Raw genomic sequence first — 141,025 nt, forward strand, 5'->3', positions numbered from 1 at the left:
AGCAGACTTGAGCAGATTATTAACTAACCCTGCCATCGGGCCAACAGAAAATGGAGGGCACTAAACAGGAAGTGTGAGTTCACCTTCGGCTGCACCGAAAGGGAGAGTCAGTCATGGAGGAACCACAGCTCAGAGGCTGGAATCAACTGAGCGAATTATCAAATTATTGAAGAGATCCATCATTACAATGTATTCATCTATGCTTGATAATCCTTTCTCTTTTGAGTTCCCATGTCAAACACTATCCCATAAGAAGACACCCACACTTGTAAAAGTGGACTTTGAAAGTTCAACGTTCAAGAGAAATTGAACTGTCACCATCATGAGAGACGTACAGCAGGCAAGAGGAGACATCAATGAGAGTCGACTTCATATGATGTAACGAGACAGGAAGCGGGAGAGAGAATGCCTGTGAGGAACAAATGGAGGGGGGGAAAAAAGACATCGTAGTGGAATTAGAGTAGTGGAGAGCGCTTGGGAAGGGAGGGAAGAGAGCATACAGGGAGAATGAGCTATTTGGACAGACGCCACTCAACACACACAGACAATGGGCCACCACACCAAGGCCTCACTCTGACGTTTCCTGTGTGCGTGTGTGTGTGCGTGTGCCTGCGTGTGTGTGTGTGCAATATACCAAACATATTAGAAATCGAAATATAAGATGTGTATGTGTGTGTAAGTTGAGGTAACAATACACTGGTGTAGATAAGTCACAGGTTGACGTGAAGGGTGACGTGTGTTTGTGTTCTCACAATAGACGCTAGGCTGAGGGAACAGTTAGCGCTTCATATTTTCCATGTCTGGCTAATTATTGTAACAGGGCTGACTACATCAACTACATCAGGCGATAACAATTACAGTTTTTCACAAGAGGAAGAGGGTCATTAGGTTGCACAGGACTGGGTGGGTGCTTTCATTAGTCTCAACACACACACACACACACACTCACACACGTACACACTACACACAAAAAACACATACACACTTACAACAAAAGAGTTCATTTGTTTCCAGTTCCATTCATCTTTATGTTTGCTACACTCTTCAAACGGCATAATGTTTTCACAAACTGGCGCAGAAAATGAGGCAATGTAAAAAACCTTCCTCCATCTGCTGTCAAACATCACACACGCACTATATATAGACAAAGCTATATGTAGCTGTATGTAAGGCTGTATGAATAAGGTGGACACAAAGCACAGCTAGCCTGCATCCTTCCTTCCAACTCTGCAGCTATAGGATGACTCCTTCACATCATATGGTACGGCCCCATCTGGACATCTATGGGAGGCTTAGACAGGGATCAGCCAGCGTAACGCAACTCGCAGACCATAATGAGTTCCATCTCAATCCTAAGTAGCACAAACGGTTTGCCTAAACTGACAATTGAATACTCTGGCATTGCGCTTTGAAAGGTGAACCAAATCAACGCTCAGCTTGTTCCACGCTAGCATTACGCTAGCACTGCCACCGTTCCGCTGCAGAACCATTGAGAACAATAGGAAACCTTCTGCTTGCCGCTGGCCAGTGTGATCCCTGCCTTAAGGGACTCTTAATTCTCCTTTGAGGAAATGACCATCAAAGGATGCAAGATCTGGTATAGCCATTGCTTTCATAGAAAGAAAAAAAAGATGAGCTACAAATAGACCTAAATTCTTGATTGTATATAATTGTTGAAGTATATTTTTGGGCTTTTTATGCCTTTAATGCAACAGGACAGTGGAGAATGACAGGAAGTGAATGGGAGAGAGGGTGGGATACGGAAAGGACCAAAGGGGGGGAATCAAACCCAGGTCACCGGCGTACTGTACGGTGCAGGTGCCCCAGCCAGTTACACCACGGCTGGGGCCAGATTTCGATTGTTTTTAAGAGACACTGTAAAATAAAAGCTTTGCTCGCCTCCCTCCCAATATTCTATGACATCCAAATAGCCAAAAGGGGTCAAAACTGGTGACTCCCACCAAGCTGTGCCCTTTCACAGTGACTTCACGATGACACGTAGCGGTCACTCACTACCACACCCATCACTAGCACCAGGCTGTCACTCGCCTTTGATCCTCTCTCAGCCCTCACTCCCTGACTTTCATAGTGGAGGCAGCCTGGACAGAGACCTGGGCGTCACAAGGTCATCCATTCCTCAACAATTGACAAATGCCCACGGGACAAGCAGTTGGAGAAAAACAACCACCCCCCCCCCCCCCCCACCACCACCACCACCATCTCCGCCAAGCTTAGCTCTCCACTGCACAACAGTATTATTGAATGGCAGACATACTGCTGCCAACTGGGTGGGTCGGTCTGGGGGATAAATGTAGTGTGCTCATTGAGCGCAAGTCATTGTCATTTATTGACCTAAAAATCAGTTGCCCAACAGTGGAATCACAAGGAGGAGTTGACTTGATTGGATCCACGTCATGGGAAGGTCCAACTGCAGGAGGAGAGTCAGCACAGTGAAGCAGTTCATGAAGCTCCCGCATCCATGTGAGAAATACAACCGTGCGGTCAGGAATGCGAGTGAACTCCAGACGCCACCTGCTCTGGATCTACAGGTCAGGGTTTACTCATACATTAAGGCCCGTACAGTTAGGGAGTCCCTGGTATGCACGCACATCCCAAGCCCGTCTCCTGGGAAACACCGTTCCACCTCAAAAAAAGACTGTGGCTGTACCACTGTAACCATCAACAACGGTCTTTTCCCAAGATCAGGGCAATGTCGCCATCTCTTGTACACACACACACACACACACACACACACACACACACACACACACACACACACACACACACGCACACACACGTAAAAGGACACGCAAACAAACACACACATACACACACACACACCTCAGGAACAGAAAGACTTCCCCATCAGTGCAGCGAGTGTATCTCTCTGGGCCTGGCCCCACCCTGGGGGCTAGTGTAGCGGTAGCGTCTGTTTCCTGGCCGATGTGGCCCCACTCTTTGTCGGAGCATTTATCTCAGGGTGCCATTCACACACACACACACACACACACACACACACACGGCTCCCATAGCCAGGCACGTGTGCACACACGCACTCTCACACACATACACACAGGATAGGAGTACAGGAAGTCACCTCAGAGTGACACTGAGCACCTCAGAAAAGAAAAAGGGGAAAAAGCGCCTCTGTGATTCACCGGATGAACGGACACGGACACATGCAACATTTAAATCATAAAGGACTGTCAGTGTATGTGATACACATATACACTAAACATCCATGATATTTCCAGAAAATCTCACAATTTAATAGGCACACACACTTATATACATACACACATGCACGCGCACGCACACACAAACACACACACACAGCAGGGACATTGTTATGTACTAATATAAACAGGACAGCTAAATATACTCCCCTTGTAATGTAGGGGCACTATGCAGTAAATTCAATTATCTCTCTCTCTCTCTCTCTCTCTCTCTCTCTCTCTCTCTCTCTCTCTCTCTCTCTCTCTCTCTCTCTCTCTCTCTCTCTCTCTCTCTCTCGGGCGTGTCCACATGTTTGAATGTGGCCGTTCAGAGTGTGAAATGAACGCCTGCTGTTGTGTGCGGTGTTTATTGTGCGTCCGTCTCTGACTGCTGGGAATCGAACACATTTATGGTTTATTTGAATAGAGAATGAACCAATAAAGCAGGCTCAACACCAGGCAAACTCTAAAAGATACACAGACAAGGTGAAAGCAAAAAGTGTGCGGAAGAGTGTGGTGGGGAAAGAGAAAGGGAAAGAGAAAGGGCAGAGGAAAGCTGAGACCAAGATAGAAAGTAGCGGGTACAGTGAGAGAGTGAGAGTTGTGATGGTAAGAGAGAGAGAGAGAGAGAGAAGTGACGGTGAGAGTGAGAGTGAGAGAGATGGAGAGAGTAGTGGTGGTGAGAGAAAGAGTAAGAGTGAAAGCAGTAGAGCACTCACCTCTACTGATCCTCTGCTTCTCTCCAGACAGGATTCCTGGGGTGTCGATGATGCTGATGCTGTCCAGCACAGGGTTGGGCATCTGGGCACACACAAACCTGCAGACACACACACAGACACACACAGACACACACACACACACACACACACACACACACACACACACACACACACACACACACACACACACACACACACACACACACACACACACACACACACACACACACACACACACACACACACACACACACACACACACACACACACACACACACACACACACACACACACACGTTAGGACATCTGGACAAAAAACATCTGGTCCTCAAAACAAACAACTGCTACAGTATGTGAATCAAACCTTGGCAGACGCTTTTCTCCAAAGCAAACCTACTTATCGTCATAACCATGACCACACGAGTGTCACAAACATTCTAGGACTACTACTGGCCTAAACTTGTGGCCTAGTGGGCCCTCCATGTGTCACGGCCCTGGATCCCCGTGCTGCCTGCAGAGCTCGGCAAAACTCAAGACAATAAGCAGAAACGCTCCACTTAGCACTCTACCAAGCCTTAAATAGCAACATTATTGGTTTTGGAGACCTTCCAACATAAGACAGAAAACCATATGCTGCCCTTTGGCCGAGTGCAAACAGCTTTCCAGTGAGCAGAGAGAGCAGTGTGCTCTCTCCGCAAACATGCCTCTCAAATCGGAGTGTGCCAGTATAATAGCTGAAACAGTAAGGGATTGTGCCCGCTATAGCAGTGACGAGCATGAGTGCTGGAGCTACACGCTCAACTCATGGCTGTGGCCATAGAGGTGCAGAGGCATCATGGTCCCCTTCTGTGGTGCATTTCTGCCAGTTTGTGCAAGACTCCACGCGGGAAGACCGGAGCTTCTCTCTGGGCAAAAAAGGCTATCTCTGTAAAAAAAAAAAAAAAAAGCTTCTTCTCACCTTTTCCATGAAGCCATGTGTTGTGCTTATCTGTGCCTGTGTGGACATAACTCAGCCGCTCGGAGCGGTACCCTCTGACTCCAGCCCCTCACACTAATCTGTTCCCCGTTTCCACAGCATGCCTACAGATTGAAGTCATGCACAAACAGACACCCCTCACCCCCCCGCTTAAGCCCTCCGCCCTTCAGTCACTCTCATCCCTCAAGATTTCCTGTCAGTCACTAACCCGCCCTCCCTCTCCCTCCCTCTCTCTCTCTCTCTCATACCATCACTTTCTTCCGCTCCATCCTCAGTCCTGCCCCCAGCCTCCTCAACCCTCCTCTCTGCTAGCTCACTTTTTCCACATTTCCTCAGCTTCGTGCATTCTTGGAGTTCTTGGCTTTGCTTGCCAGCCAACGCGGGTCTCTCGTGTGTTTTTTTTTTTTTTTTTGCTGCTGCGTGTGGCTGTTGCCAGAGCGCCAAACAGGGCTTTCCAAACACAGAGACAGCTCAGGGAGGCACGGGAAAACCCCCAGGGGAGCCCCCTCCCGAAAAAACAGCCGGCCTGTCAAACAGCCGGGGCTTGGAGTACCTTGAGGCAGCAGCACACACACAAGCAGAGGTATTTATGGTGGCCCTGCCTACGTTAGTTAATATGTAGGAGGCAGGAGAGGTCTACATGTCAACCTGAAGGTGTCTGTGACAGAGAGAGAGACAGAGAGAGAGACAGAGAGAGAGAGAGAGAGAGAGACAGAGGAGTGGGGGAGGGGACTGAGGGCTACCCTTCAGACATCACAGCGGTCACCTTCAGTTCACCTCCGCCTGACCATTACCTGACCAGGCTGAAAACAACCAGTCCTGGAGCGGCAGCAGTAAGTCACAAGTAGCCAATAGGGTTTCTTTCTGCCACAGCAAAATCAAAGGAAATACTTGGGTCAAAAAAGCCCCTGAAGAAATGCATGCATTGCAGACAACACTTTTAGAGTGGGAGAGAAGGAGAAGGAGACGAGTGCCAGTAAGAGGTCATTTGACTACAATTATGGGAAAGTGCTGAGTAAGCTCCGTGATTTATTGGAGTTGTGGCACACAGCGAATACAAAACGGACTGTCTTTTTTTGTTTTCCACTGACCACATGACCGTGAAAACTCAAGAGTCTGCACACAGAAAACCTGGGGTCACAAACAAAGCTTCAGAACAGTTTCTCAAAAAGACTCGGTGCCAAACTTTTTCTATTGGAGGAACAGCTTACTGTAGGCTATGTGTTGCGCAAAAAGGACGAGCATGTGAAAGGGGTGGGACCTGGCCGCATTTAACTGATTCACGTGAATCTGCAGGCAGTGCAAACCTTTCCCTGACTTTACACGCAAAATCCCATTTTGCCCCAAACAAAGCTGTCTGGAAGAGCCCTCCCCCACATACTTTACCATGTCATGTCAAACACATCCCGCATCAGACTGGCCTTCTGGCAAGTCCCAACACGGAATACTGAGAGCAACAGTGATCTCTGTATGATCCAGGCCTGGTTTTGTAAATATGATAGCCAGTCACAGATTTCATCTGTGCTCGTTCAGGCCTGTGCAATGCAGGACAGAGGTCGAACAGGCTATAAGCTCCAGCTGGATCCAGAACCCCTACCTGCATACAAAGATAATGAGTGACTCAGACACCCATGACTGTTAAGACAATGGCAAGGAATGCTCTTTGTCATATGGCACAAGCTGGTTGGAAGATATGAGTGTCGTGCACACAGGAGGCTGTGAAATGTATACACAGTCACATGCAGTTGGTGAAACAGCCGATGTGATTTCTGTCTAACTAAAAACAGAATCAGGTCAGCTGTGATTCTGGCCATCTCTGACTCTTAAATTTGCCTTTAAACCTTTTAAGGAGGAGGCAGAGGTCCTCTACATTGGCCCAGAGGGAGCTGGAACTCTGCTGTTAAATCCCACAACGATGCACTGAACAGAGGCTGCTGAGACGGTTCTTCTACGAGGACTGACATTAAGACTCTCTTCCTTTGAGGAGAACAGCGGAACAAGTCTGTGCCATGTCAGCTCAGGTCATATTGCTGAGAGAACATGACAGCTTTTTACACACACACACACACACGAAATCCGGGGAATCCCAAGGTCCAAAAAATCCTGACTGGTGAGAAGCAAATCTACAGTGTTTCATAATGACACTGACTCCTACAGATCAAGGCTAACAAAAAATGCAGAAGTGTAAGTATATACACCATACTAGTCAAAAGTGAAAGTAGAAGCAAGCAAGAGAGATTGATGGACAGATTAAAAAAGAAGAACAGGAAATACAAGGAAGGCACTTAAGAGGGCTCCAGAGGTCATTATATATATCAGGCTATCAGGCTAGCTCTGAGAGTGGTAGGCCTGAGGTAGGCCAGAGGCTTAGCTAGAATAAGGCACTGCATTACACTACCATGAATAATTGACTTGTCATCAGCTACATTACTGCTCTTTCATTCTGCTCCCCTTTTTTCAGTGTAACTGTCATTCATACCTCATACTCCTCACTCTTTCACTTGTGGGGGCAGTTTTATGAGGCCAGGCTCCAAGCAAAGACTAGCCAAGAGAGGTTCAGGCATGTGGGGAATGGGGATGTCCATCATGTGTGCTTCCACACTGGGCATGTGTTGAACATTTGTTGCTGGTGACAGAACCCTGGAGATTCCCTGGGGCATTTGTGCCTGCTTTTGTCACAGCTTCAAGGCTGTCAGTTTTTCATTATGAGACAGATTAACAAACGTATCCATCTGCCATGATCGTATATCACACTAACATCCTCCCATTTTTCATTCATCCAGTAATTTACCTTTTCCATGTTGGAAAAAAGGACAAAGTCCTGAAAAAAGTCAGACTACAACCCTTTGAGCAAGTATGCTTAATAGCTGAAAGGAGTTTTCCATGAATCTATCTATCAATTGTTTAATTCCTATCACCACATCGTGCCTATGAAAAACACCTTTCAAAACACTCTTCATTTGAGCGGCCAACCACTAAACGACTGCATAAAGAAAGGACACTTCTGACAATTCATGCATGGTTTACACATAGACCTTTCAAACTGTCAATGTCATCTTGCCACCCAGACAAGCGGGACGCCTAAATGGGCGTCAACCCCACCCCTCTGTCAGCGTTTTACTATGCCTTTGAAATAGTAGTACACATCTATGTAAATGCTTTACATACGATATATAACTAAGCTTCATTCATTCATTCATTCATTCTTTCATTTAATCCTATACGTTTAGCCTCCTTCGCTAACACTTGGCCTTTCGAACCTATGTCTAGTCTTTGACTGTAGCAAGCGAGCTAACCGGCTAGCCTAGTGGCCACAGTCTGGAGCAATGGACACCTAGGGCAAGAGAACATTGCGATGCACAATGATGCAGCTAGCCTGGTGCATTTTCGTTTGCCACCACACAAAGAGGCAGCAAAAAAATACTGCCTAAAATGAAATAGACTCACCTGTTCAGGAAGGCGTTGCCAAAAGCGTTAAGCTTTCGGAACGGCTTTTTAGGATCAACAACCAATGCATTGCCTGGCACCAGTCCCTCCTGCTCTCCGTACATAACCGCAATGAAAGAATCGGTGGTCGGTTCGGGGCCTATCCTCATACCAGGAAAGTCTTGCTCCATAAGATGCCTAATGAATGTAGTTTTGCCTGTGGAATACTGGCCGACCAAAAGCACCATGGGCTTGTTGTCAAAGTCAGCATCTTCTAAAGCCGGCGAGTGAAAATCGTGGAAGCGATATGCGTCTTCTAGAGGAAAGAGTTTTTGTTTGTACAGACGTTTCAGCCCATCCGAGACAGTCTGAAAGAGTTCGGGATCTTTCTTCTTCCCGTCCTTATTTGACCAGCTGAACATACTTACAATGTATCGTTCTATGCGTTATTTCCTGGTAAATTAATATATGTTGTGGCTGATTCAGCAAACACAACTACTCTGTTGAGAACAAGCTGTTTAGCAACTGTTCGTTTCGGTCAAAATAACGGGGTGCTGGCTAGTCTGTTGCCCTGTGTGTGTTGCTCGCTTAGTTAAATTGCCAGCGTGTTAGGTTGACCTGGCAAAAAGACATCAACTGAATTTCGTTAGCTACTCTAATACAAAAATCCGTTTAAATATAAAGAAAATGACGAAGATTCTGTAACGCCTTTTTACCCCAACAACACTCTCCCCTGTCAGTTGGACTTCACGCATAGAGCACTGCTGCTCCCTCCTAGTCCCGAGCTTTGAGAGAAGAAGTGTCCCGCTTCAGCTCCTCACAGCAAAATTGTACGAGGGTGTATCAGCAAAGACCGATGTCAAAATAAAAGCCCAGATGAGGCGGCCATATGATGAAGGTCCATGCAGGAATCTGTAAAAAATTTTTTTATCTAAAACATCACACGTCTCCATTTTTACGTGCTTATTACTTAAGTCTTCTAAAATAGAGCAATTTTCTAACTTCATATTTCTTCAAGCTTGGACATTTAAAATCCAACGAATGAAGTTATAAGGATAGCCAATGTCATAAAAGTCTTTATAGCCTAGGCCTAGGCCTAGGGTTTGACTAAAAAGGCTGCATTATTAGGCTACACTTATTATAGGCTAATTACTATTGTATATTATAACACAGCTCATATTCCCTTTGTTTGCACAATATTCACTCTCCTTGCCTCTTGGTTTTCATATGTTTGTTCTATCAAAACTCATGTTTGTATAGACTATCATGTATGGCAATAGGCCTAGAGTTAATGTAATAGTTGATCAACTGTTATCTGCTCTCCAGCACCAGTGGGGTGCAGTCTTGAGCTGTTTCTTTGGCTGTATTTCTGTCTGAGAACTGGAGCAGAGAGTAGAAAGCTCTCTTTAAGGCGAGACACGGCAGTTGAAAACATTGTTTTTGTGACCTCCGGTCAATTTCGAGATTTTGTGCTAGTTTGCTACCTTAGCATGTATTCTACCACCCTACTACAACAACAAAGTCCGATTTGCACATTTAGGTGTTTATTTCACGAACTTTTGTGTGCTCGCGCCTATGTATTTCTTCACATTTTCTCAAAAGTTCCCATTCTAAAATGTCATGTACTCCCGCGAACGTGATCCAAATCATATCGTGTCTCACACCGTTGGAAAGCCCTGCTCCTCCTGAATAACGCCATGCAATCCAAATATGGACATTTCCTTTGTATTGACAACCAATCGCGAAAGTTCAAAGACGAGTCTAAGCTGAGAACGAATCTCATTGGCTGTGTTTCAAGGCTGTTTTCTCAAATCTAGTTATTTGCGGTTTTGAGTCATTTTCCGGTAGATACTTCTCAGCCTCTGTAGCACCTATCTACACCAAACTTTCCAGTTATACACTTAACAGTATTCTGAAGACATTTACAGAGGGATTTGTTAATACATCATTCCTGGCCTGATTTATGTGACATGTTAATCAAAAAAGCATGGCAAAAATCGTTTTTTTAAGGCTATGGACAGTATATTTGGATTTCCTAGGCAATGAAAGCAGATATCCTGAAATCCTTCTGTAATTTTATTGTAATCTTGTTTGTAAACAACATGAAAGAATAATTTTGCACCTGGCTTTATCATATGCTCAGATCTATCTACCGGAAATATATGCAAAATCATGCATATTTAATGAGATAATGCCTCATTTGCATAATTAAACATACACATTTCAAAAACTTGTAATACATTTTTTTCTCATACTTGTATAAGTAATCAACTGAGGAAGTTTCATGGTGATACCTATTATTTAAAAATTTTACCCTATTCAACTGTAGTGTCTCGCCTTAAGTCTTGTTAAAAAAGAAAACTAAAATAAAATAAAAAATAAATTAAATTAAATAAAACTTTTTAAAAAATCAGTACATCTAATCGTGTTTTCTATGCTCTCCCTTAAGCAGTGCATTATGTGACATTCACTCAAACTGAAGTAGAGGAGAGGTCAGGGAGAACCCTTGTAACCCTTGACCTACTGGCTGCTGTTGCTGTCAGCCTTTGTGTTAGTACTGTATATGTAGGTAGGCCTACATACAGTCAACTGAGACTTACAAAAAAAAAAAAGTTTTTTTGGTCAACTTGCTTTGGTCTCTAATCCTACAAGGACTTCAATTTTGATATTGAAGTTGAAAAGTTTAAAGTTGCAGGAACACCTGATCTCTTCTTGGAAATGCTTTTGCACCTCTCTTTCTCTCTCTCTCTCTCTCTCTCTCTCTACACTCACACACACACACACACACACACACATACACACACACACACACACACACACACACACACACACACACACACACACACACACACTCACACACTCACACACACACACACACACACACACACACACACACACACACACACACACACACACACACACACACACACACACATACACACACACACACTCATTTAGTCCTTACATCGTATTGGCTTTCATCTGGAAAACTTGCCTTTACCATCTGTAGCTCATAGCTTTGACAGTAAACCCAGGGAAAGTGAAAGTTCAGAGGGATCTACCCACATATCTTAACCTGGATTTCCTGGAGATCACATGGTGGAGGAGAGAGAGAAGCTCCATAATGTATTCTCTGTATTCATGCGTTCATCTGTGGTCATTACTAGTAAGAATGCCTTAATAAATAACTGGCAAACTAATTCAACAGATGAGGGGTGTTACAGAGTGCCAACACTAACTTCCAATGAAAATGCTGAGTCTACCTCTAACATACTGCTTCTCTATTTTACCTGACAACAACCCCACTCTGTGGCAGAATGTGGTAATTATGATTAACCATAACATTACAGTTTTTCTCAATTGTTTACACACAATTTCTGGTACTTGAGACACAATTCCAGTAATATGTAGCTCATGCACCAACCTCCTGAACCGATTCTGCTGAACTATAAGCACAATTTCTGCTTTACACTCAAATTGCCGTTCTAAAACACACTGTTTTCAAAACACTACACACAATTCTGTGCATTAGACACAATTTTCATGAAGTAAATCTCTTGTTTTCACAAAGAACACACTGCTATTCAAATTGTAAAGCTGACTGCCCTACCATGCACACTGACTCATCACATGGGCAAACTCCTGTCACACAGTCTTACAATTAGCAATCAGAGCTTTAGTATTACAGTATAGTAGTACAGGCAGAGGCAGAGCCAGAGGAGTGAGAGTAAGAGGAGGAGGATGGCCAAGGACCGTAATCTCTGATGAGATCCGAGCCACTAGAACATTGCAGTGCTGCGTATCAATACAGTACAGTACCGGACAGTACAATACAGCTCAATGAGCACAGTAGTACAGTATTGCCTGTGGGCTGTTCTGTAGGACTGTAAAAATAAAGTATGTTTCAAATATTTGGGGAAAGTAATCCTACTTTGTATTCCTACACAGTTTACAGCATTTTACTATTTGTTTGGCAACCGAAAGATTACCAACACAAGGGCTTCTGTCTCCTGAACAGGAAACTGAAATCATGAGCATTGTCCTAGAAAAAACGGCATAACATTACGGCAAATACAAAGAAAAATAATAGAAAACAATGAGATATTTAAAAATATTGATAGGGTAAGCATATCAACTTACTGTATCAGCTTATCTACTGTTTGTAGTACTGTTTGTAGTGTAACACTGAACAAAAAAAGGCCCAAGTCATTATAATGAATGGAGAAGAAGTGTTTTCAATTCATTGCAGTGTTTTACACTGAGCACATCAGTGTTCAACTGGTGCTTATAAATGTCTTGATATATGATGGTTTGTGTGTGTCTCTTGAGAACAAAAGAGCATTTTGAGGAGAAATTACATTGTTTTGAAGGTAAAGTGTCATTTTGCAGGAGAATTGTGGAGTTTTGCCCATTGTGTGTGTTGTTTTGGATTTGTGTGTAGAGTTCTGAGAATATGAGGCATGTTTTCAGAAAATGTGTGTTAGCAATCGAGAAAAACTGTAAATGTCTATGTTAGGTTTAGATGATTCATTTATTGGACTTCTTCAACTAAAATTTCATGATTTAATGGAAAGTATGGGAATGACCATTTTTTATTTATTTGTTGTTTTTACAAATGCACACAGACACACAAGCTCTTCAGACCAATCTAGTTTATTTCTTGTCTTTGTTATTATTATATTTTACACACAATATACAGTAGAAATATCCATACAATGCACAAGATAAACACAAGATATACATTAAAAGTATAATACAATTATTCATTATATGATTATGTAATTCTCTTAATCTTTGTCAGACTGCAAACTACCAAATATCTTTTGATCTCTTCACTTCCCTTAAATCTGTGTAAGTGTGTGTTTTTGTGACCGACTGTGTGTGTGTTCAGTAAGGCAAACAGAACAGTGGCCTACAGAACTGACAGGCAGTCAAACAGCAAACACTGGCTGTCAATTCATAGGTCATCACCCTGTGCCCCATTCTCTTTGTTATAACTTTACTGTTGCTTTGAAAAAGAAAATGGAATTTATTATGCATATATTATTTAAACTGTTGGAATGTTCAAGGTCTTTCCTTGTTCACTGATCCACCTGAGTAGGCATTAGGTGAACTCGCCGCAGGTAACAGCATCTCCACTGGAAATATGGCAGCTTCCACATGGAGTTGCTGTTACAAGCAGCAAGTACCGGGTTTTCTTCCAGCCAGCACGGCAACAAAGCATGACCGCAGGGAAGGAGGGGATGTCCACCTATACTCTTACCTCTGCCCAGATTCATGGTCAGTAGTAGGCTTGCCGTGTCCATCTGCACTCACATACACAGCAGTTTACAACGGGCTATAAACAGGATACCTCAAGCAAGGTTTCAGGAAACGTCTGACGCAGACTGTCTGCAACAAAAGAATGAAAGAGAAGAAAAAAGGTTAAGTCAGGACTTGGACTTAGAGACTGCCATGGAGTACAGTGTACACGTGAGAGAACCTGTGATAGCAATCGACTTTGCCCCCTTTTTTTCACTCCCCCATCTTTATGACAGGCCATTGAAGACATCATGCGGCCCAAGCCTCCAGTAGAGTGGCCAAAGTGCCAAGGCCTATCTTGATAACAGGACTTTTATGATGGATGTCAACAGAGGGATACAACCCACAATGTGAATGTGCAGATTGACTGAAATGGGTGTGTCAGTCATGATGGCGTTTGGTCTTTGCTTTTTCTGCCGTTTTGAAATATGCCTCTTTTCGTACTTGGTTTGTTTCTCTGACCATTTTTCTTATCTCCTCTGGGAAATGTTTACTAACAGTATTTGTATCTACCTATTTAGCACTAACAATGTTATTTTATATCCTGATTACAGAATCTGCTGTCATTATTTTACTGCTTACATTATCAGTTAGTTCCACTGTTTTCAGTAGCAAATAGTTTCCCTATCCATAATATTTTCTAGACTTTGAGCTCAAGCTAGCCCTCCGGTCCCTCTTACAACCTTGGGAAAAACAAAACTATAAAGCAATTAAGGAAGGAGAGGCGTTTATGCTTTTGGTTCTGGCTCGTACCATGCACACTGTTCTCCAAGTGCCTGGCCTTAGTCATCTGACCAATCTTCTGGCATGTACAAAGGGGTAGAGAATATTTGTTCTGGATGAATATTCTGCAGCAATCCAGACAATAGTGCAGAGTAGTTATAGTTAGTTAATAGTTCATTATCATTAGCACATTTACCAAAAGTAATATCTTAATTTACTCAAACTTTTCCCCCAACCCTGACTTGTTAAGATTGATCCTTTTTTTCAGAACTGACATGTACAACCATGTAACTGGTTATTTGTCAGTTATTATTACGTGGAGCCATAAAGATTAGGCAGAATGGTGGGCATGTTTGAGTAGCTGCTTGCCGGTCAATCGTTACCACACTCTCAAACAATGGCCTACACTTTAATTTCCTGACTTCTCTGCTCGCCCTGCCTTCTTCCCTGACTCATACCAAGGCCTTCCCTTTTCACTACACCTGCACGTAAGTTGAACGAGAACCATTTCCATTATGTTGGTTAGCTCTGTGTTCTGTGTATCTGCATAGAACTGAAGAGTTTTACTCACCTTCAAGCAGAGGCTGGCCAGTCTGACGCTCTTGCATTGTTGGTTGAATTGGGTGGCATTGCAGCACAGAGACGGAGAGAAAAAATGATAGAAAGAGAGAGGGGGAGAGAGAGACAGAGAGAGAGAGAGACAGAGAGAAGACAAGCGGTGCAAAGCAGATTCATAGGAGATGAGAGAAGAGCAGAGAGAAGTGAAGAAGAGAGAAGAGAGTCGAACACTAGAAGTTAAGGTGCAGTGGAGGGTGCGGCAGGCAGCAGTGCAATGTCAGAGCCAGAGAGGGCCGTATAAGTGTGATCGGGAGTTAGAGCTGGTTAATTATTACACATCACGTCAATATTTAACAGACCCAAAGCCCTGCCCCTCAATACAACATCCTGTATTAACACAGACCAACACAGGAATCCAACACTGGACATATCACTATATACTAGCAAACAGAACATGAAAGAAGAAAAATAAACATGTATTCTGTCTCCCCCTCTAAAGATCACATAATTGAGATTAACATATTTGAATATGTATGCAACTCCTATTCAAATGCTTCCACAGCCTGGTCTGTGTCCATGAACACTTGTTTAATGCATGCAGGTGTCTCAGCAGTGGGCCACCTGTTCAGCTGCATCACGATGCACTGTGGTCCAAAGAATCCCAATGCTAAGGGATGAGCTACTGAACACACGGGTATTCTGTGTTGGGCTCAAATCATGGTGCAGTTGAGGGAGCTGTGGCATAAGCAGCTGCAGCATCTGTAGTTCACATGGGAACCAGGTCTGAATCTGAATCTGAATCCCACCACCCCATCCCACCCCATCTCTCCCTCTCTCTGTCTCCCATTCACTTGCTGTTACTGTCCCTGATACCTCCATGGCCTGAATCACATATATGTCCACTGTGTTTGTTTGAAGAAAATGTCTGTGTTTTTTTGATGAAAATGTCTGAATAGATGCAATAAAATAATGTGTATCCAGACTCAGAGTTTCTAGTTTAAGAACAAGTAATGCTGATTGAGTTTGATGTTCAGGAGCTGAATGCGATCAGGCAGATTTTTTTGGCACACATCGTTTATGGTTTGAGGAAATGGCTGACTGGATAAAATTATGTTTTACAACATGCTGATAAAAGAGAGAACAGTCCAGGGGTTCATTTGATACAGACCGACAAATGTCTTTCTTATTAATCAAAGAAATGGCAAAAGGTCACTTTTAAGCTCACTGCATGTAATGGCATGTAAAAATGCTGATATCTTGGACATAAATGCAGTATAAGAAACCAATTGCTAAGGCACCATTGTATCAGTTATAGACTACAGACTATTCAATATACGAAGGGTTCAGATGCAAAAGCCTCTAAATCCGTCTGACCACTTTTCTTTTAAATGAGCGTTTTGTATCAGGCTCCTATAGGGTTTCGCCTACAAATCAATATTTCAGACCAGGATGGTATTTAGTGAGTTTTGAAGCTAAACTATTGAAGTAACTTACACTATATATGAAGAGCATTCACTCACCATCATTATCTCATTTTTGACAAAAGTGGATTTAGAGGCTTTTGCATCTGAACTCTTCCACAGACATGACTTGTTACATACACATCAAGTTAGATCAATCCCCAATAAAAATCAGAATGAGTAAAACATGTTGTATCCTTTCTAAATTGTTCAAGGAAAACAGCATGTAACGTAATGTAAGCAATGTAAAAGGCATAATAGTGCAATAACTGTTCAACACTGTGTCTGGTTGCACTGAGTTGTCAGGTCAGGTAGTTTTACCTTCCTTTTAGTGTCTGTTTTCTCAGAAAGGAAGGAAAGATGGGTGGGCCCCACTTGTAAGGTCACAAGGGCATTATTCATAACAAATGAACAAGTTCCATCTTTAAATTAGAGCATTGCTCCACTGAACATTCATTCATTCATGTATTATGTCTTTTGTGACAGAGAGGTGATCATTTGTGTCAGTATGTTTAAGGCTGAGTGTAGCGGAGACATCTCTTTTGTTTTACAAATGTACAAACAATCTCAGTAATACTTAACTTGCTCTAACTAACGGTGTCTCTATCATAAGATCAGCTACTATCTTTCAATTGCAGGAATGAGCAAAGATGAAACCTTGCAGTGGAACTGTGAGACTCTGAACTCTATACACCCTCTGAAGGAGGAAAAGAAGACGGTTTATAATAGCATAGTAAAAATACCTTTTGAAGAGTGTGTTAATGATTACTATACAAGGTTAAAGGCTGAAGGGTTCATATCAGCATTAGGGAGTCATGATGCAGTAATTATGAATGCTTATAAACTAAACTTTGACCATATTAAATCGTGTCGCCTTGTATATTGTTCTATAGGGCCAAGGGCAAACTGCAGATCTTTGTGCAGATCTAAATTATTCTCTCAGTGGTGGATCATGTCGAAAACATTCTTGGTCATACTGAAATATCTCATCATTTTACCCTACATTTCATGGTAACGGACACATTCAATGCTCCAGTGACTGCTACACTTTTTTATATACTCAGATTGGGGACACAGCTTCACCACATCACAGTAATAATATCAGAAACCACAAAGACATTCACAAAAGGATATTTTCAGGATAGAAGAGGCAAATATGTTCAGTAGATTTTGTGCTGACAGTCAGGATGTTGAGGCAGATGGTGTTCACAAAGTGTTCTCTCCGTAATAATTTATCAGGTCTTCAAGTCCCCAAATTATGAACTTATTGAGGTTTTTTCCTTTTGTTAGAATATAGCTGCTTTACAAACTTTTGTCTGTTTGTCAGAGAAAACTGTAGCCATGTATCAGTTAAAATGTGCCTTTAATAAATGCATTCTGCAATACAATGTAAACTTACATTTACGCTGAGAAATGTAGTTTAATGAGTTTGTGCTTATAACTAACCACCTCCGTTTTTATGATCATGTGAAGGACAGATGAATGCAACTGCCACTATAGGCTGCACTAATATGCAGTTCTGTGGTCGCTTCACAGCAAGAAATGGCCACCTACATATTGCCAGACCTGCCTACTTCCAGACATGATTTAGCATGCCAGCAAGCCTGATATCAAAGGCTTCTGGTCGGGTTTTGTGGGCCTTTATAGTTAGACTGCAGTTTTCCCATCCCCCACCAAACACATTTATGTTCAAGTTGATGTTTGGCATTCTGCAGCCTAAACTATTCACCTACTTTTTGGCTCACTCTTTTTGTATTCAAGAACAATTCTGGTCCTGGTAATAGCTTCTCCCTTTTTGAATCATTGTCCCTTATACACGCTTCATTGAGTGCCTGATTATCTTATCAGATGGAGGAAGGCTCTGTAGGTGTGTTCCAGTGTGCAGAGTCTAATCGGACAGAGTGAAACTGAACCCTGCTATCTGCCCGCCTCACTCCCTATATGAGCTCATGTGCTGTCAACGATACACCCACGCAGGCACTCGTGAACCATAATTGTGACAAGCCCACACAAATACATAGTGACATTTAAGCATGGCAACAAAGCACAATGGGATAGGCTATGTTGGTTCAGTTCCCTACATCACATGAGTGGTCAATAGCCAAGATCTCGAAACCAAAGACGAAAGATGAGCCAAAGGATGAAGAATACACCCAAACTCTTACATGATGTGAAATGTAGCTGATACTGCAGCTATGTCAAAGGAACGTCACTTTAGTGAAGTTATGCGTCGTGGACATGCTGTTGTCCCCTGTGCTCCTCTAGAGGGCACCAAACCCATGTTAGAATTCAGACGTGGGTTGATCATGGGGTTGATGGGCAACAGCACAACAAGCCCCTCATTGCCATGACACATCTATACGGCCTCATAACTATGCTATTTATTTACAAGACCAAGTTAAATAGGATACTTTCCACAATCTTATTCTTTATCTATTGAGTCAGGATTTTGAGGATTTAGTCTTATACTTCACAGTCTGAAAACATTTACATATCAAGTCATATGGACATATTAACCATGATACCATGGTAAGTTTAGAGTGTATCCCAGACTTTTCTCTCCTCATCAAGTGTAGGCATTGGTATAAGGTTCCCCCTTCACGGAAAATCATTAGGTGCCTTGATAAAGCACTTCATGCAAATAGTTGTTGTTGTTATTGTTAGTTGTTGTTGCTGCTGCTTTATTTTCAATCTCCTCTCTGTCTGCTCCACTTCCCTATCATCAGTGTCTCTTCTTCTGCTGCTGCTGCTGGTCCCCTGTCTCGCGTGCCACACTTCATCCTCCTCTGCATCTCCTTCCTGTTTGAGTTCTTTTCCTGTCCCTCTTAATAGCACTGGAGTGACAAATCGCTAGGAATCCTTCATCACAGGAAAAAACACTGAATTAATTAGAACCTCCACATGCAAGCAGCTGGGAGAAATCAGTGGACAGAATTAATTGTTAATATCTGAGAGCAAACTGTTGGGATTTGCCTTATTTGTCTTTCAGAACACATCATCTGCATATAAACCAATGTCAACTGCAGAGTATAAGGGAACATCACAGAGGGCAAACAAACACTTCATCATCATCTGTGCAGTGCCTCAATTGACTCTACAGCACCAGGTGAGCGCTGAGGAACAGCAGACAGCGTGAGTCGTGACTTCAGCTGTAGACCTGCGGGGAGAGGGGTTGATAACACGCGGCTCCAAATAAAATGTAAATCGTCAGAAGTCGCAACCTACAGGGATATGGCGGCGTGGGAGGCCCTGTTCACATCTCACTGCACTTAATGGCGGAGATGTGTCATCGAGTGTTGTGTCTGCTCCTGTACGCCTCAAGCCATGCAACACAACCCTCCAGGCAAACACTCTGTATGTGTGTGTGTGTGTGTGTGTGTGTGTGTGTGTGTGTGTGTGTGTGTGTGTGTGTGTGCATGCATATATCTCTTTGTGTTAGGTCTGTTCAGATGTCGTGTTCCGCCCACAGACTATTTACAGATGCTGAGATGATCAACACTCTGTTACCACTCTGTTAACTACAATCTAGGTTAAAGTTAGGGGTTGCATTTGGCTAAGGTGATGTGCAGCAATTCTCCAACAACAATTTTTTACTGAACTTTAATCCTAAAAGATGATCCCTTAAGTCTCTGTTGGCAGAGTATTCAGGTGAAGTGCGACCAAAACTCTTTTGGCACATTTATAGATTCTTCAATATATACTGTATATTGATCTTTCTTGCCAGATGCATATGGATAAATGTACATAAGATAGATCTTCAATCAAAGGTTGTACCAGTTTCTGTTATTTCAGATGGAAGTTAAACTGATGTAACAGATTTCTGAAGTGTGTGTGTGTGTGTGTGTGTGTGTGTGTGTGTGTGTGTGTGTGTGGTGCTACAGTAAGTACTCCTCTAGGGCCTGTACCTTCAGAAAGAGCTCAAACTCACTAAAGGCCATGAGGGGGAGGGAGGGGTGACGGTCGGGCCCCCACAACTCCCTCCTCTGCCAAACTCCTCACATGCCCACGCAGCAGGACTGGGTTTGGGAGAGGGAGAGGAAGAGAGCAAGAGAGAGAGAGAGGGAAAGAGAGAGAGAGAGAGAGATGGGGATGGGGGTCAGACAACAACCACAAACATCTTGTAAAAGCAGTCTAGAGCGCCACAGGCAAGCCTGCCCCACATTCAAGTAGCGAGCTTTCCAAGTACAGAAAGTAAAGAGAACAGCTTCAAGGAGCTGGCATCAAGCTCAAAGGTGAATGGGAAAGAACGAGATGTGCAGCTCACTCACACACATTTGCACACAAGCATGGAGTTGTGGAAAAGAACAAAATGACGGATGACTCATCTTGATCGATAGATAGATACATAGATGCTAGAATAAGTGTTTCTGAAGAATTATTTTTGGGCTAGTTTTAATGATAGTCCTCTTCGTCTTTGGTTTATAATAGGATTGTGCTCAGATCTGTGTCAATGTGCCTCAGAGGCATTTTCCTCTATGTGCCCAATATGCTGAAATTTGACCATGACAGTTCCACTTCCCATCGCTCCGCAGCGTACGTCTGCTGCTGCACAACTGAGCAGGGCGGCCAGGCAGAGAGAGGGGGCAGGCAGATGGCCGCATGTGGCCACCTCGTCCGTGTCTAGAGACTGACCGCGTCCCTCTGCCACTCACGACGGAATCAGATCCAATCATGCCGTGTTCACCTGCTTGCCTCCTTGTCTTTTTGCAGACACTGTTTTGGTGCTGCACACAAAGGGGATTCATGTCTCAGGTCTGTCCGTGTTAATTGAGACACCTATTCAGAGAAACATATACTCCAGAGTGAAAAATGATTTACTCACTAGAGTAAAAAAAAAAAAAAATGTTGCTCAGCCTCTACAGCGCGGTGCTAACAGCACTCACATCACAGGCTGAAGAACCAGGGAGCAGACTTGCTGCTCTAATGCAGACACTTTGGGTGACAGCAGTTTGAGAAATGTGTAGGCTAAACCTGCATCTCATGTCTTTTGTGCTAAACTAGGTTGGCCTCTTCTCTGGGGGTGTCATTTATTCTGGAGTGGGCTCCTCCTCCTCCAGGGACCTCCTGATTGTGCTCTGATGAGCTGGGACTCGTCTGTGTGCTCCAGCCCCTCCTGTATCGATCCCAATCAGGGAACAGAACAAAGAGTCCAGAGTAGTTACACTCAGCAATGGGTGTCTACAGTGTGTGTGTGTGTGTGTGTGTGTGTGTGTGTGTGTGTGTGTACCTTAAGTAGGGCCTGTAACAGAACACACTCACTAAAGGAGGGAGAGAGACAGGGAATAAAAACACTATCACTCTAAGCAAGTGTTGTCAAATATGTCCAACACAATATATTATGCTGATGGTCATATCAGCAGATAAAGTGTCAAAAAAACATGAAATGCAATTTGATTTTGGGTCATTCTAACATTCAATATGCCTGTCATTAGACTGCCTGCCTGCCTGACTGACTAACTGATTGATTGATTGGTTGGATGATTAGTTGAATAAAGCAAAGACGAGAGAGCATCAGGCTAAATACTTGACTTTCCCCATCCCCGTTGGGAGGACTGGAGGAGATCTGAATGGAGGATCTCTTAAATCGGTCAGAAGCCTGATGTGTAGTCTGTGACAGCAAGCTGCCACTCATACACACTGTCTCTGCCTCATTATGGTGGAGTGGAGTGGATGACTCATTGTCCATGATAGACAGCACAGCCCACAGCAGAGCCAGCTCACCTGACCAGCTTGTCCAGACACATGACATCACTAACACAGACTGATCAAACATCAGCAGGTGTTTCAGATGGGAAAGAATCCCAACCTCCTCAAGAAAAAATAACGGACTCTTCTCCTTCCTGTACAGAAAATCTGTGTTCTCTGACCTGTCCAGTTGGTCATCCACAGCTGAAGCCCAAGGCACTATTTACTGGTCCTTCAGTCCACATTAACCCCTCAATGACAGGGTGTGGGATTGCACAGAGGTACAGTGGTCATCTTCTCTTTACAGATTCTTCACATATTTGTGCCTGAGTTTACCCCTTCTCTCACACACACACACACACACACACACACACACACACACACACACACACACACACACACAGTGGTGAAGGCTGCCATGCAAGGCACAAATTGGGACATTGGGAGCAGTTTGGGAATCAATGTCTTGCTCAAGGACACTTTGACAAGGACAGAATGAGCCAGGCTGCTGAACAGCTCCTCTACTCCTGAGCCACCGTAGCTTCTTTGTGTGATGCGCAGTCTCTCTCAGCCTGGCATAACTGAGACCATGCACTGCCTGTGAGTGAGCCAATCTGTGCTCAAAGCCATAAGGTGTAGGTCCACTCCACTTCCATCTACTGGCCACTGTAGGCCTGGCAAAGGGAGATTTTACTGCGAGCCCTTCAGTGGTGCTGTTGAGCTGGCTGCCCTCCAAGACCCAAGTGTCCTCAGCTCTCCACTGAGCTGTTCTGCAGTGATATGATGTGTGGTGGCTGGGTGGGCGCTTCAGGAGGGCTGCTGATATGCTGATGTGCTGACATGCAAAAGCGGGGACTAAGGAAGTTGTGTTGTCTATGCTGACGGCCTGGGGGATGGGGAGTATGGCTACAGCTATGGGCAAGAGGGTAGGGGGTGACGGATGGCAGCAGACAGGCTGTATTTGGAGCAAATGGTGCCAGGCAGGGGGAGGTGTGTCTGTGTGTGTGTGTGTGTGTGTGGGGTGCGTTTGGACAGACAGTAGCTGCAGCTAAACCTGGAACAGGGACGTCAAGCCAGTTCTAGAGGAGGTTGCACTCATTTGCTCTCTCCACATTAGCATCTGTTGTTCTGCCGGCTGTCTGTGCGCAGCCAGTGATGGTGTGCATACCATCATCATCATCATCATGTACCCCACTCCACTGTGAGAGGGCAACTGGCTCCAGAGGGATTCCGTTTGGAAATGTTCAAACGTGTAGCCTGTAAAGGTATCAGAGGAGATGAGATCAATCATTCTGTATTCTGCAATCATTTCCGTTGCCATTACTAAAGCAGCTATTTCCTGAAATCCATAGAAATGTCTCCCAGGCGAATGCTTTCAGTTTGATTGGTTTTATTCTGAGGGTTTTTTTTTTTTCAACAGGTGCAACTTTGGTGTTTGCAAATGTTTTGTGAGAAATTGACTTTGTCATGCACAGGACATTGCCTCTATCAGATTGGGATGGGAGGTTAAGCAATCAGAGATATTGTTATCAAGACAGGCAATCTTTCACCCCAAACTACTTTCAGGTTTCTGTTGCCAGTCTACAGTGTTCTATTCAACAAATGTCCAAAATCCAGACAAAGCATGGCTCATGCATAGACATGCATACATTATTCAGATTTTCTAACTGGAAATTTGCATATACTGTATCATTATTCAGATTGATGTGACCTAGACTTATTTCAACCTTTTTTCATGGCCATTCATCTCAGGATATTATCAATTTGACAGCCTTTAACTCTAACATAGTAAAATGTACAACATCCATGGTGCTGAAACAGAATGACTTTTGACATTTCAAGTTTGAATACATAAAATGCCTGTAATTTACTGCGATCTGAATCCAAATGAGCATCAATCGGCTGGGTCTCGTTTGGCCTCGTCTCTCTGCACCCCGGGCCGGAGATGAAGTCGTCTCTGCGCCGAGAACGAGAAGAGACAGCTGGCCATGTCTGGCACCCTCTTTCTCACTCCCTGCTTCCAGCTGAGAAGAATAGCCTGCCTCTCCATTTCTGCGACACCTCAAGGATAATTATCCCCGGCTCTGTAAATGAGTTTTCATCGCAGGGAGACTCTCCTCTGGCGCTTCTCAGCACTTCCTCTACTGTCCTTCTGTCGTCTTCTTCACACTCCCCCCTCTCCTCCAAATCTGAAGCAGAGTGAGGAGGAAGCCATGATGCAACCACAGTGGATGTTACTGTATGATATGAGTGTGTGATATGATAGCCCAGGAATGCTCATGAGGGCTGTTAAGTCACCGCTACACCAACTAGCGCAAGATGAATGCTGTCTCCCATTCTTACAGCTAGTGCAGTTTCCTCTGCAGTAAGGGGAGCCTTCCAAGAGCTGTCTGTAATGGCAGATGCTCCACCAAAGCCCCTGATTAGACTGTGATTTCTATGTACACATTTGTCTTAAAGAGCTTTTCAGCTGGGCTTTGTTGGCTCCAACTGAATCATAAAGAGCATCAGGAGGCCCAGTAGTGTAGTAAAACCTCTCATAATAATGATAATGGTAATATGATCAACAGTCACAGGCTTTAATATTGACCCCGAAACACTGAAATTACATCTTACATAAAGTGAAATACAATAAAGCCAGGCTTTAGGGACCAAATCCACCCAGTGACATGTAGGTTAATCATATTGATTTATAGGGTTACAAGGAGGGTCTATTGCAACTGTCCACCAGGAGGTGCTCTTGAGTTTCATATGCTTCCTAATTGAGCTCAATGATATCAGCTCCTGAGTTCCCTGGGCTGCACAGCAGCATATGGTTCATCTCTTGACCTTTACAGGGACATCATTTGGTTAACTGATACCTGAACTGGCTGTTGAGGATCATAAATCAAGCACCTGCAATGCAATGGTGAAGGAGTCTTTCAAGAAAATGATAATGAAACACATCAATTTGATCTGCCCGATATATGATTACCTCAACTGTCAGCAAAATGCTGTAAATAACTATGATATATGATTCATGCCTTGTCCAAGGTTGTAGTAGTCCCAAGTAGCTTCATTAGTATGTGCAATCGTCCCTGACAGAACATGAGCATAAAAGTAATAATATCCTATTTATTCATACCCACACACACACACACACCTCCCTGTCCCTATCTCTTTTCCTGATTTAGCCTCTGTGTGCATACATGCGTGTGCATATGTGTGTGTGTGTGTGTGTGTGTGTGTGTGTGTGTGTGTGTGTGTGTGTGTGTGTGTGTGTGTGTGTGTGTGTGTGTGTGTGTGTGTGTACATGTGTAAAAGACAGAATGAGAACCACAATGATGGTGATTAGGTCAGAGAAGAGAAAAGAAACCTAGTGGATTGATTTCAAAAGAGAGCAGTATTGAGCAGGTGTCCCAGGGGGGCCTGAGGTTACTACAGAGCCTAGGAGAGGTGGTGCGTGTGTATGAGCATGTGTGTGTGTGTGTGTGTGTGTGTGTGTGTGTGGTAGTAGCAGTAGTGTATGGAGCCTTAAGAACAAAGCCTCTGCTTGGGTGATTATGCATGCCTGTAGGGCTGCCTGCCTAGAATTAATACTCTATAGTTGAATGGCTCAACTGTTACTGGGTAGATGGGGAACAGTTGGGGTTCGCGGTCAGAAATAATGTGATAAGAAGGAAAGAAAAAAACAGACAGACGAGAGGGAGAGCGAGAGAACGAGGGAGGGAGGGAGAGAGGGAGGGAGGAAGTGAAAGAGATGAAGGGAAGCCAACTGAGATGAAAAAATGATTCGGAGCTCCCCCTGCCCCCTCACATCTCTCTTGGGAGCGAGGGAATACGGCAAACAGAGGGAAGAAATCAACAGAGAGAGAGAGAGAGAGAGAGAGAGAGAGAGAGAGAGGTTGACTGTGTCTGTGATTACGACCCTGGCTTAGCCGAGACCCACAGCCTCCTCAGCCACCGAGCCAGAGGAAGCACCAGAGGAGGGGTGGGGGGAACAGAGAGAGGCGAGGAGCATGTTTCAGGGGTTGCCAGCGAATCGTCTCCATCCCTTTGTGAAAAGGCAAGAGAGGAGGAGAGGCGCTTAAAAGGGAGAGAGAGCGAGAGAGAGAGAGACAGAAAGAGAGAGAGAGAACGCAAGACAGGGAGGAGGGTCAGGAGAAAAAAAAGGAAAGGGGAATCAATTAACTTCAAGACTTCCGAGGGACGTCAGGCTTGTTTTTTTCCCTCTCTTCTTTTTCAATCTTACGCGAAGCAGACCTGTTCCACTGAATCCAGCCTTATCTCAACCCATTCGGAGTCTCCTGTTCTTCGGCTTCCTCTGATGTTATTCAAGCAGGCGCCGAGACGCTGACAAGTGCACAGAGAGATTTCGCTGATGGACGCAGCGCGGCTCGACAAAGTGTGGCTCCCGCGACCGAAACTGACATGGTGTCGACCCAGATTGACGAGGGGAGGGAATGACGAGACGACGCGGCGCTCCGGAAAACACTGACAGGCGCGCGCGGCTCCTCCAAGCACCGACGACGCAGGTAGACGGGCGCACACGCTGAGCTTCAAATCACCTTTCTGTCGTTGGCTCTCGCTCTCATCAATATCGCTCCATCTTCATTAGCTTTCTCAGCATCTGTAGGGCGCGACACGTCCATCTGTCACAAGTGCAGAAGTAGTTTACCAGGTTTTCCGTGAGCATCCATTTTTTTTGTGTGTGTGTGCTCTACGCAGGAACAAAAAGAAGTTTAGTTTTATTATTCACTGTTGCATTTTTTGACATTTTGCTCTTTTATACAAGGGACTGTTTACACCTAGTCTGTTATTGTTACAGATTGATACTGTGATCCAATTGAAACACAGGGTGTTTTCCTGTGTTCTGAGATAGAACTTGTACTTGATTTGAACCTCTTTTGATGTTTTTTTTATATATCAAATTACAGCATACATAGAGAAGCTTGGCACTGACAGTAGAGCATTCTCCTATTTTGTACACAGTGTTCTATTGATGCCAAAATTAGAAAAAGCCATAGCATTTGCCATGACAGGCGGTTTAACTTTACAGACTGCCGAGGAGAGCCATATTTAATCTGTCACCAAAAGCAACAGCGTAATGAAGATGAATGCCTCCTGCCACCTGCAAGGGTGCATGGTGTGCCAGTAAAGGCACACTCATAGGGGGGGTGGGGGGGTACCGTGTGAGGTACACATCCACTCGGCGGAGAGCTGGGGGTTTGGGGGAGGGGGAGGGGAGGCAGGCTTTCAAAGAGACTCCCAGTTAGGTCCAGAGAGCCAGGCGAGGAGGGAGGGGAGAGGGGAGAGGGGAGGAGGGGGTGATCAGACGAGAGGAGACACACACAGCAGCAGCACATCTGTCAGTGTTCCTGGACACGCTCAGGAGACACAGGGGCTACGCGCCTCCCGCAACATCGCTGAGGCGCAGACGTGACACACGCAAGGAGACACACACATTCTTACACACACACACACACACACACACACATATATACATACTCAGGAGGACGAGTGGACTTCAAACAGAGAAGAAGGTGGAGTCCCCCGCGAGCTGAAGTCCCCCTGCTTGGCGTCCACACGCGCGCGTCACCTGGGGAACCGGGAGAGGGAGCGACCGAGAGCGGTCGTGAGAACAGAAAAAAGGGAGAAGGAACAGTAAACAAAAGAAAGAAAAAAGAGAAAGGAATAAGGGGAGCGACAGCGCGGAGAGAGGAGAGCTCCCGGGCGGAAGCCCCCAGCGTTCTGGGCAAGGGGACACCCCCCCACCCTTTGGCAGAGACGGAGAGAGGGAGAGTCGGGGCGCGTTCCCCCCTCTCCTTCTCGACCCTGCACGCTGACAGGCTGGCCGCCGGCACGGCCATGGCGTTCACCTTCGCGGCCTTCTGCTACATGCTAACGCTCGTGCTCTGCGCCGCGCTCATCTTCTTCGTCATCTGGCAGGTGAGTGTGTGTAGCGCTGCCCACCTGAAGTTTCACACACACACACACACACACACACACACACACACACACACACACAAATGTCATTTTGAAATACACACCCGATGCATATGCAATGTGTGCAACATACTCATTCACATTTAGAAAAATGCAGTGGCACAGATGAATCACTGAAAGAGTATTCTATAGATGGCTATTTGCTGCTTCAGGAAAGTAAAATAGCTAAAAGGAAAAAATGTATATGTATGAAAGTTCACGGGGACATGACCTGTCAGGCAAAACTGATGTTGACAAAAAATACTTTATCCAATGTGTGTATGTGTGTATGTGTGTGTACAGCATACAGAGTGTATTGTGTGTGTGTGTGTGTGTGACTGTCTCGTCCCCTTCACCTGTATATGAATCAGTTTAAGAGTGTGAGTTGGTGTCATCTTGGCCATGACGGTGTCAGCGTGTGTGAGCAGCAGCCGGAGATGAGTCAGTGTCTCGGTGTGATGGGAGCCAGACTCCAGCCTCCTTTAAATAAGCGCATCTGAAATAACCAGGCTCAAAGTCATAAGTACACCTCAAACTATGACTAGCACAACATGGATCGATATCAGCACAGGAATCAGAAACTTAGAGCAGAGGAATGTGACAGCAACGGAGAGAGAGAGAGAGGGAGAGAGAGAGAGGGAGGGAGAGAGGAAGAGAAGAGAGAGAGAGGGAGGGAGAGAGGAAGAGGAAGAGAGAAAACAAGCAAACAAACAAACAAACAAACAACAAATAAGAAACAGTGAGCAAGATATCACAGCAGCCGTCTTCCCTCCTACAGTCTGCAGAGTAATGAATGAAATGTCCAGAGGTGTCTCTGGGGATGGCAGACTGGAGAATAATCTGTATTCTGCTTGTCTACATCTGAAGACGCATCCAGACATCCGCCATGAGACCTCTCACCCTCTCTCTCTCTCTTTCTCTCTATCTATCTATTTGGACCCTCCCACCCTCTGAGTGTCTGTGCTTTTGTTGAAGCAGGGTTTTCATTGGCCCTGGGGGTTTGGCGTAGAGGGAGTTTCTTGACCATTGAGGAATATAGGCATGAAATGACGGCGCTTTGACTAATGGGCGAGGTGGGAGAAAAATCTAAATATGAGTCACTTGGAATGGGAGTAGAAGTGTGAGAAAGCAAGGGATAAAGGACAGGAGAGAGAACGAGAGGAACGAGGGAGATAGAGGAAAGATGGAGAGGGAGGGAGTGAATGTGTCCGTCTGTCGTGTTATTGAGAATGCTTATCAAACTCTAATTTACTTGCAGGCCCCCATCCCCCCTTTCAAGCCATCACCCCCCCCCCCCACCCCCAGTCTCCCAGCGCTACTCCTCACCCTCACTGCTGAACCCCCCACCATTACTGTAGCTCTCCCAGCCAATCAGACACACTAGTCACTTCTATAGTAACCATGGTGCTCGCTTAAGGGCTCCACAGATCACCATGGAAACTGCATCTGTTTACATAGCTGTATAAAAATAAGAGGGTGATATAGAGTATAGAGCTATGTGTGCAAAAAGGGGAAACGGAGAGGGAAAAAAAGGACAGCTTGTTGAGATTGGGGGCCTGTGTTAAAATAAAAGGGTAGGTCTACATTTGTGTCATGAGAGAGAGAGAGAGAGAGAGAGAGAGAGAGAGAGAGAGAGAGAGAGAGAGAGAGAGATGAAGGGGAAGTAGGGAACCCTTTGTTCAGCCTGTGCATACTTCAGAGGGAGGAAAACAGTCCGGCCCCTTTTTGTGCCGGTTTGAGCAATTTGTGTATAATCATCAAAATTTTCACTGCCTTGAAGCCCTAAAAAAACTGCTCATTAAGGGTAGAGTTAGCGATGCTACACTTCCGCTTCAGAACACTTCAAAAAAAAAATCTGGAAGAACTCTACCAAGTCATGCTTGTTTATTTACATCCAGGCTATATGTTCAGAGGATAAAAAGCAGCCACTCATCTCTGTGTTTGCCCCTGGCTGTGTATACTGGATAATAAGCAAATAAAAGAAACGCAAACAAGGTGACCTCCCAAGGCCTAACCAATAAGGACAATGAAGTGCCTGTCAATCAAATGTGTTAGCCGAGGCAGCGAGATGCCATGTGCACAAATGGGGGGACTCTGGGGAAAGACTGAAGCCAAAGTGAGGGTGTGACGTTGTATTTCCTTGACTGTCAGGGTTCAAAACAGATAACTTCTGCCCGTATCGCTGATTCCACCTTACCATGGCTATCATCGAAAGCTAACTCCTGACACGCACCACTCTCTCTCTCTCTCTCTCTCTCTCTCTCATTCTCTCTCATAGATCATTGCCTTCGACGAGCTCCGTACAGATTTCAAGAACCCCATCGACCAGAGCAACCCAACCAGAGCAGTAAGGCCATTCACAGACACACCACACAGACACACGCTTCAGCTGCTGCACTTGAGATATGAGCAATGTGATTCAGGTGTATGCATGCCAACACATAGGCTCAAGCAAACCTGTACAGACATACTGTACACACACACACACACACACACACACACACACACACACACACACACACACACACACACACAAAGCATAGTTTCAAATGCATCTCAATGTTCCCTACAAAGTGAATCAGATTGATGTGTTTGATGATTGATTTGATGAATCTGAAATACATGAATCATTTTGTCTTTCTGTGATCTAGAGGGAGCGAATCCTGAATATAGAGAGAATCTGCAACCTGCTGAGGAGGGTAAGAGAAGGATGGGGAGAGGAGAGGAGAGGAGAGGGGAGAGTCCGGGAACATTTCAATGTGTCTATTTTGAGGACTGTGACTGATTGATTTATGTCCTCCCTCTCGGTCCATGGCATGCACACATAATCATTATCTCTCTCTCTCTCTCCCTCTCTCTCTCTCCCTGTGCCAATCTAACTCTCTCAGTTGGTGGTTCCAGAATATTCCATTCACGGCCTGTTCTGCTTGATGTTCATGTGTGCTGGAGAGTGGGTCACCCTGGGTCTGAACATCCCCCTGCTCTTCTATCATCTCTGGAGGTAGGCAGCCAGCTATCATGGTGTGTGTGTGTGTGCGTGTGCGTGTGCGTGTGCGTGTGCGTGTGCGTGTGTGTGTGTGTGTGTGTGTGTGTGTGTGTGTGTGTGTGTGTGTGTGTGTGTGTGTATTCTATTGCATTCACAGGTGAAGAGGTTTTATGTAGTATTGGGGCAGTTAGCGATCAAAAATGTCACATACATGGCTTTGTAAGAATGGATGCTTTCAGTGGCATACTGTGGCAAATCAATAATTGAGGATGCCATCCTTTGCTGGGTCCATGCCATTTTGGGTTTATGCATGATGGTTACATATGCTATAGGGACTTTCTATCTGTCACCCTATCATATTCTTACATCTCTCTTCCTGTTCTTTTCTTCCCGTGATAAAACCGCTCAAAGGTTTTTCCACCGGCCGGCTGATGGTTCGGAGGTGATGTATGACCCTGTGAGTGTCATGAACGCAGACATCCTAAACTACTGCCAAAAAGAGTCCTGGTGTAAATTGGGCTTCTACCTGCTCTCTTTCTTCTACTATCTGTACAGGTGAGTTCATCTCGAGTGAAGCTTTCAACCATAAGTGGTCATTTTCCATGGATCTCTACAATACACTCACTGTAGCGTTTTTATCCTTTCCCTCTTTTTTTAGTATGGTCGATGCTTTGGTGAGCTTCTAAAACCCAAAGCTGAGTTAAAACAAGAACCACAAAAACAACAACAACAACAACAACCACAACAACACCAACAGCAAAAAGGATGACAGCCGCAACAATAACGCAACACCAGAGGACAACAATACCACGGGTTTTGGAAGAGCAACGCTGCACACACGTCTTCTTCAATCATCACACCATCAGAAAACTCTTGTTCAACTCCTCCTCACGTCTCTCCTGTGGACATGGTCTGGAAGATAGTGAATTAACATAAATCAACGTGGAGAAAAAAAAAACAATCATTGTGAGAGCAAAGAAATGAAGGAGTCTTTGCTGAGCCAGCTCAGACACTGCCATTGGATGACTTGAGAGAGTGAGAGATGGAGATGGAGTTGAAGAGGAAGAGAGAGAGGAAGAGGAGAGAGAGATGGAGGGATGAAAGGAGATGGAGGAGGAGGAGGCAGCGTGTTTTGTAACACAGTTTCACTTTTTAAGGGCTGCTGGACCTGTGCTGCTCAAAACCACTTGGGTTTCACAGACTGAGCTGAGGCACAAGTGTGAACTGCAAAAATATCCTGTTACATAAAACTTAATATTGATGTTACGTTTCAGTATACTTCTGTTCAACTCCATGCTATGTTAAAAGAAGAAAACATTTGTGAGATGCACAATCCTTATTTAGTTGAGATACTGTAATACTCATATACTATTTCAATAGTTGTGGTAGATTCTTTGAACCCTGATGATATTGGTAGGTAGCTGTATTTAAATACTGATGACATTGTTTAACTGTAGAGTTTTGATCAGAAGTGGTACTACCTGTGCTCTTTTAGACAAAGAAAACCGCACAAACAATATCTTACTACTTCAGAATACAGGAGAGATACGTTTACATTTAATTCCATGGCTATTAAGCAATGAGGGTCAAGCAAGGCCGAGAAAACTGTTGGATAAAAAGCAGTGTGCTTCTGATATCACAGACTAAGAGGATTTGACTGAGTGTGTTTATCTGGTGTGTCGAGCTTTCTCGCAGAGTCTATGGAATTCGGCAGGCGGTCACTTTAACACTGTGTGGAAGCCGGGCGATACCTGTAAGAGTGAGGTTGAACTTGAGATTGAGGGCAAGCTCTCGCTACCCCCTCGAGGAGAGCGGGCCAATTTGACCTCGCACCCCGTCCGAGCTCGAGAGTTCAGTAGTGCAGATAAAGAGGTGCACGTTCGCCGGAGACGGAATTAATTTCATCCTGAGCGAGCGAGCCCAGTGGGGAGGGGGGGGGGGGGCAGTGTTGGGGGGTTGCTGAAGACGATGTTCTGAGTGTTACAGAAAAGGTCTTAAATGGTAGTCTGGGGAAACAACACAGGGCCATGGCCACAGTGTGCACCTGATATGAAAACAGAAGCTTCCAGAAGCGTGACAGAGTAGCCTAAGCAGTGAGTGAGCCCCCTATGGCGTCAAATGGACAGAGCTGCCTAGGCTATATATACCCCCGGGAGACTCTGGCAGCCAGAATGTCGGCCGTCACATTATACCACCATATAGGCTTTGCCTTAGGCCTCATGCTAGCTCCCTTGCCGCCATTACAGCCAGTCCATATGTCCATTTGTCTGCTCCTCTAGGTTGATCACCACTGCTGGCACACTGTGGTTTTAAAAAAAGTATATAAAATGTAGAAACGAATTTCATTATTTCAGCTGCTCCAATTTGTTCTTATAAAGTGATTCCAACTTGGCCGACGAATGAGCTCATTTAGAGCTCATTTTAAAAATCATATATTTATTCATTTCTTTACTTATTATTTGTGCTGTGTTGCCTCTGATGAGAATGAAGCATGCCTCCTAATTTGAGAGACTGACACCCTTGAACTATTTCAATGAGCCTTTGTCATGACTCATGGACAATCGCTACAAGCACAAGATAGGGGTTAGAGGGGGAGGACAGTGGAGCTGAGGCGCCATTTTTTGGGCATCATTCCTGAATGTCATATTTATATGAAGAAAATGCAGTATCTATATTTAAAGAGAGCCAACTTGTATCTGTCTTTTATACATACATTCATCACTGTATGCTACAGTATCTTTGTCGATGCGCTAGTTTGTATTCAATAGAATACAGTATACTATATACAGAAAAGCAATTCCACATTACGACAATAAAACATCGATGTGGCAACAGTGCTGAGTACTGTCTCTGTTTGTTGCCAACGCAAAATTTTCATTCAATTAGACATACATATGGATAAACGTGTTTATTTACACTAAGTGGAAATGTGGATGTCCTTGTCGACATGAAAGGAAAGAGAGGGGAATTCTCCAAAGAGGAAAACAGAGAAGGGAATTTGAAACAAGATAGCCTACTCTGCCTCAACGATGAGAACAGGAAGACATCCACAGAATCTGTTGGCAGCCCAGACAATAGCAATATAGACTTTGTGTGTGAATCAAAGTGAAAGAAATAGAAGGGGGCATGATTGGTGGCACACACACACACACACACACACACACACACACACACACACACACACACACAACCTCACACAGACTGCATCTCATTCTCTGCTGTCTCCATGGCAACCAAACTGTGTTAGAGTCTTATTGACTCGCTACTCTGTCCCCTTCACACTGTGTTTCTCTCTCTCTCTCTCTCTTTGTCGATCTCTGCCATGCCATTTCCTTCCCTTTTCATTCCCATGCCTTCTGAAACAGTACCAAGCAAACATGAGTCCAAAAGACACTTCAGTTGAATGACAGTGGAGCAAAGGCATTTGCCAAAGCTTGCGAAAGCAATTTGCTATGAAAATGGAGCACTAAATTGGAACACCACGTAAATAAATAAATAACACGATTATGATGCTGCAAAAAAACAACAATATGAGTAAAATGTTTCTATGCTCCACATCTTGTACCATGTTTTGGATTTGTATCCAAAATAATCCAAATATGACTACACAGTATGAACAGGTCTATGAGCCATCCTCCCTCTCTGTCTCTCTCACCAAATTCAGTTGTCCCTCTCACTGCTCTGTACCTCCAGAGAGATGTTGCCATGGAAACTGGTTACAATTGATAACTTTGCAACATGAGTGAGCTATTGACATATGCTGGCACTTACAAGGATATGGAGACACCAAAGACACAGACAAAACAGACAGACAGACAGACAGAGAGAGAGAGAGAGAGAGAGAGAGAGAGAGAGAGAAGACAAGATGCGACAAAATAGTTTACCAAAGAATAAATAGTCCATTGATTTATGGCATGCTTGGCCAACCAAATTATTGCTTGTGACGCTAAACATTTAATTCCATTTTTTACAACAGCACTGAATGTCTGCATTAAAGAACAAATCACCCTTCTTTCCTCACATAAACATTAGAAATATTCGTGTTATTACAACTACTACTACTGCATACTTTTGGGTTTGCTGTTGACAAATAACTTAGGCCTGTATAATAACCTCTTTTGAATTCAATTGTTGTACATCACCATCAAATGACAAACAACCTGTGAGGGAAGGTGCTGCTTCCACATGCTTGGTCTGAGGTGTGAGAGTAATTCATAAAACATACAGACGGCTCTTATGACCCAGATAAGCAGGAGCTGCACCGAAAGTGGAGAGCAACACAGAGCGAAGCCTCTTTCATGTTTTTTGTAGGATAAAGGCCACTACTGTACTTATGACAGAGGCGGTGGTGTCTCTCGCTCTAACATGCAGAAAGGCTGTGGAGAGCTGAAGACAAAGTGTACAGATGCGTACTCGCACACGTAGGCTACAAACACACACAGACACACACAGACACACAGACACAGACACACACACAGACACACACACACACACACACACACACACACACACACACACACACACACACACACACACACACACACACACACACACACACACACACACACACACACACACACACTTTCAACACAGTGATATGAGGTCTTGAACTCATTAACGTTAGCCCCAATTTTAAATTCAAAATATTGCCTGGGATGTGAACAATTTATAGCATGTGTTGCCAGTTGAATTATAAATGCAGGGCATACATATGTGCGTTCTTGTGTGTCTCGTTCTTCAATGTATGGATGGATGCACAAACTAAACTCAGAGGACCAATAGGGAGAAGAGGTAAATGGCTACAGTTCACAAGTGAGGAAGGCAATGGAGGGAGGAATGAATTATAGATCACAGGGTACATCAGATAATTATACCTGACCAGGGACCAGATAAGACCAGGGCTGATAGAGAAAGGATGGGTGGAGGAGAGAGTTGACAGAGAGACCAGGCTGGCTGCGATAGAGAGGATGAAAAATGAGGGAAATTTAAATACAGCAAAATGTGTTGAGAGATCAGTAAAAAGATCTCTCAGAGAGGGACCTTTACGATCAGAGAGGAAAAACCTCAGAATACAAAAGAATGAGGCATCTTGAAATAACAAACGGCAAAATCTTCAATTATGAATGTGATAATTCTACTATACATGTTCTGATACATCTGGCTTGTGTGAGTTTGTCTGAGTTGCTTGGGGGCATGACTGAAATTAAATTTCACCAAAAATGTGTCCATGTCAGCTTTATAATCCCAGGGGGCAATTGATTTACAACAGATGTGAACATTAACATCAATGAACATTAGACACAAGATGGACCATAAAAATGAAACTGTTGCATATTAGAACACGACAAAAACACATCCAAACACATTAACTAGGTTATTATCAGCTAATCAATTCAATGGCTGACGAAATACTACACGCTTTGTCATGGAATGTGAGTACATTTGTACTCACACGCAGCTGGAACCGTGCCAGAGGGAAAGATTTGCATTTGTGGATGATGTTGGTCTGGAATTATGCCATACAACTATCCGTAACCTGTTTGTCACAACACACAGCATACATCAGACTAGCTTATCTTATATTCATTTTAACATTTTCTTTTTAGAGCATTGACATGTCTGACACTTATAGTATAACAACAACAAATTATGTAATTACATAAGACATAAAACATTTTTTTAACAGTAAGATCTCAACTACTGTGATACCACCATCAGTGACAATGTGATGACTAAAAATCACACTTGTTAAAATAATACAGAGATAGTGTAAAAACGCTTGGCAACTGCAGCTGTCCTCTGTAGCATTTTGGCTCATTGCAGTGCTGTGAAATTGAACACTGAAGCAGGTGTAGGGGATGGGAACTGTGTGCTATACAGAATGTTATGAAGGACATTAGCAAATCCTGACACACAGACACACACACACACACACACACACACACACACACACACACACACACACACACACACACACACACACACACACACACAGAGAGAGAGAGAGAGACATACACAGACCACACCACAAACATACATGTGATGACTTCTTGCCAGACTTTCACAAAAGAGAGGGGGGAAAACACACTGTTGAAATATACATTGAATAGAACGCAAAATGGCTAAACACACACAGATGCACACAAGGATGCACACAGTGCACCTTCAGGGGAAAAAAATGGGTGCCATGGCAACAGGCGCGAGCATCTGCAAGCGTTACTGTAGCAATCACCAAGTGAAAGGGATGAGGAGGGGAGGGGAGAGAGGTGTCATTATTGACTGAGTGATCCATGAGGAAGGGAGGGGGGGCTAGAGAAGCAGGAAATTATTAAATATGGTTCTATAATGCATTCAGAGCAAATTGCTGCACTTGTCTAGTCAGAAAACATATGTCTCTTTCTGTGGTTTGTGGAGTTGAATGAAACATAGATTTGAATTTTGGATTGGTCTCTCCCATCTTATTGTAGACATGAAGTCTGACATGAAATACTGTAGCCTATATCAGATGAACATCAATAACAACAGAATGGTGGGTTACAGCAATGACATCTGCAGCTAAAAAGATCCAAATATGTTCAGCATTGAATGGTGAGAAGGATGTTGGCAAGCTAATGTGTCTCTTTTATGCAAATGAGACATCACATTTCATGTCATCAATGGTCTAATCAGGGAAAAAATACAAGTGAATACTGTTGAAGTGGTTTAGCTATCGTTTTAGACTGGCATAAAAATTCACTTCCCAAGTGCTCAAGCTGAAGCATAATATCAGACAGAACCCTTTGGAGTGCATTTCCCAAAGTCACTGTAGCTGGTACTAATGTGAACGCTGAACACCCTGGCAATGTTCTGCCTCTTTTGCACCCCTGACACTGATGAATGCCCATTACCAGCTCTTATCTGCACTCGAAACACCCACACAAGCTGACTCACTCACAGATACACAGACACAGACAAGCACACACACTCACAGGAGGGAGCAGGAGACACACTAACATATGTACACACACACACACACACACACACACACACACACACACACAGAGAGAGAGAGAGAGAGAGAGAGAGAGAGAGCGAGAGAGAGACCTTTGAGTTGTAAAAGGAGCTTTAGTGCCACCTGGTGAGGTGTCTAGTAACTGTTTGATATTTTTTAACCTGAGTTTATTCGCATACTTAGCTTACTGTAGCCTACCCATATGCGTTATATCAGACATAGGGCTGCTTATTAGACAGGCTTACATAGGCAATCAGAGATATCTGTGCTAAATAGCCTATCAAAGTTGTGGGTCTGGACAGTCTCTCGTGGCAGATAACAGGCTATTTAGCATCTCCATTAAAGTTTCATACTTATTCATATTTATTTATGATACATTGCGAGATGGTATTGTGTGTGCCTCAGATAGCATCTTTAAAAAGCAGAAAAAGTGATATTTTCTTCAAATAAGAGTTGGCCTTGTGTAACGGCAGGTCCCATAATGCATTGCGGATGACATGCTGATGACCTAGCTAGCAATCCAAGAAGCAAGTTAGCAGGCGTCACAACACACCGTTCAATTTAACTTTTTGGAGGAAATAAACTAAAGGCCGGAGCTATGAGTAGTATGCGAACAATTTTAACTTCCACAGCACTTGTTGGTGCTGTCGGTATTGGTTACGCAATGTGGTCTGTTATATCGCCATCTGATGAAAGGAAAAGAGAAATATTGAAGGTAGGCTGTGCACTGCACCTTCAAAGAGATGTCCCATTACGTTCGCGCATCAAGCTGACATTAGCCTAATTGAATATCATTTTGACATTATTAAGCAACTCATTCATTATCTTACTATTTGTGGGATAGCCTATTTTTCATTAGAAAGTGAAGGGTATGCTTAGCTAAGTAACCTTACCAATGGCATTGACTGTAGCCTATGTTGCTGATGGTGCATGCGTTCTGTTTACATTTGGTTGGTATGCATGTTTTGTTCAGGGACACATGATGGGGGTTTGGTGTTCAAACGATAGTTTTCTACTGTGCTGTCCTCCTTATTCTTTGTTTATTCTGATGACCAGAATCTACCCGAATCAAACCCTGTGCGCATGGATGAGACTCGGAGACGGAACGCTCTGATGATGCAGGTGTTAAAAGACGCGTCTGAGAACCCGGACAACATTGCACGTGGATTTTCGCCTCCGAAGAATTGAACTGGTATCATGAGGAAAGGACTTGAACTCACGGTCCATAGTTGACCATTTGTGTGGGAAAAAGAAGCAGGCAAATTCTTCGTCGCCACCTAATTTAACCCAATTAAACTATTCCACAAAGCGTTAATTTCAGCAGCATCTGTCAAGATTTTTTTCTAAATAAGGGTATTGCATACAATGGTTAGTCTAACTTCACATGCTGTGCAGTAGGCTATGCAATATCCTAATTTTTGCTATTACAAACGTGCATTAATGTTGTAATAAATTGTGGTCTACAACAGCTATGGCTGTGGGACAATATTGTTAAAAGATTGTAAATAAAGGTGCATCTAAGATGCATGTAAATTAAGTCTGACAGGTGTGAGGAGCTGACCCTGAGTGTCCAGAGAGTCAAATGATCTATTGATGATTGATGAAGTGAGTGATGATTTAGATACACAATTCATCCAGGAGGAGTAATTCCAAGTACATGGTTCAGTGACAAACCTAACCTGACGAACCAAAAGTAGGTTTACTCAGAGTAAGTGGTAAACCTCCTAACAGAATAACTGTACGGCTTAATTTGCAAACAAATGCCATATGGACTTTGTAGGAGGTTTACACTTACGCTATTCATGGGTTTCATCAGGTCCCTTTCCACAGGTGTATTAATCAAGCACCACACACTTTGCATTCATAATCTGGTGCTTGATTTTATACACCTGTGGAAAGGGACCTGATGAAACCCATGAATACTAGTTACTCAGGGTTTTCACTATAAACCACACTGGAATACTCCGGTAGATTCGTCCAGGGTGTGAGAGTCTATCATTTATAGTTTCATATTTATTTAATTATGGCCAAGAGAGTGGAGTGAACAACTGAAATTTCCAGGGGTGCGTTTCATGTAGCGTTTATACGTCCTCCCTCGCTCCTCGATGCCTCGATCCTCACTGATCTACATAAAGAATGATGGGGGGGAAACAATGGGATAGTCTATCCAGTGTTAGTTATAGATCAGTGGGAACGCCCCTCGAGGATCGAGCATCGAGGATCGAGGAGGCATAATGAGAGGCACCCCAGGACTTCAGCTTAGAAGAATCAGGGCCCGTAACTTTTATTTTGAAATTCAATTCAAACGTCATAGGAAGTCGACTCAAACGTGCTAGCTGTGGTAGGCTACTGCTAGGTCATCTGCTACTTTTCTTTCCAGCCGTCACAAGCGTCAACATTCAACTGTAAACACGTCGCAGTAATTTGTTTGCATTTTGGGAGACCCTTTTGACTTTACACGTTTATATGGACATGGGTGTAAGATCTGAATCCTATTCTGAGTAACGCTCATAGACCTAAAAGAAAGGTAACGCTACCTACGCCTGACAATGTCACGTTCGCCACTCGAACAAATACCAGGAACAGAACCGCCTGCACATCCCACTGGTAGTCTTTTCCGTGGTTGCTGGAGTTGCCGAGTTCTCTCTGGTAGTGCAATTCTGCTCTCTGCGGGATATGTGTATATGGCTGCTCGAAAAACGATGCGACAAGGAGGACCCACATCCATTGGAACCGTTGCCCAAATAGCTTTTTCTGCAGGTGACGTATAACCAATTGTCACGAACATTAGGCTTGCTATGTCTCTATAGATGAAATCAGTCTATTATTTTTTTAGCACATTTACTTAACTCTCTTAAGAACAGGGCCATCTCTAGGCTTTCCCCCCGAAATGTGATGTACTGACACAGGGCCACAGAGGTTAGAATATATTTTTTTCTTCTTGGCGGATTGCAAGCTCTGAACTGACCACATATCAGCCCTCTAGTCTAGGAAACACAGCTGAGCCCTAGCAGCAGGTCTTGTGAAGCTGTGTGGAAAAGTAGATCAATATAAAATGAAATATGAGTGTTGTAGATCATTATTTGCTAAGGTATGCTCATGCCTTTTTAAACCCCCCCTATGGAAACTCCCCATAGGACTTTTAACTATCCAAAATGCATACTGACAATCAAATGCTTACTGCACATGAACCCCTTTGTGTAGAAGCATAATCTTGGTCTCAAATTAAAGGCAACACTGAGGTTTCTTGTAGACTTTTTGGATTGTATGTCAGGTGTTCTGGCATACAGTTTTTTGTTTTTTTACTTTGTTGGATCAATGGTTGTATATAAGCTAGACTATACATCTGGACAACTAATATAACAACATGAAGATTCAATTTCTATTGATTCTTGTGAATATTTCAGTATCCAATATGTTGCATCTACTTGTTGTAGTGCAGCTACACTGCAGCCAGCTGTCAGGGTGCCACCAAAAGCGGAGGGCATTTTTGATTAAATTTAATTAAGACATAGTATGATTCATCTTACAATGTAAAGCTATACAGATTCTAAATAATAAAAAAAAAAACACTTTTGGATTCCCAAGAGTCCAATCTTTCAGATGGTGTATAACATTACTATGCATTGAATGTTGTGGGGTGGTGGGGGGAGGAGGGGGGGTGTTCCTACAAACTACTGTTGTAAAGTAAAGTGCATCATGAGGGGCAGTTGCCTTAAGTTTGGCCATGGTTTAATGTTTTGTGATCTCTGTATTACAGCTTTGGCATCCTGGGCAGTGGTTCTATTTATCGATCCAGTTGGAAAAGCTCAGAAGAAGACTGTCACTTAACATGTGCCAATTGTTTCCTGCCGTTGTAATTGAAACAGACCATGATTGTAAATATGAAGATCACATGCAACTTGTTTTCATCAAAAAAATAGTAAAATATTTATGAAACAAGCAGTTGTTGTTTGATCGTTAGCTTAATAAGAATGTCAATTGAGTCAAACACGTCCTTATAACTCAGTTTCCAACCAGACTCAAGATCAGCAACTATCATTTTGGCGGATGTGCGGGATGCTTGCTTACATCCCTGGTGATTAGCATCCACACCTAGGTTTGTTATGCACACACATGGAACTCTGTACTTTGTAATGATGCCTTGCGCAGCTGTTCTAGAGACGGTGAAACATCTAGAAATTTCAGTATAGCCTTCCCCCTAAATTATTTTCTTCTTTCTGAGGTCCAGACTGATTTCTTTCATCTTCAGAATGCTTGTAAAGGCAGTCCCCTCTCAGACAGGTGTTCAAGTGCTGTAGGCCTGTTCCTTGGAGTCTTTAGGTAATCAATGCTGATTGGATGTTCAGGTGTTGTCTGGGCACTAACTGACTACAAAGGTGCGGCTAGCGGCTTGTCGTGTGTGTTTAAAGCAACGAAATTCACATGGGGCTAATTATTTTGGCCATTCCACACACAATTTGAGATTAAGCATTCCTAATAATAATATTAACACTCTAAAATGCAGATACCACATAATAACACTGGTGAATGTTTGCTTTTTAAAATTTGCCCGGGGATGTAAATTTCAGGGAGAATTTTAGAGTAATATGTTCCATAAGTTCAGGGGGGCTAATCATTTTGGCCCTGTCTGTGCAACACACTGATGAGTTGCTTGCACACCCATTTCAATCCATGTAATTGGACAAAATAAGGAGCGCATAATGACCAAGGATATATCAAGATATAGATAAAATCTATGGATAGGATATGCTGAAAATACGCCAGCCTATGGCCTGATACGTAAGCGTGCATGGTTGATTTCAAATGGATTCCAAAGTAACCCCAAAGATCCTGATCTTTATTTTGTTTGTGCTTATGTTACGCTACTATTTCACTTAACAAATGAATAGGCCGCCACCATGACATATAGATCACATAATGTATGTAATGCAATCATAGAATGCAATGCGGTAAGTGCAAAGCATTACAAATTCAGCTACGGTGGCCCCCAATTTCAAAAAGCGTTTGTATCAGCTCCAAACCACGTGACGTTCAAGGACGACGCTCACAAAGATGGCGGCCTCCCTGAGGAACATGAATCTGACAATATGCAGACTTGTCAGAGTTTTCAGCCAAACCAGACACTTAGCAAACATCACAACATCGGTACAGGTCAGTAGAATGACAAATGTTACATTATAAATAGCGTACGATTCTTGTGACAATGGTGTTTATCACCTAACTCATAACAGCTATAATGTTACCCGTTAACTGTTAGCTTTAAGGCTAGCGTTCTTGTGATTTGATTTCTGGAACATTGTTGGTACATTACTGTAGTAATGTACTAGCACTAAACATCGCAAGTACTACAGCATATGGCACTGGACTGGTGTTATATACCACAGTCATTATAAAGTATCTGGTTATATAATTTGCTGATTTAACTAGCAGGTTATATTCTTCACATTGTGCTCACATTTACCTGTAGCCTACGTTAGTGGTGGAATCTTGAATGGGAAGTGTTCTTTTCATCTGCTCTTTTGTTCGCTTTAGTCCAGAGATGGAGTTCAGTATCAAGTCTCAGAATTTCCAATATAACCTTTGTTTGGCCTTTTCAGTGTTTTCTGGGTGGCATTGCATTTGCATATGTGACCAATTCCCCTTTGTGATGTCAGTTTCTTAAAATTGTACTATATTTCTGTCTTGAAAACAGACCGACTCCAGGTCTGATGCTCAGAAGTCGTCTGGTCTAATTGAGTCAACAGAAGAGTATGCATTTGTTGAGAGGTTAATACCTTCCTCTCGTGTTCCTAAACCTCCTACACATGATGGCCCTACTCCTTCCGGCTGGATTCCACCATCAGGTAAGATCAGCACAATTTCATAAAGTAGATACAGGTATATTTGAGCTTTTGTGCAGGACATATTAGCCTAATTATGCCCTCATACATTCAACCTTTTTTCAATATGGAACTACATTCTTATTGGTAAAGGGGTGTAACTAAATATGATAGTGGACTGGCTGGTACCTCATGTATGCTCACATCATCAGTGCTTGAAGTGGGCCAGAGCGCACCGGAAAACAGTTCCGGTACATTTTTGTCTCTCTTGTGTCTGCTTCTCCGCAAACATTGCTGGTACCCGCATAATTAATTGACACACCACAGGCATACGAGAGCATTTCTCATAGGGTTCAATTAGCTCACTAGCCCGACGAGCCAGATCTAGGGTCTGGGAACTCACCATAGGCAGAGCTCAATCGGAGCGCTGCTGCAACCAATCATCTTCTTGTGTTCAAGTAGCAGGATGGGGAATTCCAGTGGTCCCCAACCACCGGGCCACTGGACATTCCTAACCAGGCCATGCCACTGTCTTCCATAAACCGCAGATGGAACCTTCTTGTTGCAGGGAAAAAAGCACAGGCTCCCACTGATTATGTGGCTTCTTCGTAATGCATAGTTCCCTTGTACCCTACTGAAATATTTTGTTGAGCATGAATTGCAAACTTTACTTCAAGGCAGTCGCATGGAAATTTCTACTCAATGTTTCACAATTTTACATTAAACGTAAACTTCAAACTGACTCAGTGCGTGTTTCCCCTTCCAACCATCACTGTTCCCTCTGAAGAGGTTCCTCCTGATTTGCCATACATGATTCGACGCTCTCGCATGCACAATGTACCAATCTACACGGACATCAAACACGGGAGTCAAAAGTCTACTATAGTGCGCAAGGTGGAAGGTGACATTTGGGTGAGTGTGACACTCGCGTACGAAATGCATACATTTTCTGTCTGGTCAGCTGTTCATTTATTTAGATCATGTTTTGTGAGCACAAGCTGCAAAGTAATCATGTATATTTTGATATTGCATTGATAATGTGCACCTTTTTTTTCAATTTAATTTGCTTTGTGTGTTCTTTTTTTTATATTGAAATAAAGGCACTCGAGAAGGATATGAAAGACTACCTGATGGAGGTTACTGGAAGAGATCTACCTACACAAGTTAATGAAGTGACTGGAAGCATTAGAGTGAAGGGCCATTTTGATAAAGAACTTAAGGAATGGCTGCTAAGCAAAGGTTTTTAATTCCACAATAACGTCCCTGCAACAATAAAATGATAAATTATTCTAAAAGCACTCTGTGGTGGAATTGCTGTAAGGACACAAAACTGTAGTGTATCCACATTAAATACATAATTGCATTGTTTCACCCTCTGCAGTTGCCTTTTTTATGTTTAAGATTGTATATAGCACCCTGTGTGTGTGTGTGTGTGTGTGTGTGTGTGTGTGTGTGTGTCTGTCTGTCTGTCTGTCTGTTGAGAGTGGGGTCGTTTGAAGACTTTGATGCAAAACTCTGTATATGGTCCTGTTGCAAAAATAAATGGATAGTTGCTAATCATTTTACTGTGTTTCAATTCTTGCCATTCTTTCTATATATACACGCGCACACACACACACGCGCACGCACACGCGCACGCGCACGCACACACACACACACACACACACACACACACACACACACACACACACACACACACACACACAAACAGGGGTGCATACCATACAGAATAAAACCATGCATTGACCAAGGCAGGGCTGTAGGAGTTGAAGGGAGAAAAGTAAAAAGTAGGCCAAAGTTAAAATCAGACATTCGTCAATCGTCAGTACAAAGTCCTATATAGAAGAACAGTTCTTGGTGCCTTAGCATTTTTGGAAATTCTTATAGAGTCCATTAAATCGTCCAAGTCGATCAAGAAGGCAGGGAAGGTTACGACCACTGAACTTGCAAAAACTGCACATTATTATGGTACTCCAAATGCCCCTTTAACATGACGTCATTTAACAGCGACAACCACTAACAGGACTTACTGTCGTGGGACGTGGGTCACTAGATTTTTATTTTGGAGATTAAGTTACTGAGTTTTACTCTGGCTAGAGTGAACGTGGATACAACCCAATAACCAGGTTTTAATTGGACTATGCAAGGTGAGATATACGTTGTATACGTTACAATGGTGCCAGTTAACGAAGTACGGTCCACCAAAAACTTGACAGGTCGCAACGTTATGCTAACGTTTGCGCTCACAGTCTTGAACCAAAGCCATCGATATGGCTTTGTCTTGAACCTGCCAATGTCTTGATATAAATGAACAAACTAGCAACTATGCTTTCTGGTGAACCATGAGCTTTGACATTCGTTGATGAGAGAGTCTTGGAAATGGTGATACTTTTAAAGATAAGATAACTTTATAACCGCTGCTGGTTTGTGTTCAGTGGTGCGCACTGTCATGAACCTCTGGCTAAACTTTACTGTGTAATTAAATGTGATTTTATTTGTTTAAGGGATGTTTTCATCATGATGCACTGACTATCAGTTAACCATGGATTGCATTGTAAGACGAAAACTACCATCGCGTGTACGGTCAATGTTAACTGACATCAGACCACGGGAGCAAGAGCGCCTGGAAGAAGAGACAGAGACAGAACTTGTTGACAAGGATGGAATTGTGCTTCCAAGAAGAGGAGCTTCGGACACAAGCGACCTTTTGACCCCAGCTGTGAAGAATGACACTGATGGATCCACTCAGCAAGTGTGTGGCTTGTGCTTATCTAAGCCATATTGTTACACCTGCCCGCGGTGTAACATAATGTACTGCAGCTTGGCCTGTTATCGAAGCCCAGCTCACTCCGGATGTTCAGAGGAATTCTATAAGGAGTCTGTGCTCGAGGAGTTGAAAAATACAGGGCTGACAGAGAAAGAGGGCAGGGAGAAGATGCAGGAGATTCTGCTAAGGGTAAGAAAGAACGAGGGAGAGCTGGAGCACATTGCAGAGGAACTAGGAGAGGAGGCAGAACCCAGTGGGACTGAGGCCCTGGAGCTTCTCTCTCGGCTGGCAGAGATTCAGACAAGCGGAGAAGAGAACACAGAGGAAATTCAGAAGATACTTTTAAGACTCAGAGACATTGATGAAGGTGGGGATGGGCCAAGAGAGGATGACCTCACAGAGGAGGGAGGAGATCAAGACTTGGCAGATAAGTTAGCTGGCCTTGATATTGACTCATTGTCAGAAGAGGAACTGTGGGCTTTGTTGAGTCGCCAGGATAGAGAGAAATTTGAGGCATTAGTGAAAGGATGTGCCATCGGAGGATTGATACCCATTTGGAGGCCTTGGTGGGAGGTACATGACAAACCAAAAGAAGTCCTTCTGGAGGTCATGAGTGAGGATTCGACTCACAAGCTGGATGAGAAGACAGGGAATGTTCCAAAAGGAAATGGTGTGAACAAGGTCAACGTTGGAGAAGGAAAAGGAGCACATGTGGAAAGGACTGAGTGTGTGACTGCTCAGGAAGAGGCTGAACAGACTAAAGACGCAGCTCAAGTAAAACCAGTGAGTAAAAGTAAAAAAACAAACAAGCAAAAAAATAAGGGAGATCACATTGAAGTTTTAGAAGAACACAAAAATAAGCCTAATAGTAATGTACCACCTGTGAATATCAGTAAGATTCCAGCACTTCACTCCCTTACTAAAAACCCCTCTCCTTTACTGGGTTACACTCTCATCAATGTAGTATATGGCTACACATTCTCCTTGTGCCTTTTCAATGGCGATATCTCTGAGGAGGAGATGCTGCAGGAGTTCTGTCAGGCTGTGTTTGCCATCTCTGATGGCTTATCCACAAACAGGGTGTTCAGCTCCCTCCATGAGTCTCTTGAAGCTGCAGTGACGGCAGTGTCCACCGCTGGTTATTTTGACCGCGATGACCCGCGGGCCCCAGCACGAGCAGTGGAAGCTGTGGCCCATGTCCTGACTGGGCAGAGCGGCAGAGACTCCGTCGGCTACTCCCTGGCTGCGTTGTCAGAGCTCCGTGGAGCCATGGCCAAAGTGAGAGGGCTCTTGCCCAAAGAGGGAAACTGCGCTGAATCCAAGAAGAAGTATTTCCAAGCAATGAAAAAGTGTGAGTTCCTGCAGTCGTGGGCAAAGGAGAACTCTCAGGCAGTGGACATGCTTGCTGCTGGTGTGTGGAGGGAGCATTTGAGGAGAGAAGGTGAGAGAAGGGTTTTGGAAGAGGACAAGAAAGGTGTGGAGAAGAGCAGAAAGAAGGGAAGAGGTACTCTGATAGAGGAGGTTGATTAAACACTTAATGAAATAAATGGACTTATATTTGTATACGGTATATTAAAATGCTACTTCCCCACAAATGTCTTATAAGTGGCATTCTTTTGGTTTTAGCTCAAATAAAATGATGATTTCCAGTCAAATTTGGTAACATTTATTATGAAATACAAAAACAAAACATATGATCTATTTTGCATAATATGGCTTGCTTAACATTGTAGCTGTAAACCTGACTGGTACAACTTAAAGGGATAGTTCGGATTTTAAGACACGAAGTTGTATGGGTTCCCTGTCAGCAACGTAGTGCATCAGCACTGACTTACCCCCGACAGCGTCCTGTGAGCCGAGATCCAGCCGGTTTTTGATCGTTTTTGATGCCGGACTATTTTCTTCAGCAAGTTTCTGGGGTCACGAAAGTAAAGTGTTTTTCTTCTCAAAACCATATGCGTTCAACAGAGTGATATATTTGCACCACAAAAACGTTGTCCAGCTGTCAGTAGCGCGCAGTGATAGGAATCGCGAAAAATAAGTAAGTGATAACGAGGTTTGAATTTTTCCTGGACAACGTTTTTGTGGTGCAAATATATCACTCTGTTGAACGCATATGGTTTTGAGAAGAAAAACACTTTACTTTCGTGACCCCAGAAACTTGCCGGACTACTTTCTTCAGCATCAAAAACGATCTAAAACCGGCTGGATCTCGGCTCACTGGACGCTGTCGGGGGTAAGTCAGTGCTGATGCACTACGTTGCTGACAGGGAACCCATACAACTTCGTGTCTTAAAATCCGAACTATCCCTTTAAGACTCAGTGTAGTAAGTTCAGTGTAGTAAGTTTGCTTGTTGGTGAATGACACAAGATGCAACACTAGCTACTAGCTAATGTGGCACAGTGAAAACATTAAAGGAAACTACTGTAGTAGTAAATACACACGCCATAAAAGAACATGTGAAACATTCCTTGATTTCCGATTCTTATGTGATATTCATTTCAGGCACTCCAAGTAAGCCTGACCATATATGTTCTCCACTGAGTATCTGAGTAGCTGACTCAGCAAAGCTGTTGGTGGTTTTCTAAAACATAATTGGCTGACTAATCTTGAGAAGATACAGTGTACTGAGGATGCGCAGCGCTGTGTCAGGCTTCCTGCCTGGAGAATAGAGATAGTGCAGGAGAAGTTTGAGCTAAATTTGTTGCTCTGACATACTGTACATGCTTCAGATGATTCAGGCCAAATTGTAGGACAGGGCAATTCTATTCTCATTCAAACTTACAGTGGAAATGTTTGCTCAAAACATGAACACATTTAAAAAAAAAAAAAATGCTGGTAGGGTATAGTTTTCTGTTACACAATACTTGCATTTCGAGTTGCGGTCAGGTTGAAGTATAGCACCAGGTGAGTTTGGGTCACCTGTGAATGTACCCACGCGTCACTGATGCCTTATCTTTCACATTCAAGGATCCCATCAGTGATTTACCCTCCCGTTACTTCCAAAACAGTCAGCCTTACTGTAGCTCTTATTATCCAGATAAGCGCACTAAAAGCGGCCTCTTCTTGATGTTCCTGGCTGCGTGGGGAATATATCTGCCTACTGTATGTCAGTTCATCTCAGAAGTCTCTGGGTTCTTAGTACACGTAAGGGATGATCCTGTAAGGGACTCTTTTGCAGTATGTATCCCAGGCCAAGCCATACTTGGCCCTGCATTGCCTCTCATCTCTGTCCTCGCGGTGGATCAGCAGGATGGAGAAGTAAATGACGTAGAAATATGGGGCGATGTGTGAGAACCCTATAAGACACAAACAGACAGACATTATGGAGCTGAGCTGAGAAGAGCTGTGTTAGACTTCACTGTTTCAATTCTTTTTTGAAAAGGTTCCTCGGCATTGTTGTTTAAAGGCTGCAACAAACAGAAACATTTCACAGGACTAAATCCAACTATGTGGAATGCAAAACTTACCACATGGAAGTGACCATGCCAAGGCCATGAGGATATCGCCTAGATAGTTTGGATGCCGGACAAACCCCCACCAACCTGAAACCAACAGCCGCTTCCCTGTTGCCGTGGCAATGGTCTCCAGTTCTGTAGGAAGTAGCACGGAGGGTAAAATGAGTCGATCCTGGTTATGCTTTGACTGATCAGGCTTTAAATTATTGACACTGTCACCAGATCAGATTTAACATTCTGGAGGTTACTATCTCAAGAGGAGATGGCCAAATAATTGGAACATGTGCAATTTAAAGCATAGTGGACAAAGGATTGTTTAACATGTCGACTTACTTGCCACACTTTGTTGGGTGGGGTCACGTCGGAATTGATTCTTCTGGGAGTTTGACTTCCTGAAGATGTAATAGCCAAGTCCTTGAAGGTAAAACGTGTAGTTAGACCTCATCTGTTCAGGTTAATGTTTCCTGCAGTGATGTATACTCATTACAAATGATCATTACAAATAATCGACAAAGCTAAGACAACATCTGACAATTTGATAAATCAAAATCAAGCCACACCCAACAGCCTATTTCATGTTACCATTTAGAAGCACTATTCCTGCTGCTCCCAGTGGACTGAGTGACTGTGGATGTGCCACCAGGAAAACAGCCTGCAGTCCATAAGTGAATGGCACCCAGGCCAGGTCCCCGAAGGCCAGCATGAAACCAAACCCATCATGAACTATGTCCATGGTCGTCAGAACTGCTTCCTGCAAGTTAACAAAAAATATAGAGAAACAAAGGACATTCAACACATGAACATAGTAGGATAGACACACAGATACAAGTGCAGGTCTGGTCAGATTAAAATATTTCCAGAAGAATCAATCAGCAAGTTGGCAAGGCATAGTTCCCCAATGCGATTTCTCCCATCCTCTCACCTCATTCCACAGTGCATCAGTGACATAGAGCAGCTGAAAGCTGTTGACCAGTAGCATGGCAAGAGATGGAGATCCCCTCAGTTCCACCTCTTTCAGCAACATTGCCAGATTCAGAACCACCTTTAACGAAAGGGAAACAAAATGAAATATAAAAAAGTAATAATATAAACCTAAATATATGAAAGAAGGATCTCTATTTTGATATATCACTAGGATTTACATGGTTTAACTCTAGAGGGAGACATTCTTAAGAAGGGTTGAAAGAGACCATGATCCTTTGTAAACACATCTTTCTGACCTCTGACAGGACCTCACCTTTATCCCAGTTACACAATGACGGAAATGAACAAACTACCTATTTACCCAGCTTGTTTATTTTCTAAACCAGCAGAATTAACCTAATCGTGAAATCTACATTTAGATTGATCAGACCTGCCTTATTGAACACAAAATACTATGACAGATAATCTTTATTGTCCATTAATCTATGACACATAATTGGATTATCATTTTAAAGATAAAACATTGTACACTACGAAACTGGGGCAGTGAATCAGTAAATGACCTATACTCTCAGGACTGACTTTGATCTTCACTCATGCAGTTATTAAAATGACCATGTCCGATAAGAAAACAGATCTTTTAAAATAAAGTCAACAACTCATACTTGTTCTAGGTGATAATAATAAGTCTTATCTCTCTCAAACCTCCCATTTTGAAAATGAAATACAAAATATTAGTAAGACCCCCATTGAGATCATGTAACGAAGCCTATTTGTGTCTTTATGGCACAGTGTTATGCAGACAGACAAAGGTGTCAACTCACCCAGCCAATCAAACCAGGTCGGAGTTCACAAAAGTACTTCAGGTCAAATCCAGCGATGCGAGGATTCAGTTCACGTCCAATAAAGAAATCATACATTGGATTCCCTGGGAAACAAGCAGAAAACACATCAGCAACTGGAGTACAGTACCATCTATACCATCAGACCCAAATTACCTGTACAATATAATTTGTAGCCCCCTCGACACAGTCAGTGAATTACTTTGCTGGTTATTTTTTCATTAAATCTCACCTGTGTTGCCACCTAAGGCCAAATCATGAGCAGGTGCCCAGAAAGACCTGATGTACAGGTAAAGGGAGAGCAGGTATGACACTGCAATTGCAGCAACGGCCAGAGGGATGATCAGCTCAAAGAGATACGCCAGGGGCATGTCCAGCCACAGGCCCAGACCGATGACCACAGCACTGCAGCACAAGGCGTAGTACCCTACAGGGCACAATAATCACCTTCATGAGGGAGTTGGCGTAACAAAATAAATAAAATAAAACATATATACGCACGCACGCACACACACACACACACACACACACACACACACACACACACACACACACACACACACACACACACACACACACACACACACACAAACACACACACAGAACTACCGAGTTCTATAACATACCATTAATGGGATACTTCAGTCTGGAACCATCTCTAAGCACTAATCCCTCAGATAGCTGCCAAGGCAAGCAACAGTAAATAGGACAAATTAAAACAAGAGCGTAATTACAGATAACCTTAGATAAGATATATAGTTAACACTTGTGTTCTTATGTCTACTGAAGAAATTATTAAGCACACATAAGGAATCTCAAAGCCCTTCTTATCCTCAGCATACAAGTTGTAGTTCACCTCACAATGGACAGAAGTACGATCGCACAATATTTCAGGGGGGGAAAATGACTTGATTTACCTTTCCAATGGGTAGAAGATAAAGAAAGCTCTGAAGGAGCATCCACCCGACTACAATGGCTAGAGCCACGGGATCCCACAGGAAGGTTGCGTGAGGCAGGGGGGGAGGCCATTGCAGCACACTGGCTGCAGGTGAGCGGCACACACTCAGGAGGTAGAGCACCGTGAGGGGCAGGAACACGGGGATGCAGGTGGCTCCTTCAGAGAGGCCGGCGGATAGGAGGGAATGAGAAGCAAAGGGAGTAATGAGTCAGTCAGAGCACAGAGAGTATGAAAATCCTTGTTTGATCACAGTCTATGTGTATTTTCATTTATTTATCCTTTTCCAGGAGAGTCCCATTGAGATCAATATATTTTTCAAGAGAGCCCTGTGACAGCAAGAGTAAGTAGGCCTGTGTAGTAGCCTATGCATACTTTTGTAGTTTATTTATACTTTCAACTTCAGCTAAAATTATACAAATACAATTTGTTTCTATTTGATTCTTTGTTTTTGCTGTAAAGGAACACTTTTCAGTCAATTTCCCCTGGAATAACATACGGTTGATGATGATGGTGTAAAATCTATGTCCTGCTCCTTACCCAGAGTTCCGCCAAATTCCTTCTCAGTCGTGTGTGGCGATTTCTGTTTGCTAGACTTCATGCTAGTCGTCTGCTTGTCCAATTCAGACTGGTCCGGTGTGAAGGAAGCTATAAATGATGAGAAGTGACAGCGGAGAACTTTGACCCCTGGAGTTTGCATAACTTGATGTAACACTTATACAACCTGTGTTGTGTTTATGAAAACATTGGAATATTGAAATATGAAACACTGAAACGTTGAAATATTGTCTGTACCACCAAATGATAATTAAAGGGTAGGCTATGAGTCACACAACTAATACAACTCTGAGAACTGGATTATCTTATAAATCGCATCAATAACTAAATAACATTAGGTTACTATATGAAGCGAATAGCCCACTGCGGTAGGCTACACTGTATTCTCCTCATCCCAGCCTTTCTTTTACTATCTCCCAGTATACATGAACATCTCTAGACATTCGCAATTCATTTCATAGAATGCAGTGCTGTTTTAAACACAGACCACATGCAAAATGTAGGCTATGATGTGACACAATAACCCAGATACCGAATTTTTTCACTTACCGTCCCCCCAAACTAGGCTACTTCAGGTGTCAAGTCCGACAACAATAAAGATGAGAAAGAATGAGATGATAACGTGTGCTATGCACCGCCCCAAAACACACTCCTCTTCCGAAAACCGATTTTAAACCAATGAGATTGTCGTAGGGTTATCTGCAGACTGGTGGAGAGCTGGCGCGCAGACCAATTGGTACCAGACATTTTAGAAAAGACCAGCCTCTCCATCTTATAGACCAATGGTAGGCGAGTTGCTCTTCCGTTTGCGTCAACACATGTATTATGGTATTGGTCGCTGGGAGGGACTATATTTCGGCATTACTTTCTGCTGGTCAGACAAACCTTTGGCGATTTTTTAAGTTGCACCCACTCACTCAGTCTACATGATTTTCTAACACGGTAAATACATGGGGTAAAATAATGCATTTTCATTTCATGTTCATGTTTGGCATGCTTTAACTTCATCCCATCACTGAATTTGAGGAGCTAATACCAGAGACACTTAAAAGGACTTCACTTCACTAATACTCTCACTTCAGCTGTTTTTCTGCACATATAATTGCCAGAATTTCAGTGTTTGATGCCAATGAACCAGAAAATGTCAGAAACACAGGCAGTTTTTTGGAATAGCATAATTTTGGATTATGTTGATTGGTTGTCTAGCTCAGTTATCGATCCTGAGGTCAACCTCTTCCAAAGAGACCATATTCAGGTGTCACAGACTTTTAAAGTTACCTACAACCTCTAACTTTCAGAGAGAGTTTGGGCCGAATATTAGGTCCTTCAAGAGACTTTTGGATATCGCTCCAATGGTCCTGGGATTTGGGTCATGAGAAAAAGACCTTGCACATCAATGTATTCAAGTATCCAACAAGTGTCTCTCCTTCCTGAGGATGACCTCCACTCTCATGCCACAGCTCCTCTGAGATATCCTAAAATACCCCCCCCCCCCCCCATATACTTCCCTACTCTATTAGTAGAGGTTTCCACTATGCAACTAATCGCTCAAGCTAAACAGTTGAAATGTAGGATGCATTCATATCCTTGCAAAGTCCTTGGCTGCCTGGTCCATGATGTGGTGACTGGTGAGTGACATAACAGCTGAGAGAATAACTGAGTTTACATTTTTATTTATTTTTTTATTTTAGGCAACTTTCACATACATTACATAAAACAAAATTCATTTCTTTAACATTAATATGAATCAATATATTACTGCCTGTACTTCAACCTCAGAGACAACTGAAGCAACCATTCATAAAGTTCATTCATAGGTTCAAGAGACCAGCAAGGGTGGATTTAGAGTTTCTGAAGTAGCTGGTGACATACGTAGTGTCCATTCTAACCTCTCTCACAGATGACCTCAATGACACTCTGCTCCATAGGTGCAGGGTCAAGACAGCGATGGGCAGCACTACCCACAATCTCGTCCAATAGGAAGTGCACCAGGTTCTCATCTGACACAAAGCGCCAGAGATACATCTGCAGGTAGTGGCAGTCCACCTGGATCTGCTGCAGGCCGTAGCGGCCGAAGGTACGCAGGCGAACACATTCTAGGAACGTCTTCAGACTAATCTTAATAATCCCAGTCAGCACAGAGACCTGGAGGAGGGGAGAACAAACAGAGACATAGAGGAAATGTTACTAGAATGCCACTACAGTATTCATGGATAATGTGTAGGGGGTTATACCACTACAAATGACAATGAGATTTGTTATGCGTCTGTCTGTGAACACACACACACACACACACACACACACACACACACACACACACACACACACACACACACACACACACACACACACACACACACACACACACACACACACACACACACACACACACACACACACACACACACACACACACACACACACACACACACACACACACACACACACACACACACACACACACACACACACACACACACACACACACAGCACAACAAGCATAGTTGCTACAACATCAGCACAACACTACCAACATAACCACCTAGACTTATTGCGTATTGCTGCAAGAGAAGCCGAAAGCCAAGATTTTTGTTCTCTACTGAGATGTAAACTTGAAACTTAAGCCAAAACACAACAATTTGAAAATGGTGAAAAGTAGATCTTGGCAAGTTAGACTGTCTTTATTACATGTTAATAAAACAACACACATGATGGAGGTAGTTACAAGGAATGTACAGTATATGCACATGCAGCGTTTAAGTTCTTTAAAATCTTCAACTTGATCTGGTTAAAATGTTAAATTCACATAAATGAGCCACTTGTGTCCAGCATACAGTAATGGCATATCTTTTTACCTTATTGAACTCTACTGGGCTGAAGATGTCGATCCTCTCAGAGAAAAGCTTGTGGATGTTGCTCAAGAGATTTGTGTCCATAGGAGCACTGAAACATAAGCACTATGTCAGCAGACCGCAACTATAATCACCACTATGATGTCATTGACCCCCAGAGGTCAGCAGAGGTCAAATACAAAATGCCTCCACATCTGAAATTAAGCCTTAGGGGGTGAAGATTTTATGGTTCAACTTTCACGCTTTAGTTATAAAATGCACAATTGTTTTGCTTATCAGCCTAACTATAAAACTTAAGTGTGAGTACTTCTGGCTGTAGGAATAATGTTAGCAGAAGATACATTTTAAAAAAATAAAATAATTAGCATTAAATAATGAGGTAGAGATTGGCAGAAATTACCTTGGTGTGTAACTGGGTGCATAACGGACTTGCTGTCGTGAGCTGCTGTAGACGGAGAAGGTCCTCTTACTTGAATCACTACTGTGGGCTTTTCTCACCCCTTCCTCATACAAAAGGCCCACCTACAGAGAATCACAATATGAATCACCATACACAGTAAACATACACATTGCCAGTAAAACAGGCAAACACAACATTAATAGGTTAGCATAGGTGTTTAGCTGGCTAGTCAACTCATTACAAATCAAATTTCTCTAGCTGACCATCTGTAGCCAAACCGGGAGAAATTATCATTCGTCTCAGACTTTGTCAAGTGCCACATTTTGATAACAGTCTAATTTTCTATAATTTGTGTGTATTTCATAGTTTAAACAACCAGGGATAGTGACCAATTATGTTGCCTTACTATCATGAAACTCAATTAAGGGTTAACTACCTGGACATCTATGGACGTGGTATCTTCCACAACTCTCTTCATCACTGCCCGCACATTCCGCGGTTCAATAGTGTTCACCCAGTCTCTGGTCTCCACACTTTTCCGTAACATCTGAGAGATGATCAATCCCTGGACCTGATGAACAACAGAACATGATTGTATTATGATACAAACAATGGAGAAATCCTGCAACCTGAACACACTAGACTTATTGTGTCATACATTTGACCTATAGTGTGGATTACGTAAGGGATATTGGACGACACAGCATTTGGGTATCAAGCTAATGCACGCTCTAGTGGTAATGTGGTCACGACATGCAGCAGATGTGCTGAATAACATGACACACTGCAAACCAATAGACACTGAATCAATTAAAAAGATGTGTCTCTGTTAGACTCTGCTGTGTAGCTGCTGTGTGTGTTGTGGAGTGCTAGACTGTGCACCGTACCATAACGCTGTGACTGAGCAGCTTCTGCTGTGTAGCTGAGTGTGTGTTGTGGAGTGCTAGGCTGCTGTGTAGCTGCTGTGTGTGTTGTGGAGTGCTAGGCTGTGCGCCGTACCTTAACGTAGTGACTGAGCAGCTTCTGCTGTGTAGCTGAGTGTGTGTTGTGGAGTGCTAGGCTGCTGTGTAGCTGCTGTGTGTGTTGTGGAGTGCTAGGCTGTGCACCGTACCTTAACGTAGTGATTGGGCAGCTTCTGCTGTGTAGCTGCTGTGTGTGTTGTGGAGTGCTAGGCTGTGCATGGGTACCTTAACGTAGTGATTGGGCAGCTTCTGCTGTGTCGCTGCTGTGTGTGTTGTGGAGTGCTAGGCTGTGCATGGGTACCTTAACGTAGTGATTGGGCAGCTTCTGCTGTGTAGCTGCTGTGTGTGTTGTGGAGTGCTAGGCTGTGCATGGGTACCTTAATGTAGTGATTGGCAGCTTCTGCTGTGTAGCTGCTGTGTGTGTTGTGGAGTGCTAGGCTGTGCATGGGTACCTTAATGTAGTGATTGGGCAGCTTCTGCTGTGTAGCTGCTGTGTGTGTTGTGGAGTGCTAGGCTGTGCACCGTACCGTAATGCCGTGACTGAGCAGCTTCTGCTGTGTAGCTGAGTGTGTGTTGTGGAGTGCTAGGCTGCTGTGTAGCTGCTGTGTGTGTTGTAGAGTGCTAGGCTGTGCACCGTACCTTAACGTAGTGATTGGGCAGCTTCTGCTGTGTAGCTGCTGTGTGTGTTGTGGAGTGCTAGGCTGTGCACCGTACCTTAACGTAGTGATTGAGCAGCTTCTGCGCGGCCTCTCTGGCTTCGGTACACAGGGCAGTGACAGCAGTAACTGGAGAGTGGTGCTGTGGGGGAACAGGAACAGTTCACAGAAGACAACATTACACAACCGAGTACCCACATCAATATACCAAAATAAATATATATTGTGTTTAATCAACAGATGGACATAAAACAATTCTGAGGGAGAGACCATCTCCCAAGGAAAGACAACTGTGCCATAATCTTACCTGTACCAGGAACTGTTCGTCTGTGAGGGTGAGTATGTAGGAGATGGTGGACGTCTCGTAGTCCAGACACAGGCGCGAGAGCAGCAGGAGGAGGGCAGGAGGAGTGGACCCGCCCCGGTCCCCGGTGCTCTCACAGAACTGACGAGACGACTGGCAGATAAACTTGATAAAGCTCACCACCAGGCTCTCCCGCACGCCCTGACTGCAGAACTCCCCCTGATGAGCAGTGAGGAGTACACACAAAACCAGATTAAGAAAAGACATTTAGATATCAACTGGTATTTCAATTCGTAATTATCCCTTGGTGTCAGTTTTCAATGTGCTTGATAGACCTTTGGAGTCATTTGCACTGTCCACCATAAAGGGCAGTGCAAATGATTTTCATGGAACCTGTATGTTGGTAAATGATGCTAAACGGGTAGGCAACACTTTGAAAAGTGACAAAAAGCATCATGTTCCTGCACGATACACTAAGGTTACATGCTAACATAGTTACATGTTCTGAGCGCACAGTCCCAGACAGACACCATTCTCAGACACCAGTCTATTTTGAGGTAAAAAAAATACCTAGTGTTTCTTTAATCTGCTGTAACTCAAACATGTTATACCATTAATATATAACACTGTTATTAGCATGTCTTCACCTTGAAGTAAGGCTTGTTGGAGAAGGTGATATCCTTCGCTGTGAAGAGATGCACAGAGGCCAGCACCGATTTAATCTGATTCAAGATGGAGGCTGAAAATGAGGCCAGGAGTTCGGGTAGGTTAGGAGGTGCATCTTTCCCACTTGTTCCTCCACCCAGGAGGACCCCGGCGCCCGTGCCGCTACCCATGGAGAGGCGGGGTGCAGCCAGGGCCTGCCTCACGTCGGTCAGGCTGTCCAGGTAGAAGCTCTGCAGGGCCGCCAGGTACTGCTTGATCCGCTCTCGGGCCGCCTGCACCACGATCTCCGTCCCCTGGCTCGGCACGGCCGACCCCGGGAGCAGCTTGGTCACGGCCTGCAGCCGGCGGTGGAAGCGGTCGAGGGCGCGCACCAGCAGGGAGTTGTCCCCGACCCCCTTCTCCTCCTGGATCCGCCGCTCCACCAGGGAAAAGTAGCGGACTGCCAGGGCGTCCACGAAGTCGTGAAGCTTGCCGCTGGCCATCTCCGGAATGTTCTTCGAGGCCAGCTCACCCTCCTGCGGACGGTTGATGAAAAGCTCCTGGTACGAGGCGATGACCAGGCAGAGGTTGCTGACGAACTCGTTGCAGCCCCGATCGATGAACTCCAGGATGTCCGTTTTGGAGGCCCCGGAGAGGAATGGGTTGCCTGCATGCACGGAGGCATCAGTGGGAGAGCCAGCAGCAGGCGAGGCCCCCTTCTTTAGCGCAGCGGAGGTCTCTGTTGCTGCTTTACTGGGCGATACCGGGTCTCGTAGTTCTGCCTCGAGGCCTTGCAGGTCCGACTCTAGTCTGGACTGGGCGTGACTGAGGAACTTGTCGCAGAGTTCCTCTGCAGGCTCGTCCAGCTGGAGCAGCAGCTCGACGCACTCCGACAAGTCCTTTGCATTGGAGCCGCCATCCCTGCGCATACATAGAGCCACACACAACTTAGAAGAGGCGTCTTGGACAGCACTCTCGATACGTTTACTCTCAACGGATGTGTTACTCATAATGCCAAGCAATGCGTAATCCTCTGCACCTTTTAACTGGGGCTTGTTCAGTCAACTCTTAAAGGGAGGGGTTATGCTAATGACAGAACTCATTGAATCACCAATACCCCTTTTAGGACTGTCCCAAAAAACAACAGAATTCTCCAATTTTGGTTTATCTTCTGTTTCTGTTCTACATGCATGTTTTTCTAATAAAAACAAATGAACAGAATTCCCTGCTGCAAATGCAGACGCTGGATGACAGACTTGCCTGAACTTCTGCCGTAGCTGTTGTGCCAGCTGCTCCATGATGGCGTTGCAGTCGTCCTGGATCCCACGGAAGGAGGGCATGTGGCTGTACTGCTGGAGCACGCAGCGCGCCCGGCGGTGGGAGGTCACGGCCTGAGCGTACGCCTGCAGCTCCAGGCACTTGTTCAGCCGCGCAGGGAGCTCGAAGAGGAACTGGAGCTTGCGCAGGAGTGTGTGAACACCTTAAACAGCAAACGTTGCAAATAAACATAAAGTGCAGGAGGCAGCCATCTAAAGGACAAACTTATATGAAGGAGAAGGAGAATGCATTACAAGCTATGGACATCTTACTGGCTTACAACAAGGCTAAACTATAGCTTTTGCATGTAAGGGTAGTCACTTGAGCCTCTTTACCAGAGAGCTTGGTGATCTGTGTATGTTGGTCCTGCAGTGTTCCACTGATCTTTGCACTGAACTCAGTGATGGCAGACATATTGGCAGAGAGGCAATCCATCTCATCTTCCATCTTTTTGAAATCATTCTTCATCTTCCGAATAGTGTCTATGAAGAGACCAAGGGCATAACAAGTAATAAGATGATAATATCATGCCCTTACATTGAAAGAAACCTTAACATCTGGTGCTGGCACGACAAGACGGTTGCAGAGCTAGTGCCAACTAACCTGTTGCTGATATGAACTTGTTGTAGTTCTCATACACCAACGTCTGCATATCACTATCCAAGGAACGTATCTGCTTCACCATGCAGCTCTCCTGGTCCATCAGTTCGCCCAGAGAGCATTCTTTTCTCAGCTGAGAATGGAGACAACAGGGACAGGGTCACAGGAGAGCATGATAAGGGGCTATTGTAGCCTACTGGATGGTGTGGTAGCGTTAGTTTAGGTCAAATGTGTGGCATAATTCAATTATTGCATTGCCATTCGGAATCTAACCAACAGGTAAAGATACATAAAGCTACATAAAAGCGTGTTGGCAGCCGCCATATGGAAAACACGAATGGTGAATAGGGTAATAGGGTAAAACTGGCTAGCAAGCCTTACCAAAACAACCGTGGCGAAATCTGAGGAGCGGGCGAGTGAACCAAGAAACTAGTCACTGCGTTAACCTTAGATTACAGAACAATTGCCAATGCACAGTTAACACATACGTTACCTTATTGAGATAGACCTCTGGATCGAAATGAGGCCCATTTATATCACAGGGATCCAGCGATTCGGCTTGGTCTGAGCCTTTTCCTTCATCATTGAGCCCGTAGTAGAGCTTTAGCATTCCGTGCACTTTGCGCTTACGCTGTGGGTCAGAATCGGGTGGTGTTGTGGCAGGGCTAGCTTCCTGGTCGATTTCCATATCTACCAATATTATTTTGATATATATGACGTTACTAAAGGTAAGCGAAACAGGGAGTGTGCCAACTCATAACATCCATAGACAGTAAAACATCAGATGACTGGAGTGTTTCCGGTGAAGCACCCGATTTGGTTCCCCCCCAGTTCGTGTTTCCTTTACGCCACTATACTAAAGTTCTTGCGTTGTGGCTAGGTTACCGTACGTATTCTTAGTACTGAATTGCGTTTTCCGGTTTTCAGCTACGGTAGCCGACTAGAGCTTCTGCAGAAAGACCTATAGGGGAAACACGAACTGGGGGGGGAACCAAATCGGGTGCTTCACCGGGTTGCTTGTTTCTCGGCATATGAGGACCAGCTATCATTGGTTCAAAAGGACACGTGAGGGTGGAGCAAACAGCCCGAAGACAGTTTTAGGGGTACACATAATGGGAATATCAAAATATCTGCCGTAAATGATTTTTTATTTATGTTCAATACATCAGAACCACATGGACAACATTTTTTTAAATAAAACATTTAGAATAAAAAAATCTATAGTATACATTATTGTTGGTTAATAATTGAAGTGTGAGACTGTTAGTACAAAGCAGGAATAAAAAATGAATGCTGCATATCAATTTCTTTTTTTTTTATACAAACCTACAGTCACTGAACTTCGGTAGTGCACATTACATTGTTTATTGAATTCTATTAAGTCAAAAGTGTTTGTAATATAAAACTAGAATATGAATGAATGGAAACCGTAAAGGGATAATGTATTACAATGCACAAACACAAAACAGTTTTACGGTTAATCTGAAATTCATGGTATCAGCTGCAGTTAGTTAAAAACACAAAAGGCACTTTAAACTTGACGTTTATCCAAAAAGCGTATTTGTAAAGCAATGTGGTTCCACAAATCTCATTCAAATGTTGGCACATGCAGGAATGGCCAAGGCCCAACATGATTGTTGTTTTGCAGATATGATATGATACAGTGTTCAGAGGTACCACAGAGTGCAATGTGCCCCACTCCTTTATGCATTCTTCCCAAGCCTGGTCTGAAGAGTGAGGATGAAGGGGTGATGGCGATGGGGTGAAGATGCTATATGTGTATATACATGCTAACTCATTAACTGTCTACAGTTCCTTTTGCTTCAGCCGGATGTCATGCATAGATAAAGGCAAATGATAGTGTGGCATTCTGACAATCCATATATTTCTAGAATGTAAAGGAAAGATAAACAGTGTATAAAGATTGTATCCACCAGTTTGCAACAGCATTGACTGTGTTCTGTGCACTGTGAGTTCACCTAAGCAGGAAGGAATACAGTACATTTGACAGGTTTTTGTTTTCAAAGGCCATGATACATACCAAAATATATCACAGCCAGAGACAGGCTGAAGTATTTGAGCCTTGATTTAGTTCAGGCTAGATTCAATGTGGACTACTCCAGTCTTTTTTTGTTTTCTGTAAGGATGTAAGAAAGGTCCTTGTCCTGATTTTTATGTCCAGAGTCACCTGATTCGAGTGTGAGGGTTAGGAAGCAGCCGCGAACATGAGGCACAGTTAACTTTGGTGCAGAGGGGGGTTCAAAGAGGTCACGTACACAGATCACACAGTTGGACTTCCCTGTTTGTAAATGTTGCATAATTCGGCTAAATGGGAAACTACATTCACAGTGAACAGCCATCAAGGTCATTGTTGTTTCTTTTGAAGACTATCTTAACATATTTAAGGAAGAATGAAATGTTTACAGAAAAAGTTCTAACAAATTGCTTCAGACCACAAACTACTGAATACGGTACCTTATGAGCTAAGCATTTGTTGTGGCCATGAAAGTGACCATGAACATTTAATCTGACATCTTAACCATGATGTCTTTCCAATTAGGTTCAAATTATAATGCTTACTGTTTTTCTCCTTGACATACGGCTGTTCCTGCTTCACTGACCTAGATAAGGCATGGTTACTTTATACAAGGTTCCCTTTCAGGGAAGTGGTTTTTGACCTACCACGAGGAGTTAATATTTGAACCTACCGTATTCCACTTTTTTCTCCATTAAGAAAAAAAAAACACAAAACAAAAAACAAACTTGGTCCAGTTTAAATTAGTCCCTCCAACTTAGTCCTCTCCCCTGGGTGTCGACGTGCAGCAGTTGTTTTGGTCGGTGGTGGCAGTAGCGTGGGCACCTGGGGGTTCAACCCTGCTCCAAACTCTCCGCCACCTGCACCGCCGCATAGTCCTGAGGTGGGGCCTGCCGCGTGAAGAAGGACGCAGCCCTTTTTGGTTTGAGGCGCTTAATCTCTTTACCTGAGGTTGAAATGGGGAGGTGAGAATCAGGAACCAGATTAACATGCAATCATATCTCAAATCAAAATAGCAATATCTGTCACAATATCTATCTAGCCATTTTCCGTGAATCGTGCAGACCTTATTCCAAGTATTCGGACTGCAGACCAACCTGGATAAGTGACCACTGAGACAATGGTAAACCTTTAAGGCTTCATTTCATTAGGAGAAGGAAGCCGTTTGGCTATTGTCGTAAAGAGGTTTCTCACTAAACAACATACTGGTCATACCCCCAACAGCTAACCACAATTCCAAAACAGACCCAGATGCCTCTTGAAAGTGGAGCTTGCACAATAAAGCTAAAAAAAACATCTTGTGACGAAACACATTGCTGTTTGTTTCCCACAGCTAATTGGCTTTAAGGTCAAAATGTTATTGTCTTCTAGTTCTTATCAAAAACTGTAGTCATGTGCTGGAAACTACCCCTGTGGGGCAACGGAAGTGGTAACTCTAATGGTGGTCTGATGTGTTATGTCTGCGTTATTGTCCCCTCCACCTCCGCCTCCACCTCCACCTCCACCCCCCTCATCCCTGCACAGCACTCTCACCGTCGTCCACGTAGCTGATGGTGTTGAGCGAGTGCACGCGGCTGCACACCACGCTGCTCTGCCGCCGCAGCTTCCCTCGCCGGTTCCCCCGCGGCCGCTCCGCGGTGCCCGTCTGGCCCGCCGGGGGCGTCTGGAGGGGGGCCACCTCGCCGTCCGTGCCCGTCGCCGCCGCCTCGCCGGCCGAGCGCAGCTCCACGCAGAACTCGATCAGGCCGCTCATCAGCTCCGCCTAGCGCACAGGGTGGAGAGAGCACAACGGGTTTAGGAGCGGGAGGGCTCTCCAGGACAGGAAGCGTTATATCCGGCCTTCAATTAGAGCCTAATATAGAGACACCAGGGACATGTACTACATCAATTAAGCACTATAAACAGCCCGGCTGACTAAGAGTGATTCAGACTCATAACAATATGCATAAAGCCTGAGAGCAAATCATCAGCATGTATGCTTTAATGAACGACAACCACTGAGTTTATCCAGGGTTGACGACTAACCATGGTGTGAAGGAGGAACTGCTGGTTTACCTGTTTAGAGTAGATCTTCAGTAGTTTGTTGACAGGAGTCCCTGCCTCCTCCCCATCAAACTCCAGCCAGAGGATGTGCGAGTCTCCCTCCCCCTCGGGGTAGCTGTGGTCCCAGGACAGCTCATTAAAGCGCAGGCCCAGCAGCACATGCTGGTAGGGAGACATGGAGAGAGAGCAGAGGGCGGAATGAATCATCTGCTTAAGGCTTTAATCATGCCTTATGAATATACATAGGAGCAGGAGCCCAGAGAGTTGCAGCGTGCTGTGATGGGATGTGAACAGGAACGAGCAGGAGGAGGAACGGAACCGAAAGAGCTCACATCCTCTTTAGAACCACAACACAGCGGGATAGAGAATGGCCAAGAGTGTGGGTGAGGTGGTGCGTACCTTCTCTTTGACATCCATGACATAAACACCCTCCAGGCTGATGCCCACGGTGACAGCTTTGCGTCCTCCTCTGTGCAGGATTCCCTGGGCCGGCTTATCGATCTCCGCTGAGAAGAACGCGCAACTACAAAACAAACACAAAAACACGAAACACTTCAAACACCTCCCAACTTTAATTCTGGGTTATGTTTGCACAAGTTCCAAAATACACCATAATTACACACTAAGATAAAACACACTTCCAACACTTTTCAGGTTAAAGGGGAGGAGTAACTTGTCCATCATTTAACGTAGCAAGCAAAGCACAAACACACACATTGACATCAATCACATGGCTGAAGCCTATCTCCTCCAGCGGGAGGGAGGGGCCGTACCCGTAGTAAGGCAGTGTGTGGCAGGTACTGAGGTACTGTCTCAGGTGGTGAGTAGGGTCCTGGTTGGGGCCCAGGGAGTGGTACTCCTTCAGGAGACTCTGCTCCAGCTCGGCCTGACGACTCCCCTTTCCCCGCAGGGTCGACAGAAAACCCCCACCCATCAGCAGATGGCCGGGCAGGAAAGACGACAGCTTCTTCTCCCTGGGGCAGGAGAGACAGAGGGAAAGGCATGTTGGGAATGTGTGATTGTGTACTGACACAGAACTGACTTGGAAAGAATTGAATGAAAATCAACAAATGTGTTAAGGGGCAGTGAGGGCTGTGGATTGCGTAAACAAAAACGCTATAAACAGTTGAGCTCATTTAAAACTACAAGGGTTGGCAACAACACTGGGGCTATTCAAATCTATTCTGCAAAATCAAGAGAAAATTTCCCAAGGGCACCAAAAAAAAATCCTAATGAAACCACAAAATCATAAGAGCAGTTATGTAAGGAGAATAATCTGCCTGTCTATCAAACAAGCTAAGGCAGCATTCTAATGCCTGACTAAAACTGGATGTCCTCCAGGGAGAAGCATTTTTGTTTGAGTTTCAAAATGGCTGGCTTCTGCAGATGGGTACCTGATGGCTGTGATGACCTTCTGCTCTTCGAGGCCAGTGCCGAGCTCTATGGCACAGGTCAATGCTCCTAATGATAACCAGTGCTCAGGGTCACATGGGTACCGTCCCTCCAGGATGTTCATGCGAGCCTCATCATAGAGGAGCCTCAACACCCCCTCGTCCTTGATCTAGTTTCAGACAAAGACCACTTCATGACGGTTCGCAACAGCAAAGCAGCAAGACATCAACAGGAATGTACTGAAGAGGAATGTTTATAAGCACTATAGAGATTATGTAAGTGCTGTCTCTAGAATGTTTTGGGAAACATTGTGCATGTCCTCAAAACACTCATATATTGGTCAGTTGCAAACAAGAGTTCACAAAAAAAACCCACATTTTTTACAGGTTTTACCTGAAGTTCTTTTGACTTGGGGTAGAAAACATTTCTCCTGTATTGCAGACAAGGCTCATCTGTTAGTGAAAAACAATTTCTCATGTAACTTCAACACAGCATGGTACATTAAACATAGAGTGACCACACTCTCTCACAAACACCACCCACACACCTTGAGCAATGTCGTCATCTGAAGCCTCCGTGAAGCGATAAAGCAGGTCCTGCCACTGCCGGCACAGTTTATAAGGCTGATGCTTTGGTTTCAGCTGTAACTCTGAATGCAAAACAAAGTGATTTGATGAGGGCTAGTTTGTCATGTGTCTGCTTATTACACATGTATGAGAATACAGAAATACACTACCGCAAGGCTTTAGAAAGGTCACACAATTTGCAGTGTACTGAACAATAATGAATGCTTTATATACCCTGAAAGCTTCTTGTGGTCCCTTGCGGTCATATCAAAAACAAGACTCACAAACACAGAAGTCTTTTTTATGTCTCTAATCCTCCAGATATCACTTAATCCTCTGAACAACCAAAAGGCCAAGCTAGGTAAGCTTTTATGATAGAACCCAGCAAAGAAACATTGTCAGCAGCAGGCATACAGCTGTTCAGGAAGAGATAAGTATGGTCGGCCTGGAGCACCAGACCGCAATGTAACGCCATCAGTTCAGGCACATAACTTTAATAGGTCAAGCTTTACCCAGCAGAGGCGAGCAGAGCCAGAAGGCAAAGGCGTCTTGGGCAGAATCTGGGATGTTGAGGGCTTCTCGGACACTACGCCCCATTTCCTGCACGTTCACACAGCCAACACCCTCCACGCATAAGTGCACAGCACTATCAGTCACCAAATAGACAAGCACATCTTGGGCTAGAGGGAAACAGAGAAAGGAGGGCAGAGATAGAAGTAAAAACATGGACAATGGCATGTCAGAATATACATAGGAGAGATGTTAACTGACTAGTGCTATAGGTAGGGCATCTCCCACAGCAGCCAATCAACCACCAAGCCATCAAATCAAAAAAATAAAAAAAACTTCTACCATCAAAAACAAAAGCAGCAACAACAAAACATCACCAACAGAGAAGACTTTGAGAGCATTTCATTGGGGTTATCAAGCAGACACCTTCATCTGCAGACATGGCCAGTCAGTGTATTGGAGATTCTTATAGAAATGTTAATTTGTCTAAACTTAAGGACAATCAATAAGTTGTCTGCCAAACATATCAATAGAGGCAAATCAAGGGAAGCTCTATTTCATGAAATGGCACTCGATGTAAACTATGAGACATGCGTGCTTTTAAGGGTAATCAAAATAAATGTAAAATGTCCTTACGCATTCTAAAACACTTTAAGAAGGAAGACAACACTGATGCACTGACCTCGGGTGACGGAGGAAGCCACACTCCCTCTCTGAGAATGAGAATGCTCCGATGACTCTGGAGGAAACTCAGAATCATCTCCCTCCATTTGGCAACGCTACAGCTGCAATATGTAAATCTAGAAAAATGGTAAGCTCATTAACAACTAGTATTAAGCTTAAAGCCAAAGCAAAGCAGGGGGAGATCATGTTAGCTAGCGTAACGTTTCTGGTCCTACACCAGGACGATGGCTACGTTATATATTAGCCATCAATGCATCATGTTCTTCTGTAGATTAATTGCAGTTGACTAATGCTACCGTCATCACCATTAGGATGTCTACAGAGCCTTTCTTACATACCGCTGCGTTAATAATAGCAAAGATAGAGTGCCAACGTCAGTCTAACTGGCATTAGATAACCGTAGACATCTAGAGATGACTAGCTAACATTGAGGACCACCACCTTGCTATCCAAGCTAACTCAAGAGTCAGACAGTCCAGGTTCTACACTTTGACAACTGAATACACGTTTGATAATTAACATCGTGTTGCCACAAAGTCAATAACAATTCACTTTATTACCTATATTATAGTGATACTTAGACATACGATACATATTTAGTCATACTCGTTTGTTGTTAGTTTCAGACAGCTAAGGACAGCTTGCTATGTTACACACCAAAGTTACCGTTAGCCTTCTAGCCTTGACGTGCCATAAGTTGCGATTTCAAAATATATTATCATTAACATTTCTAAGTTGACTTAATAAACGGAAGCGTACAGAAGTTATTACCTTAACCAAATAAAAAATGGACGGCAGTTATGTCGAAATCCCCACTGCCTAACAGAAAGAATTCAGGCTACACTAGAAAACAACAGCAGCTGTGTTTGCCTCCTACTGGAAAACAGTTGTGGTCAATGCACGCACAAACGGCACACCCCGCCCCGGAAGACGTAATTATCGCGCTCATGGAAAATCACGACCCGACATCAACGAGCAGTGCCATCTGCTGGATGCCTTCTTCTCCACTTCAACTTGTCTAATTCAGATACTCAACAGCATAAAATGTGCACCTGCTTAATTCAAGCAAAACAACACAAAAAAGGGTCTTACACTACATTTATCGCATGCAAAATTATTTATTTCATAAGTCAAAAACATTATGTGACAGCATGTGTCCACACATTATTACAAAAACAGCTTCAGCATGTAGGTGTCAATAGCTCACAGTAGTTAACTTGCTGTCATGTTATCAGCACACATTTACACTGAAATTTCCAGTGGATTATATCATGTCTGCAATGGAGTTCCTCAAATGAGCCAGGACCTGGTGAATCTGGGTTCTTAATACTAAGCCCTTCCTTTATACAATGAAACATTCTCATGTGAGGTGGGAATAAAAAGTAGTGTATTTTCTTGGAAATGCGGTGACATCCGCAGTGTGTATAAAGTAATCTTTTCATCAGGTTTGCAAGGAAGCCTTCCATTTCAGTCAAGGAACCTTGCAACACAGAAACATGCCAACCGCTAAACAGATGTCAACACGGGGTTGTAACCAAGGAGTGTTTCCAAAGACACTGGATGATACAATAACATAAATATATGAAAGTGGATTTAACCGCATCTCTGTAGATTCTGGTCTATAAGAATTATTCTCAAAGTAAGACAATTGGCTTAAACAGCGTTGAATTGCACAATCATTGATACAGTTACAATTAAAATAGTTGATGGAGACCCAAGCAGAACATATTTTATAAAAGACCACAATAAAACAGCAAGAAAATAATAAAAACAGTTTCATCAAACCAATAACAGCTGAGATGATGGTACCCTATATTGCTGCTATGACCTTTCCACATTGTTCCAGTCCTAGACTGACTTGTTGGAGGACTCTTAAACTTGACCTGAACCTCATGCCACAACTAAGATCATGATCTATGGAGATATGTTGAGAACTTGACCATGAATTATAGATGTTTCATATTTAAAAAATGGTGGACACTGTATATCAAATCCATCACTCACTATCATCCTTACCACCATCATCATTAAATAACAGTATAGTTTTTAAAAGAAAATCCACAGAATGTACTAAGAGCATTGAGAGAAAAGGTATGAAGAGCACCTATCTGTAAAATAAAAGGCCATACAGTAGGTTACATGTATAAGACACCGTGTCATTATAACATCACTATAACCTTCACTTTCCCCCTGTCAAGCCGGTGTCCATTTATGTTTAAGTGTCATCACAAATTCAAGTGCAAATTCTGTAAATAGGGATTATCTTGTTGGTAAGACAAAATGTATATTGGCTTGAATTTTTCAACTGATTGGTTTTCATGACAACGTGTACTGTGTGTTACTTTGAGTTTCTATTTAAATGTAAGACCAAAGGTCTCACTCTCTGCTGCCCTCCACCTCTTTCCATTCCATTGCCACCACATTTGTGCCCTTCTTGCTTCTGTGCAAGAGTCCAAGTTCAGCCCCTGCCCTGTTACACGACTAGACGATGAAAGCAGGTCAATCCTAGCAGCACCCTCCACCTGACTGTCGCACGGGGGTGCTGTCGATCTTTAAGTTGGGCTTATCTCCTCCGGCTGTGGCTCCGGGGCCCATCCGTTTCTTAATCTCGGCCGCCATGGTCATGAAGGCCTGCTCGACATTGGTGGCATTCTTGGCGCTAGTCTCCAAGAAGGGGACTGCCAGGGAGTCTGCAAACTCCTGCAGCAGGAGCAGGAAAAGGCAGAGAGAAAGCACAGACAAGAGAGATGCAGACAGCAAACACATTACACATAAATCAAATGTGCAGCTTAAGCTCTAATGAAAACTGCTACGTCATTTTGGTCTTTCCCTCTTGCCGTTAGAAATGTTGCTGTTAGGACACTTCTGGTGATGTTTTGAGAGTCATTTATGATCTTCAGATCAAACAGATTCAAAACTGAATTGTCTTCCTGTTAAACTGTGCTGAGACAGACTGTATTCTTCCTGCTACGGCTTTTAGAAGAGATTCTAATCTGTGTTTCTGTGACCATGTGAAGTTAGAATGCTACGTTTCTGAGCCTTCGTCCTCATACTCACCTTGGCTGTGGTGTAGTCGACCACCTTCTTAGTGGTGAGATCACACTTGTTGCCCACAAGCAGCTTGTTGACATTCTCATTGGCATAGCGGTCAATCTCTTGAAGCCACTGCTTTATGTTGCTGTAAGACTCCTGAGTATTAAGACAGGGAAAGATTACATTTTCAGTCCTCAGCATCCTTCAGCATTTTATTTCACCTGTGGATTATTGTCAGTGTCCCTAATGTCAAAGCTATACCTGGCAAAGAGTTGAGTTTAAATCATTTTTGCTTTGCTCTGATAGTGAGGAGTTTGTTTTTAAGGCTATGACAAACCTGATCAGTGACATCATATACAACGATGATACCGTGTGCTCCTCTGTAGTAACTGGATGTGATAGTGCGGAACCGCTCCTGACCAGCTGTATCCCACTGAAGATTTAAAGACAGCATTCCAGATATACATAACAAGCAAAATAGCCAGACCACTACACAAGAGCAACAAAGAAATATCTTTATTTTGATTTTATATTTTCAGTGCAGTTGTATATGACAGGCAGTCAGAATGGGTGTTAAGACTAACAGGAATTTACAAACATTCATTCTGAAAGAATCCTTTCCCATCTAATTTGAACAGCAATGTTTATGGTTCTTGTAGCACTTTCACTCAATGGTTAACCGCAAAATAACAGACTATGATTAGGATGTGAATATACAACTAATATGATCCTAAATGTCAACCACATTTCATAATGCATAATGTTATCTTGCAGTATAAGACATAAATATACTTGTATATTGAATAAATAGTGAGGAGTTAGAGTGAAGGCTGAAGAACTTACTATCTGCAGTTTGATGGTCTTTCCATCTAGCTCAATGGTTCGGATCTTGAAGTCGACGCCAATTGTGCTTATATAACTCTCTGTGTAAGTATCATCCTGGAACATACACACAGGCCCACAATCAAACACAGAAGAGATAGATCACTCTGTGTGTGTGTGTGTGTGTGTGTGTGTGTGTGTGTGTGTGTGTGTGTGTGTGTGTGTGTGAGAGAGTGAAGCATCCTCTCCGCTAGACACACAGTATTATCAACATTACTATTACTACATTATTATATTAATATTCTACAGTCTGTGCACTAAATATTCCTTGGTGTTTTCTGGAATACTTTAAATAAGATGTAAAGGCACATCAATAATTTCAAACTGCTACTGATTTCTAAACCTTTAGCCTTCATGACCTGTATCTTTTTGGGACTGGTCCACATCAATGTAAGATATATAGTGTAGTTTTCCCTCAATATTAGTAGGCTGCACTGCCATTTGAGCATGCCTAATTGTACATTACATGACATCGTATGCGAAAAGTTCACTATCACTCCAGTAAATTGGTGAGGATTAACGTTAACGTAGTGTAATCTTTACTTACAGCAAATCGTAAAAGGAGGCAAGACTTCCCCACACCAGAATCACCAATGAGGAGAAGCTTGAACAAATAATCACTGAAAAAGAAGAAAAGAAAGACGGTTAAATGATCAGTATGTAAAATATGCTTATTTAAATTCAGTCTTCGGGTGTGACACTTAACGTAAACTCCTTTGTTATGACAACCTAGCCATCATCTGACATGGCATCGATAGCTAGCTAGCATTCCCTTGAACACGGCAATAACACATCAGTAAACAACGGACTAGTTAGCCACAGGTTAGGTTGACGGGACTATCTTTGTAAAATAAAGCAAAGCCATTATAGCGAAGTGTTACACATTTAACGTCAGCTGTTATTTTAGCTATATAGCGGCTAGGTAGGTTAGCTAAACATTGATGACAGAGTTAGCTAGCTAGCGACTCCGAATACGCAGACTAATTTGTGATAACCTTAGCAGCTACCTGATAAGATATCGCTACATTAGTAATCTTATAGCTACAAGTGGATACTCACTATTCAGGATTCATGGTGCAATCGGTTTTGCAATGCTGTGTACGCTTAATAGACCCTTTCTGTGCAGTATCTATAATCACAGGACCTTTTAGTGCTTGGAATAGGACAAACAAACCACATCTAGCTAATGCTAGCTGGGTAGCTAGCTACAAAACTCAATAAGCCAACAGCCAACTTCTAGCCAGAAAATATTCCTTTCCTGATGCTACTTTGGAGATGCACGCAGGTGAAATCAGGGACGTGTGCTAAAGTTATAAATTAGATCCTTGTTTATACGTAAAGTCCAATAATGTTCTTTCAAGGAGGTCCCCTCAGACTAGAAACTTATGTTAAAGGGCTCTTTGCTGATGGTTGATAACCAGCTGATGCGCAACCACGGTAGTGACGAAGAATGACGTCGCAGACGACAAGGAAGTTTAGCTTTGGTTGGTCTCTGGCCACTGCATTGTGGTAGACTTGTGGTAGACTTGACTTGCAGAGGCTTCAGCTGCAGGCATGGCCTACTGTTAATGTAAAACAATACGCCTTTTGACACTGCCTAAATCTGAAATGTGTCTCCTGAGCAACAATTATCTTTCCTTCTTACGAAAACACTTTAAGATATCAGTTTGTGACATAAATATTGATCTTTATAGGATATTCATGAATTATTGCTTGATTGCTGTATTTTAGTTTTAAAAACAATCAAACTTTATTAATTTCAAACATTTCAAACACATGACAACAGTACCACAGAATGGTAAAAGGCACAGAGGATTAATACTCCTCAAATCATTCTGTGTTGTTTTTAAACAAACAAAAACAAACAAACTCCAGTAATATGGTTATAAAAAAAACTATGTTTTGTGACACGTGAATACCATTCTTCGATTATTATTCTGTAATTGTGAGACAATGTTTTGAATAAACTGAAAGCATCACATGTATCAAAACAATGGTTTGTCATTTCTATGTAAAACTGGCAGAAGTTCAGAAACAGAATAATTACGTCTAAAACAATTATGACAATAATCTTTAGCTGTAACAAATATTGCTATGCCACAGGCAATAGTCTCAAGAGGTCTCTTTGGTTCAAGAAAGGATGTGTTCTTCAAATTAAAATAGAGAAGTTTACCAATTAAAGAAGCTGGTACAAAATGTAAATGTAGGTGTTTCTTCTCATATTTTATAGTTGAATTCTTTTTTTTTTTTGTAGAGAGGAACATTCAAAACGTTAAATTTATTCCCTAAATGAAAACACAGTATTCCCTCCCAGATGCACACAAAGACACTGTCCAGCTGAGTACTCACAACATTTGTCATATTTGTCAAGGTCCAGTGATAAACACATAACAACAAAGTTCAGAAGAACCAAATTAAAACTGTATTTGCAAAGTGCAATTTGGGAAGTAAATACTATACAAACAGCTTTGGTTACAACGGACGCTTAGAGTAGATAGTGAGAAAGAGAGAGAGAGAGAGAAAGAGAGAGAGAGCAGCTTTTTAAGAGACTTCCATTAGAGGAGTCTTGCTGTATAGATGACATCCATCACAAGGCTGTGATGAATTAAATACTTCTGAGGTCACATTCATTTCACTCACGTTCCAGACTCTTGATGATTCCAAGGTCCATAATGAATTAGTCATACTATTCCCCTTTCTATCTAGGCAGACATCAAAAATAAATGCACAATGTTATCATGTTGTGCAGTTACGAGGGATAGCACATTACAGTGTGTAATCTTGTCATCTCCCAGAAAAAAAGACATATTCTACAAGCTCTGTCCTGTAACAATAATAAAAAAAAACATTGTTTGTTTGAAAAATACTGTGATATTTTTCACTTCAAAATTGCAACATTTCTCTTAAAAATGTGGATTTCAGTTGGAGTGTGAGATAGGAGCGCTGACTCAAAATATTCTCATTCCCAGAGTTCCTTCACTGCAGCACACACTTGTCCTTATTGCTGTACTTCCGTCGCCTTAGCTCAAGACCTCTCTCCAAGCGCTCATCTTCCTCCACGGCCCTGCACAGACACAAAACACACACCGTTCAATGACTTCAAGTGACCTTTCAGGTCTAAATGTAGTGCGTCCACCCACAGATCAGCGGACTGTGGACACATTCCGACACTGATCTGTGATCAGCTACCACCAGGGTAGGACCAAGGAATTCCTCTGGATCAAGTAATTAGTTTAGGACTTTGTCCATTCTCTTGTGCCTGTTGGTCTGTCCACCAGAGTCATCTCAGATCCCAGTTGAATGCTGGCCCTTACCCTCTCTCTTTAGCGTCCATGTCCCGCACAAGTTCGTCACGCTGGTTCACCAGTGACACCAGCTCCTGCAGCAGCAGCTGTTCCCTATGCTGCTGTGCCTGTGTCTTCTGCCAATCTGTCATTTGAATAACAACAGCATATATTGCATTATATTCAAATTCATAACAACACAGAATTGAATGAAAACTGTGAGGAAGTGATGATATGACATTAGCACAAGTCTTACCCTCAATAGCCATCATGGCTCTAAGCTCTCTGGTTAGTAGTTCGAATCGTCTCTCCAAATCCTGTTCTTCCTGCCTGTGGAATAAACAAGCAACCAACCATAACATACTGTAAGAGAACTGTGTCATGACTTCCCAAGCCCTTCTAGGCACAACAGGTATCTTTCACTCATGCCATAAACATTTGCAAGTCAAAACTGCATGGATACTTGGACATAAAATAGAGGACATACAATACAAACAGAATAAGGACATAAAATAGAACAAAGCAAACTCTTGACAATTTCAAAATGAAAACACTATATTCTTAACACACTAAAACATTTTTTTTCATGCAACCTATGTCTTACAGGAGTTCCAGGTTGTCTTGTCTCCTAATCAGAGCATTTTTCTTGTTAACAAGAATGAACCATTCTTGGATCAGCCTCTCCTCCTCCTCACGATCACTGCCTAAGGGCCAAAAACAAACAAATAAAACAAATGAAAAACAGCGATCATAAATAGAGCCAAACATTTAGTCAAACGAGACACCATTACACACACACACACACACACACACACACACTGCATCTCACCTGTCTCCATCAGCCATCGTAGTCTCCTCTCCACTATGGCGGCTCTGTTGTCGATGTGCTTCTGCTCGCTCTCCAGAGCTCGCAATTCACTCACCACATATTGACTTGTGTCCTGCAGGCGCTGAACACAAGGCATCAAAAGAAACAAACATAAACATGCATCACAGAACAATAAACATGGAGGAGGAAGGAGAATACATATAAACAGAGGCAAAGCAATATTGACAAAAATAGAATAGAAAGATGGAAAAAAGATTGAAAAGATCAGACAATGTCAACAAACACAAACAAACAGGGTAAAACTCACCAGTGGACAGAAATGTACAGGAGACACATGGGGGGAGGAAAAACAACAGAAAAACAGAGACAGAAAAATAAGATCAGATCAGAGAAAGTTATATGGAAAGTTTTGAAAACAGGAAAATATCACAATGAGTTAGGACAAACTGACCAGAGTATCTTCGTCAGTTTCTCTCTTATCCTTGCTGTGCTCTGTCGACTCTACCAGGAAGGAACATGGGGAGAAATTGTTTTGATCCTCAGCGTGTTTGTATTGATGTACTGACTTGCATACTAGAGGCCAGGTACATTCAGATGTTTAAGTGAATGCAAAATGTCGGTGTGTGGGCTGTGCCCTGACTTACCTTTCCCAGCTGTGAAGCCATTTTTCCCCTCGCCTTTAGAAACCTAGGTGCACAGTTGCAGTGTATTACTGTCAATCTACATATGTCACTCTCTCTTTAACACGACAGCTTTACTTTCACAATTCAGTGGATACTAGCCCATAACAATGGGACTTGGTGATGTTTATATTGGTTAAGCACGTCAATTAAACAAATTAGTTCAAGAGTGAAGGTTCTAAATGGAGAAAAATGGTCACAGTGAGCGTCTATACCTCGTCTCCTTCGGGAGACCCAGGCTCTACTCCATCCACTTCATCTAAGGATTCACTCTTCATCCGCAGACGACGCTTCTTGACCAGGTCAGCATCTCGCACATGGCCGAAGCCTGACTTGGCAGCAGAGGCGTTCGGTCTTGGAGGGGCCACTGGTGTCTGGCCCTCTCCCTCGCCCTCGCCACCTTCCCTGTTGGCCTTCTCCTCTCCTTTTGAGCTTGAGCGCTTAGTCCGTGGTGGTGCCACCAGGCTTGTGGCGGGTTTGGCCGTTCCGTCTATGGCATCCTCACCTTCGCCCGCCAGCATCGTGCCAGCCTGCAGCCGCTGGGCGCAGAAGCGGGCGGTGGCGTCCGCGTCAGAGTCCTTGCTGGGCTCGGCCACCGTGTAGCTGGTCTGGCTGCTGTTCTTCTCGATCTGCAGCACACTCAGCTCCTGGCCCGTGAAGTGGGCACGGATCTGGCAGAGATATGTCATCACGATCAGCCGGTCCGGGACGGAGAGGAGAACCATGTCGGACGGCTCCAGAAGGCGGGCGATGCCCAGAGCAGCAAACCCATCAAAGGCCTGAGGGAGAAATGGAGCCATGATGTGCTGGTTGACATGAAACACGAAATGTGTACACATGTATAAATCTAGATCAGTATCATTACCTGGTATCCATTCTGATAAGCTTGGACATAAATGTGAAAATGTGCAAAGTAAATCTACTATCTGCAATATGTTAATACAATATTACAAAAATAGTGTTGTATCTACAAAACTACAGCTATAACATTATAATATATTGTATATTATAAAACACCATTGCATTAGAGGGCGAAAAACCTACAGACGGAAGGAGAAGAGAAGAATAGACTTAGATTTGTACCTTTTTGTTATTTGATTTGATATCGTAGGGATCCAGCATTTCAAAGTTTCTAAAACATAATACAGTCATTCAGTATAGCTTCAGACACCATCTTATGAACACTGCTCCTCAAACAGATGCTTGATTAAAGTTGAACGAGCATTAGTGTACATTTTGTTACAGTTTGTTACAGTCGCTGTGAGTCATGACAAATTCTCAGAAAGGGGGAAAGCTTCAATATGGGACTTACATTTTGTCAGGGTGAAAGTGATGAAGGATAGCACAGAAGGCCAGGCCATTACGCCAAGATGTACTAAAGTTAGTGATCTTCACTCCTTTGTTGTCCTTAGTGACCTCTTGACACCATTCTAGCAGAGACTGACTTGAGTTGACCAAACCAGGGCTGAGCATGGGGTTGGAAACCTGTCACCCGAGATGGGGAAATTCAAAAGGGTGCCACATGTAGGAAATACAGTGATATACAGCGAGTAAACAAATATTTAGAGACAAAATCTTATAGAAGGCGAAGGTATTCAGTATTGTGATAAAATGTAAAACTGTAAATTCTGAATAAAGCAAAATAGCAAAACAACCCAATTTCATGTGTGAAACAAACTCACCTGCTGAGCTTGAAGCAAGGCCTCAGCTGTGCTCCCATCAGTCTCTCCCACCTCCTGAGGAGGAACGCTCTTCTTCTTACTGCGCTTGGGAGGTTCCAGAGCTGGTGGTGCATCTGTCACGGAGGGAGTTGTATCCAGTGAACCCTGGCCACTGGTCTGAGACTCCACTATATCATCAGTGGGCAGGTCATCTGGGCCGGAGGACACCGGGGGGTCAGAAGGCTCCTCCTTGATCACCTGCAGAGATCTGGGGTTGAGGGAGAGAGAATTGGATGAGATTAGACATACTGTAGGTGTCATCAGGCTCACATCTTGATTAAATATCAAAAGTGACAAGGCCATGAATGTCAAAGATGACAGGTAATTTGCATAGTATACAGAGGGTTAGTCAACATGTGACTTCATGGACTGAAAATGATGACAAAAATATGTCTTCCCAAGAAATATGTGGAGGGTGATATCTTATGTTGCCAAAGAGAAATGAGGACAGTATTACAATATTAATACCATTTAAGTCACAAATACAAAAGCAACAATTTGACACAGCTTTTTGTGGGTGTGTTATTTCACACTGTATTATTTCAGTTATTTGCAAAAGCTTAAACAAATTATGTCAACACAAACACACCCTGACACTTTCATCTGACACTTACAATTCTTCCATGACATTCTCTGTGCGAGTTCCTCCCTCCTTCTCTAACTGTTTTTCCTCTTCCTCCACAACACCCAGTTCAGTCCCTGTCCCCTGATCCTTGTCTCTGTTCAAGCTGTCGCTGCTAGGAGAAACCTGGGCTGCTGCTTCAGAACTGTCTTTGTTGTCAGCACCATCAATGCTAACCTCTGTGCCTGAAACGGTTGCACTTTCAACAGTGTCCTTGGGCTTTTCCACACTGAGGTTTCCTTCCCCAGAGGTCTGAAAGGAGGGGGATATGTCATCGGTCATCTTCTCGAATCTAGCCTCTGGGATAGTCAATGCCGGGAGAGTATTCAACAACAAATCAGGGGTCGAGAGAGAGGGCTCAGTTTTGATTTCCTGCTTCTCATCCAAAGCATGCCCCACACTTTCATGCCCACCGTCTTTGCTGGTTTCCTGGCGGATTGTCGTATTTGGAATAGGGCTCTCCTTTCCCTCTGTTACTTCAGGGGCGGTGGGAGATTTCTCAGTCTCGTCCAGGCCCGGCTTCACTTCTGGCTGCGGTGTTGGTGGGGGGCTCGGAGTGGAGGCAACGTCTGGGGCGATGTAAGCCAGCCGCTTCCTGGTGCGGGGAACAGGCTCGGACTCAGACTCGGGCATCTCCGGTGACTCCCGCCCCATCTGCAGGATCTTGGCCAACAGCGCGTTCTCCTCCTCGGACAGACTGGAGACGGTTTGAGGGGCTGCCTCCTCAGACGGAGAGGGGGGAAGTGGCCAGGGTACCACCGAGCTTTTTGGAGAGACGTCTCTCCCTGACGTCTCCTCTGCCTCCTTCCCCTCATGGAATGTCTTTTCATCATGGGCCTCTCGGGCTGTTACAAGCACACTGGCCAAGGGTGTGGTTGCCATGGCGAGGACAGGGGATCTCCTGGCTTCTTTCTCTACTTGATTTACTGTAGTCTCTGACTCGCCATTGCCCTTTTCACAACCCTTACTCTCAACTGCTTCAGTGGCTGTTTCAGACTGCAGACCAGATTCTGGTGAGGTTTCTCTCTCTAGGTTTAAAGGGCTGGGTTTGTTCTTTTTGCCATCCTGGGGTGAAACTAGGCTTTGGGGCTCTTCGGTGGACTGTGTATCTTTCACAGTTACACTTGATCCTACCTCCTGAAGTGGCATTGGCATAGAGGTGTTTTGCTTTTTCACACGAGGAGAGGAACTGACAGTGTCTATCTCTGGCAGAGGACTGTCTTTTTCTGCTAGAGTCTTGCTCAGGTCGGGTAGGATATGGGATTCCACAGAGCTGGCTCCTTGCCCTGATCTGATGCCTGCATCTGACTGTGGTGGTTCCACATGCAGCACAGGTGATGGTGGCCTATGCTTCGTGGCAGAGTCAGTGGGAGTGAGGGGAGTGAGCGAACCAGTCTGTGGTGCTGCAGGCACAGGGCTCTGCTCTGAGCTGAGGAACAGAAACACTTGCATTAACTGTGCTGAATTCTCCCCAAATCAATGCATCTGCAGCTAATACTGAACTAAACAGCTCTCACACTCCAACAAAAAAATGATTGGGTAACACGTGAATGCTCTTTTTGCAGCAGACATGACTGTCATGCTGAAAAGGCTTGAGCACTCAACAGTGCTCAAGCACATCAAAGTCATCTAAAATAATCTAAATCAATCGGGAAGCTCAAGCTGACAACCAACAAAGTGCTCAAAAATGAATAATTAATCTAGAATAAAACTATTCACAAGTTGGTCTGCAAGGACATGCTGACAACCAGCACAGCTCTACAATAATATCCAAAGGCCAAAAAAGTGCACAATTGCTTAAAGCACACACATTTGTCAGAATTTCACACACGGCAAATTCTAGTGAACTACTAGCCCATGCAACACACTGATGCAAAGCATTACCAAGATGCAAGAGAGCAAATGTTTAGATCTTTCTGAGCATTACTGCATTGGAATTGATACCTTGGAATTATTTGGAAAAAATACTGTCTGACAAAAATGGGTAAATATTTTGTATGAACTGATAAACCTTGAGAAGAAGTGTTACACCTATACCTGAGCATAGAGCTTCTGCAAACTTTCTTCTTCACATTATAAAGTTCTAAAGGATTTATTTAGAATGACATTTCAGTACACAGATCTTCATCCAGTCTTCAAACACTGAAATGTTCCTAATAAATCCTTTAAGACTGCAAAGAAAACAGAGCGCAGGAGTTCTTTTCTCAATTATAGTCTTATGTTCTTCTCTGATGCACCTGTCGACATACAGGTGTCCAAAAGTATTTTTTTAAAGAACGTGGGTATTGATTTTGAATGTCCAGCTTCAATGCCCATTGATTGTTATGAGCCTCCTGGTCACGTTGACAGAAGTAAATGGGTAAATAAATATGAGAATTCATGCTTGCAAGACAATGCAGTTGAAATCCAAGCAGGGTTATGAACCATCTCCAACTGTGGCAACTGTTGAGTGAACCATAGCATGGCGTGAGCGAATGCAGCAACATGAAACTCATGACACAGCATCATTCCATAAGGTGTATCTGCCTTGTGCTCTTACCCCCTGTCCATGTACAAATCCAGCTCCCAAACGGTGCCAATGTCTTCTTGGCCTTGAACAAACTCCACTTCATCCAAGTTTTCCAGGCTGTTGGTGGAATGAATCTGTTTGTTTATCGCCCACTTTTCTTTGCTCCCTTTCCTCCCTGTACAAGGCTCTTCCTCTGTTCTTCTCTCTGTGAGCTCTTCATAAGCTATTTGATCCAGGTCTGTTGCTATCAGTGAAGGCTGATTTTCAGCCTTGTCATTGCTCTTCACAGATATTCTTTCTTTGTTTTCTTTCGCTTTAGAAAATGCAGTGGTTAGATGTTCACCCTCTTTATCTCTGGGCACCGTTATCTTCTTATCATCGTTGGGCTGCTGATCATATGATTCACCCCTAGCTTTCTCTTCCTCTGAGGCAGCCTTCCGCAGACTCTCTACCAGACTGATGGAGGGAGGCCTACCGCTCGGAATGAGCTTGGTTTTATGGATGCTCCGCTCCTTGACTACTGATGGCAACACATCTGGGGGCTCTAGCCATTCGTCCTCAGACAGGGGATCCTCCAGAGCATCACAAAACTCCTCTGGTGGGAGGATGTCAAACTCTGTGCTTTCGTGAATGCTTGATCCATCAGCACTGACACGGTCAGGTTCAGAGGGGACATATTGGAGTATGGAGGTCACCGTCTCATAACTATGGTTGGGGGAGGGGACATTTAAAGCAAACACAGAATCAAGGATCTAATAATGTTTGTAGAGAAGTAGATATCAAGTTGATGTTATGTGTGTAGTATCTCTGACAAATATCCATGTTAAATCTTCTAATTGCATGTGTGTTCTATACAAATATGTATGAAAATTACACGTATCTACTTTGAATTATAATATCCTTTGTATTAATTTGTGTTCATAAGGCATGGAAGTACTCATCATTTTCCTTCCAAACAGAAAAGTCCAAACATGCAGAATCCTTATGACTGCAGAGTACTTGTCCATTGACAGGCTACAGCTTCAAGAGCCAGCTGTGTCAGCCTTCTTTAAAAGAGTAGTTTGTGGCCATGCTTTAGCACAGACAAACATACAGAAGCATCACAGTCAGAGCTCTTACCCTTTATACAGAGCACCCACTATGGTGCTCATGAACCCCATGGAGGGTTCATCGTCTTCCCTGGCTAGGACATCGGATTCCTCTGATATCGCCTTGGTTGCTTCCCTTGACTCCTCTGTCTCCAACACTTCAACATACTCCCTTGGAGCAGCTGATTCAGACTCTTTGTGTTTCAGATGGCTAATCTCATCACTAAATTCAACTTGCTGGTCTAAGGGGGTCGATTTAATACCTGGCTCAGGGGAGGGTTTCTGGGGTCTGCCTTTGCTATCTGGATTGAATTTCTCAGCTGAGTAAGAAGCAGTTTGAGAAGTGTTTGGTGGGACACTATCAATTGATGTTTTGTAGGCCATTGGCATCTTGGGTGTATTCTTGTCTAATGTGTCCAAAGATGTTGAGCTGCAAGAAGTCATCTTTTGTGTCTTCTTCTGAAGAACTGCCTCTTGTTCAGTCCTTCTGCCATGGATAGGAAAAATAAACTGAATAGTCTTGGTGGACTAAGGCTTTCTATACGCCCATATTCTCAATAAAACAAGACATTGCACCTAAACGGGAATGTTGTAAATGTCATGGTAATGATATTGATGTACTCTGATAGCTGCTAGCAGCATGCAGTTAGCCACCCAGCTACACAATGGAGAAGCTCAAACAATAAACAATAGCCTGATGTCCAGATGGTGAACTTTATCAGAATGTCACTCCATGCCATGCTATGAGGAGTTCTAACCCCTCTTGTACTCACCCCCCTCCAGGGGAGACATCGGTACCCTCCAGTGAACCGGAGCTTGGGCCCTCTGCCTCTTTGCCACTATCTTTGGCTTTGTCCTCTACAGCGGCCCATAGTGGTCTCTCTTCTTCAGTGGGAGTCTCCACTATGTGAAGAGGCTTCAAATCCTCAGACTCACTATGCTCTGCCTCAACTGGAGAAGGCAGACTAGCGCTGGCAGGTAAGAGCTTCTCTAACGGTAGCTTTGCTCTCTTGGTACTAGTTTCGGGAGCAGGAAGTTGGGATCCAACAGAGGACAGGATATCTAGTTGACTGGATTTGAGAGATGGGATCCTCAGCTGAGCAGAGTGTGAGGACTTGAGATCTTTCGCGTCACCCTCTAGCTTTCTGACTTCTGCCTCTTTGGTATGTGATAGGAAAGGTTTGGATTTGATTGGTCTGAGAGGCAATAAATACATTGATGACATTTCTGTCAGAACTATTCCACTTACCACATTTGACCATATTGATAAAAAAAAAATCACATTCCTTGCTCATGAAATTAGTAACTGAAACCACTGAGGGTAAATCGACACACCACATTAGCATTTGAAGAATTAAAGGATTTAAATTCAAGGACAATTCAGATCAACATGAATCACCCATAGCATTTCTCCTGATGCCAAACTAAACAGACACCAAAGACATAGCGACAAACACAGCATGTGGGGGCAAGGATCACCTGTCTCACATTCTTACCTTGTGTCTATGGATTCCGGTTCAGATGGAGCTGAGACCATATCTAAGTTCTCCTGTTTACCATGAGGCAACATATCAGGAACAGTCTCCTTAATTACCAATGGCCCAGATTCCTTACTCTTCTCTTCCAAGGCAGCCCAGAGAGGACGTTCAGTATGGACTACTTCCTGTTTTGAGGCTAGCATATCCAAATTAACTGTTCCTGTTTTGTCTTTCACAGACTTTTTGATGGTTATCTCACTGATAGCAGGTTCTGAGCACTGTAAATTCTTTGAAGTGGATTTTGAGGGTAGAAGGTCCAGGGACTTGGGTAAATTGCTGACATGGGTGTCTTTGTTTTTGGGTTGACTGGGCTGTTCTGTTTGGACTGCCTGTTTTGCCAACTCAGCACTTTTTGGGGAATCTTCCACTTTTTTGCTAGTTCCCTGTTTGCTTGCTAGTGGAAGGGACTCAACTGTTGAAGCCATTTCTCTTAAACTGTGTGTGTGACAAGAACATAGACAATATGGATGGACAGAAGAAAGGTATTAGAACATGTGCAGTACTAGACCAGATATAAAACCACAGGGAAAATGTTCATGTGAATTACATGGGGATGTAACATGACAGAAGCATCTGCATACTTAGTTCTATATAAACAAACAGGGGCTTATTCAGTTGAAACATTTTCAAAATGTTGTGAGATTTTCAGGTCAGGCTTTCCCACCAAAAAACAACCTGTGCTTGTTTGACCATATGGTATGACTATAGGCAGAGTAAAATTAAATGATTGACTTTAAAGTGATTCTTATTCTTTCACGACATGCATGAACTTACCCTTCATCATCAACAAAATCAGTTGCATTCTTCTGTTCACTGTCTTGCATCACCAGTCCTGGCTTTAGCTCCTGTGTGCGTTTGTTCTCATTGGCATTTATGTGTTCCACGACCTTAGAGTCAAATTGAGGAAATCTTCCAGGCATTTGTTTGTGATCACTGTCTTCCGAGTCTTTTTCTTCACTGGGGAGAAATATTTGCTCAACCCATGGAGGTCGTTTTTCTTTTGAGATGTTTGTCTTTGGTGCAACATCCGGCTGATTACTAGATGCTAGCCCAGGCCCAGCGGTGCTAGACTCCTTCATGGGAGAAAGGGTTGACAGGTTTTTCATCTTTTCCTTGTCTTCGTCTGATCTGTTGAGGTCAGCACTAAGGGGTAGTGCTCTCTCAGGGATCAATTTATCTTCTTTCTTTATTCCCATAGGGATTTCAGACGCTTTTTTAAGTTCAGGCTTCACTTTGATACCCTCCTGAATGTTCTGCCCCACTGACACACCCCCAGGCAGGACTGGTCTCACTAGTACCTTAGAATCAGTGTCCTCTAAGTCTGGCTCTGGCTCAGCCAGTGGTGGTTTTTCTGCAACAAGAGATGTTTTGTCTGTTGATGACACCTTTGCATCGACTTTAACTGGTTGACTGGGCTTTTTTATCTCTGCGGCCGGTTCCTTGAAGTCAGGCTCCTCTTCCGCCAGTGGTGGCTTCTCTGCCACAAAGACACTTTTGGTGACACCGGTACTTGGAGCTGCTGGTGACTGGTCAGGGGCAGAGAAAGGCCAGGGAGGAGGGACATCAGCCCTGACTGCCTTGGGTCCCTGGTCTTCAGCTGCCGCCGAGCAAGCTCCCTCCCCAAGGCTGAGGGACAAACATACGTGGGGTCAGAGTTCAGCGCTCGAGGAACACATGCGAGTGGTTGTGCTCAGGCAGGCAGGCGGGCAGGTGTGCGGGGTTTTGGCAAGCTTGTCAGTGTGGAAGCGTACGGCGGTGGTGGTCAAAATAAGATATCTTGCCATGCCAGGGTTAGTGATGTGAAAATAGATGTCGGCACGCAACAGCTGCAGCAAGCGTTGTGAGTTGAGGGATTTAAGTCGGGTGGTCACACAGGCTAAAAGTATGTCTACCATCAGCACTGGTCTGTAGTGCCTTATTTAGTGGTTTGTAAGCCTCTTAAAGCTTTAGTTGATGTTACATCCATGCACTCTTCTTCACTTGCCTATTGTATATTGGTCAATCTAACTAAACCAGACTACAAACTATTGGATGTCATTCTGGAGCATGTATCACATGCCCATTATATTTATGAATTGTGTCAGCCATACATTCATTAATTTGGTGAAAGCTTCCCATCACAGGAAATGCATCACATGACAATTATATTTGTGAAACAGCCATGCATTCATTCATTTGGCAAAAGGTTCCCATTGTAGTACATTTCTGGCAAAATCCCCTATTTTCCTATTCTGGTATTCCTGATACCATAATACTCTAATATTGAGTTTTCACCTCATCTCAGTTCATTTCAGATAACAAACCATCAAGTCTGTATGAAACACAGTGAGCACAGTAAGACTTACTCTTTGGTTGTGTCTATGGTGACACGTGTGTGCACGGGTGCCATCCCTCTCTTCTCCTGGTCTGTGCCGGGCGGAGACGGCGAGGATTGCTGGTTGGCAATGCTGATGCTGCCGATGGAGCGAGACGAGCGTTGAGACTCATCTCCGAGGCTCAAAGATAAAGCTCCAGGCTTCGTCCAAGGCTCTGAGATGACAAAACATCAAAGATTAGCAAAAATCACATGAAGCAACGAGTGGGCATTGATTTATGCAAACATGTACTGTAGCAAATGTGGCAATTATTTAATTAAAAATCATTTTAATTCACAATCAATGTTGCACCCTGTTACGACTTATTGACAGGTTCTGCCTCGGCACAACGACAGTCTATGCACTGTTAGTTTGAAACAATTATGTCTATTAAATGCATTATTTTATGCTAAAACACAGACACATTATTTGATGATAAAACAACATTACTTCAATAAACTGTGAGAATAGTTCAAAACTCACCATGTATAGGTGAACCTGGTTGTTCCTCCTCTGTTAGTGTGCTCAATTCCCTGTGCATCTCTGCAGGAAATCAAAGAACACACATTCACATCACACCCTGAGATTTACAGGACATCTGGATGAATAGACTAATCAATGTCAGATAGCTTTATTAGTATTTCAGAGAAAAATACTCAGTATTTGTGGGAACCTGCTCCCTGTAAGCATATCACTTTAAATAACTCCTTGAACAGTGAATAAATTATATGATCGTGGGTCTACAAGATCCATTGTTTCCTGTGTCTACTATGTAGGAAAGCAATCACACCCTGTCTGAATGTAGAAATTCAGAAGCAGAGGAGACATACAGTACATAAGAAATAACTGAGGCCTAATCCCATGGAATTAGTTGGGCTGTGGCTTGTCTGTGTTGACATGTCAGTTTGTTTGCTATTTTGCTGTGTTGCAATACCATTCAATGTGCTTCACATATTAAGGAGGTCCTAGGAGGAGGTCCATCACAATATAAAGGGAGTTTCAGGTTAATGACATAGTGCAGGCTAATAATATTGCCCTTATAAGTCCCTAAACTTAATGAACAAATGCCACTAATTCACAGGGTATATCCACAAGCAACTGCATCCATCCATTCAGAATGAACTCTTTCAACACTCCTTGAAGGCTCTCACAGCCTTGCCAGGCCTCATTCTGTGAAACACTTTCCAGCCTTTAGCTTGCATGCTGATAATTGCAGGATTGCATGTCTAAAGCTGTACATCTAAGCTATGTATGCAATCCTTTGTCTGCAATCCAAACACATTTGAGAAACACCACAGAAAGACTGTTGCTACTTACTACAGCTAAAGACTACTGCTACTGTAGACTACTACACAAAGGCTAATTACTATTCTGTTGTTAAGACTGACGTCACGGGCCCAAATGCTTTTTTCGTGACTAGCGCAGACAGACGGTTTTTGCATCTTGTAAACTTCTGTCTATTGTCATCATCACCTCTGTTTTATCGAGCGTAAAACAAAATGGCTAAACTTTAGTAATTACTGCAGCTGTGCAGCCAGATGAGATATTCAAGGGTAACTAACGTCCAGGCTTCCGCGAAAAATAGGATTTGATTAGGTTGAGGCAACAAGTGAGTAGTAAGATGACAATTTTGATGACAAGGCTACTCAGAATAGCGGGACATTTTATTTATTATTTTACTGTCTATAGAGAAAAAGAAGTGAGTCTGAAAGCCGTTGGACCCGGAAAGAGAATTATCTGACCATTATTGCATCATGACTTACTACTATAGTGATTACTTAGTACAGTAATTACTATAGTGCTACTACTACTAAAGACTGTGTATAGATAAATCAGCCAACTTCTCTGTGCACAAATACAAACAGCAGACCATGGCGGACTACCAACTACGAGGAGCCAGCTGAGGAATTACCTGACTGGCCAACTTTGATGGAGTCAGGAGAGGTGGAGATGGTTGCGGTAGCAGAAGCAAAGCCAGCAGGAGCAGATAAGGGTGGAGCAGTGAGCGTAGCAAGAGGCACGACAGGGTGCTTTGGAGCAGAGGCGGGGGCAGGGGCCGAGGAAGGAAGGGAGGGGTTAAGACTGGGCAAGGGGGACGTGGAGGAGAGGTCTGTGGAGGGCAGTGACGGTGAGCGAGGGGAGAGCGAGAGCAGAGAAGAGGCAGGAGAAGCAGAGGGGGAGGAGGAGGAGGAGGAGGAGGAGGAAGGGTCACACAGAGCCTCCAGGTTGGGGCTGATTAGTAAGGGGACGTGTGCTATAGGGTCAGTGGGAAGGGGACAGTAGAAGGTGGAGGAGAGGCCAGGACTGGGACCCTGACCCGGGAGAGGGCCACAGAATGGGCCGGCACTTGCCCTCCGCTCACTTGGTGGGACCAGCACTGCATGGATGGCTGGGATGAGGACGGAGCATGGAGGAGAGAGAGAGACAGAGAGAATAGATGGAAGAGGTAGAGAGAGGGATGTTAGATTGCCTATGATGTACGGTCAGATGGATAGGATGGATATATCACATTACACATATTAGGACACAAGTGCTCAGTGGTAACAATGCTGAAGTGGGGGGAGTTCAGGACCAGGTAATGGTCTCTCTCTTAATACTACTACAGCAAATACTCAAGCGCAATTCAAATGGTCAGACACACTTTGCTTAGAACAGCTGTTATATGAATAACTGAAGTGAGTCACTGCTTGACAATGCAGTCTGTTAAATATTTGCAATGGGCATTAATAATTTCCTCTTTCTGATGGCCTGCCAAAGGCCACCGTTAGCCTTTGTTCTCATCTACCCTTGTAAAAAAGCCAGCTGGGTTATTTTAATTGAGCCAGCAGTGTGTATATTTATCGATGGCCCCTGTAGTAGCCTGGCTCAGCATCCGTACCTGGCTCTGGGCCAGAGGAGAGGATCTTCAGGAGGGTGGGGGCTTTCTGTGAGAGGGTGGCCAGGGAGACGGTGCGCTCCGAGAGAGGGGCGTCAGACGGGGGTGGAGGGCAGAGGGTGGGGGAGGAGGGGCGCTGAGCAGGGACTAGTTTGGCCTTGAAGATGTTTGAGCGAGCTGGTGCGAGTAGCATGACAGATATTCAGGAGAGGGAATGAGACAAAAACACACAGAAAGAAAGAGAAGGAAAGGATTGCATAATCTAAGAGCAGGAAGTGGGAAAAATAAGATTCATCATATGCTTTCATGCTTTTTATTTTGTTAAAAAAAAATCGATACAGCTAGCTCCAAGTCTAGGTCATATAGTCATTACTTTCATGTACTCTTACGTAAGATCAATAAAAAACTGAACAAATGTCTTGTTTGCGTGTCCCCAAGTGTACCTTTAGTGGAAGCAGCAGCAGGAAGTGAAGGAGGACGAGAGAGAGGAAGTGAGGAGGATTTAGCAAGAGATGAGCCACAGGGTCTGATTTGAGGATAGTCAGGGGCCACGGCCCCACCGGCCCCAGCAGACACCTCAGGGCTCACAGCAGGGACTGTCTGAGGCTTTGGAGGCGTCCGTGGGAAAGAGACAGGCACTGAGAGACAAGAGAGAGAACAGGGGACGCAGACAAGCCTGAGTGGAGGAGCAGGAAGAATAATGTACTATTTATAGAATTTTATTTACATGCAAATGAGGGAAAAGGGAGCAAATGATGGAACCGGGAGGGCTGTCAGCATGCAATCTCAAAACAAAGGATCACTGTTTTTCCTCAAACTGAGAGAATGCCTTATCTGGATAATGACAAGTTTCAGCAATGTTATTACTAATTCCTGTACCAAACTAGACTCATCATCCCCCTGAGATCTGGCTGTCTTAAGTCAGACTGGCTGTCTGGACCATCATCTCTACAGTCATCCAGCTGAGGGTACCTGTGCCAGAAGAGGGCTGGAAGATTTTGGGCAGTGACGGGGGCTGGGCCCCAAAAGCAGCCGCGGTGGAGCGGGGGTCAGGGGAGGGGCGCGCTGGCAGCCCGGGAGGGTGGAGTGGGCGCGGAGGTCTGCCCCGGGCGGCAGAGATGCCACGGGGAGAGGGCGGGGTGGGTAATGGAGGGCGTGACGGGGTGTCAGGGTTAGTGAACGTGCCAGGGAGACGGAAAGGGACGCCACGGCCCGCCCTCTCTTTCTCACTGGCTGAAACGTGGAGAGGAAGAGAGGCAGGAGACACAGGGACAAGAGATAGAGAGAGAGAGAGAGAGAGAGAGAGAGAGAGAGAGAGAGAGAAAGGACAAAGGAGAAGTGAGATGGGAGGAAGGTGAAAGGGAGAGAATGGTAGAGAAAGACATGTGCAAACATGGAGAACAAAAGAGAAGAGGTCATGAGATGTACAGAGTAATGTCAATGGAGAAGGAAACAGGTATTTATGTAAGGAAATTACATAAATGAATCAGATATAAAGAGATGTTGTGGAAGGTTACGGTCAAAAGGAATGATGTGATTCTAATATACATATTTACAGTCAGTGTAACCACAAAGAACTATATCTGATTCAGAATTCAGATGAAAATGAGGATGAAGATTTGTCTGGGATTCCACACAGTATTTATTTAACAGCTGAAAATAAATAAATACTAACAAGTTGGCAGACAAGTTGGCAGACATAGGATGTCACTTCCTAATGTGGGAGCATGTTATGTACACTTAATGGAGCACGAGTAGTACCTATTGGGAAAGGCTTTACAAAAGCAGATTTCTTTTCTTGGCTGTGCACTGGGCACACAGGAGGAGGAGGGGCTGGAGCAGGAGAAGAGGAGGAACAGAGAAAAGGGAGAAAGTGAAGCATACAGGGAAACGGATGGAAAACAAGATAAGACAGACTGGCAACGAGAAAAAAAGGTACCAGTGGGAAAGACAGAAAAGCTTGCAGTGCATAGGTGCCCGTGCCTTTTGTGTGTGTGTGTGTGTGTGTGTGTGTGTGTGTGTGTGTGCTTGTGTATGTGCGCACGTGTTTAGAGTACACAAGGGTATGTGTCTTCTGTGAGGTACCTGCAGCACTAATGGAGGCTCCAGCGCTGGATCTCTTGTCCTCGTCTTCATCACTCTCGTTAAAGTCATCCAGGTTCCCGATGTCCGAGGGCTTCACGCTCATCAGACTGGCCAGACTCTGCATGTCATCGTCACTGGAGAAGGATCAGATCACAGCTCAGTTATGGAGATCCCTGTCACTCACTCAATGCATTTTGTGCATTTTGTGTTGCCACCAGATCTAAAGTACAGTTATAAAGCAATTATAAAGTAAGGTACTGTGTGTCAACACAATCCCCTAGTAACTCATCCGTAAAGCTACAGTGAGTAAGATCTACCACTACACCTCTCAAAACTGTGGCACAAGAAGTTGGCTTTTGTTTAATGATGCAAACAAGAAAAGAGGCACAGCTGGAAACCTTCAAACACAAATGAGGAACACATTACAGTAAACCCCTTAAGAAACAAAAGAGATCTTGAAGGAAAAACAACTTGGAGAGATCTCTCATTCCTGCTGTACACAGCTATGGTCCTAAACATGCCATTCCATTGGGCCAGACTGGCCCCTCCAGATAGATGGTAAGAGCTGCTTTGCTCTGCTCTGCTCTGGGGAGGTCGCGCGGGACTTGGCCTGAGGTGAGGCGCTGCCGACTGGACTCACGTGGCTTTGCCCTCGCGGAGGAAGACGCAGGACAGCGAGAGCTTCAGCGTGGCCTCCACCACCTTCACCGACAGCGGCTTCAGCTTCAGCGTCAGGTCCGTCTGCGTGAGCGTCGGGCTGGCGAACTTCTTCAGGTTGATGTCGGCCGAGGCCAGTACCTTCCGGTGGCCCTTGGACTCCTGTCAGGAAAGGGGGGTTGAGTAGGGGTACAGTACATGCACAGAGTGAGCCATCAGATCACTAGAGGCGAAATCCTGCAAAAAAATGCAAATAAATGCTGTGTGCCCCCTGGGATTGACACATTTGCATAGATTATGTCTCACTTTCATTTCGCTCTATCAAACAAATCAAGAGTCTTCATGAAATTATTCTGAACGTAACCATAAGTAATTGCTGTGACCTGTCACAACCAAGCACTGTAGTTTGTCTGTGATCAGAGAAAAAACAATGTGTTCATCAAGACATTATCAAACACAGATCTGTGTGATGCTAGTAGCTAATGTGTTGTTCAACAGTCTAATTGCTCTCATTAGCCGACGATTAGAGCGATGGAGATGTTTCCACTGAGAGAGAACTTGACTCACATTCTCCAGGACGAATGTCCAGTCTTTATCTTCAAATTCATCAGCATGTGGGTCCTGAGGGAAAAAAAACATTCACATTTTTCCAAATACAACCAGACATCGCCACTAACATGAACCACATCGTGACAAAGAGAAACAATGACAGCAGCAGAAAACAACAGACATCCCATCTCAGGACGGCATACCTTGAAGAGTGTCACAGTGATGTCCACATTTTCAGGTACAGGCCAGACCACCATGCCTCTGTACGGGTTCTTGATGCCTGGCTGCCACCCATGAAGCTATGAGGACAATGAAAAGTGTCAGACAGTGTTAGAGAAATGTCAGTTGGTCACAATTCACCATTACCAAGTAGAATTTGAGGCTATTTGTATGCTTTAAAGGGTATACTGTATGAGCAGCATATCTGATAAGATAAAGAGTCTTATACAGTATATCATAATATTGATATCTTACAGATCAATCTTTCTGATCTACAGAAGATTGTGACAATTGAGTAAACAGTGCATTCTGAGAATATCAACGTTAAATATATTCAAATACATAAATCAAATGATTTGTTTGTTTGAATCATGGCATTTTGTTTCTATTCTCTCTGTAGGGCTCTGAATACCTTGGAGCAGATTCGTCTGTTCCTTCTGGTCCATACCACTCGCAGTTTGTCTGGTTGCCTGCAGGTGAGAAGCAAAACACGTGTGTTATCAGTGCACATCAGATAAAAAATACTGTCTTGCTTTAATTATCTCAAATAATGCTTATTGTAAGAAATCGCTGCAGAATAAAGACTGAAATAATTCAAGTTGCTGTGAAACTTCTTGTGGTTCCAGTTGAGAACATTCATACTGTCTCTGTGACCACAGTGTCAGTGACATCACAGCAGTATTAAAATGTCCTCTTACATAAAGCAATTTCCTGTTCGTGCACAGACAGTATGGCAGTCATTTGTCAGAGTATTTAAAAGATATTCAAATCAGTTAAAGGCACATTGGTTCAGGAGCACCATGTGTTTACTTTAAGCCCTGTAATGGGAAGATGACGCGCGCTCGGGCCATGCAAATAGACGATGAAATCACTACTTATGACGCATTTATTTACCTTTAAAAACGCCCTACCTAATCAGATCAGACTGAATAATGGCCTAGGTGTAGCTGCACAACCTCTCAACAAGCAGTTAGAAGAGAGTGGCTCTCAAATGTCCAAATACTGTAGAATGGTTTAGAACTAAAGGGCAGAAGTGGACAAAATACTGCTATTAAAGCACTTCAATGCTTTGGATGATGGAACAGACCAGCGCATGACTTGTAAGAAGGCAATTTCACAAGCAATTTGACCCTTGACCTTCCCTGCTATTCTACTATTCTACATTCAGAAAATGAATAATGTAAATATTCTTCTATAGGCTTTAATATCAAACCATGCAAGTAATAGGGTTCACAAGGAACCCTATTTTCCCCTAGAAGTCATTGTAGGTCTTTAAAACAGCCAGTTCACATATTGGATAATTTTGAACATTCAACTCATGTGCCTACTACAGAGTCACATTGACCACATTATGTAAGCTAAGAACAGTTTCTCTTTTCTTTTATTTTTCAAGAGGAACCACATAACAACCCAGATCTGCTAAGATAAACACACAGGGAAACAGCTCAACACAAAACAGAGTGACAGCTTGGTCACGTGATTAGACATGTTCAGGACACTCCTATCATAAGAGAGTAACTGTGGCTGACTGCTTGATTGATAGGCCTCGTGTTTCAGCGATGCAAACAAGTCTGTCTCCAAGAGATATCATTCAGGTTACAGGCCCACAGTATAATGCACACAGATGTGCTAAGAGGCAGTTTGGTTCACTGCTGTGTCTGATTAAAGACCAGTTGGCATTAGTTTCAATAGTAGGGATTGTACTCGTAAGATATTACCACAGAAAAGGACTGCAACGGAAGTAATATATGTCTGGTTATGTTAAACAAGTTAAGTAGTGAATGCTTAAATGTGCTTGGAGAATTCTATTGACTACAAAAAATAAATACCCTACTGGTACTGCTGGACTAGCAAACATATAGGCTTAGAAATACCTACTGGTACTGCTGTACTAGCAAACATATAGGCTTAGAAATACCTACTGGTACTGCTGTACTAGCAAACATATAGGCTTAGAAATACCCTACTGGTACTGCTGTACTAGCAAACATAGGCTTAGAAATACCCTACTGGTACTGCTGTACTAGCAAACATATACAGTAGGCTTGGCAAATTCCTTACATAGTTTATAACTTCAAAAAACAGACATTTATATCTGAATGCAACCAAAGACGTAACTAGGCCTACTTTCTTGCTAAATTCTAAGGCAGAAACTAATTTTTCAAATGTGTTGACACCACGAATAATTACACTATTCTTTGTCAAAATAATGTCCCACTTCTCATAAGGACACAAAGGGGGTCAAATCAGAGGGAGTTGTGTACCTATGCCAGGGTCAGGCCCTGACCTCCATGCCTGCTTAAGAATGGCAGGAAACTCAACACACGACGGTGCTGTTCCCTGTATCAGGGTGTGGGTCTCATGAGGAGCACTTCTCTCACACACACACACAGGCACACACACACACAGCCACAGCCACACAGCCACACAGCCACACACACAACACACACACACACACACACACACACACACACACACACACACACACACACACACACACACACACACACACACACACACATACACACACACACACACACACACACACACACACACACACACACACACACACACACACACACACACACACACACACACACACACACACACACACACACACAGACAGATCACAAATCACCACCACTTCAGTATTCCTACAGAAATACCTACTGTACTGTAGCTAGACTATTGTTTTCCACATTGGAGTACACACAAGTGCCAAAACCACTACCACCACTGTAGTATTTATACTGAAACACTTAGACTGTCCCCATTGTTTTTCATGATGAAATAACATACACAGACACACAAACACAATATCTACTTCAACGTTCCTACTGAAACACCTAGCTACTGTTTTCCACATTGGAGTAAACACACGCACGCACGCACGCACAGACACACACGCACACACACACACACACACACACACACACACACACACACACACACACACACACACACACACACACACACACACACACACACACACACACACACACACACACACACACACACACACACACACACACAGTTATATTCCAAGTGGCTAAGTAACCTCCCTCATAACTACATGTGCATTGTTTGGCCATCATGACCCACATGAAAACATGACCTGCTCCAACTATACACATAGAAAAATAATGGCTATCTGCTTATCTCAAATACATTTGCGCTCGACATAAATGTCAACCACAACCCACATTTTGGCTAATCAAGCCTTCTAAACTTTGAAATGCTCAGGAAGGGCAGAAGTTCATTACTGGACAATCCAAGTCTTGGGTGGGGAGAAAGAAGTTGCAGTGGAGTATGTGACAACTCCTTGCCAATACCTAGTTCCTATAATGAAGGAAGTCACGAGAGTGAGGCAGGTTTACATGCGGCCAATGAACTGCAGCTCCTCTGAGGGTTAAAAACCTAAAAAACGGATTTTGGTCAGTAAAGACCCAGTTTCTCTACAATCCCTTTAAGCATGTATTGTAGGCTATTAGGCCTACAATGTTAACTAGAAATCAAAATAAAAGTTTGCCTTTACCATCTAGGAAATAGGCTATTACAAAATAGGCTGACTGGAAACAGGGGGAAGCCTGGTTGTCACATCAGAGCATGTGACACACCCCCAAAAGCATTATAACTCCATACAGCTCCATACAGCCTGGGGTGATGAAAAGTTATTTGTGCTACTAGGACATATGACATGGCAGGGCTGTAGGAAATAACTCAAGGAACAGTCATAGGGAACTGGCTGGTACAGACAGGCTTTGGGGAGCCGGTCGGCCAGTGACAGCCCTGTCTCGGGTTGCAGTAGGCTGGTAATAGCAACAGCATGGCCAGAGAGAGGAAAGGGCATATAGGGTGGATGTTGGGTGCAGCTTGATAATGGACCAGTGACCTGCAGTATTTGAATCTGACAGTTTGGAAGCCCCCTTTGGACAACACACATGTGGGCGCACACACACACACACACACACACACACAAACAGAGAGAGAGAGAGAGAGAGAGAGAGAGAGAGAGAGAGAGTTACCACTCGGAAATCCAGATCATGACTGCTAGACCCAGATCATAAACGTCTGCTGCGTCATACTTCAGCTGTTCTAAGTCATGAGCACACACCCTTAATTTAGTGGCAGCCGAGCTGATGACTTTGACAATTATACAGAAGTCTTTTCCTAAGTTTAATGACGCATATCACAATATTTACCAGACTTAATAAGAATTTCAATTACTTAGACTAAATATATTGGAAGCAGTCTGAATGTGATGTTTTGCATCAATTGGATGTGTAAACATTCCCCAATTATGTAATTCAGTAGATTAAAACCATGAAAACATAACAGGTCCATCTTCAATGAAAATGAGCATAGATACCCAACTTTTGAACTGCTTAGTGTGTTGTAATGTTACAAGATAAGACATGGAACAACAGCCTGACAAAACTTCCATGATAACTATGAGCAGTGTGACATAACATCGGGCTGTAAGAACAGACAGTTCTTTGAGACCAGCCCTCTTCAACTAGATCCATTTTTAAATACCAGTTCCCCATAATCTGTAACAAACATCTGACAAAATTATCTGTATTGTCAAAAACAGAACTTCCCTGAATCAAAGCAACACACTATTGCACAAGAAAAAGAAATGTCTTTGTCTGACAATAAGAGACTTAATCACATAGCTTCAACTAATTCAATAATTACCCCTTGCTCCCAACTGGCTTGTACTTTGCAAGAAGTAGCCAACTGTATCTGGTTGTAAACAGTCTAGCACTCACCCTCCCAACCCAAGATGAGAATGGTTCACTGTAACAGGGGTGGGTGAGGCAATAGATTTACCATAATTACATTAAACTCCAGAGTTAATTATTCTCATGCCCCTTGGAGATTTAGGTCTCCAAAATAGCCTCATGAAGAGTGCTTTTGCAACCCCCATCAGCCTCTATTGCCTGGCTTCAGGCACCTTGATAACCTTACTGAAGTCTTCACCCTTAGTTTTGATCAATGATAGGCTATAGGCCTATCAGATCTATGAACCTTGGCCTTTGGAGTAAAACAAACAGGTTGGTGATGATCTTAAGTAGCCTACTGTCAAGCGATGCAGAAAATGCCTGAGTAAGTTGTAGGGTCACTGTAAAATAGGTTGTCATCAGTCATTTTTAAGAAATGTTCACAAAACCAAAACTCTATTTTAGGCTACGAGCCTGCTGAATGGGTTTACTGAGATGACACGGAAGTGCGATGATCATGTCTGCTAACCTGGGTAACGGGCTACCGCGTTCAAGTGTCTCCTGTCAAATGTTAGCTGTGTCAAAAAAACGGTAGGCTACTCATTGACGGTGGACCAGTCATAGGAGTTGTTCTTTCTCACATCACTCCATCTGCTTTCAACCTGTGTCTAAGACGAATGACAGCCTAGCCTGCACATGTTACAAACTGAGGGAAACGTGGGAATTTTCCTCAGAAATAGGCAAATAGCTAACGTTACTCGGACTTGGACGTGTAGACTACTCACCATTTTTTTGTACACTCCAAAACAAGTTCTTGATATGACGCGACAAACTGAAATTTGGTGGCTTTTTTCCCGTGCCGTTGTAATCTTTTCCACACAGAAGTCATCTTTTATGTACAAGGGGAAATATGGTCCGGAGCATGAACACTTTTCCTGTTGCGCTTCACTCCTATGCAAGTGAACACACACCGTGGATGGTAGCAAAAGGTTGCGTCGATGATGTGTTCAAGCAACTCCTTGTGAACTATCCTATAAAATATGTCCTTGATCAAAACTTCCTAAAAGCAAACAGCCAGCACTGAAGTTCCACAAAACTGTCGCCATCGCCATCAAATACGTAAAGTGCCATGTACGGAAACAACGGTATCGATTTGAAGAAGAGGAACCGAGTCTGCGTTGGCATTCAACATGTGAACGTCTTTAATAATTCCAATAATTGAAAATCATCAAACTCTCGCCAGCGCGTGTCCTCGTAAGTAACCTTCAAACGTGATCCAATAAAGAGTAAATCCAAAGCTGAAACGCGACGAAATAAAAGTTGAGCACTGTTTTTTTGTGATCAAACCATTCTAACTAAACGAACGAGCACTCCTTGTGTACAAACAGCGTGCATGTCATTATTTCCTCGTCCGTGCGTACCTCGGATGAGAAGTGTTGACTATTACAGCAGGGGGAGAGGCATTCTAAACGTCAGTGATGAGGCAGTCAATGCTGTGGTCTTGTCGCGCTATCTAGTTTTAATGTAATCGGAGAGGAGCATAGGCTACAAACTAGACTTTGTATTGGGTTCGTAGTACAGCGCATAAGTGCCTGTTACCTCACTCGCTTTGTGCTTGGCATGGCCGATTAGTCCACAGCACACACATTCATCTCGCTTCTCTCAAAATGTTGGCTCATATCCCAAATCTCATATCCCAAAACAATAGCAAACATACTATTCCTATATTATTATTATTATTATTATCATCATCATCATTATTATAAGGCTACTATTAAGCTAGTATTATTTTTAGGCCTATTGGGCCTTTTATTAAGATTATAATATGGTGCAAGAACAAAAGTTTTTTTATTGACAACATTCATGTTTTATCTCGTCTCTATTCCACACCCTAAGTGATGTGTCAGCAACTCATCTGTGTTGCCCAGGATGCCAAACTGTGAGTCCGCCCTCAGGTGTTGGGTATAGGCCCAGGCAGGAGTGCATGGCATCACTCAAAACAGCAGTTAGAGGTTACTCATTCTATGTCCCAATAAAAGAGAATTATTTCACAATAAGGAACAAAATCATTTTAGTTTGATTATTGAATACTTGGCCATTCATTACAATGAGGGACAAAGAGAAAGGCAAAGGTTTTTTTATGGCCACATTGAGACTATTTATAGGATAGGAAGAGGGAAAGGATGGACAGGGGCAGCTGGGACATGGGGGTATATTTGGGATGGGAGTGAAGGCTGGCATAGAGGGGGTGGAGGGTGACAAACTCACGATCTGGGCTCTGACCTAGAATCTTAACCAAGAGTGCTTAGTGTTGTGTAGCCTGTCTTTGATCCTCAAAGTTGTTTAATTCTTTGCCTGTATTTAAGTAAAGGCTGTGACATTATCTTTAATCAGAATCAGCTTTATTGGCCAGGTTTGCGTAAACAAACCTGGCCAAAGGAATTTGACTCTGCTTACTGTAATCTTTCTTCATTGGCCTTTCACAAGTTTTTTCTTACTGTTTCTGCAAATGAATGGCAGTAGGTAAACTAAAGACCTTTATACTGAAATGTCTTCACATTTCTCTTTCTCTGCATATGACTCGGTTATTCCTGTCTATTATGGGAACACTTGGGAGCTTGTGGTTTCTACAGCATTTGAGGCAGAGTTTCCAAACCCAGCCCAAGGCGTGTGTGTGTGTGTGTGTGTGTGTGTGTCTGTGTGTGTGTGTGTGTGTGTGTGTGTGTGTGTGTGTGTGTGTGTGTGTGTGTGTGTGTGTGTGTGTGTGTGTGTGTGTGTGTGTGTGTGTGTGTGTGTGTGTGTGTGTGTGTGTGTGCAGTGGAAGTGTAAATCAAGACAGAACCTGTAACTGTCCCTGACTCATCGAAGGTGGAACAGCTAACTCTTGTGCCCTGGCTATGAAACACTGTCTGAGAGTATGTGAGAAAACCTAGAGTGCCAACTGTGGGCATCAACATGCGATCTTGAATGTCTCTAAAAGCCACTGGCCTAGCTTTTAATGTTAATGTAATGTCTCCTGAGAGAATAACATTTATTTTGGTTAGGTAACTATACTGTTATTGAATAAAAGCATCACTGAATAACATCAACCACAACAATAGCAAAGCATTCGATTACATTGGAAAGATAATTCTCAAGCTCAGGGCTATTGATTTTGAAGATAAAACAGACAATAAAACACTAAATAAAGTACAACATAATACTGACATTGTAATGCAGACAAGCATCTCTGAAGTCAACATTCAAAATAGAGACAATACATAAATACCTAACAATATTCATTGCATCTATTTATAGGACTAGTTAGATCGTTCTGAAAGAATGTCAGACACTCCTTCCCTACTATATTCCAAGTCCCTTCCAATATTTACTGGACACAAATATAACACTGGAACGTTGTTGCAATGGTAAAAAAGAATAGTAGGAAAGAACCAACACAAGTGGAACAGATCTGCCCACATAGGTCAGAAGAATATAGGCCTACTCAGAAATATGAGAATCTTTGGACCTACACTGTAAGACCTATGCTCCCACCCCCTATGTGTACCCCCCATTACAACATAAATGGAGGGTACACAATGTGTACTAGAAGCATTGTGTTGGCTTTGTCTTGATGTGAGCATGTCGGTGAGGGGGGTTCCTGCATGCACATCCAGACTTCCTGTCAGCTTAGAGGTCTCTGGGCCCCTATTTCCTGTTTTGCCCTTTTTGCTTGGATATCCTCACCTGACAATAACAACTATGTGCAGGGCAAACAGGACAACCAGCTACTAAATAACAAGTCCAAAACTGGAAGGCGAGTAGTCTTTTTGTATTCTATAATTTGGTATATGATTACATCTAAAGTTGTCAAAATGCAACATGACAATATGAAGCTGATTAAAAGGGTTATAGTAAAAATATGCATTTGAAGTAAAATGTAAGGACCTACTATTCCGATCCATAATGTAAAATCATTGCTTGACTTTCTCTTTCTTAATGTCATGAAGGATAAAACCATAGCAAAAACAAAGATTAAAAACTAGAGCCATTTAAGAATCAAAGCCATGCAGTTATATTCCAGTACACTAGGCTATAGGATCTCAGGATGTTATGGGCGTTTTGTTGTGTCTCTTTATAAATTCTTGTGTTGTGCTCCGGAGGATTCAGACTGAGAGCCTTCTACAAGATCTATTTTTACCCCTAGACTCAGGGTCCACAAACCAGACACTGTGAACAGGTGTCCTGCTGAAACCTAGCCTCAAACTAGAGGAAGGCTTTGTCATCGGAATAACCCTCACTTCCAATCATTTTCTGGCTGTAATAAGGACACAATGAGAGCTGTAGTGTAACCCCCCCCCCCCCACACACACACACACACACACACACCAACCCTCTCCTCCATCTCTTTCCCCTGGGATAGAGCACACAACATTGCCTAATAAGCTCATGTAAAACTGGAATGAGTTGTTTATACTGGCAAAAACCGGGAGAGGGGGTGAGACATCACAGAACGGGCGCAGGCCCAAGCTCTCAGTTGAGTGTGAGTTTAGAAAGAGGCCAGGACTGCACAACTTTTGCCACTGAATAAATTCCTTGTCTGACACAGTATATCTTAACAATTCTGGAAAGTGTGATGACATCATTTTAAATAAAGTGTAAGATGGGAGATTGTTTTTATTTAAAACAGCCTACAATTTTTGGGGATCTCTTGCTTTACAGAAAAGAAGAAGAATGGTTTATCCAAAGAGTTTCCATCCAATCAGATTTTCTAAGTGTAATATAACTCTGAATAGGAAATGATGAGAAAATCTCCCAACGACAATGAGCACATCACTGGCAATGGAACTACACAAAATTACTGCCACCTATTGGCCTCTGGAAGAAGATATTTGAGAGTTGGTGCAGTTTCAACGTTTCTTGTAATTTCTCTTTTGCCAAATCCCACTCCACCAAAACAAACCAATGTCCCAAAATCTCATTTTGAATAAAAAGTATTGTATTCACAAATTCAGAATTACATGTAATACTGTATATGGACACATATATGGAAAATAAACCCAACATTTGATTTCATATAAAAGACAAAACTATGCAAAATGGTCGTACAAGTGTAGATACAAAGAAGTTCCATATTGTTGGAAATACAATCTTCATTCATAGTGGTAATTACACTTGAATACAAAGAAAGATTAAAATATATATTATGGATATCTTGGGACTATACATCTAGAGCTTGGAGCCAAATGGCTTCACACTAGGCAAATGCATGAGGCAAAACTTGAATCAACATTCCTCTTTTTGTCATTGTTTTCCTTTTCCTGCTTTTCTTCCTCATCCGGTATTTCAGGCAACACACTACATTTCCTTCATTTTAGGCCTACATTTAAAGCCTGTACACTGAATGACCTTTCATATGTTAGAGTAAACATGTTGCTTACCACACTGATACAATTCAGGCTGCTACAAATCCAAAATAAAGCAATGTTTGTTTTGACAGGGAATTAGAATTTAGAAGTTACAGAAGGAATTTGGCAAATTTATATGGGGATATGGAAGGAGTCTTTGATCCACTGGTCACGGGAGTTCTGGGCTGGCTGTGGCAAAGTGGACCGAGGGGCATCCTGAGACTCTCTGCTTCCTCCTTCAGTCTCCTCTTCTTCCTCCTCTTCCTCATCCTCAGAATAACCATTTTCAGTGGTGAAGGAACTCTCTGATAGCAAAGAGGACGAGATGTCTTGGAAGGCACCTTTGTACTCCTGGATGGATTCATAGAGTGACCATAGCTGGCAGAGTAGAGACATGTCCAACTGTCTTAAGCCCACCTAACAAAGGACAGAGTGTTGTGTCAGTCTACATATCAAAATATGATGCACATGATGGATATGCCACTGTTTAATAGCTTTAGCACAATGACATTTTTAACAATGACGATTAACTAAAGCATAGGCTGGAATTTGTCTAGGCAACAATTAAATAATATCTGTAGGCTACAAGCATCACTGCTATTTATCATGAATTGGCCTTCAGAATCAGATTGCTAGTCTGTAGGAAAACTCTTTGTTTTGGTTTTGTTGAGGTTGTTTGTCTTACCATTTCTTTTCGCAACATAGCCAATGCTGCATCCAAGCTTGCGGGTTTGCTTCGACCAAGGGAGTCGCTCACCCGGGACTTACTGATGTCGGCCTGAATGCGTGTTCTTTTACTGTACACCTTCTCTATGTCCCGCCAGGAGCCGCCGCTAGAGTTGAGGATACCGCTCAGGCCCTTCGGTAAAGGGGGTAAGCCCTCAATCGAACAGACGCTTCCCGCTGGACACTCCGGCGGACTGGACTGGAAACCGTTCATTTTCTAGGCTGAATACGAGACTGAATAACAGTGCAGACACTGAATTAATATCCTTTAGCAAATGAAAGGGATTAACTGTGTGTTAATAATCGATGACTGTAAAACAATAGCATATGCAAATTATATAAAACAATGTTAGGCTAAAGTCTAGTCGATTAGGCTACTACAGCAGTAACTGTGGGACCTACAGTAGCCTAACTGTAGGCTACATTGTTTCAAGGAAGTGTCACTGTGCTGGAAATCATTGTTCTCTGACAAATGGGACATGCTACTCAAGCTCAACAAACGTGTCCTTTCAAGTGTGTAGAATAAAATTGTGTAGGTCTATCCCACATAATGTAGGCCTAGCCTAGTTCGTGTTAACATTGTGATAATAGTGGATCTTACCTGAGTTCCAACTGTTTTGTTTATATTCCTGTCTTCATCTCGCTTGAAAAAGCTATGAACAGACTACTAAACCAACGCCCGATAGACGTTCGGTTTAATGTAGACTGACCTGCTTTACGAATCTATTTGAAGTTTGAAAATTAAGTTCTGATCAATATGTTGTGATATAGCTAGAGTTCTGTCTTTGCAAGACAACGTATTCTTTTGTCTCAGTCCCAGCCTTCAAACCTCGCCCTCAATGCAGTTACTCCCGCCTTGTAGTCATTTGCCCTAAAGCCTCTGGGTGACGCTGTTTCAAGGTGCCATTATATCCTTCAAATGAGCGATTACTGTATGCAGACTACAGTGTAGTAAAAAGACATGCAATACCTATGCAGAAGTAAAATAAGGTAGGGAGCTTTGTCTATATTGGCTAACAATGTTGCATGACAATACAGGATTAGAAGAAAATACAAGTAAGTATTTATTAATGTGTCACAACGCTTTACACAAATATCAGAACATGCACACACACCTCAAAAGCTTGTTAAATAGGCCATATTTAGAAATATATCAGCAGAACTGCCAAGGCGTGCATTCATTGGATGAAGCATTGGTCGACAAAGTTCTAGTTATAATAAATGATATATACATTTACAAATAATATCCCTTTATACACAATCACATTGTTTCATGCAAACCACCCAATCCAGATCGAGAAAGTGCTGCAACTCCAGCAGGTTTGGGTTTTGTCCGTGTAGCTCCAGCACTGTCCACGGTGAGCTCTTCAACCACCACACTATCCTCTCTCCAGCTTCCAGGCCAGAGCTTTCCAAGGCAGCGTAGGGTGCTTTCGTCCCAGTTTTCGGGGAGCAACAACATTACATAACCGGCTGCAATGATACCTGCTGCAGCTATTCTCACTTGACTTAACTGGGTCACTGAGGAGGTCACCAAAATATCTACCGCTGTGGAGAGGAAAGTTCTGTTTAGTGATACACTATGAAAACTAAGAAACGTTAGTGAGACTGAAAGACTCTCGAAATGACTTTTCATGGGTCAGTAGGACTGCATGTACAGTATATATGTACATGCAGTCATACTGACTGTATGCACTGTATATGTAGGCAATGTGCATGCATGTATGTAATCTATGATTAATATTAGTGATGGTTTACTACCTGTGCTTGCTGGAATACTCAAAAGGACCCCGAGAGAGATGAGGCAGGGGTATGTTAGTGCAACCCCAAGGTTCACCAACACGTTGAAAGCTAGACCAACCCAAAGACAGAAAAAGACTGTTAAGATGAGGACCAAACTAACAACATCAAAAACTCACTTTAATCATGACATTTTTATGATAGGCTGGACTGTGCAGTATTCATGGGTTTCATCAGGTCCCTTTCCACAGATGGGTTAATCAAGCACCATGCAGTCTGCATTCATAATCTAGGTGCTTGATTTTATACACCTGTGGAAAGGGACCTGATGAAACCCATGAATAGGTCTGAATCCCAAAGTGAGCTCTGATGACTAAGGACTAAAGATTCACAGACTTAATTGATCTCGGGTGCTAAGTGAATGAGTGTGTGAGGCCACATTGGCTCAGATAGGTATTTGGGATTGGGACAGCACTTCTCGGGATCACATGTACCTTGGTGATGTTTAATAACAAAGATGTTGTTGCTGACAATAGCACCATGCACGTGTGTTGTGCTGTTGTTTACCTTTAGAATGTCTGGATTTCCCTATGGTCTCCGTGGTAAACACTTTGAACTGTGGGTAATTCCCTTAGGTGAAGTCTGCACCGATGCAGACCCACGTAAAGGGCTCGGTAAGTGTGTACGCAGACCCTCACGACCGTTGAAATTAGACATTGGGGCAGCCCTAAGCCCTTACGAATTTCGCGAGAACGCGCACCAAAGTCTGTGAGTCTGTGAGTCCGGACTTTGGGATTGGGCCAACATGTGTGCTAGTCTGTGCTGTGGACAAAATGGCGCTACCACAGCAGGGGTAGACATTCCTATGCATGGAATCCTATATGCTCCCGGTTTCGACCACTCAGGTCTCTGTCAGGTTGTAATAAGGTACAATAAGAATGTGTGCTATGGATAACCATCTAAAGATGGTTACACTCGCTGTCAACAGCTAGCACCAGTACACACAATGACAAGTCGACAAGTCAATTCTCATGAAAAATGTGTCAGCTATTCAAAAATGTATAGTCTTGAGACGCCTATTGTGCAGTAACCAGACGTAGAGATATACATTACCCATCAACAGTGACCAGAAGTAGAGATATACATTACCCATCAACAGTGAGGCCATGATGCAGAGTGTGTTCCAGGGCATGGCCTGAGATGGGGGCCAGTACTCCACGTGTGTGAGGTAGAGCAGCACACACACCCAGGAGTGCAGCACACAGCTGAACAGGCCCACGCACGACAGCAGCACGCTGGCCGGCCCAGGGCGGAACTCTCCCACTCGCTTTCTGAACAGCACCTGGGAGAGGTGGGAGGCGTGGGGATCAGAGCAGTGTGCCTACGCCAACAGAGCCGCATTTGGAGGAGCGTGGACAAGCAGCACCGCTGAAATTCTCAGTGATAAGAGTTGCCGGTGTGTGTGTTTGTGTGTGTGTGTGTGTGTGTGAAAGACAGCGTAAGACGACTGACCTTGTACAAGGCAGATGTGGAGGCAGAGCCCACTCCAAGTGCCACACCAATTATTGAATCACTATGGAAACCGTCAGCATACGCCATCATGACAATCCCAGTAATGGACAGGATGGCTGCCACAATCTGTGCAGCATCAAACACGTCAGTGAGTGGCAGTGACCTTGGGTGCTATGCCCTTCAGGAGTCAACTAGTCATTACATTTAACAGAAAGAAATTCTGATATCTTCTACAGTACATTGAAAAAAAAAAAATACAGTATATATAACTACAGAGTAAATAATAATACAATAATACAAGCCTATTACACAAGGTATTTCACATTGAGCCCTGTAACCTCACATACTATTAACAATTAGTACAATGTGCGATCAATAATAAAATAGGAATGCATGCTAGAGAGTGTGCTTTTGCAGTTCTAAAATCCAACCTAGGTCCGTAAGTTTCAGGTGCATAATGCCTTAGGCTACTTTGATACAGTATTTCAACACTTCAAAAGACTATTATTTTACAGCGGAGGTGGGTAAAATATACATAAAGATCCTCATATGAATATTCGCCCGTCCAAACTTCTTGTTTTCCATTTAACTGAAATCATATTCTACTGAATAGAGTGGAGTAGTTACAAGAAGCAGATGTAATAGATGTTGACCCCAAGGCTAATCTAAACAGTTTAGGACACTGGGATCTTAACTGGCAGTAGTCATATACTTTAGTCAGCTTCAGATCTGTATGCAGTGGATTACCAGAGAGGGAATGCTAGAATGTCAGAATTGGGGATGAGCTTACCCTCACTCCCATGAAGCGGTCCTTGAGCCCGATCCAGGAGAGGAGGAAGATGAAGGCCTGGCTGCAGCAGAGGACCGCGCTGGCGTCGCTGGTGGAGATGCGGTGGAGGGCCAGGAGGTACAGGTACCCCGAGAGGCTCCACAGCACTGAGAACGGCGCCGCCCCCTTCAGCAGCACCCTGACCGTCACTCCGCCGTCCCCTAGGAAACTGCTGCACTGTCTGGAGGTACACAAACACCCGCTGCTCTGTCTGGAGGTATTAAAGACCTGCTGCACTGTCTGGAGGTACACAAACACCCGCTGCTCTGTCTGGAGGTATTAAAGACCTGCTGCACTGTCTGGAGGTACACAAAACACCTGCTGCACTGTTCATGTGTTGGACCAGTGGGCAGACCCGAAGCCCTCATATGGTTAGCTGGATGTACAGTACATGTTAAATATTATACATGTGTTTAAGGTTAAACAGTTGAACAAAACATTTGGAAACATACCTGACTTATAAAGGATATTTGATTTTTAAAAAAAGCACCTCAGAACAAATCAAAATAAATGTTGATCCTTGAACACTACTGGGATTACTGGAAACCGCAAGCACATTTAGCAGGTGTTGTGCAGATAAATGAAAAGTCTGTGTATGCAGTACTGTCAGATTTGAAAAGCAGCATGAGCCCAATCAGTGTTAAGTATAGACGCAGGGTGCTGATGTGTTTGTGTGTTGGGGTGTCAGGTAAAGTCATCTGTTTAACTTCACGCAGAGCTAAGGAGATTAAACATACAAAGCAGCTTGGCTTAGGTGGCGCCCTGTCATTTTAGACAGCACGTGCTATGTCCAATTACATTATACAAAACCTACACCATATGTACTAAATGTTTAATAAAAACAGACATCTGAAATAATGAGTATAAGTATAATATAAGGTAAAATGGCTGTGAGGCATTCTTTCTTCCGTAGTGTTTGGTTTTCTTCTACTCTGAGGTGAAGCTGCTCTGACCGAAAGTGAGATGCCGTTACCTGAAGCAGGAGGTGGGCCACAGTCTCTGCTCGGCTCCCAGTAAGTGGCCCAGGTAGTATATGGGGAAGAGGAGCAGGTTCCAGACGCTGCAGAACCAGGTGATGAAGTAGGGGGCATGGAGTCCAGCCAGGGCCTGCTTGGCGCTGTGGGTGGCCCCGGCCCAGGACAGAGCCACACAGCCCCCCAGCAGCACGCCCCACGTCACCTTCCTCATAGCCCTGAGGGGGCACCGGGTGCAGCAGTCCCTCGCTTCAGCCTCGCTCTCCTCATCGTCGTCCTTAACACTGCTCTCTCCGTCCAGAGTCTCCGACTGTCGCTCGGACTTTGAACGGCCATTGTCACCTGCATGATATAAGAAAGAGATTGAGCTACCCTCTCACTATGCAAGCCCAGTCCAATAACAAGCGTGAAACTAGTACATGTGAGACAGTTGTAGATCACTTGGTGCCCACAGCATCTCCACCTCAAATGAAAGTCTGTGTAGGATGCTGGGTTAACCTCTGCAATCCATTCCAGTTAGGCAAACTGACTATAGTGCCCCATCAAAATGATCTATTTTCTCTACCAGAGACCACAATTAGGAGATTACATGAAGCATATCATAAGCAGTGCCTTAAGGTTGCATATTGTGAAATTAACAATAGCAAACCACTGACTACACAAAACATACTTCTGTCTCTTCACCTCCACTACTGAATAGGTGCAAATGGCTAAATCTGATCAGTCACAATTCAACAGAGAACTAGCCTACACCTTGCAAAGCAGGCCCTTGGGCTTAATACCAGATGATACAATGTCTACAAGACAAAACAAGCGATCAAAAAGACGAAGCTGGACTCACCCCGAGCAGTGGGTAGATGAAGAGTGATAGGACCAGGTTCAGGGGAGGGAGATACTTTGGCAGATCTGTGCATGGCAGTTCTGCGGCTCGGCGGACACTCCCTTTGTTTTTGGATTGAGAGAGTAAACCTGTCATTTGAGCAAGCATCAACTTCTGGAGAATAAGCTGCTTTAAAGTAAGTGGATCTGCTAGAGCAAATGGATATTGCAATAGCAGTCAATGGAAAAAAAAGGGGGGGGGGGGGGGGGGAGTTGAGGGGTGCGTTTTACCCCAAAGGCGTTTAGTTCGACTCAGTAACTCTAGCCTATATCTTTTGCCGTTTGCGTAGCTTTGTCTAACACCTGGCCCACTTGAGACAGGTAGCCTAGTCCCTGTCCGCTTTCTCAGCAGCGGAACTGTACGTTTGTGATGAGAATACAATCTTGCAAGGACAAACGATCCACCATTATACAACATTCTTCACTGACAGAATTATGCAGAAGTTATGAAGAGAAGTTTATCCCGAATAACCAAATCTGTTTTAACAGTTTGTAAAAGCATCCTACCTCACTGTCAGCACATCGAGACTTGAAGTTCTGGCTACAGCCATGACAAACATGTCCCAAAAACCAAAACGTCGTGCATGTGTGACTATTTCCAGCCAACCTGTTGTTTTGTTAAAACATTCGACTGTTTTGTAAAGCTTTCTGCATCAGCGAGTAGCGCAGTCTGCTGTTACAGCAGACAAGCGTTGTCGGGATTCCCATTTTACCTCAACAAGCGCAACGCTCTTCACGTTACCAGGGTGACAGTCTTTCATTTGCATTTTTTTTGTTGAGGAACGCCTCTGTCTGTGTCGACTAAAATGCACATCCCTCCATTGCATAGGCTACATAAAACAATTTATACTTGGGCTTGCCAGAGATCATTTTGAAACTGGAGACAGATCGACATATTCATGCGTAACGTGGAATGACCACATCCTCATGACCACAGCCTACCAGTTTTGGACGTTAGGCTACAGAAAATGAACTAGGCTATGCATTGAACTGTTAATGATAATCTATAAACATTAATATAGACTAGTTTTTAATGGCTATAATAAATTAAATGGGAGTCCCAGTGGGGCCCTGACGAACCACCCCCCCCCCCCCCCCCCTAGCTCACTCTGTAGCTCAAATCTGTAGACTTAGTCCAGACAGAGATGTCAGAACCAGTGCATTAGTGAGCAGGCCACTCCCTGTAACAGGTTTGTGATATTGTGTTAGACCTGAACCGTCATTTATAAAGTATGTTGTACGACATCTTTGTGTTCATCAAGGATTTTATTTTTCTTCTGATCTAGCATAGAGCTCTGCATCACCCTAATCAACCCCAAGCCCTCAGGTACTATATCAGAGAAGGGTAAAGCGGATAGTAATGAAGGATCTTTGACAAGGCTGTTTCTTCTGTCATCCTGAAATACTGTCTTCATAAACAAAGGGATAAGATTTTGGACTTAGTGGAGGACTAAACCATGGAATCTCCTAAGACAAACTGTAGTTACATTATGAAGTTCTGGCTGTGTTTTTATATCATTCTAGGTAGATACTTTTGTCCAACACAACTTGAATTAATCTACCAATGAACGTCCTATTTACTCTTAATAAGAATTTTAAGTAAAGTCATATAGCCTGCATTAATAGTGATAAAGAAACAATATATAAGATAATAATTCCATTAACATACAAACCACAACTCTGTAAGGAGGATTGAATAGTTTGATATGTATATGGCAAATAGATTGCGCCTTTAGAGGCTTTTTGCTTTAATGTAGTTTGCTTTGCTTCAGTTGCTATCTCTAGATTACATTATATCATTCCACCAACGAGAAACCACAGAAGAAGAGTCTTGGCTGTGACCCCTTGGTGTTGATGGAAGGCTGAAATACAGTAGGCAGTCATTAGGGGACAGCTGTGAGCAAGAGCTGGATCATGGAATAAAGATAGCAAAGTACAGATCCACACAAGTGTCCTAGGCCAGAGTGAGGGATTGGAATTTAATTCTGGCTGCTATTTTTATCTGGTTACCTCAGTTAAAGTCACTGTATAATTGGCTTTCCTTACAACATGTGATAGTGTGCCATAATCATAGTAATATTACTACCTCACTCATATTGAAACTTACCATTAGGCTATCCTTCACTCCTCAAATGCAAGTCATAGAAATAAGTTATCATGAAAACTATATCATGGATTTTGGAATATCGTAAACCACATACAAAAGGAGACAACAGTCTTTTACACATTTTTATTTGGCTCAGTGACATATCAATCAAAAACATCAAACATGACAAACATTACCGTAGTTACGTTTTTTTCTCGATTGGAATACAAACGTCTGTTCTAATTAAGGAGGACTTTGGTGAGCTAGACAAGTAATCACAAATATTCTAAAGACGTTACATGCAAATCCCATCCACTGTCTTTTAGTTTTACAAAGAGCACACTTTATGTTCTGAGTTTCCTTATCACACAGAACAGGTGAGAGGATGTAATGTGATGAAAGATCACAATCTTCAACAGTTTCAGATACAATTTCTGCTGACAACTGTGTAGGACTTCAATGTATCAATGCGTACATACAATTTAGTGTTGGTTAGACAGAATAGCTTTAAGTTGCACATATAACATATCTGACTGGGTGATGAGAGACTTCTGTAGTGCTTGAAGATCCCTGATCTCTTTTCTTTCACTGGTGCCTGGGTGTATCGCTCTCTTTTCCTCCTTGTCCATCCAGCCCATCCTTCCTATTAATGTTATCCTTTTCCAGTGGCTATACGTCGTTCCGCATCCTCAGTTGTGTCTCCAGCGTGGTCCGTTTTATGCTGAGGGAAATCTACATGGGGAATATGTGTCCTGTAAGAATGACAAAATGGAACAATAAGCCAAAAGAAATATCAAAATGAATGTTATATCCAACAATCAAGAAGATAGAGAGTCGGTGGGTATGATCAAACAGCTCACCTTTGTGTTGAAGGGAACTCTACACCTTGTGAGCTTGAGAGCAAGAGAAAAAACATTCATTCATTTGGGAAATCTTTGACTGCAAGGTTTAGAAAAAGCAATGAAGACCATCCATGTTGTACTGAATGTAATGAGTGACTTACACATGAGCTCATGCTGCGTAGAGCACAGCAGTGGAGGTGGCGATGGTAGAAGGGGTGGTGTTGAGGGGGGTTGAGGGGGTGGGTTGCAAGAGAATGACATTAGAAAGAGTTTGCAAAATGGCATTTCTGTGGCCAATAAAATATCTCAGGATGTGGTCAGAAACTTACCTGCTGGTTTGGGGTTCATCAGAGTGACAGGGAGCTCTACTGTCACATCACTGGAGGGGAAAACCAAAACAACATAAACGTGCCATACTACATATTCTATGTCAGAAATCACAAAGGTTTCCCTGCTCTAACATAGTAAAACCAACAGTAATGCTTTGCAAGATACTTTAGTGACTTACGTAGATGTCAAACCTCCCAGCAGACTGTAAAGAAAAGCAATAAAATCCATATTAATTCAAACAAATTTCATCTTTGATAATTTCATACAGAGACAACTACAGACTTTGAGTGTGTGGGTGGGCTGTTTAAGAAGTAACTTACCCTCCACCACCTGCCGTCAAGGTGACTTTAATTTTGTAGGTGACCAAGATTCCCAAAACCTCCTTCTCCATTCCTGGCCTCAGGCTATGGAGATCAGCAGATAAACATGTATGATATAAATAGTGAAATAAGGGCCAATAGTCTATAAATAAAATTATTTGAGCGTCTTGAAAGTCTGTGGATCTAGCAACTCTGTGCTTACACTGTGGTTGAGGCCAGGTTGGTGTCCTCGTCTTTGAGTCTGCCGTCCAGAGCCAAGCCTTGTTTGGACTTGTTCACAACTGGAGTGACGGAGAAAGTCTTGTCCAGTGATCCGCCAGAGTCCAATGATTCACTGTAATGCACAACTTTGAGTGAGTCCCTTGCAACACTGATCACTGAAGCCTCAAATACTCACTAGTCTCTGAAGAGATGAATCAAAAGTGAGCATGTAAAACGCACATGTTTGGAGAGAAAAGACACTTACGAGAATTCTTCGCTTAAGACATTCTTGGTATATTTGTCTGCAGAGTACAGCACGACATCTGTGGTCTGGTCAACTGAAATCGAGAATAACCAAGGCCCATCAAAAACCCTCAAATACATTAGTGATACATCTAATGTTATCTTTATTAAATGTTTAACATTAAATCTATCAGCTACAGTACGTACTGGTAACTTTGACTTTCTTCACTGGTTTGCCGCCATCATTCTTTGCTTTGACTTTAATGGGAATTGCCTCGCCGTGGTAATAGATCTGAAACCAAAGGAAGTAGTAAGCATTCATCCACACAACAATGCTGTTACTATGATATGAAGGAACAATGGGATGAAGCGTACCTCCTTATCTAGGGAGGCTGTGACGCTAATAGAATTTTTGCTTGTTTCTTGGGTGGGTCCAGCGCCGGTCTTGTCAGGAGCAAACTGAATCTTGCGGATGACCAGGCGGCAGGTATCCCTGAAGAGGCCGAGTTAGAAGAGGAAAAGAGAGAAAGAGAACAATTGAAAAGAGGTCTTATCATTAGCAGAGGTGAGAATCTCCAGCTTCACAGAGTAAAAGTCTCGTCTCAGGTCTACCTGAGGGATGTCACTAGTTAGCTCATCTCCCTGGCTTGAAAAGTTGTGCTAACTAGAATCAGTCAGTTTAGTAAACACGGTTCTACCACGTATTTAGCTGTAACAAATATGTGATAGGACTTTTTCTTTCTGAAGTCTGTTAAAATGATTGAGAAAATGCTGAATTAGTTGTATGATATAACAATACTGGCAAGAGGCCTATGACATGGGGAAAAAACAGACTCTTACTTCTTCTCAACTGTCTCATCAGGATCATCTGCTGCGTTGGCAACATAGCCCTTGACTTCAAAGTCCACACCACAGGCCTGGGAAACAGAAGTGCAAGATATGACATGACATTCATTTTTGCTGCTGAGTTTGCCTAATGCATACTGTAGATTCTAACGCTCAGCTCGTGTCTCCTGTATAGCCGAGCGGCTTGTATGGAGCCTGACTTTGCTCACCTTGCCTTTGTCCTCCTCTCCTGGTTGGAGTGTGACGGAGCAGGGCAGGTTTGTTGGGATCTAAAACAGGAGGGATTAGAGGCAGAGATTAAGGGCTGGGAGAGTGCATGAATGGTCAACGATGCGGCAGGTGGAGTAATACATACGTTGAATGTGAAGGGGACACCTTGTTCACCAGCTTTGGTCAGCAGAGCTTCATGCATCGCAGTCTTGGAGGGTTTGTGATCTGCTGGGGGGTACAACTGTACCTGTTGGAACCAGATGTCTTTTCTGAAGGACAGACCAATGACATCGAGGTCATCACGACCATAGCGGAAAGCACAGGCAAGCTGAATCCAAGCTGCACACAGGGACAAAACATGATTTATCACAATGAAAAAATTGAAGATAAGGTTATTTCATTGTAATTGTGTTATAACATATTATTTGTGCCAAGGCTGGTGAAGAACACCAAAATAATTGTGTGAGTTGAAAGTTGTAAGTCAATTGTATGTAATACTGTGTTGATTTACCTTTCTTGCCATCAAGACCAGAAGGATCAACTTTCAGGACACCCTCTGAAGTGAAGAAAAAAACATTAATTTTGGTGGTTGGTTGTTTGTTTGTTGATAACTTGGTTGAACACGATAGCCTAGATCATATTAGAATTGAGTCCAGAGACAGTTACTCACCAACAGTGTCAACATTCTCCACGTGGTCAATATAGTCCCTCTTTCCCAAATACAGGGTCAGCTGTAAATGGAGTTACAGGTTCATGTGTCAGAATTTTCTGTCAAGCATCAGAGCTTGAGAGAAATACTGAAAAGGAAATCAAACAAGATGACTTACCTGGCCATTTCCACTGGTTTTCTTGAAAACCCTAAAACAAAAGAGTGAGACAGATTCATAAAATTGTAGTCAATAAAAAATGCACTAAATGTAAAATATTCTAGTGGTAAAAGTCTTGAATATGAATGAATATAAGTACTAAATATACTAGTCACTATGAACTCTAAATTCCTCAACAAGTTTGACCTTCTGTGCAAATGACCTCTGGTCATTAGAGCTGTCAGTAGTCTCGCGTTCTTGTTGGTATATAAAGAACCGTCCTGACATGGCCTTTAATCTGGCAGGTCTGAATAGAGACTTCTTAGTCTTACTCCATGATGGAAGCCTCTTAACGCATTCTGACAGGTGACTTAAGGGACCACTCTATGCCTGTAATGCAGGAGCACAGCTTGTGTCGAAGAGCACCTGCTTGGCTGCCAACTGCAGATTACTCAAGATTGTGATGTAATCTCTTTATGGGAAACCTGTGTGTGTGTGTGCGTGCGTGTGTGTGTGTGTGTGTGTGTGTGTGTGTGTTTGTGTGTGTGTGTGTGTGTGTGTGTGTGTGTGTGTGTGTGTGTGTGTGTGTGTGTGTCTGTGTGTCTGTGTGTGTGTGTGTGTGTGTGTGTGACATAACCTTATTGAAACACATCTTGAAACCTACAGCCTATCCCAAGATGGATATGGCAAAGGGTTTACGTGACTTGGAGGTTTTGACACATAGATTTTTTTGTCACACAAAAGATGCTATTATGCCCTGTCTAACACCTTATATTTTGTATTATACACAAGGAAGTATTATAAACATGTGAGTGGACAGCACTGACAGTCAGAAGAGTACTTACTTGGCCATTGTTTTAAATTAGATGTGTCTGCGAGTAAAAGAAAAAGAACATTCATTAGGACCTTTTCACTAACAAGGAGAAAACCAGCAAAAACATTCTTGGTATAATGTTTGCAAGGTATAATATATAATAGGTGTAAATGTGTGTAATATTAGTGTGTGTTTGTGTGTGTGTGTGTGTGTGTGTGTGTGTGTGTGTTTGAGAGAGAGAGAGAGAGAGAGAGAGTGTGTATGTGTGTGTGTCTGTGTGTATGTGTGTGTGTGTGTGTGTGTGTGTGTGTGTGTGTGTGTGTGTGTGTGTGTGTGTGTGAGCACACGCACGCACATGTGTGCCTGTTTATCTGTTTGGGTGTAATTGTGCCTGTGCATTTGCACCTGAGTGCGCAGGTTTGTGTGCGTGTGTGTGTTATGCAGAGGGAGGACCTGCCTTATTTAAATCTTATTTAATGAGATTACATTATCATCTGAGCAAAATCTTTCACAGAGATTACGGTGAATGGCAAGGGTCATTCACTGGACCACTCCTTAAGCCTGTAAGGTACACAATAGCGAAGACCCAGAACTATTTTCATTCAGCTATTCTTACAGTTCTAAGCAGGGACGTCAGACACTAAATTTATCAAGTCTGACTCTAAACTAAAAGGGATTTACAAAAAAGGTGAGCTGTATTCCAGGAATACCAGGAGTTTAAGTTAACATGGTGGGCTAAGTATATTGTTGCTTTACTCAACAAATTATTGTTTTAACCAATTCATTATATTAGCAATGGTGAAAATCTGTGACAATAAAACTTCATGTAAACAACAAACATTGTTCTTGCAATGGTGACAACTATTGGGCAATTGCTCTGTCGCTAGTTTGGAGTGTAACACGGTTTTAAACTCCAACTCCCAACTCAAACTCCAGTTTAAAACCGTGTTAAACTCCAAACTAGCGACAGGGCAATTGCTCCTATGTGCTTTGAAGTAAAATAACAGTCACCAAAGCCTATCTATGTTATCTTTTCATTAGCCTTATCCCTGAAGGACAGTAAATACTACATGTGTTTCTATTATTCTGACCTCTGGTGACAATTCATAGTGTCAAACTAATACCATTCTTGTAGAATTGGACATTCAGGAGTTCTCAGTGTTAATTCTGTAAACCTGATTCTTTCATCAATTATAATCAGTAAAATTTAGTGTGAGTAGAGTGATAAAATACAACTCTCTACATTGCTGTAATAACTCTCTAAGAGTCTATGCCAGTTGAATTCTTCTTGTGTACCATGCAAGTGCACAAGATACTGTATGAGTGTATGGTGTGTAACTTGAAGTGGCTGCAGCATAAGTCAAACAATCAAACAATCAGATACAGAAGACTGCTTAGACCAGGTTGCTTTGAAACTAAGAGCAGCAAGATGCCCCTAACGCAACGCATGCCAACTCTAGTTGGAATTACTGTGTTATCTCGTCTTTGTAAGTAGTTGTACAACATTGTACACATTTCTGCATGCACCCACAGACCACTGCAGACAGGACAAATACTGTAAACAGCAGTGATATTGACATGAACTGATTTCCAAACAAAAGACAGATCCTATCAGTCTTGCTGTAAACCATCTTTTGTGCATCTTCACTCTAAATAATTGTCTCAAAACAGCAGTGCATACAACGCAATGTACCTACCTGTTGACTTTTTCACAGCAAATGTCGGCCTACTTGACTATATTCCGCAAGGAACGTTCAGTGCACAGAATGCAGCACAGGTGCAGTTGTCCACGTTTTATACTGAGGCCGTCACCCCTCCTGTATAGGTTTAGGCTACCCATAGACACCGTAATCTGTCTTTTAATCCAATTAGTCAAGTTAGCTGTTTACTAATTACAGCCACATAGTGTGTAAAAATAAACAATACAGATTCAAATAGAACCGTTATATCACCTAGTGACCGAATATAGATGGTCCAAGACTGAGCTAGTTACAACAAATATTCTGTGCAGCTTTGAACTCATTTGCCACCATTCTGCCTGGATTTTAAATGGTTGCCATCAGTTGTCAACAAAATTGACTCTAGCATTCACGTGTCAAAACAAATTTGTGCTCAGCTGTACTGTGTTTCGCCAGCAGGTAGGCTACTTAGGTATATATGGTTACCTGTCCTGACAAAAACATTTGCAGATGAGGCCTATGATGGAACATTTAAAGTGTGTTGACAACATAGTTCATGATTGTGAGTGAAGCTGATTGGAGAACTGATAATCAGTTCTCCAATCATTATTTAAAATCAAATTGTTTTCTGTAATCCCACACAAAGTAACACTGATTGACATTTAAACTGACTGGAAAGGTATGAGACACCTTGTGATGTGTAACCTCCCCACCATTCACGCGCACACAAACACACACACACACACGCACACGCACACGCACGCACGCACGCACGCACGCACACAAATAATAAGCAACTTAATGTCTCAAGGTGTGTGTCTGTTTGAAACATTGGGAAGACTTTCATAGAGCTATATTGATTTATGTTGACAGTGATCCTTTAGCTTCAGAATTCAGCTTTCACCATCTCCAGACAATATGGAGCAGAGTTGTTGGTAGGACCTGGATCATCAGCCCTCTCCATAGCCATGGTGGAAATAAACATCACAAAAATGTATCTGAAAGTGCAATCCTCTTTTTCGTGCTTTATTTCTCAACTTTATAATGGTAAAAAATGTTGTTTTGTTGAGTTGATGTGAAGGCCCCTCCCTGAACCGTAAATACCGGTATGTGTATCCTCATTTAACTCATATGTCAACAGATGGGTCAGGGGTTTAAAACTCCTTGGTAACCATGGTGATCGTGGTACACTAACCCATGCCCTTTCTGACCTTCTAATCTACAGCCACTAGCATGTTTCTTGTGGTTGCAGGGCTCTTCCTTGATTGAGGAAGAAATGTCACATCAGTACCACTGGTTGTGAAACAGCGCGGACATTCTAGGAATGCCATGTTTCATTTCAAGAAAGTCTGCATAGAGTGCTTTGTGGCCCATGTTATACTTTGTTTATGTAATGGCTCTCAACCAATGGCAGAGCAGTGCTTGCTGCCAAGCCATGGGAGGAGTTGGGAACCACACGTAGGCTACATGTCTACCATTAGAAAGAGAGAAAGGCGGAGTACACACATAGTATTCAACAAACATATTAGAGTGGCCTAGTATACCTTCTCAGGGTGTTCTAGGCCAATGACCAGATTTGTTGATATTGTTGTCTTATACAACATCTTAAGAAACATGAATGGCAAATGTTACAAAATATAACAGTAAAACATAACATGTCACTAATTAAAGCTAAAATGGACTAAATGGACCTCAACCTGGCTGAGGGAAAGAGCTGTTAGTTAAACAACCTACTGTGTGCTAATAATCCCATGTTTGTGTATTTAGTAGACAAACTAGACAATGCTGGAAAAGTGCCAAATAGGACACATGGAAAAGAATATACAATGAGGAGTGATGGTGGTGACACTGAACATAAGAATGCTGTGAGAAAATGACGTGAAAGAGCTCTCCTGAAGTGTATCAAATAGTACATTGCATGAGGAAAGAGTAACAATAGTGTCACAGACATACACATTGTTCTTAAAATAAATCACATCACTCATTTATGTGCAGCCATCTGTTTGAAGCTGAAATGGTCTAGAACACTATCCGTGTCATCAGACAGAGCCATGTAGTGTGATTCCACTCAAATTCAGCTCCACTCTATGTTCTCAGCGGTTCTAGGATTCCACTCAAATTCAGCTCCACTCTATGTTCTCAGCGGTTCTAGGACTGTGATATGTCTTGACGTGACCTGCCACATCAACATCGTAGCGATTCCATTAAGTGTTCTCCCTGCGATATTGTCTTGTCTTCCAACAAGCGTCCAATGGCTTGGCACTTAAACCACTGAGCATCTCATGCCCAGGAGGCCCTAACAGACGGCGTTGGCTCGTTTGACAGGTGGACTCAGTCCCCCTGCGTGTGTGAGAGAATGATTGGCAGATAAATCTCACTCAGTCTGATTGTGGACTCTTAGCTCTTAATTGGCTTGGGATTTAGAAGTTAAATGTTGAAGATGTTGGTGTCGATATAAATTGATTAATTTCATCAAAACAAGACTGTGGATGACAAAAGAAAAAAGATTACATTTGTCTTAAAAATGTATGAGGAAAGTGTTTCTCTGATGGTTTAATATAGATAACAATTAATATGATTTCAAATGAATTGCATACCTTATTTTATATGATCATCATGTGTGACATACAGTATTGTCTTTACTAATGATTGTTTACAAATGTTGATTGTGTTGTCACACTTTTTTGTCTCACTGTTGTTGTAAATCTGTTGTAAATATGGCTAAGAGTTAGCATAGCAAGGTTATGTATTTCATTCTCAGATCAGTAGACAGCGATATACAGTGATAGCTAAATAATGGATGGGGCCCAACATTGGCTTACCAGACTTGTCAGGCTTATTAGAGTGCCTGAAAATGCATTGTACTGTTCTTCCGAGGCTTCATCTTCTTATTATTATTATTAGCTTACCACTTTTTCCGTACTTTTTGTGAATTGTTTAACTTAGAAACTTTGTAACGTAGGTCTTCTAATGGACCACGTTGGTATGACTGTCAGTTATCTTCAACGATGCCTCCAGCCACTACAGTAGCCTATATGAAACATCCACCATTAAAGATAAGTATTTATGTCAGTTTCATACAGCCTGCCAGCGTAACATCCAGCCTGCCACTGAAAACACTCCACAGAACACCCGAAACAAATAAATTATAACGTCAGACTTTCGATGCACATGCCTGTGTTGATAGAACAATGTTAGAAATAAAACTAACCTTGCATCACATAGCCTAGGCTACTTTATTCCCTGTATGGCTGTGGCGGATTGATATTGAGAAACTATCTATTATTCTATCAACATGGACATGTATATCGATAGTCTGACTTTTAATTTACCTGTCTCGGGTGTGCTGTGGAGTGAGTAAGACTGTTTTGGATGTTACCGTTGAAATGCGTTAGCTCAGAACCAGTGTTAGCAAAGGGGAACGCTGCAACTGAAGGAAGGTGTTAAACGCGATAAAAACTGTCTCCACCGACCTATATCACCTCGACAAAGTTGGAAATGAGGTACTATGTCCAAAATTCCGAACTATTCCTTTAACAGAATAGCAAAACATGCTAGCAAACATTAGCTAAATAAGCTTAGCAACCTGATTAGCATGGTTAGCATTGTTAACATAACTGCTAGCAATATTAGCTAGTCAACATTGTTAGCATAACTGCTAAAAACAACAACTACCTTAGCTAAGCAAGTTGATTAACATTTAACATTATTAACATATAACTGTTAGCAAAAATTAGCTAAACATTAAACATCAATTAAATTGTATGCCTATCAACATCCATTTAAAACAATCTACCTATCAACATCAATTCAACTAGGCTATCTGTCTATCAACACTAAATTGTCTTTCTATCATCAACTTTTAAGCTATCCATATTCAACTTTTAAACTGTCTACCTTCACACTATCAACTTTCATTAAACTATGCAGCCACCATATCTACCCTAGTAACAGCAACACCTTAGTAACCATATCTATTATCTACAGTAGGCTATCTATATATTTTTGCATTTTCATGCACTGGTAATTCCTTGGAATTGCATCTCTAGTTCTAACATTACTTCCCACCCATTTAAAACATCCCCATTTCAAAAGTAATGCTGCACCAGGTTCATATTTAGATACCCACATGCACACATGCACCTGTAGGGCTTAGGTGCTCTCCTGTTGTACTACAGTGATCTGACGCTGAAAATGATCTTTTGGCAGAGTAAAAGTGTACTTAAATTCCAAGAATCAGAGCTCATGTGTGGTCTTGATGCATTAGTCTGTTTAGAAGAGAGCATCATGGTCTTACTTTGCCTTAAACTCTTAAGCATTTGTTGATGGTCCTGAAATGGGGATTTAAGAACTGCTGCTGTCCAAGGTCCTGGGATGTGCGCAAAGGTCTAAACAAGATCCTAAACAGTGACCTTATTAACGTTCCCTTTGTAGTATCCCTTTGTTATCTCTCTAAACCTGAATATCACAATAGACCAATATCATTTTTAGAAGTTGCCATGTAAAAAGATGTGTAAAAAGATTTATCAGTAACAACATTTTTTTATGCTCAAGAGCCAACTCAACTTTAAAGAATAAATGAAATAGCAGTAATTAAAAATGCATAGTATGGGGGCAAAGTGGCAAGATGCCATTAGGTAATATGAAGAGGATGGCAGTTCTGTATCGTGATGGCTTGTAGATAGAAACAGACACAGGTCTGAATGCTCTACTTCCTACCAGATGGGAGGAGGGGGAAGAGACTGTGCGAGGATCTATTTGTTTTTTGTCCTGCAGCGCTGGCTGTAACAGTTGGTAACTCAGTCCTTGTGATGCTCTACACTGACCTGACCACCCTTTACAGAGTCTTGGGGTCATGGCCGATGCTGTTGCCATACCGTGCTATGATATTGTCAGTCAGGATACTCTCAATGGAACAGCGGTTGGACAGTTTTTCACCATCCATACCAAAATTCCACTGTCACTGTAAAAAGGAGAGCCTTTGTGACCATGTAAAACCTGATAATTAAATAAATCCCTGATAATGTAATAACCCTGACAGTGAAATACATACGTGCACTTCAATTCATTGAAAATCTAATAAAACCTGATAAAAAAACCTGATAGAAACTGATGAAAACCACCTTTTACCAATAATATGATAAATGTAAAGTATTTCAATATTGTAATAATTTAACAGCAGAGCACCTATTTCTTGGGTTCAAGTGTTGATACTGTGTAAGCGCCACCAACAGGTCACTGGAATCCTTGGGCCAAGCCAAAGCCATCGATATCTCAAAGTTGCGACTCTACCATTGACTCCCGTGTACAAACAATGGCGGCACATCCGGGAACTATTCCATTGAGAATTAATGAATATCTAATAAGACTTTTCTACATGACTTATAGTCGTGTGCATAATAATGCATTTTCATTGAGTAATATATGTATGTGGAAATGCAGTTTATAGTAATTTTCATCGAGTATTTACCGTAAATATTAATGCGATCGCTGCTGTCAATCCCGTAGTAAACCAGGGACCGAGGGAACTACTGAGTCTACCCACTAACCACGTGACCGCTCTAATCTGGCTTTAACATGGAAGTCAACGGCTGTCGCAACTTTGAGATATCGATGGCTTTGGGCCAAGCCAAGTTCAATGCATCCTTAATGTCTTTTTCAGCCATACAAGATTTTTTGCCATCTTTGATTTGGTTCATAACCTTTAAAAGTTTACTACATTATTGGGAAGTTACAGTGTATTACATTATCAGGTTTTATTACATTTTCAATGGACTCAAGTGCAATTTTTTATCACTAATGAAAAAACAGAACAGCCTTCAAGAGCGTTACACTAGGGTTATCCAGTAGGCAACTTCCTTTATACTGTACGCATTTCATTTAATTACTTTAGGCCCACGACGCTACAGCTAAGCAGTGGTATCTGGCATCCCAGACTAACCCCCCTCCACACTTATGATGGGTCTTCTACCAATAAGTACCGACAACAAACCAAACCAGACCAGGCAACACAAAATTACCTTTGTGCACAACAGGTCGTTTTCACCAGCAAGGTGACTCTCCCTGCTAATCATCAATTCATTTTTCTCTTTATTCATTAAGGTGGCAATGAATAGATGCAATAGCCTAGTGTAAACCTGCTGCTAGTGTCGCGTAATACAGCTAGGCTGAAATGACTGATTAAAGGTACATAATTCATAACTGCAAACCCCATTTTCAGTCATCATTAATTTAGTGTCAGAAATAATACAACAACTCTCTTAGATATTAGTCATATTTAAATGCTAACCGATTCCTAAACATACTTTTGAGTGGTGTTTGATTGTGCGTCATTGTGTTAAATAGAGAGATTGTTTAAAGAAATGATTTCATGGTAATTCCATGATTCGGATCCACAAGAACTTTTCCTGCAGAAAATGGATGGCTGCATTGAGATATGAGAGTGAAGTTGATTCTGATTCGGACTGATGAGACGAATAATAAACAACCTGGACATTGGACTGTGGACAACAACAGTAGTATGGATGAGCCTGTAAGATGGATGGATGAGGCAGCCGTTCTGTATGTGAGATGTGGAGATCACAAAGACGCTGAGAGAGATGCCTGGTTCATTTAAGTAGGCCATTTAGCATGCTGGTGTGCTTCCTTGTTAGTGGCAGATTCATAAGGAGTACAAGTAATGATCAGCTACAAATGCATACCTCTCCATTTTACAATGAGGCAGGGAGAGTACTAACTTTTAGGGTCTGTTCACCCAACTGAGGTGTTCCCTTTAAGGCCAAAAAGACCTGTCATATCTGTAAGAAGTACAGGAAGCAGGTTGATATTGGTGAATAGCTCTGAAGATCTCAAAATCGGGAGAAATCAAAATCCAACATTAATCTTGCATAAAAATATCAAGTCTGAGGAGAAATTACATGAAACAAAAGTTTTCCCTTTAGTTTAAAATGGACTCCTTCAAGCTAGGTGGCATTTAGACACCATGACGTGAAGTCCATCTATTTCAAAAGAAGAAGTGAAGTTTCAGTGTATTTCTGGACATCCAGTCAGGAAAGGTCAAGGGATTCCCTAATCCCAGTGCAATAAGAGGGGATTAGAGATTACGTACTGAGCAGGAGCTACTTCTTTTGTACGGAAACACTGGCGTCAGTGTTGGACTGCTGCTGAGAGCTTTGTGTGTGTATGTTTGTGTGTGTGTGTGTGCCTAGGTGTGCACTCAGGATGATTGCTTATTTCATCACAGTGAGTAGGGTGCCCCCCACTGGTAGTGAGAGCAAGTGGAAGACAAATTTATAGGGAGAAAAAGAAGGGGGGGGGGGCAGGAGAGGAGGAGGAGCATTCTATGCCTAACTAAACCCACCGCACCTACTGCATCACAGTGTGCTACTGCTGCACCAATGCAGAACAGAAGAAGCCCCAAAGGATCATTGGCTGCTCACTCCCCTCCCTGCAGGACCTCTACATCTCTCGCTGCCTTAGCAGAGCCAAACATATTGCGAAGCACCATTCTCAGCCCTGTTCCCACCTGTTTGCCCTGTTGCCCTCAGGAAGACGCTTCAGGTATCAGAGCGCGGACTGCAGGCTCATCAGGGCCAGCATCTTTCACAGAGCCATAACCACCCTGAACGTGCAGTCGTGCACATGAACTAATCACTGCCCGATTACATGCTTATGCAACCATTCCAGCTATATCTTCCCCCTGGACTGCCCTATCAAATGTCCTTTGTTACATATAGTATAGGCTAAATATATTCATATTCCATGTCATATTTACAGTATATGGATATTTTTAGATACTGTGGACACTTATTTAAAAAGGGCAATTTGCAAAATGGATGTGATGCTGCTAAAAACTGGCTTTAGTACAGTACTGTATGTCATGTGTGTATGCTAGTATTTTTTATTTAATTCAAATGACATCATTGTATGTGGTGCACCTTAAGGAGAACCTCTTCAAATTGTGTTGTATCATTTGTAGCCTACAATGACAATACAAATAAACTGAAATGACTGCTGAACTAGTACTGTGACTGCTTTTATCACTGTAAGGACTACATGTAATCTCTTCTTGTACAATTACTTTATATAGAGCATTGCCATCCAAAAATCTAATGATTTATGAGCAAATTGTGCTTTGTATATAGTTTAGAACTATTAAGGTGATAACTCTTAAGACCCAGTATGAACATAAATCTGAACATAAGTACAGATCAACATTCATAGGATGTTTCACAGAATGTCCACCCATCATTTCCACATGACCTCAGAGGTGAGATAATGTGCAGTTATTTATGGTATAGAGACAACAATTTACCCTGCTGCCACAATACTACTGCCCTATACCACCCTGATATAACAACGGTATCTTGTACAATACATTGCCTAACCCAAAACAAGGTCACCACCTAGTTCAGCAACATTATGTGCCCAAAGAATGAGGTCAGCTGACTACCTGAATATCCTGAAGGCCAGATGTAGGCCTACTACTAACACGTCCGGCCCTCAATGATCCCATCAATGGATTTTTTCTTCCCTGATGACACAGGCACATTCTAAAATGGCAATGCCAGGATTCACTGGGCTCAAATTGTGAAAGAGTTGTTCAGGGAGTATTACCCATCGTTTTCACACATGGATTGGACACCAGACCAAGAAGACTTTGGAGTGTTCCGAATCTCCTGTCATCTATACAAGATCTTGGCGGAAATAAATGTTGAGCCATTGCAGAAGCTTGTGGAAACGATGCAGCGAATACAGTATGTGCCATAATCAAAGCTAAAGGCGATCCAACAAAATATTAGAGCGTGTGACCTCTTGTTTTTGGCCAGGCGGTGTATCGGCCATATTCTTTACATTTTGTAAGCCCCAAGAGAAGGAATCTGCATTTACTTCATACTGTACATTTTGAAAAACAACACAAGACCATAATTATGGAATAGCTAATAATACAACAACAACAATAGGCCTACTATTACTAGTACTACTAATATACATAATGAAATATAGCAACTGTATCATCATACTCAAAAGCATATTTTTTATTGAAAAAATAAAATAAACACAATTTGTAAATTAAGCAAATAAGATAATTAATTACTATTATAATATTGTCTCAAGCAATGGACCAAATCTAAATTTCAAATTGAAATTACAATCTTAAAAGAAGATCATATTAGCAAGCAAATTTAGCAACAGAAATTCAAGATTTCAAGTCAATTTCCACAAATTTACATTTACATAAAAGAACAGACAACATGACTAGATTTGAAAACGGACATGCAATTCTTTGTTTAGTCCTACTGTATCTAATCTTTAGACACACCTTATTTCACTAGTCACGGGTTCTGGTGGAACTTGATGAGTTAAATAGTGAGTTTGTGTTCTGGCTTTGGCCAAACAATACATACCCTCTCTAAAAATATTTGGCAATATTTTCCCCTTCTGGTGTTAGGATTAGATATGAGTTTATGGAAAATAACTTGAGTCAGACCTATATGTGAACAAAGCTGTGAGTTTAGCTGTCTGCACAAACATAATGTTTATGTAGAACCCTCCAAGTTTCAAAGGAGGGCAAAATATCAAGAGAAACAATAGAACACATACAAAAAGTGTATCATACATGTAAAAGATTCATAAATGTATCACTTAAAATTGGTGCAAAAAGTACATTTTCAGCCTTTTGAGTTCATATGCTATGCACAATATAGCTGAAAGGGTTAGGCTATTTGCTAATTAACAGACTGCTGATAGTGTGAAAGTACAAAGAGATAAAGAACATTAGCCAATAACTACCCACCAACAGGAAGAAAGAGACAAAACTGTATCTCGATGTAACCTTAAAGGAACACTTCACCGTTTTTTCATATTAAACTATGTTATTCCCTTAATTAAGACAAGTTGATACATACCTCTCACGTTTCAATGCGTGCACTCACTGGCTCTGGCGCGCGGTGCAACTTTGATAGCATTTAGCTAGCCCAATGCATTCATTAGGATCCAAACAGAGATGAAGTTAGAAGTGACCAAACACCTCCATGTTTTCCCTACTAAAATACAGTTACACAAGTAGTCACACGACCAAGTATGGTGAGACAAAATAAAACGTGGTGCATTTGTAAGCAGGCAAAAGGGATAACTTTATTGTGTGGCGGAATAACGTTGGGAGCACTTAGACTCTGCGCAGTAATATCCTCACTCCAAAGTGAAAGTGAAAGTGCAAGAGTGAGGATATTACTGCGCCACACAATACAGTTATCGCTATAATATAGCTAGCTAAGTGCTATCAAAGTTGCGCCGTGCGCCAGAGCCAGAGAATGTGCACGCATTGAAACGTGAGAGGTATGTATCAACTCGTCTTAGTTAAAGGAATAACATAGTTTAATATGAAAAAATGGTGAAGTGTTCCTTTAAGCATATACCCTGTCAATCTAATACCATCAAATCAAGGAATTTCTTTCACAACTACAACCTAGCTGAAAACAAGTCTTCTCCAGTGAACAAACGCTTCCCCCTATGAGAAGAACAAAAACAACACAACAATTTCTGAACAGTGAACACAAATATAATACTGATTCTTCTAATACAATCCAAAACATATTCTCAATCTACTGTATATCACACAATATTTCTTATCAACGTTTCAAAATCGTAAGAGGACATCCATCTGCTATTACATATATGCTGTAGGGTACAGCCGTCTTGATGGGCAATATGTTTTTTCAAAGTCCATAACACTCAAAGTTGTAAATGAATGAATAATACAGAAATGAACTAAACCAACCTTCACATGCAGAGGAAATGACCTAAACACCATGAAGAGATAATCATGTCAGTCCACTCAACATCAAATATTAACAATACTAAAACTAAATTATTGTAAATGCTTTGTCAGTTGATCAGTTTTTACTTACAGCACATACACAGTAGTAGTTCATGCTGAGAGAGGAGAAAAAAAAAAACTGTTAACACCCTTTAACACAACAGATATATATCCAAACTACTACGCATTACTAGCCTGGGTGCCAGTCGAACTTAGCCCCACCCACAACATTTGAGGTCGGGAAGTTTGGTCTGGCATTGCCCCGTTGGGGGAGAACTATGCCCGCACGAGAGCTATTCGTACCATATCAAATTGTCAGGCCGGGCTTTACGATGATGAATAGATGAGCTGCAGTGCTTCATCTGTCACGTCATCTGAGCACGCTTGATTTAGTTTGAAACAGAAGCGCTATGGCTACAAATGCATACTATTTCCATGCAGTTTGGCTTTTCATTTAGCCTACATGAAAACAGTTGAATCACTGATTTTTGAAAATTAAGGCCAACGTGGATATGTGGGAAAACTCCGGTTTCACTGTCATCAAGGTAAAACAGCATGTTTGCGTGATGTTTTTACAAACGAAGGAGGGGAAATGTTTTCCAAATAGCCTGCCCTGCTAAAGTACATATTTTGCTATCAGGTGTTGTACAAGATACTGACCTTTTGGTTTGGGGTGCATTAAAATTAACGGTACTTCTCCTGTCACCTCACTAGGAAAAAAAGAGAGAGAGAAGACAGTAAGAGCTAAACACACCACTTAAGATGACATAGATAAACTATTGAAACAATTAATATAGCAACTATTCTAACAATTAAATTGAAACACAATTTGAAAAGCTAAAATGTAATTTGATTACACAAAGAAAACAAAAACTCACCTGGCTGTTAGTCCTCCTAGAAAGCTATAATGGAGACACAGTAATGTTATTATGTTATTCCATAGTTTAATGGCATGTTGGTTTGGACCATAGGCTACAGTATAAACCTAAAAGTAAGGCTTTTATGTTAGGAAAAATAATTTCGACAAACCCAACCATTCATTCAAATTCAGCAAACACAAACAAGTTTGATGCACATTCTGAAATTGACCTGTTATCGTTTCGTCATAGGCTCAATCGAACTGCACACAGCTAAACTTGTGAAAAGCCGACCCTATCTCAGCATGGGTTTCTTTATGCTGGAAAATAAGATTGATTTCTACAGTTGAGTGATAGAGTTTGGCAGACAGAGGTGATCTTAGAAATCTTACCCGCCGCCTCCAGACACCAAGTTGACCTTAATTTTGTAGGAAACCAGAATTCCCATGATGTCCCTCTCCATGCCAGGTCTTGTTCTGGTGAAAAGAAAGAAAATGTACAGAGAAAAGAGAGAGAAAGAAAGATAGCGAGACAATTAACTTTTATAAACCCTTTCATACATCAAGTAAAAAAAAACATTCCTTATGTGTGTTCCTCCTACAAGCTATGAGCGCTTATGAGAAATCACCCAATATGTTGTGCAAGTGGGAGACCAAGTGGCATATTCAGGTTTGAATCGGACCTGTGGTCATTTCCCAATCCCACACCTTCTCTCTCTGTCACTCGCTTTCCTGTCACACGTCACTGTCCAATCCAAATAAAGGCAAAAGCCCCAAAAACATATGCAAACAGGAACTTAACCAGAGCTCCCCTTAAATGCAACTTGTTCAAAGGCTGGGAAATCGTCCATTTACTTGTATGAGGCATGCTCCAACACAAATAAGATACACAGTGACCCACAGCATGTGCCCGCCCACACACACACACACACACACACACACACACACACACACACACACACACACACACACACACACACACACACACACACACACACACACACACACACACACACATATCCATAAATCATCCTTCACTGATGCTAAGAGAAAGCGAGAGTTATAGAAATACAAGGCATGCATAATCACGAGAAGGCACTGCATGCCACTGCCACACATCATTTCCTCATGCTCCAGGTCATGTAGAGTTCCTCAGAAGGATTACAGGTGGAATCCCAGTGGACGTCCCCCCGCAGAGAGATTAAGAAAGGACAAAAGGTCAAGACTGAGGCCAAATGTCTGCCCGGATGAATGACCCAACCCAAGGAAGGTTTGGGAAGGTTCACAATGCGACAGGTAATCAAATTAACTGTAGCCATTGTAGTGATAAGACTGAGTGCCCGGTCGTACTCACACTGTAGTGGAGGCCAGGTTTGTGTCCTCATCTTTCAGCTTGCCGTCCAGGGCCAAGCCCTTCTTGCTCTTGTTGTTGGCATTGGCAAGCAGGGGAGTGATGGAGAGTGCCTTCTCAAATGTCCCTCCAGCCTCTACAGTCTCCCTGTGACACGCAGAGATATCACACCGTCATTAAAGGCACTATGCTTTTATATTCCCTTAGATGCAGAGTCTTGAGCATTATCTAACATAGCCCAGTGTATTTTTACATCCTAAAGTTAACTTTATTGTACATTGTACCTAGCCCTTCAGTGTGGAATGATATGAATATGGAATCTGGAATGCGCATTTTATTGATTTGGTATTAGGAAAAGATCAATCTAAAAAATAGACAGATACCACTGTCTGTCAGATAACCAAACGGAATGAAAACTTACGAAAATTCTTTAGTCAGTATGTTTTTGGTATATTTATCTGCAGAATACAGCACCACATCTGTAGTTTGGTCCACTAAAAAAGAAAGTAGAATAGGCATTAATACCACACATACTGTATAATGTTCGTTAAGACATAAGCTGAGCTGTGTTCGGTGTATATGCTCTAAGTCCATTTACAGGAAAAAAGTTATATATCATTATGTTTTTTCAATGTAAGGAAAAAGGTGAAGAATGGGTTTTGATATGATACGTAATGCTGCCCAGATTCTATGACCAAGGCCTAAGGTAATTTCTTTACATGGGTTGAAACTGACAATTTATTCTTATTCCAAGAGATTAGTCATGGCATCTACATGCAATATTTGGCAACACCATGGCAGGTCTGGCCAAACAGCAGGTAATGCTGATGATATATAATAGACTCCCATGTGTTGCTGTTCAAATACGATTGCTGGTGGTGTTGAACTTAAGCGTTTTCAGGGAGGGGAGAAGATCAAATAATAACAAAAACATCTGCTGTCACTGACTGGATGAAATCCAGCTCTTATTATTTCTTATCAATTCTTTTCCTCACAGTTAATCAGTTAGTCACTTACCAGAAATGTTGAATTTGTTTATGACTTTGTTGGTTTCGTTCCTGACTTTTATTTTAACAGGGATTGGGCTGCCATGATAATAGACCTGACAGGTAAAAAAAGAAAGTAAGTGAACATGTTCGATCATATGCATCCATTACAATGCAGAGGGCATATGGTTTAGATCCTGCGGTTAGTGTACCTCCTTGTCCAGAGATAGCTCCATATGGACGGGCTTGTCCGAGGTCATGAAACACTTCATGATGGCCAGCTTGGGCCCAGGGCCTGTCTGGTTAGGAGCATACTGGATCTTCCGAATGATCAGACGGCAGGTGTCCCTACAGAGGTTCAGTCAGTTAGTAAACATTCTCCTTTGTGATCTGTAATCCTTCACTTGTCATGAATTAAAACTGGGATGTATTAGCAACCTGGTAAAGGATCATGGAAGTAGGTTGCGGGAAGAATTAGACTTAAAAAAAGGTGAGTAGGCCACATCACAACCAAGTAACCAGTTGTGTCTTTTCCCTCACATGTCTACCATGTTCTAATTAAGGAACTTAATTAGCTAGTTGCTAATGCCAAATGACTGTATATTATTAAGTATTTTGCTTTATTATGCCCATCCTCATAAATGAATAAATAAATAAATAAACAAACAAATACATAAATAAATAATAAAAACAAGTGTCACTCACTGCTTGTCCACTTGTTCATCTGGATCATCAGCCTCCATGGCCATGTAGGCTTTCACCTCAAAGTCTACCCCACAAGCCTGGGGACATGGGCAACACAAACCACAAACATCCATGTGATATGGAATGCTGATAAGATGATAAACAGTGTAAAAAAACCTCTACTGGGTAATGTCAAAGATATTGCCTAAATTGTCTAATTTTGTATAACAGACCGTTGCTATGTATAACACACCACCGTCTATTTCTTTTTCATTATCTTAAAATGTTGTTATACTGTACATTATGTGTCCAACTCTATTATGCATGGCCTGTGTTGCATGGTGATACATTGATGCTTAATTGGATCTGGAGTTGGTGTCATGCTCAGATTCTCTTACCTTGCCTCTGTCGTCCTCTCCAGGCTGAAGGGTGACAGAGCAAGGCAGATTTGTTGGAATCTAGGAGGAGCAAAGCATACATGCTCTGTTAAATTGTGCTTTACAGTACATGCAAATCAAGATGATCAGATCCTAACAACCAAAACATTTTTGGTCAGTCTGCAGGGTAGTCAGTTTGATCTACACAATAGTCTGGAAAAGACTAAGATAAAGGTGGGGAGGGGGAGAGAACAGAAGGCACCAAGTACATCAATAGTGAAGGGATGTCCCTCCTCGCCAGCCTTCTTCAGCAGGGCTTCCAGTAGTGGGGTGAGAGTGGGGTCGTGGCCAGCAGGAGGGAAGAGCTGGATGGTGTGCACCCAGATGTCTTTTCTGAAGGACATTCCAATCACATCTAGATCTTCACTGCCATAGCGGAAAGCACAGGTCATCTGTAACCAGACTGCAAGGGCAGAGCCAAAACATGATAATGAATCAGGTCGAACTGAGTGGGCAGTTGAAGGCTATTTTCAATTAATTCAGCAGTCACTGCCTGCAGTACAACACATATTTTATGGGAAATTCTGTATGTATGCATTCTACCTTTCCTTCCCCCAAGAGCCGACTGTTGGAACTTCAAAACACCCTCTGTAATGACAAAAAAAAACAGACAGAAGGAAGTGACACCACAGTAACTCTTTATGGAACTACAAGGTCCAATTACTGAATTCAAGTAAATAGAACTGAAATAGCTCATGTTGTTGCGGTAAGCTACTGACTAACAATGTCATGTTGACAGCAACATTCAGCATCTTGTTATGAGGAACTGAGGCAAGTGCACTTGTATGATCGGATGGGTAGGGACGGCATACACTTACCGATGGGGTCAACACTATCTACATGGTCCACAAAGTCCCTGCTGCCCAAGTACAGTACAAGCTGAAAGGGAGGACAAGGGGTTTAGTAAAAACGCAATATGCTTATCTATATGCAAAGTTTTATTCCCTTCTATTCCTTTTTATGTTGAACTGTCAAACTGTGAGTGATCACCACAATTGCGTTCAAAACAAAAATGATATCTCACTCCAGTTTCTGAACATATTGCATATAATTAATTAAATATTGCATGGATGGTGACTGTACATCTCTGAAATGTGCAGAGGGAAATTACCTGCCCGTTTCTACTGGCTTTCTTGAAAACCCTGGGAAATAAATGGAAGAACACTGATTATGACCAATCAATCAATAAACAAATCATTGTTTACACAAACAAAATGCTATCTGTACTTGTAATATGTGTTTAATGAAATTACAGTAAGTAGACACAGTGTGCATTCACATATTGTAATTGTATTTATCTATGTATAGCAGAAAAGTGTGAACCGGGATTGTTATGACAACAAAAGCCAATTTGTGGAATTAGCGCTACTTGGCACGGTTACACGATTTGACCTTGTGCAGATGCATTCTCTCTTCTCCTCCTGTTACCATGCACTTTCTTATTGATCGTTTTGTTTCATGCACAAGGCTGTTAGTTCCCCCTTCATTCACTCATGTTTTATTTTTGTTTACAGATTATTTGCATGAGCATGAACATTCTCTGTTGAGATTTAACTAAATGCCTCTACAAAATGTTTTTGTTCTGTTGTACAAAATACAAATGCATTTTGTGACACTGAGTCTTTTAGTACTGCACATTTAATCAGATAACAGCACCTACTTGGTCATGGTGTTGGACCTGAAGGACAGTTCTACAGAGAAAAGGAAAACATGCATTATGTAATTCGTTGAGAGTACATTCTGACCAACTCAAGACTCTTTGTTCAGTTTGGTCGGTGGTCAGTGAACATGATAATTGTGTGTGTGTGTGTGTATGCATGCGTGTATGCATTTGTTTTTTGTGCAGCTACAGTATGTCTGCGCACTTGGAGCACGAACAAAGGGGCGGAGTAGGCATGATTTGCTAATCCCAGTAAATGGGATTACAAAATCACTCCCATCTCCCCTCAACTAAATCTTACACTGGGATTAGCCTTTATGCTGTTGCTCATCCAATATGCGAAAGTCTTTACCAATACTCTGTACACTCTTAAAATGGCCCTGGTCTCTGTCAATAAACAGAGCAACCATGTTTGAGTACTGATTTGCTGTGAACAGGACTGGCCTGATGATCAAGGGAGATCAGCCTGCCCAGTAACAAACAACCATGTAAGAGTCACCTTTAAAATGATTTAATTCGAACTCTCTTATAAACATAAAATAACCATCATGCCAAATTATTGAAATTGTGCTGGTCCTAAATTTAAATATAAAATACATCTCACACCTCGAGGCAAAACTTCACTAATAAGGTTGTAAGAGAAGCATATTACATAACCATGCTGAGTCCTAAAGTAGGCTACTTTGTATGTACATATGTAAATACTGAAGAAATCTAAACAAATGAATGACTTTGAAAGGAACATTTCAACATGGCCCATTCGATCAATGAACCTACTGTATTCAGTGAGCAATAGATTCAAGAAAAATAAAGTTCAAACTAAACTTTCACTTGCAGAGCAGCCCGCTATAACATGCTCTATGGTGCGAGGATGACGACACTTTAAACCATTTTTAAAAATTATCTTTACTCATGATCTTTATAATAAGCGATCACTTCTAATTCTAGTTTAAACCTATTTATTCTATTACTGTAATTGAAGCAGTCAACCAAAAACACAAAGGCGCGAATGTTCTGCACGTGTGGCACATGTCCATTGACATTAGTCAACTAAAGGAAACTGTAGCCTGTCTTGGGTGAAATTGCACAGATCCTGCATGGTGTACGCTAACATTGTCTCTCATTGAGTGACTAAACATACACTAAAATCAGATGGGGAGGACTCTAATAGGGGAAGGGAACATTACTTACCTCAATGTCACAATAACGCCTCTCTTCTCTACATCGGTAATCCTTGACATACAATCTGACCGGACGGTGTACCTAATGAGGGCTAGTCAGGGAATTTATAGGCTAACCAGTGTCAGCTCCCTCCCCTGACTGCTTCGTCTACATAAATGAGCGCGGGAACGTATTCAGCAGCATTAAGCTAATGGATAATTATCGTAGGAGAGCAATACGACATTAATGTGAGAGCAAAACAGAACACAAAAACAAAGGGTTTTTGCAACCTGGTCTTGTCATTTTCTTAAAATAAAAAAGGAGAAATATGTCTACGTATGTTGACAGTTACAATTGATAAAGTTCATTGAGAAGTTGCAAAGCTTTCTGGTAAATGATCATTTACAGTATGTCCATTGTAGAGTCAGTAGACCCAGATGTGCAATTACAGCACGCCATTAACTTGAGAGAGGGTGCTAATTATATTAGGAGCTGTCCGTGGTCCTGAAGTGCACTCTAATGCAGTGAGGATTCAAAAGCTATTGCAAAACAAAAACAACAAAACAACAGTGCCGATAAATAAAGGCAAACTAATAATGATTGAATTTAAAGGGATAATCCGGAGTGAAATGCACTTTAGATCAATTTTTCGGACTATTGGGAGTAAATACGTTGAGTTGACACCAAAATCATGTCATTCGGATGTATTTTGAGAAAGTCCGTACCTTTCCGGAAATGTTAATAAAGTGTTGTTATAGCGTTGGCAGCTGCAACAGCGACATTTCCGGAAAGGTACTGACTCGATTAAATTCGTTTTGGACTCTCTATCCGACCACATAAAGACGTGGGGATACTTCGGTTTGGCTTTAGGGACCCTCTACTCACTACCACGTAAGTGTAGTGTTGTTTGGAACAGTAGAAGAGGTATAAAAATAGCGTTTTGTAGCGGCGAAATGACATGCCCGAGTCACCTCCAGGCTAACGAGTTTTGGCTAAAAACGGTGAGCTCGAACTTTCTCAAAATACATCCGAATGACATGATTTTGGTGTCAACTCAACGTATGTACTCCCAATAGTCCGAAAAATCGATCTAAAGTGCATTTCACTCCGGATTATCCCTTTAAGTAGAATATTTCATAATCAAATCAGTTTATTTTTGTTGTATCATATCCTTGTCTTTAGAAATGTCATGTCAAATGTATAGTTCCATTATGTTCAAAATGTGTGAGAAAGTAATACTGAAAGCAAAACATCTGGACATCTTAAAACACAACAACTAAGTCTTTACAAGTACTATATATATGCACACGAATACAACTTTCAGTCAGTCAGTTAAGCTGTTTCCTTGGGTCTCTGTTGGTAGCACTGCCTGTGCACGGATATGAGGATTGTGGGGTATTAGCACACCATGGGCTCAAAGGCCAAAGAGGCAGAAAGGTAAAGGCACCACGGGAATGTGGCCTCAGTGCACACCACTGTATTGGACTTGTCATCATGGTCTCATGTTCACACATGTTCACACTTGTATTTGACTTTGGTCTCATGTTCAGACTTGTATTTGACTTTGGTCTCATGTTCACACTTGACTTATAGTGGAATAGTGGAGGTTTGGGGTGCACAACTATTGCTCTGTAGCATTGTCTTCCTTTACTTGGCTACACACTTAACATCACTGCTAGTCTATTTTTTTGCATTCACATTCTTCAAGGTTTTATTCAAAATGACTGCCCTCAAAACATTGTGTGTGTGTGTGTGTGTGTGTGTGTGGTGTTGTGTGTGAGCGTGAGTGTGTGTGGAGAGGTGGGGTGCGTAAGAAGAGGGATACCTGACGATTGACTGATGTGCTGAGGATAGATTCGTAGGCTTAGCACAAAAGCGTTTCATTGTTGAACTTGCTTGAGGGGATGATAATGACTTCTGCCGTGCCCCTGCAGATGAGCTCAGCATGTATATCTCTGTCAATCCAATCTAAGAGGTTGACGAGGTTCCTCATCTCAATGCATTGAGAAGGGATTTGGAGATTAGCCAGCAAACAAGAATGGAACAGCTAATTCCATATGGACCCTTAGCTGCAGTTGCTATGGGCTTATTATACATGAAGAGGGTTAAGGTAGCAGTTTCAGCACTGGCTGAATAGCAGTCTCCACAAACAAACACACACACGCACACACTCCTAGCTGGTGCAAGAGGTCTATTGCCAGTGGTTAAGAGTAGGGGTTGCACAGATTAAAAAAAAGATCAGTGACATAGCAGAGTCAACAACAGATACCATCTCTACTTTTTTACATCACTTACTCATATGGCTCGGCAGATGTCTTATAATGCCAATGACAGCATGAAAAATAATATCAGTGCAGTCTGTTTTATGCATGGTTTCTACACCAGGGTCTGTTTACTACCACACCCGGACTGAAATGAGTTTAAGTCATCTCGAAAACCACAAAGTTGCTCTCAGAAATCACATTAAGTCTCAGACAATAGGAAATGGAATCATTCAGTTGCCCTGGCTTCCCAGCCAGTCACCACCTCTCATACATAGTGAGTGTGCTAAAGATCTCATCCCAGATAGCAGCTGAGACAATATTTACCAGATTGGGGCCAGACTTGTCTCAGCGAGATGAGTTCTTTTCCAAAACGCTATATCCACCATTTTAATAAATTTTCATAAATCTTTTTTTTTTATTTTGTTTTTCGAGTAATCTCAGTGAAACTGTATTGGGTTATGTTCAGTTGATTTATATTTACTCAATAAAAACAAAACAACTGCATTTTTATTGATATTACCTGAAATACACAATTAAATAACATGACTTTTTTTTTATATTTTCAAAAATGGATTTATAGCGTTTTGGAAAAGAGCTCTTCGTATGTTTAAAAATTGAATAATTATGAACAATTCTCCTACCCCCAAGTAGTCCAGATTGGGGCAGTACTCTTAAGACAATCAGAAAGGATAGCCATTTGAATTTGCATACTGAGGCTGTGATTGATCAACCATTGATTCCTAGCCTTGCCATTCTTAGGTCTAGAAAAATATAGCAGACATCATACAGACATGTGGCCTGAGTATACCGTGTTACCTTGTGCGTGATTTCATTCGACATGAGGTCTGGCGTTAGCCAGGCTGACAGACATGTTAACAAGGTAAGAAACTTGATTTTCACTTCAAGGCATCAACCCCCCCCCCCCCCCCCCCCCCCCTCCCCCTTTTACATATGCCTGTGATACATTTAGTGATAGCTAGACAGGCTAGTTGAAAGACAGAAGTCCTGCCCTGTGTTATATTTGATATATCATGACAATGCACCATAAGCTTGTACAATTCAGTCGATGTGATGGCTTGTTCGTCACATTATGCCATCAAATTGCTATGTAATGACACATTAAAGAAATGTAACAAAAGTTATACATTCTGGTATTAAATAATGTAAACTTGACAACTGACCCTGACTGCACCAAAGAGGTCTTGAATAAGATGCAGACCTGCAAACCCCTCAGCGTAAAAAAGGTGACAGTGTCCGACGACGGGGGGGGGGGGTAGTATTATATACGCATATAAAGAAAACTGCTCGTTTTGTTATTACTATATATATTATTATATATAACACATATACATGTATGATGTATGTAAACACAAGCACACACACACACACACACACACACACACACACACACAGGGGAGAGTATTTGAACCCATGCTTGACTAAAAAGAGGAATAGAAAATAATCGTCATGCCTTAATTACAGTTTTTGCCTATTGCTTACACACTAAAATCAAATGCTTACACCAAAGCATCAATACCTAAAGTTCTTGTATTATACTTTACACACCGTGTAACCATAGCTTAAACACATTCTCTGCTTTGCACATTGTTTGCAATTCTGCAAAACACTTTTTGCGAAACACTACACACATTTTCTTTCTGCAAAACACTTTTTGCGAAACACTACACACTTTTTCTTATATTAAACACTTTGTGCAAAAACAAAATCCCCTGGTATCATTGGGAAAACACTTTGCTCAAAATGCTAAACTCATCTGGCAATTGCAAGCACTTACTTATACACCTGAAAACACGTGCACAGAAAACATAACACCAATCGGTCTGAACCTTAGCACTACAAATAGGCCTCAGGTAAGCCATTTTGAGAACTATGGGTGCCTCTCAACATCTCTCCTCGATCCTTGATGCTTGATCCTCGAGGGGCGTTCCCACTGATCTATAACTAGCACTGGATAGACTATCCCATTGTTGTCACCCCAGCATTCTTTATCTAGATCAGTGAGGACGAGGATCGAGGAAGGAAGGGAGGGTGTATAAAAGACCAAATGAGAGGCACCCAATGAGAGTAGAAGTATAGGGGGACAAGGAGAGAGAGCTGTCGGACGTGGAAGAGGACAAGGACAAAGACAAGGACCAGTGCAGAGATGTGTCTCAGATGACATCAGGGCTGCTCTGGTCTGAGATTGGTTCAACAACCATATCAATTTCATATATCAAAAGTTGTATACTTGCCCCCTTACAGCCCATTTCTAAATGCAATTGAGGAATTACAGTATTTTCTGCATGGCGGTGGAAAGTTCCTGTGAAGACATTGGGGATCCACCCCCCCCCCCCCCCACCACATACACACTACAGTAACGTGCACATACTATATACACACTCACACGCACATACACACTCACAGACATACACACACA

At 42.8% G+C, this 141,025-nt stretch overlaps 14 protein-coding genes across 15 annotated transcripts in view; 4 read left to right on the top strand and 10 right to left on the bottom strand.

The window, feature by feature from the left end:
• Window positions 1–9,145, bottom strand: part of ehd1b (EH-domain containing 1b) — an 18,301-nt gene extending 9,156 nt beyond the window's left edge. The window contains exons 1-2 of the mRNA XM_062537222.1: window positions 8,358–9,145; window positions 3,935–4,032 (exon numbers count right to left, since the gene is read on the bottom strand). Of these exons, the coding sequence (XP_062393206.1) occupies window positions 3,935–4,032; window positions 8,358–8,758 (499 nt within the window). The 5' untranslated portion in view covers window positions 8,759–9,145. The remainder of the gene's footprint in view (window positions 1–3,934; window positions 4,033–8,357) is intronic.
• Window positions 9,146–27,373: 18,228 nt separating this feature from the next.
• On the top strand, window positions 27,374–32,868 carry cnih2 (cornichon family AMPA receptor auxiliary protein 2). Of its 2 annotated transcripts, none has more exons than XM_062535743.1 (6): window positions 27,374–27,991; window positions 30,306–30,374; window positions 30,679–30,726; window positions 30,916–31,028; window positions 31,425–31,568; window positions 31,644–32,868. In XM_062535743.1, the coding sequence occupies exons 1-6, from the start codon at window positions 27,911–27,913 to the stop codon at window positions 31,669–31,671; spliced, it is 483 nt and encodes a 160-aa protein (XP_062391727.1). In that variant the 5' UTR covers window positions 27,374–27,910; the 3' UTR covers window positions 31,672–32,868. The 2 variants fall into 2 exon arrangements, with proteins under 2 accessions (XP_062391727.1, XP_062391728.1); XM_062535744.1 differs by having other exon boundaries at window positions 31,672–32,868.
• A 5,629-nt stretch (window positions 32,869–38,497) lies between these two features.
• On the top strand, window positions 38,498–39,319 carry LOC134079654 (ubiquinol-cytochrome-c reductase complex assembly factor 3). The gene is made up of 2 exons (XM_062535745.1): window positions 38,498–38,719; window positions 39,061–39,319. The coding sequence occupies exons 1-2, from the start codon at window positions 38,603–38,605 to the stop codon at window positions 39,190–39,192; spliced, it is 249 nt and encodes an 82-aa protein (XP_062391729.1). The 5' UTR covers window positions 38,498–38,602; the 3' UTR covers window positions 39,193–39,319.
• A 3,698-nt stretch (window positions 39,320–43,017) lies between these two features.
• On the top strand, window positions 43,018–45,386 carry mrpl49 (mitochondrial ribosomal protein L49). Its single transcript, XM_062537223.1, has 4 exons — window positions 43,018–43,158; window positions 43,700–43,850; window positions 44,614–44,738; window positions 44,927–45,386. Exons 1-4 carry the CDS (start codon window positions 43,060–43,062, stop codon window positions 45,071–45,073), a joined length of 522 nt encoding a protein of 173 aa, XP_062393207.1. The 5' UTR covers window positions 43,018–43,059; the 3' UTR covers window positions 45,074–45,386.
• A 454-nt stretch (window positions 45,387–45,840) lies between these two features.
• znhit2 (zinc finger, HIT-type containing 2) lies at window positions 45,841–48,248 on the top strand. Its single transcript, XM_062537224.1, has 2 exons — window positions 45,841–45,973; window positions 46,331–48,248. The coding sequence occupies exon 2, from the start codon at window positions 46,369–46,371 to the stop codon at window positions 48,121–48,123; it is 1,755 nt and encodes a 584-aa protein (XP_062393208.1). The 5' UTR covers window positions 45,841–45,973; window positions 46,331–46,368; the 3' UTR covers window positions 48,124–48,248.
• Window positions 48,249–48,911: 663 nt separating this feature from the next.
• Window positions 48,912–53,973, bottom strand: tm7sf2 (transmembrane 7 superfamily member 2). The gene is made up of 11 exons (XM_062537225.1): window positions 53,881–53,973; window positions 53,314–53,421; window positions 52,736–52,932; window positions 52,445–52,499; window positions 52,051–52,245; window positions 51,801–51,904; window positions 50,975–51,094; window positions 50,635–50,803; window positions 50,386–50,466; window positions 50,065–50,187; window positions 48,912–49,893 (listed from the first exon to the last, which is right to left on the bottom strand). Exons 2-11 carry the CDS (start codon window positions 53,372–53,374, stop codon window positions 49,733–49,735), a joined length of 1,266 nt encoding a protein of 421 aa, XP_062393209.1. The 5' UTR covers window positions 53,375–53,421; window positions 53,881–53,973; the 3' UTR covers window positions 48,912–49,732.
• Window positions 53,974–54,988: 1,015 nt separating this feature from the next.
• vps51 (VPS51 subunit of GARP complex) lies at window positions 54,989–61,877 on the bottom strand. Its single transcript, XM_062537226.1, has 11 exons — window positions 61,561–61,877; window positions 61,071–61,200; window positions 60,803–60,949; window positions 60,411–60,630; window positions 59,153–60,071; window positions 58,509–58,724; window positions 58,260–58,343; window positions 57,020–57,154; window positions 56,584–56,705; window positions 56,187–56,274; window positions 54,989–55,476 (listed from the first exon to the last, which is right to left on the bottom strand). Exons 1-11 carry the CDS (start codon window positions 61,753–61,755, stop codon window positions 55,216–55,218), a joined length of 2,517 nt encoding a protein of 838 aa, XP_062393210.1. The 5' UTR covers window positions 61,756–61,877; the 3' UTR covers window positions 54,989–55,215.
• Window positions 61,878–62,198: 321 nt separating this feature from the next.
• On the bottom strand, window positions 62,199–69,194 carry frmd8 (FERM domain containing 8). The gene is made up of 11 exons (XM_062537228.1): window positions 69,069–69,194; window positions 68,296–68,413; window positions 67,616–67,783; window positions 67,085–67,186; window positions 66,931–66,989; window positions 66,540–66,706; window positions 65,919–66,119; window positions 65,545–65,668; window positions 65,158–65,307; window positions 64,636–64,864; window positions 62,199–64,048 (listed from the first exon to the last, which is right to left on the bottom strand). Exons 2-11 carry the CDS (start codon window positions 68,381–68,383, stop codon window positions 63,936–63,938), a joined length of 1,401 nt encoding a protein of 466 aa, XP_062393212.1. The 5' UTR covers window positions 68,384–68,413; window positions 69,069–69,194; the 3' UTR covers window positions 62,199–63,935.
• Window positions 69,195–69,395: 201 nt separating this feature from the next.
• On the bottom strand, window positions 69,396–73,645 carry rab1bb (RAB1B, member RAS oncogene family b). Its single transcript, XM_062537229.1, has 6 exons — window positions 73,272–73,645; window positions 72,760–72,832; window positions 72,174–72,269; window positions 71,668–71,763; window positions 71,355–71,486; window positions 69,396–70,997 (listed from the first exon to the last, which is right to left on the bottom strand). The coding sequence occupies exons 1-6, from the start codon at window positions 73,283–73,285 to the stop codon at window positions 70,803–70,805; spliced, it is 606 nt and encodes a 201-aa protein (XP_062393213.1). The 5' UTR covers window positions 73,286–73,645; the 3' UTR covers window positions 69,396–70,802.
• A 292-nt stretch (window positions 73,646–73,937) lies between these two features.
• On the bottom strand, window positions 73,938–99,423 carry ehbp1l1b (EH domain binding protein 1-like 1b). Its single transcript, XM_062537230.1, has 28 exons — window positions 98,732–99,423; window positions 93,635–93,692; window positions 93,207–93,302; window positions 93,022–93,075; window positions 92,438–92,616; window positions 91,798–91,931; window positions 91,474–91,545; window positions 90,685–90,945; window positions 90,156–90,350; window positions 87,321–87,380; window positions 86,829–87,012; window positions 85,258–86,109; window positions 84,442–84,918; window positions 83,719–84,141; window positions 82,977–83,432; window positions 81,888–82,562; window positions 79,341–80,777; window positions 78,688–78,934; window positions 78,318–78,490; window positions 78,089–78,137; window positions 77,221–77,784; window positions 76,970–77,012; window positions 76,777–76,826; window positions 76,326–76,446; window positions 76,101–76,200; window positions 75,753–75,826; window positions 75,527–75,641; window positions 73,938–75,276 (listed from the first exon to the last, which is right to left on the bottom strand). Exons 1-28 carry the CDS (start codon window positions 98,833–98,835, stop codon window positions 75,189–75,191), a joined length of 7,341 nt encoding a protein of 2,446 aa, XP_062393214.1. The 5' UTR covers window positions 98,836–99,423; the 3' UTR covers window positions 73,938–75,188.
• A 3,483-nt stretch (window positions 99,424–102,906) lies between these two features.
• On the bottom strand, window positions 102,907–104,903 carry fam89b (family with sequence similarity 89 member B). Its single transcript, XM_062537231.1, has 3 exons — window positions 104,661–104,903; window positions 104,019–104,293; window positions 102,907–103,750 (listed from the first exon to the last, which is right to left on the bottom strand). The coding sequence occupies exons 2-3, from the start codon at window positions 104,271–104,273 to the stop codon at window positions 103,466–103,468; spliced, it is 540 nt and encodes a 179-aa protein (XP_062393215.1). The 5' UTR covers window positions 104,274–104,293; window positions 104,661–104,903; the 3' UTR covers window positions 102,907–103,465.
• A 207-nt stretch (window positions 104,904–105,110) lies between these two features.
• On the bottom strand, window positions 105,111–109,328 carry LOC134079656 (solute carrier family 35 member F4). Its single transcript, XM_062535746.1, has 6 exons — window positions 109,114–109,328; window positions 108,102–108,321; window positions 107,312–107,437; window positions 106,949–107,141; window positions 105,821–105,910; window positions 105,111–105,607 (listed from the first exon to the last, which is right to left on the bottom strand). Exons 1-6 carry the CDS (start codon window positions 109,326–109,328, stop codon window positions 105,321–105,323), a joined length of 1,131 nt encoding a protein of 376 aa, XP_062391730.1. The 3' UTR covers window positions 105,111–105,320.
• A 3,630-nt stretch (window positions 109,329–112,958) lies between these two features.
• arr3a (arrestin 3a, retinal (X-arrestin)) lies at window positions 112,959–118,447 on the bottom strand. The gene is made up of 16 exons (XM_062537511.1): window positions 118,389–118,447; window positions 116,723–116,749; window positions 115,899–115,929; window positions 115,742–115,802; window positions 115,583–115,627; window positions 115,217–115,410; window positions 115,071–115,130; window positions 114,856–114,932; window positions 114,391–114,508; window positions 114,223–114,307; window positions 114,038–114,110; window positions 113,774–113,905; window positions 113,572–113,655; window positions 113,430–113,453; window positions 113,251–113,300; window positions 112,959–112,972 (listed from the first exon to the last, which is right to left on the bottom strand). The coding sequence occupies exons 2-16, from the start codon at window positions 116,728–116,730 to the stop codon at window positions 112,959–112,961; spliced, it is 1,056 nt and encodes a 351-aa protein (XP_062393495.1). The 5' UTR covers window positions 116,731–116,749; window positions 118,389–118,447.
• An 11,358-nt stretch (window positions 118,448–129,805) lies between these two features.
• LOC134080898 (arrestin-C-like) lies at window positions 129,806–135,573 on the bottom strand. Its single transcript, XM_062537512.1, has 14 exons — window positions 135,516–135,573; window positions 134,615–134,667; window positions 134,322–134,382; window positions 134,047–134,091; window positions 133,713–133,906; window positions 133,465–133,524; window positions 133,088–133,164; window positions 132,595–132,730; window positions 132,414–132,498; window positions 131,818–131,890; window positions 131,400–131,543; window positions 130,439–130,522; window positions 130,068–130,091; window positions 129,806–129,899 (listed from the first exon to the last, which is right to left on the bottom strand). The coding sequence occupies exons 1-14, from the start codon at window positions 135,571–135,573 to the stop codon at window positions 129,806–129,808; spliced, it is 1,188 nt and encodes a 395-aa protein (XP_062393496.1).
• Between the last annotated feature and the right edge of the window lie 5,452 nt (window positions 135,574–141,025).

Source organism: Sardina pilchardus, chromosome 5 (genome assembly GCF_963854185.1).
Source record: "Sardina pilchardus chromosome 5, fSarPil1.1, whole genome shotgun sequence".
NCBI lineage: Eukaryota > Metazoa > Chordata > Actinopteri > Clupeiformes > Clupeidae > Sardina > Sardina pilchardus.

Excerpts from the sequence above, each read along its gene's own strand:
- fam89b (XM_062537231.1), bottom strand. The coding sequence starts at position 104,273 with ATGAACGGTTTCCAGTCCAGTCCGCCGGAGTGTCCAGCGGGAAGCGTC. Across the intron at positions 103,751-104,018 it reads CTATGTTGCGAAAAGAAATG|GTGGGCTTAAGACAGTTGGA; the intron begins GTAAGACAAACA and ends GTCCTTTGTTAG.
- LOC134079654 (XM_062535745.1), top strand. The coding sequence starts at position 38,603 with ATGAGTAGTATGCGAACAATTTTAACTTCCACAGCACTTGTTGGTGCT. Across the intron at positions 38,720-39,060 it reads GGAAAAGAGAAATATTGAAG|AATCTACCCGAATCAAACCC; the intron begins GTAGGCTGTGCA and ends TCTGATGACCAG.
- arr3a (XM_062537511.1), bottom strand. Across the intron at positions 115,803-115,898 it reads AAACCAGTGGAAATGGCCAG|CTGACCCTGTATTTGGGAAA; the intron begins GTAAGTCATCTT and ends CTCCATTTACAG. Across the intron at positions 115,411-115,582 it reads TGGTCTTGATGGCAAGAAAG|CTTGGATTCAGCTTGCCTGT; the intron begins GTAAATCAACAC and ends CCCTGTGTGCAG.
- cnih2 (XM_062535743.1), top strand. The coding sequence starts at position 27,911 with ATGGCGTTCACCTTCGCGGCCTTCTGCTACATGCTAACGCTCGTGCTC. Across the intron at positions 30,727-30,915 it reads TCTGCAACCTGCTGAGGAGG|TTGGTGGTTCCAGAATATTC; the intron begins GTAAGAGAAGGA and ends TAACTCTCTCAG. Across the intron at positions 31,569-31,643 it reads TTCTTCTACTATCTGTACAG|CGTTTTTATCCTTTCCCTCT; the intron begins GTGAGTTCATCT and ends CACTCACTGTAG.
- znhit2 (XM_062537224.1), top strand. The coding sequence starts at position 46,369 with ATGGATTGCATTGTAAGACGAAAACTACCATCGCGTGTACGGTCAATG.
- LOC134079656 (XM_062535746.1), bottom strand. The coding sequence starts at position 109,328 with ATGAGGAAGGTGACGTGGGGCGTGCTGCTGGGGGGCTGTGTGGCTCTG. Across the intron at positions 108,322-109,113 it reads TGGCCCACCTCCTGCTTCAG|ACAGTGCAGCAGTTTCCTAG; the intron begins GTAACGGCATCT and ends GTGTACCTCCAG. Across the intron at positions 105,911-106,948 it reads CATGGCCTCACTGTTGATGG|CTTTCAACGTGTTGGTGAAC; the intron begins GTAATGTATATC and ends GGGTTGGTCTAG.
- ehbp1l1b (XM_062537230.1), bottom strand. The coding sequence starts at position 98,835 with ATGACTTCTGTGTGGAAAAGATTACAACGGCACGGGAAAAAAGCCACC. Across the intron at positions 93,303-93,634 it reads ACAGACGAATCTGCTCCAAG|CTTCATGGGTGGCAGCCAGG; the intron begins GTATTCAGAGCC and ends TTGTCCTCATAG. Across the intron at positions 93,076-93,206 it reads TCACTGTGACACTCTTCAAG|GACCCACATGCTGATGAATT; the intron begins GTATGCCGTCCT and ends TTTTTCCCTCAG.
- mrpl49 (XM_062537223.1), top strand. The coding sequence starts at position 43,060 with ATGGCGGCCTCCCTGAGGAACATGAATCTGACAATATGCAGACTTGTC. Across the intron at positions 43,159-43,699 it reads ACATCACAACATCGGTACAG|ACCGACTCCAGGTCTGATGC; the intron begins GTCAGTAGAATG and ends TCTTGAAAACAG. Across the intron at positions 44,739-44,926 it reads AGGTGGAAGGTGACATTTGG|GCACTCGAGAAGGATATGAA; the intron begins GTGAGTGTGACA and ends ATTGAAATAAAG.
- frmd8 (XM_062537228.1), bottom strand. The coding sequence starts at position 68,383 with ATGGAGGGAGATGATTCTGAGTTTCCTCCAGAGTCATCGGAGCATTCT. Across the intron at positions 66,990-67,084 it reads AGATGACGACATTGCTCAAG|ATGAGCCTTGTCTGCAATAC; the intron begins GTGTGTGGGTGG and ends TTTCACTAACAG. Across the intron at positions 64,865-65,157 it reads TGAAGATCTACTCTAAACAG|GCGGAGCTGATGAGCGGCCT; the intron begins GTAAACCAGCAG and ends CCTGTGCGCTAG.
- LOC134080898 (XM_062537512.1), bottom strand. The coding sequence starts at position 135,573 with ATGGTTGCTCTGTTTATTGACAGAGACCAGGGCCATTTTAAGAGTGTA. Across the intron at positions 133,907-134,046 it reads GGCTCTTGGGGGAAGGAAAG|TCTGGTTACAGATGACCTGT; the intron begins GTAGAATGCATA and ends CTGCCCTTGCAG. Across the intron at positions 130,092-130,438 it reads TTGGTGTCTGGAGGCGGCGG|CTTTCTAGGAGGACTAACAG; the intron begins GTAAGATTTCTA and ends TCTCCATTATAG.
- vps51 (XM_062537226.1), bottom strand. The coding sequence starts at position 61,755 with ATGGAAATCGACCAGGAAGCTAGCCCTGCCACAACACCACCCGATTCT. Across the intron at positions 60,631-60,802 it reads ACAGATCACCAAGCTCTCTG|GTGTTCACACACTCCTGCGC; the intron begins GTAAAGAGGCTC and ends TTGCTGTTTAAG. Across the intron at positions 58,344-58,508 it reads ACGAACAGTTCCTGGTACAG|CACCACTCTCCAGTTACTGC; the intron begins GTAAGATTATGG and ends GTTCCCCCACAG.
- rab1bb (XM_062537229.1), bottom strand. Across the intron at positions 71,487-71,667 it reads TATATGATGTCACTGATCAG|GAGTCTTACAGCAACATAAA; the intron begins GTTTGTCATAGC and ends CTTAATACTCAG. Across the intron at positions 70,998-71,354 it reads TCGACTACACCACAGCCAAG|GAGTTTGCAGACTCCCTGGC; the intron begins GTGAGTATGAGG and ends CTCCTGCTGCAG.
- tm7sf2 (XM_062537225.1), bottom strand. The coding sequence starts at position 53,374 with ATGAAGTCTAGCAAACAGAAATCGCCACACACGACTGAGAAGGAATTT. Across the intron at positions 52,933-53,313 it reads GGAATTTGGCGGAACTCTGG|GAGCCACCTGCATCCCCGTG; the intron begins GTAAGGAGCAGG and ends GCCTCTCTGAAG. Across the intron at positions 52,246-52,444 it reads ACTGAAGTATCCCATTAATG|GGTACTACGCCTTGTGCTGC; the intron begins GTATGTTATAGA and ends TGTGCCCTGTAG.